A 117,657-nucleotide genomic window follows, 5' to 3' on the forward strand; every position below is an offset into this window, starting at 1 on the left:
TTGCACAGTCTTCAGAAACAGCCATTGAAAAACATTAGTTATTCATACAAACTAAGATAAAATGAACCAAAATTAAAATCCTTCTTCAACATAACATAAGGATCTTCGTAAATCTTCTAGATAACAGAACTAGGAATAATAAAATAAAATCTAATCCTCTTGAGATTCATTACTATAGCAATAAGAGCAAACCATAACCGCGTGTTCCAAACAAAAATATTTTTCGCAAGTAAGGCAGTTGTAACGCGTTTTACGGTTTTTTTTCGAACTGCAAAAGCTACAACGACCTTGGCCTAAGTTATTAGCGGTACCTGATAATTCTGGACCGTCCAGTTTACAGATTTCAGCACACCTTTGTCGTATCCTTGTCGGTAAAGAAGTAGTTCTCGCCCGTCTCCTCAACTGCGCGTCAATGAGTTCATACGACAGCTTTTCCAGAAAAATTCTTCTTTCAATTTTTTTGTTAGGATTATTTTGTGAAAATATAATATATGTATTAATTCCTGCAACATTTATCAAGCTATGAAAACCACCATAGGCCACCTATTAGTACCTCTAGCGACATTATAGGTTTCACCCATTTTGTCAACGGTATCAACGCCTCCCTTTGTTTTGTTATAATCCATGATAATTTCAGGCTTACCAGTCACTTCGTTGATTTTTTCATCATCATGCATACTGGAAAGAGTAAAACGTTTTTATTCTTTTTTGGGACGTACGAAACCAATGCACAGTTGCCTCTATGCCTCTAGCATAAATACTCTGAAATATCATAATAAAATTAAGGTATGGTAAAAAATAAAAACTATGGTAAAAATGTATACGAGTAAACTTCTTTACAAAAAATATGCAAACTATTTAACAAATCTACGAAAATCATGAATAATAAAAAATATTACTCACCAAAAATAATAACACATGTACCCCGTGCCGGTCTCTGGCACCGATGACGCTCAGTTCACCCAAATGTGGCCCCCACTCAAGGTCACACGTCACGTCAATTTCAAGGTCGTATCAAATTAGGCAAGTACTAGAAAGTTCATTAAACTAGCATTATTCGTTCTTTATTTAAATTCTGCCAACATCAAAAATCATTCTGTCGGTCTCTCAAGACCAACGCGCGGGTATAGGAAGGTTAAAAGTTAACAAGCATTATGAGTGTAACCTTATAAATCAAAACCATCTAAATTGCAATCTATAGTAGTATGGCTTCGGCTAAATTTGCTATATTTTAGTACCAAACGCCTGGAGCGGGGTGAAGATCAGGGATTAGCAAGCGGTGCGTAGGACGTTCACCTACAAAATAGATTGACAACCTTGTTAAAGTCGTCGGAAGAAGCTAGAATCAGACCTCAATCAGACCTCTTGGAAATCTACGAGGCGGAACGTCATAGGCTTAAATGAGGAAAACGAACCAAGTATAGTTAATTTATTGTTTCTTTTTAAATTACAAACCTAAATAGCTGAAGGCTGTTCTGAGGCATATTGCTGATAATTTAATTTCAGGATAAAATTCTAGGGAAGAGTGCAACAGTGTACGTCTTAGCACAAATACTAACTGAGGTTCTGTTTATAAGTTCGGTTAAGGTAAAAATATGTTCGATCAATTTTCTAAATGCAATGCATTTTAATATTCCAATTTTATAATATCGATACCACAATGCACCTCCTATTGATACAAAGCATCTCTCAAAGAAAACGCTTACTATATTTTTTCATTAATTCGCATTGTTGCACCAAAGAAATTGTCGGTTCATCCGTAAAGAGCTTTATGAAATTGATTTCATAAAACCTTTAAAAATCATATGCACTCTCAATATTCAAGTTCCATTATCGAGATTGTTTAATCCTTCCATTTCGAATACAAACGTTTCATCCATTCAGACTACTTAATCTACAGAGAGAGGCCCTTTAAAATATTAAATCACAAAAGTGTTTCAATTAATTAACAAGCAATACAAGTGTCTATATGGTTGTCTTATCTTTATAGCACTACGTTGTAGATGTATGTAATATTATGTTTATTTATATTACTATAACTAACAAATGGTTTCTGGTGTACGTCGTAAGTGCAATGCCTATAATTAATAATTGCTGCATCATCAGTTAGTGTTTAAGTAAAATACTCTTTCTTACATATATTAATTATTTGTATTATGTTAATTGATAAAAAAAAATAATATAATATAAATAATTAACGTATATTTATATAATTTATGATAATTTATTTTTCTTTGCTCCCAAAAATCCATTAGTCGTGTATTACTCTTGATCTCGGAGTTGAAAACTTACTCTTCTTCAAAGATAAAACCTAAGTATTCAGTAAGACTCAGACAAACAACAGCGGAAGCTGCGTTAGCAAAGTTTTGTCAGTATTTTTAAGTAAATCAAAATTATTTGTTATTTGCTTAGTAGCGTTTCACTTTATCGGTTTTTGTGAGGAGGTACGTAATTTTAGGTAGTTTGTCCACTTCAGTATTCAAATACGACTTGTTAGCCATCAAAACAATTGCTAAAAACATTAACGACTAAGCTAGTGTACTTTCTCGAGGGAAAGAAAAAAAATGTTTTCTTTTTAAAGAAGGTTTGGTATATGAAATATTAATAGCAAAATACATACAAACATTAAAAATTAAACTGCAAAAATTAAATTCCTGAATTACTAAGTCACAGATCCTATTAGACGCATTCATAGTTCTGTAGAAAATTAATGTTTAAGTATCATGTTAGAGGTTCATAAGTACAGACAAATTATCTATTTACATTTCTGATGATAACAAAAATCAAATTACATCTACGGGCCGTGGACAGGGCCATGCTCGGGATTTGTCTACGTGATCGATTTAGGAATGTGTACGTAGATAAAACCGTGACCGACATATCGTAGCGCATTAGGAATTCCAAGTGTCAGTGGGCATGCTTCATATTAAAGGCAGCATGGAACAGATGGCCACTGACGCCTAAAGCTTCCTAAGGACAAATTATAATGGAAAAGGATGCAAGAGAGTCCGTCCTCAAATTCTTCAGGAAAGTTGCACAATATGTAATTAATAGAAATAAAACATAGTTAAACATAAAATATTGTCAGTCCTATTATATATTTAATCTTATTAAGATAGATTTATTGAAATTAAAATAAAAAATGTATAATTGATGTACATGAGAAAAATAAACAAACTAAATATAACTGTGATACTGCAATAGAAAATACAACTGAAGTGTTTGAGGATGGATGAAAGGAATGGAATGATTGAGAAAGGAAGATGAAATTATGGAATGATAGAAGGAAGAAAAAAAGATATTGTGAACTATGGAAGACGAGGACGAAAATAAAAAATTCATGTGAAAAAATTTAATAAAAAACCCTGTTCCCAACAAAATAGGGGTGGAAGGAGAAGTCCCAATAGCGGAGGCCTAAAAAAAAACCATCACATATTGTACAGCTAACAAAACTGTCGATGCACGAATCATTGTCTTTGAAATACGTTCGATTGCGAACACACGTGGTTCTCCCATCCAATGCGACATCATGACCACAAAATTTACACCAGTAACAGCTAACGCTGCCTCTTTTCCGTTCTCTTGCCTAAAACGGTTAAGAAAAAATTTAAATTTTAAGCCCAAATCTGTCACCTGACACCCTGATTATAAAAAAGTATTACATAAACTTTTTATGTTGATATGTCAATTTTCTGTACATTACTTAACTATATATTAATCTGTAATAGAACGATTAAAATTATGATTATATAATTATATATTTTTGCACCGTGATTTTTTTGTTCATTTTTGTTTGGTAAAATTTTATATCACGAGAGTTAAAAAAGCCTACGGTAGTTTGCTTTGAAGACAAACGTAAAATTGTACCGGCGGAATATTTACCCTCTGTGTTATTTGCCCTGCGATATTTGATGCTAACGTGTGCACTCGTATTACGCGTAAAATGAAAAAGTTTCGCTTTGCGACAGAAAATTTATAAACTCACTAGAAATAGGTGTTTGATCTGTGTGAACATCATAGAAAAAATTTGAGACGAAAAAGTCATGTTAAGCCTGCATATATTAGCGACAATACTTTGTAGTAACCAACGCTTTTATTACTTGGCTAGTTTTAAATGGAATTTTTGGAAATGAAGGAACTATTTAAAAAAATCGTATTAAACGACGCATAAAGTGCTGCTGTCCCTCCAAAGGTGCCAGATCGACTTTCAGAACATCCATAATTGAAGTGCTTTCGGATTAGTGCTTGTATGAAAACGTCACAAACAGAATCAAAGGACACAAAAGAAATTAAATGACACTGGGATTCCATGCTAGGGGCAGTACATTAAAAATACGTAATATTTTTGGATGATGGATTAAAATATTGTGAATTAAAATGTTGCTTTCTTTCTTTACTTCACATAACATAATAACTTGCTAAAATAATTTTATTTTGAACTCATCCACTCTTCTATTTCTTACTCGTCGATTTACTGAAAGTGACTTTAGCAATGACGAAAGGAGGGGATAAATAAATCGAAATAAATTATGACGATAGTTATTAACTCGAATCACGTTAAGATATGACAAATCCGAAACATTTGTTTCTACTAGTCACCATTATAGACAAAGTAGTTAATGTCAGGTCCCATTGTAAACAAATGTTTTCACGTAAAAGTTATTAAATAAATTTAATTCTAGCATTCTGCATCTGCTGCGAGCTTTTTATTTTGACTACCAAAGTATTTCCATCGACCAACCTTTTGTCTATCGCTATTAGCAACGAAGTTATACCTATAATGAAAAAGTTAGTTAGGTTATGCTCGAATTTTGTCTACAAATTTGTATCAGGAATCGGAAGATTCGTAAGCAGCATAGGATGGCCACCCATAAAGTGGACAGAGAGGCTCTGCTTCCATTCAGTCCTACTGTAAAAATCTGGGGAAGACCTAAGTCCAGCTGCCCATGTCATATGGCTGAAATGATGTGAAAGTCAAATTCAGTAATGTCACCAGACGCAGTGCCACGAAGTATTTATTTTAGTCGATACAGTTCTCGCAAGAATTTCGTCTGAATGAAGACTTTTTTAAGCGGATATTGATGGAATTTTATTTAACGATTAGCACTGATCTAAACACTTCGGTGGTAGTACCTCCAACTAAATATTTTACTCCAGCATATCGTCAATGGCACATCGAGCACGGGTTAATATTGTCATAAAGCAATAATCAGCTTACTGAAATTTTAACAAACAATTTTTAAACAGAGCACCGTGGTGAATTCTTCTTCTAAATACCTTCAAAACACGACATATGTACTAATAAAAAAGTACTTGTTCTTAAAAATACACTTTCAGTAAATTTTCTTACTAAAAATATACGAAAATGCATCCAGACTGAAAGTTAATAGCTGAGAGCGTGCAAATATTTGTCGGGAGTGGAGCTATATTGGTCTTAGTCAGACGTAACCTTTTCGGTGTGTATGCAATGTTATGACAACACGTATAATAAACCCTTTAAAAAAAAGGCGACTCATTATATTACTTTGTTTAATAGTGATATCAGTATAAGAATCATTTACAAAGTTCTGAGTACAATGTAGCCTCATTCTCAAAATTTTGTGATTTAATCAGCGTCTTACGTTGACCCATCAGTCGGATAGACGAACTTGTCAAAGTCATCGGGAGACGTTAAATGTGATGTTTCCGATCCTCTTGGTAATTTATAGGGAGACTCTCCGAATATCCAGCAGATGACGTGCTACGGCTGAGGATATGATAATGAATAAGCAAGGAATAGTTACTGTAAATTTTATCATGATATTTTGATTAAATCAATGACAAATAATGTTAAAATTCAGAGCTGGTATGGTACCTGCTTACTAAGTAAAAGTGAAATATATAAATATGTTTACTGATTTATGAATTAACTTCTTTGTTATTATTACTTAATTAGCAGGAATAAAGAAATCACATGTACTAGATACAGTCATTTTTTATTCTTCAATTCAATTTCTTAAATTACAACTAGTGTATGGCTTATTATGACCACAAAAATTCGAATCTGAAAAAAAATTCAACTTTCTCTTTTAAACACCGCGGTACTTTTATAACCGATCATATTCACGTAATTAAAAACTTCTCCTGTTGTATTTTTATCTGGCATTAAAAAATTATACCTTCTGTTTTTTTTACTAATCGAAAGAAAAATTAACCACAAGATCAAGAGAGACAAAATGTATTGGACAACGTTCCAGATCGATGTATTATGTGTAAGATCGGCATAAAACAGAACATCAATTGTTTTCGTTGTTCTAAAATTAATAACCTTCTAAACTAATGACACTCTTTACTCGATATATTAATTTTACTTATTTAATATTAATTTAGGTAAAGAAGGCGAGATAAAAATTTACCACACTAGAAGGTATTATTAAATATCATCAGGTTAGATCGGATATCTTTTTAAATAGTAAAATCATGACGCCGAAACTCATTTTTTCTCTCTTTAAAAATTATCAACAACAGAATTTATAAAAATATAACTTTCAGTAATTACGATTTCTACCAATATTGTGAGTACTGGAAGACATTAAAAAAGCTTAGCTCATGGTTTAATAAACTTTAATATTAAATTGCAGTACTTAATATTATTACAGACGTACAAAATAAATCAGGCCTGTTGGGAATACCAGATCGGTGAAAAAATGTTTTTAATCTAAATCAAAACTACCATTAGGATTCAGTTTCAACATATTACATTTTTCAAAGGCGACTTCGTAGTCTTGTCTTGAAGACAAAAAGGGGACAGAAAAAGAATATTTATAACTACATAAATGCAAGGCTGCATAAATGTGGATAAAAGACCCTCAATTACATCATTTATGAGCCCATTACAATTCACAGTTTTTACAACGAATAATTACATGGGAGATATATAATAAATTGCTATATTGTTTATTAACCAAATATTTGTGTACGAGGCTGTTGATAGGTACAATGAAATCTCCTGTGTTTGTGACAGAAAAAGGTCTGACCGTCCACGAGGTGGCCATAGTGGCAGGCGAAAAAGGCCATCAGAGCAGTAAGAGTAAGAATTCGAAGAAATTCTGTCCGATAACAAAAGATTCTATCTCGGGAGATGAAGGTATGTATCATCATGAACCATATATTTTAAAAGATGAATAAGGACTTGCAGCCTTTAAGAGGCGCACTGGTGTTTCATTATTTTTTTATTTCTTAACTGATAATTTATAAAAGAAAAAAATAACTTCTTAAGGAGTGCGCAAAACGAAGCCAGAAAAAAAATTTGTTTACGGATGACAATTTTTTTTAAATTGAGCAATATTTTAACTAACAAAATGACCGTATTTATGCTGAAAGCTCTAAAGAAACTTCTTTTCTAAAGAAAAAATCTTACTTCTATCACACATATTTCATAATATTACCTGTAAAATGCCACGGCAGTGACACAGTCAAAACAAGAAAAGATAAAGTATTATAAAAGATTTCTTAAAAATCTGACGGCGAGAGTAACATACTTGCAATTTCTTGCCTGAAGCTGGATGCTTGGAATCGTCAAATTATTTTTTACTACCTTACTTTTTCACCAATCTGTCTTCATTCATTCTTTTTTATTGTCCAAAACATTGTGAATAAATTCCCCCTTCGGGATTATTAACAAACCATTAAAATATCTGATAAAAAATGTCCGGTCTATTGTCGGTGAAACGGATCTCGAACCGTCAACTCGTTTTAATTAAAGTGAAGTTGCTTTCTATACTTATCTTGTCCTTCTATTTAAGTGACTAGTCTAGCCATAAGTTCTGTAACAAAGCCCAATCAATATCCGATAAATTCTGACAAAAAATAAAAACAATTTTATTTTAAAGTTTATATGTGATTAGGAAGAGTGAAAAATAAATGTTAACGTACTAAAACAGTTATTCAAAGTGTCCACCCTTAGATTTAACGGTCTGGCCATTCGTCGAGGAATTTACGAACGGTTTCCATTGGAAACTTGGTCACTGCTGCCTCTAAAGGTTCCTTGAGCGACTCAATTTTTGAGTGACGCTTAGAGCAGGCCATATCCTCTAGCACAGACCAAAATTTATAGTCCCAAGGATTTAAGTCTGGACTAGCCGAAGGCCAATAAGCCTATATGAAGTCTGGAACATTATAACATGTAACTATGTAAATGTGGAGGTAACATCTGTTTTGATCTTTCGACTCTCTTTTGTTTTACAACTCTATTTTGTGGTGTCTGGTTTAAGTTAAGTCCTGTGTATCTTCAGTAAGCCCCTAGACCTAAGTTTTGTTCGATGATCCGAGAAAGTACCCCTGGTGGGAGTTCCGTTTCTCTGAACAGGATTTTCTGCTTCCTAATGAGATTTCGATGAACTCTGGCCCTGACTGCTGGAAAGGCCTCGTTCGTTCGAATAGACCGCGGTCGGGTGGATCTCTCACGGTCATCAACACATACGGTTTCAGTGAATATTTGGATGGTACGATACACAAATATTCGACTAATCCCTAAATTTTCAATGTATCAAAAATGTCAGCTGACTCCTTACCTACTTTGCACTGTGCAATTACTGCAATCCAATTCTTTTTAGGGCCCCGCCCCATTTTCAAAACAAAAAACATATAATAAAGTCGGGAAAAAGGTCTATTTTTATCGTAAAAGCAAATGTTCCAAATTCAAGTTAATGTTTTTTTTTAAATGTTTGTAAACAGCCAGTATCAGAATTTATAGCTAGACTAGGTATATGTGTCTGTCCGCTTTCTGTCCTGTTTTCTAATCTGCACTTTTTATCTTAGCATCACTTAAAGTTGGCTCGTAGAGAATGTCTCTAACATAAGGCATTAAAACCGTCATTGCACATAATATCCAAAGGAAGTAAATAATCAACATTTGCGTTATATTTTTAATATTTTAAATTTTTTTTGGTAATAAAACAATATTCGAGCTTCGTTTGATGGAAGTAAAAAATTTAGAATTAGACAGTTATTTAATTAGCCTTTTATACCTAAACTAAGTTCTATAAAGGATGATATTATACAGACAATATGACATAGTGCATTAAATTGTACGTTCAATTATTGAATCTGAAAATTGTCTACTACCTGAAACCTTTATAAGGTTTTGTGTCCTCTCTATAAGCGGAAATTTCCAGTTAGGCTCTTGTAAACGTTGACCGGTCGGTCTGCGACGCTAAAGTTACTATGAAGGGAATTGTTACGATATAGGTTTAAATTGTCAACTAACAAGTTGCTCTTTTACAATGCCTTTGTTTTAGAAACATTCTCCTAGGACTTTACTAAAAGTATCCAGACTAAGTCGTAAATCTGGTTTTGAAATCAATATTTGCATAATTTGAAACAAGAGAGTTTAGTGAGGAATTGTGATGTATATGATACTGATTCTACTACAGAGAAATAAAAAAATGTTTCGCTTTTATATTACTTAAATACTAAAGTAACATAAAATATTTTTAAGCAACTAGGTTTAAGTTTTATAGTATGTATTTTTAAATCTATGTTACAAGCACTAATTATTTTAAAATTTATTTTTAATAAATTTCCTTTTATGACTACGATTACTTGATGACCCTTCGTTTTAAATTCTTGACTAATGAAATATTGACTAACCAGTAATACGCTCAGAAAGACAATATTAAAAACTAATCTACTTTTTAATATAGGTACATTCTTGGAGAATCTGCACAGCGTGAGAGACCTTCCGATGATCTGCGTTGTCGCGATCGAAGGCAATAGTTTTACTGTCACAAACTCAGAATCCGTCACTCAATCATCAATGTGGAAAGGGTAGGATACAAAAGAAAATAATACCACCTGGCGCCATTCAAACCTGACTCAGTATTAGACAGTTTCATCATTATCGCAGACCTCTAAATAAATATATTACTACATGGCCTATTCAAACTTAAATGACTACTCAATGTCATAATTTTTATTACGTATATCGAATTTGCATCATCAAAATCATTGGGTGCTTCATCAACCAACAATTAAAATTTGGTTCAGAAATATAAGAAATGAGTACACCTTCAGGGTTTCGAATCAATATTGTTAAAGTAAATAAGAGAAATATATTATGCTGTTTGTCCAAATTCACTTTTGGAAGTATGGAAGTAGCGTTAATGCTGCGAATAATTAAATTCGTCAAACGGTAATTTATTCAAAACACTTTTACGTTCTATTTTAACAATTACCGTCGATGGAAAAACGGGAAATTGTTTTTACCGACTTCTTTGAATTTCGGTGACGCAGATTACGTTATTTTTTTCAAAAAAAGTTTGTTCGTTTTAAAAAAAGTTATTTTTAAGGGTAGAAAGTACTAAGAATCATTGCATGTATATTTACAAAGTTGACATCGTTTCGTCGCTTACAACGCATTTTCGTATATAGCACTATATTAATTTGATCTATTAACAACAAATGGTATTGATAACACATTTAATGAAATTCTGTATTAACATATGCCCTATTAAAGTGAATAGATCGGAATGAAATTTAATTATAATGTGTTAATAATTATGCCTGCGTACGAACTCTGCTTTGGTTTAACAGAAATTTAATTATTTGTTGAAGCGTATATTATTATACTAATAATAATATACGCTTTAACATTCCAATATGATTATTAACAAAAACTATTACAGGATTGCTTTAGTATAGTTATTCGTGTAGTTAAGGTTTACTTTTTGTTGTGTATTAATTTTGAAATGAAACGGCGTCCGATCACTTCAAAGGTATACTGGACACTGGTCCGCTACAAACATACAAGATAATAGTTATGACGCTGCTGCCGGAATGACGTGTGGTCGAAGTTATGTATAGGTTTATCATGCCGCTCACCAACAGAACCGTGATACCCTTTTCAAAAACTATTTTACTACTAGTAGCACGCTGTCGGGCACATGTAAGATATCCAATATTCAATCATTAGGTAACCAATCATTAGACTTATTCTACTTTGTACTATCTTTAGGAGCGCATCAGCAAGTAAGAGGCGCACAAGGCCGTTTCTTTTGCGTAATATTACAGGATGTTTGAATTTGTCATCGATGTCACCATTTCGTAACTCTCTGCCCGCCCTAAGGATATGTTGATCTTCAATAAAAAAATTCTATTCAATTCTCCCTGTACTTGTTTTGTACAAATATTAAAAGTAGTTTGTATTTCTTCTGCTGAGATTACTAATTCTAACTTCTTTCTATCTCTTGTAATGCACCAAAACTTTTTACAAAAAACTATTATCCTCATCCATTCATGGAGTGCTTCATATTTTTCAAATTTAATATATTTCTCTTCACGTTCTGTTATATGAACGCGTAAAAGTAGTTTTTTTCTCTCTGATCGGTATAATGTGAGAGGTCTGACTAATCGGATAGGATTATTCATAAGCTAAGTAGATTCATTCCACCGTAATGTTTTGCGTTGTAATTCTGATACAGATGAGCCCCTTGACGCTACGTCAGCTGGAATAAATGACGACTGAAATGAAACCATTGAGTATTGTTTATACACTCCAGTATCTCTACGACTCTGCCACGAACGGTTTTCTCCGATTTGGTTCTCCTTAGAACCACGCTAAAACGATTGTTGAATCTGTCCATGCAAATACATTTTCAGGTGGTATTCCCATAGCTTGATTAGCTGTATACAGTAGTTTTGACAGCAGAAGAGCACCACATAATTCTAAACCTTGTAGAGAAATTATTTTTTCAGGAGCTACTTTTGTTTTCGCAGCGACTAGGTGGAATTTTATCATCTTATTCTTCGTTTTTACACGACAGTATACGACAGCTCCGTATACCTTCTCAGAAGCTTAATACAATTCATGTAATGTCACGCATTTTTCTCCCATCTTATAGTGTTTAGCCAACGTTTGAATTTAATCTCTTTTGCATTTCCTTAATCTTCTTTTATGAGATTCCGTTCATTTTCTATTATTTTTTAGAAATATCTTGACCCCAACTAACGTCCTTCTAGCCACAGTTTTTATATCAAAATCTTTGCAGTGACTATGGCTAGTGCGATACACCCAAATGGGTCAAAAGTTTTTTGTGAGTCTGAAAGAAATGTTCTTTTTTTAATTGAAGATAATATAGGTTCATTTATCTTTGTTGTGATTTTACTAGCATCTAGATATTTTACAAAGTCTAGATCGTTAGTGGTTCATTTCTGAAGTTCAAAACCACCTCGTTACCACCTCTGTGGCCTCTTACGGCACCCACGGGGGAAATCAAACACCCCTAACAATATAACGTTAAATGGTGATATTCTAAGCTACGTACACTCTACTGTTTTTCCGAGTTAGTTTGAGTTGGGTTAGTTGGATTCGATTCCTAACTTAGTTGGAGGCCTCACGTTGGGTCTTTTTTGATCAGGCTTAGTGTTGCAGCTCATGCCGTAAAGAAGATAAAACCCTATTCTGATATTGACACTGCTAAGGTGGTGTATTTTAGTTAGTCGCGATTTGTTAACTACCGTCGTGTCGCTTTTTACTTTTGAATAAATGACCGAACAAATAAATTCGTCAAAAATGTACAAGGAGACTTCTGCGGCGGATCCTTCTAAGTGAGGATCCATAGACGAACGAAAATAATCAACATATCGTAGCAGATTGGCAATGTAGCGTACAGCGGGGCCTTAAGTTATACAAAGGAGTCCACGGGTCGGCAAGCGCGCTATACGCGCGTACGTCAAACCAAAAGATGGACAGACGACCTTGTCAATAATTAAAGAAGTAATATAAGAATTAAGGGTACAAAAGGTCGTCCCTGTTGGAGATCTTCAGACAGACCTATATCCAACAGAGGACGACCCATGAGATGCTAACGATTAAATATGTTGATTATTTTAAAGTGTTTAAATCGTACCGCATGTAATAAATAAGTCTATTTATGACAATATGACAGTTATTGTGTTGTATTGTGAGACAGTGTGTGTGTTTTTTTATTGGTGACGATTGGTGATGGCAATTGATGACTGTGTCAAAACCCAGGTTAGCTCGCTATTAGGTGATGCTGCGTGTGAGGGAAAATAGGGCATTGTTGGATTGGCTTTTTGTTTTACTGTAAGCTTTAAACGCCGGGCAAAACCATTGATTCGGATCTCCTCAGTCAATAAACAATAAAGTTAGGGTAAGAAGTTGGGAAAGGACTTCTTTACTATTACCACAAAAATGATTTATAAACAATTAGAAAACTAGTTAAAATTATTTATAATGAAAATTAAACACAGTTCCGGTCTTATTTCAATTTCACACCACGAAACTTAAATCGTTACTTTCTATATATATAACATTAGGAAAACTTTAAAGTAAGCTAAAATCAAATATCATTTCCCTATGATAAGACAATGTCAAAATATGAATAACTTTATATTTCCCGAACGCGTGGAAAGACCTTTGGAAGTTATGTTGTTGACGTAATGACTGGTTGGATAATTAATAAAGTCTGAGACGATTGTGTCTTATGATTATCGGAATTTATTTAATAAATATCTGAAATGAATTAAGTTGTTCAATATAAATACATGTACCAGGATAAATTATTATAAAAAAGTTACTTGATTTTTATTAATGTTAATTTCTGATAGCGGAACATAACTTCCTAATAATTGTAAAAAACTGGCAACAACTCCAGCAACAGCTTTATGCTTTATACCTTTACCGGCAACGAGTCAATTCTTCATCTTTCGACTTAAAAGGTACATGTTACCGGATGCCTTTGACGGTTTCGAGTGACAATTCGAGTTAGCGTCTGTGGCACATGCCATAATTTTTTTTTATAAAATCGACAACTTTAGTCGATTTTATTAAAAATTGAAGTTATGAAATATTCAAACAGTGATCGTGATAGCAATTGAAAAGTTATTGAAAATTATTGAGTCTATTGCAAGACATCGATAAGTATACAAGAAAGTCGTGTGCGGCATGAAACGAGACCTCATCTCGCCTGCCGTCACTAGCAACCAGGTCCTTGTAGATATTCAATTAGGACGTTTGCATGATGTAATTATGCCGTGCCAAGTAAAGATTACAGACATTTGGTGTGATTTGTTCAAACGAGTTATTTTCAGTGAATGTGACACTTGAAACCATTCTACAAATTAAAGTATATAAATTGTTTTTACAAAAAATGTAGAATGGCAATATACAAATAGTGCAAATACCGATGTTCATGTCTTTGAGAATAAAATATCATGTGTTATTTCGAGTGAATAATGATGACCTGTACAAAAGGACTGTGAATGTCAGAGACCGGTGTATACAATTAGATTTTGCACATGGTCTATATTTGAGATAGATTTCGGCACGAGACCAACATGTATTAACATTAATCCGTTCATCAATACGTTGGAAGAGTCAAGGCTATCATAGAGGGTCATTAAAATATAAGCATCGTGTGCTCGGAGTGTTTTTAAACATCTTATTCAAAACACAGCCTTTAACCAGATTAAGTTCGAAGAATATTTCAGACGATCAGTAGTTAACTTTAAGCTGAAGGTGGAATGTATATCCACAAATAAATACTGTTCCATTCCTAAAAGACATGTAAACAGTTCACATACATTTCATCTTTAGTCGATAAATTTCTAGACAGCATTTATCAAGTGTTTCTTGTTATCAGTTCAAAACATAATATTATTCATGGCACTAAAGTGAAAAAATACGTTCATTTTTTAATAGAAGAAAGCAAAACATTCAGTTGCAACTTGTATATTTAATGAACGTTTCCTTTGAGCAATGATCAAAAAATTCAAACTGATACCCAACTGTAAAATATTTATGGTGATTTGAAAAGCTATAAGCTTGTTAAATTCGCAGTGATGACCTAGTTATGATTTAGAACGTATCAAAAAGGCATTCCCTTGTTAAATTATGTTGTATATTCACGTGTGAGAGCAGGCCATATAGCGCTCAGAAAGGATGGCCGGTGGGGCCTTAAAGTTTTGGAATAAACACCACAGACCGGCAAGCGGACTCACAAATTAGACACAATGGACGACCTTCTTAAGGTCGATGGATAGATAGCGAGACGCTGGATACGGGCTGCTCTCGATCGTCCCAATTGGAAATCTGTTTATTGACTTATGCACTGTTATTCACATCCTACGGCCAAAACGATTATTATAATTATAATAAATGGATTGATTGATTAGTACTAAATTCTATTAACACTTCCAGATTTTCACTCTGTTTGCAAATAAATGATTATAAACTTTTCGCTTTGAATCAGCTTTCTACAGAATATTTGCGCTAGTTTAACTGCGATTATGGCATATAACACATAGTCATCTCCAGCCCAAATAAATGTAAAATTATTTAATTACTGGGACATACAGCGATTTCGATTACAACGTGGGTATCTATTTTATTATTATTAAAAGGCAAGAGAACATTTGATCATACAATTGTAGGTAAGATTGACAAAATACAATCACAAGCCGTCAATACGGCTTGTGATTGTATTTTCCTTACAACGGAGGCTTCATTACGAAGTTTTTAATTTGTTATACCACATTGGTCCACTCATTTGTGTAACAATTGTAGATTATTACTTCAAGAGATTACATTTAATTATATTTATATTATTTTAAATATCATAAATTTTATTTAAGAAATCAATATGTAATGAATGTGAAATGATGTTAACCCATCATGTTATCAGGTCAGTTGTTTTAAGAAACGATAGTTTTCATTTTGTTACTAATAATTAACATTTAAATTTCATGACAATTTCGTTGCTTACAGTTCCCATAGATCGTATACAGATAATGTAATTATTTATCAGATTCGTTAAGAATAATAATGTTTTTCAACTTATTTCATCAAAATACGAGCAAAACTTTTCAATTAAACTCATTTGTCCAAAACGTTGCATATTTTAAGATTGTATAAATATCTAATTAATAATATAAAACCTTTTCAATGAAATTAATTCTTTTAATAAGATAGAGTTTGAATAATATAAATTAATAAGAATATAACTCTCTGTAAAAAGGTGATTGAAATCTAAAATTTCTTGGCGTCTCGAATTTATTTATTTGTTATTCTGTTGTGAGTTTTTCATAATGAATATTTCATTTTACTGTTTTTTAACGTTACTGTATTTTACGTTTTGAATATTACTACGATAAAATCATTATTATTGGCTGTAGTTGGGCCTGAAAGGTTCTTGAGTGGCAACTGCGAGCCGGTAGAAGCGGCGTGGACAGGTACGACGACACAGTTAAGGTCGCTGGAAGTCGCTAGATGCGGTCTGCTCAGGACTGGTCATCGCGGCGACCTTTGGGGGAGGCCTATGCCCTGCATTGGGCGTTCATCGGCTGAAAGGAAGTTATATTTTATCATATATAATTCTCAATATATTTTACGGAAACTTTTTTTGATCATATAAATGGCATTTATCTTACCTCTCTGAAAACTTTTACTTTATTCTCTAAGATTGGATTCGGATTTAAGGAGAAACTAAGAGCTGATAAAACAGCTTAGTAACAATATCAAAACGTAAAAGCAAACGTGTACATCTAAGACCTAGAATGTAAAGAAATTTATTTTGCCCTTTTTAATAATAAGATAGAAACTCTGAGTAGACCCACTAAATTTACTTTAATTATTAATAATTACATTTGCTCTACAAACTGTATTCACAGATTAAGAGGAGCGTGGTTTTTATTTCTAAATCTAATTTTGACCTCTAATTAACTAACCGTTAACTGAAAATTGATTTATTTTAGTTCCTAATCGTCTTTAATAAATCACCTAACAATAGCTTAAAAACTTCCTAAGCCTTCCGCATTTTCCTTCCCATTTGTTCTATTTTCCTATATTTACAGAGTAAATTTGTGGAAATAAATATACGTTTAATAAATATCGACTTCTAATTATTTAGCACTGTTACATCAATATTTATAAAAATACTTATGATTATATACTTATATGCCACATTAGTTAGCCTTTGATATAATAGCGCACGTTTACGGCCTGGAAGACAATGCGATAAATGAGGCCTTCCCGCCAGGACAAGACGGCGGCGCCGATATTGGCCCTGGATCTTTACTTCCATCCGTAAGTCTCAACCTCCTCAGTCCACCTGACCACCCATCGCTGGGTCCTCGAGGCCGCCAAGCCACCACAGGAGATAAATTTATGAAAGATATATTATAAAGCAGCCGACACATCTTTGGCCTAATTAAATATCTGTTAATAACAAGTAATAATATGAAAAGTAAAACAAAGCGCTTATGAATGATTACCATAATTAACATTAAAATCTCAAAAACATTTTACGTTTAAGAACAGTAATAGTTTCTTTAATTATTAAGACTTATGTAAAATGAGAGCGAAAGTCAAAACGACAAAAACTTAAGTAATTTCAGATTTGTGCCTTCAAAGTCCTTCAAATATAAATTTCTAAACGGACTTCATAGTTTTAAAATAATAAAAATTTTAACACGTATTTACATATTAAAAATGTTCGTTACATTACGAGTTCATAACTCGTAATGTAACAACAAATTTTCACTTTGTTTCATGCGGAACAACTAACTACCCATCTTTGCCCAGTCCACCTAATTCTTACAGCTCAGCTTTTCTATCTTGACATAATATAACATTTTTTATAAACTTCAGAAACTTCGCTAAATTATCCAGAATAGCATTGATAACAATTTTATGTAATAAACTTGCTCGCATTTCGTATATTTTTGTCATTAAATATCATCTTTGTCGAGTTTTATTAAATAAATTTATTGAATGTAACATTTTGGGTAAAACTGGAGACATTATTTATCTAACTTATATTTGATGTAAACGGAATGGATATTTACTTAATTAATGTGTTTCGAATATTATTTTCATATAGGGTAAAAAAGAAGTAATTTTAAAAATTGAAATTGCCCTCACCGTTCATAACAAGAAAAGCAAATACCAACTTAAAAAAAAATAATTACATTAGGTCACTAGCAAGCAGCCGAAGTAATACACTCCGCAGAAGACCGGCACAGAGTGCGTAACATAGTGAGCAACAAACTTTCCAAAAAAGGTCACCAACTTTAGAAGCGAAGGATAAGATGCAAGGAGGGAGACTTATAAAATTGCCGTCTAATATACAAAATGGTACCGCAAAGGTTTTGTGATGAAGTCGAGCATTGACCAGCAGAGGCAACAGGAACGAGCGATTTCCCAAAGCTGGTTGAAGATTTGCGGAATTTTCAATAATATCGTCCAGTTCCTTGCGGTACACATCTGCAGTGCTCATGCTGTTACGGCATACTACGGCATTAGGCTTCTTAACAATGACCATAATATGTTTAAAGGTAAGTTTTTGGTTACGGAATTGCCTAGGTGTTTAGAGGTGTTTGTTAGTCCCTGGTGATGTACACCAGGGTCTAACTAACATGACGACCTCTTACAGTTGACAAAATAAATGCATCAATCGCCGCCACAATACAGGAAAATTGATAACATGACATGACAATGATGATGATAATAATAATAATAACAATGATGACGATCATAATTATTGAATATGATAAAAATAACGGTAACGATAAAAATGGTTATGTTGATAATAGTGATGACAACGTCCTCTCTACTACGATGACAAAGACGAAGGCGATAACGATTACGAAAACGGAGTCCACGACAGCGACGTGGATGATATCGACCACAACAGTATCAATGACGGCAAATATGTGGACGTCCCACAACAAAGACTTCTTGCTGTTATTTACCGAATTAATTCAACAATACACAAGGTACTAATCCATTGAGTGTTTATTATAAAAAAAACATTATTGCTCGTTGGACAGTTTTTAAAGAAGGTTACAGAGGCACGCAATGATTATGTTTTATAAAAAAACTTTAGCAGACATTTTTAATAACCAGTTTCTCCAATAAAAAGACCCTCACCCTATTGTATAATGAGTGACATAGTATAAAAAAGTGTGAACTACTATTTGCCAGAAACGATGGAACTTTTTATACCTGTGAAGCCGAACCTTACAATTGTTCAGAGAGTAACAATTTTTATAAATTTCTGTATGTGTTTATTAAAACAAAGGATAAACATTTTTCATAAATATTTTCTTAGATTTACTTTATTCTTTCTTGTATAAATATGGCCTAAAGTTATTTTGACCCCATAAATCGATTAAAAACTGGGGCTACTTGTATGTGTAACTTCAATCGTTATCGCAATATAACAAATTAAAGAGTTACGTTTAAACTTTATTACTCCACAATTCACAAGTTTGTATTCAATTTGATATAGTCGTATAGATATAGGTTGATATAATCTTCAACGCAAGTCAATTTGTCAATCTATAAAATTATCAACTTGTTTAATTGATGTGAATTGTTATCAGAAACATCGCGGGATCGCGGTAGTCTAGATGAAGTGACCTCTGAGGTTACTCTGGGCACCCCTGTGCCGGACAGCGGTGTCCGGCGGGAGGTAAATCCGAGTTACTGAGCGTCACAATGCGTCAGCAAATCTAAGTAAGCTCGGCGAAGACTGAACCCTAAACGGTCGTACGGACGCGGAGTCACCCGGCGTCCGTAAAATGCGCCCTAGCCTTACCTACCTAATTCCCAAGGCAACCCACGCAGGGGTGTCGTTGGCGGGGAGGACAGTGCCTAGTAACACGCGGACCGCGGCCCTGCACACGAATCCGTGCGCAGAGGCACCGGATTTGACGGACAGCAACAGCAGAGAGGGCGGCCGTAAAGTCCGAAGACAATTCCGCACTTCCAAACGCTGTGCGCAGGAATTCCTTGAACGATGGTGCAAGGTAGCGAACCTAATTGCAAATCAGCAATACGGGAAGCGGGAAAGTCGGGAGACACGTCCGAACGCTCTAAACGCTGAGCTCGCAATGTACTAGTAGAAGTAGTAGAAGTAGCTAGATAAAATATAATAAAAATTATAATTAAATGGCTATCAGTGTTCGAAACGCACGATTTTAATTAATATTTCTATTTTTCTTGCAGTTACCTGAATATATAATAACTTAACTTTGGTACCTTCAAATTAATTTGTAGACGTGAACCAACAAGATTATTTTATTTATACATGGAACTGAATTTGAATTGCACGCATTTTTGAAATATATATATATATATATATATATATATATATATATTTGAAATTTATTTCATCATATATATATATATATTTGAATTTATTTTGGAATATTCAAATAAACTTTTTTAGGTACCCCTTAATCAATTCTTCTAAAGCCTTTTATTCTTAGCCGTAATCGCTTAAATGACAAATTAATATCATATATTATTTTAATTAAAAGTGTTTATTATATTTCGTTCGATATGCAAATATTGTTTATCAGCCTTGTAATTTATCCTCAGTAGAACAAAAGCCTGCTCCCGTTCAGACAAAGAAAGTGCGTTATCCAATCTACCACCTTATGCTTTAATATGGTTTGGTTGGAATCAAATTTGTTAGATTTACATTACCAGAAGTTTTAGTCTCGCCGTTTGTGAACTGTGATAAAAAATAAATCAGGTATATTATTTCTCTGAATTGTATTGACAAAAGACGAAAAATGTTATATTTTCCTTTAAATACTTTTCTTTCAGACATATGAGTACGAAATAAATAATAAAAAAGAGGACAGAATTTTTAAACAAAAGAGTGTTTACGGCGCACCGCAGCGCAAATAAAAATTAAAGCAATCTCATTTCGCCTTCTGTCTCATTTACCTTTTCTAAAGAAATAAAATTCATTTTCTGCAAAGCTCCCAAATGAAACTTGGCATTTTCTAGGAAAGAAACTATTTGTGGATAAAACGTACTTTTACTGGTGTATGCGGCGTTCTTACAACGTAAAGCTTTAAAACGAATAAAACGCTTAAGCGGCATATAATATACTCATACTACCAACTAACTTGCGCGGAATTAGTGTCAAACAAAAATACGAGAACATCATCGGCGCTCCTTGACGTATTCCGCTAAAGGAAGCACGCTTCATTTTTGCCAAAAAATTGCATTATTTAATTTTAAAAATATAATACAATTTTACACTTTATGGAAAGAGTTGTATGGAAGGTAAGGTAAATGCATGATCCATCAGAGAGCTTACCTGATTGAAATCTAACTCGTTTTCTAATTGTACCGTCTATCAACAAACTTACTAATAGTTGCCACTACTGTTGAGATATACAGTTTAAATACCTAATGATTAACGTCGAAAAATATAAACAAATGAATAACGAAAGGTTTAACTCTGATACTTTTTTTTTAATTCAGTCGCATGTAACACGTTTTTAAAGATGAAAAAATGTTAATTAACTTTATACGGGGTATTATTTGGTGATAAGCATTATTATATCACCTATTTTTGTAATATACACAAACTAGCACACTCACCCCTGCCCACTTAGCGTGGTTCGGACCGCTTTTTATCCGTGTAATTTCATAATTCAAATCTATTCTAAGTAATTTTTAATATTCCCTTGTAAATATTCTGGCCAAGTTTTATAGAGATATGTGCCTATAAAAATTAAGAGGGCTATAATTTGCAATGAATATTTAAAAAAAAGCATTTTTATGAAGTCTCTCTTGCGAATGTAATTTCGTAAAATCTAGCTAGATGAATGTTTCTAACAAATTATAAGTCTTTAAGCATTATGGGTCTAGAAATATAGTTAGTGTAAGTGAAAGTCAGTAGTTTGTAATAGTAATACGTCAGATAATTAATAGTAGTGAGTACACGGAGTCCATTAACATATACACAAATGTAAATGCATACCTAAATAAATACTTGATAAATACGTATCTGAATATAAAAATATTTATAAAAATATGTACACGGTTGTAATTCTCTGACCTCGCCCAATACAGCAGATAAAGATTCAATTATTCAATTTTCGGTCTAGACATAATAACTATTTATACAATAATATGATCAGACAGTAAAAACAAGATTATTTACTATTGAGTCATAAATTAACAAGCAATTTTCCGTTACCACTTGCTGTGATAACTTGATACATATTCCAAAAAGAGTCGTCACTGATTTATAAGTAAGATAATTAAGAATGAAAGAGATTCCTCTCTAAATAACCTTCGTTTATTGCTTTATTAAAATCTAATGAAATAAGGTAAAAAAATATCTGCGTATACCATAAATGAATTCCAATAAATAATATTATATTACCCGAAATAAATACCCTTTTATAATACAAGAAAAAAACTTGTACTTGCCATATGCTTTGCAAAAGAAAAGAGGAGTCATGTAATAGAGCCTGATGGAGCCCTTTGTCTAGAATACTAAATGTCAGTTTGTATGGGAATTGAAACTGATAGAAACAAAACATTTTATGAATTGCTAATACACGTACCGCCCTGTCAGTCGTACAAAAATTCTAGACTCGTTAATTTAATTAACTGCCACATTCATAATACAGTTAAATGAGTTTGGCCTATCACATGATTAACTCTTTCTGTGACAATATTACCAAGGTAAAAAGTATTTTGTTTATATAGTTTTGTTATATTTTTATTACATAGGTAACACTAAAGCTTTAAAACTGCTTTTATAAAAGATAATAAACATATAAATATTTAACTATTCGATAATAAAACTCTTTAGTAATCTTTTCCCGTACTTTATAATGATACTATAATGACACAATGATGTCATTTATTTGGCGGCAACATAAAAACTACGAATCAACGTTATTATAGATTTAAGTGAATATTTTCGTTTTGTGAATTTTTATGAGTTTAATAACGATTTAAGTTAGCAATATTCATGATAGCCTTCGCCGTAGCTTTTAGTAATAAAGTGCCATCTTGTGCCACTGTTTACAAATATTTTAAGTAAAAACTTTGTCGCATTAATCTCCGAGATCTTCGACATGAAAGACGTCCATCAACAGTGACAACTGTAACTAATATCGAAATTGGGCGACACATAACAGTTTTACAAGTGAGTGAGTTTCGTCATAATATTCTTCAACTATCATTTACATATTGGAAAAGTATATGCTTTATTTATCGTTTCCATTGGTAAACAAACTACAATTGTTATGCTCTTTAAAACAAATCACAATCTTCAATCACAGAGAATATTCTTTAAAGGAAGTTCGATAACGACGTCCACGCAGCCGTCTTTTTTTATCAGGTCAAAGTGTAAAGCGCTCTCGTCAAAATTCGACTTTTAATTTCCGCAAAAAAAAATCCTTTAAAAACGCTGTGGAAGAAACTTCCAAATAAGAGTGTATAATGTGTCAAGGGGACTTTAATATTTTTGGGGGTTTTAATAAACAATAAGTCATTGATAACTTGGTGGTACTATATTTGGTATTTAAATGATTCAGTATCTCAATTTATTCCATTTTCGGTTAAACAATTAAAACGTCATGAAAATACATTGTCAAAGAGAATCTTTAGATGTTGTTCAACTTGCGAACTCTTATTATTGCAATGTCAAACTTATACATGAGGAACAAACAATTTTAATATCGTTTGATAATAACATTACTTAACGATATTCTTACAATAATTACAAATAAATACAAAGCGTCCCAGTAATAAGCTCTCGATAGACAATTACTACCAGATAATTTCTTTAGTTGCATTAAGCGTACAGATACTTTTTTCATATCCTTTATTAGTGTCATTGTCCAAAATAAGTTAGTAAAAAAAGTTTTATAATGTAATCATTACACTTACGTTTAGTATATGAGAAAAAAATCTAGTAATTATGATGCTTACCGCCAACATCGGTGGTGGCAACAACAATACGCTGGTGGATCGCAGCACTAAAACTCTATGCGTTGTAAAAAAAACTAGTGCATTTGAATATAAAGGAAAGTACACTCGTACCTCGGAAACTGGAGGGATATTTTAAAGTATACTTAATCATCGATCTGTGAAGTCGCAAATTTTTATGACATGTGCCACAGACGCTTACTCGAATCGTCACTCGAAACCGTCAAAGGCATTCGGTAACATGTACCTTATAGGCCGAATGATGAAGAAAAAGCATAAAGCTGCTGCAGGAGTTGTTGCCAGTATTTTACAATTATTAGGCAGTTATGTTCCCCCACCAGAAATTAACATTAATAAAAATCAATTAACTTTTTTATAATAATTTATCTTGGTACATGTATTTATATTGAACAACTTAATTCATTGCAGATATTTATTAAATAAATTCCGATAATCATAAGATACAATCGTCTCAGACTTTATTAATTATCCAACCAGCCATGACGTCGACAACATAACTTTCAAAGGGGTTTCCACGCGTTCGGGAAATATTAAGTTATTCATATTTTGACATTGTCTTATCATAGGGAATCATATTTGATTTTAGCTAACCTTAAAGTTTTCCTAATGTTATATAGAAAGTAACGATTTAAGTTTCGTGGTGTGAAATTGAAATAAGACCGGAACTGTTTTTAATTTTCATTATAAATAATTTTAACTAGTTTTCTAATTGTTTTTAAATCATTTTTGTGGTAATCATCTACTCTTATTCTCTCAGGATACTGCCTAAAGAATTCTTTTCCCAACTTCTTACCCTAACTTTATTGTTTATTGGCCGAGGAGATCCGAATCAATCCAACAATGCCCTACTTTTCCCTCACACGCAGCATCACCTAATAACGAGCTAACCTGGGTTTTGACACAGTCATTAATTGCCATCAACAATCATCACCAATAAAAAACACACACACAACAACTGTCATATTGTCATAAATAAACTTATTTATTACATGCGATACTATTTAAACACTTTAAAATAATCAACATATTTAATCGTTAGCATCTCATGGGTCGTCCTCTGTTGGATATAGGTCTGTCTGAATATCTCCAACAGGGACGACCTTTTGTACCCTTAATTCTTATATTACTTCTTTAATTATTGACAAGGTCGTCTGTCCATCTTTTCGTTTGACGTACTATGGCGCGCTTACCGACCCGTGGACTCCTTTGTATAACTTCAAGGCTCCGCTGCACGCTACATTGCCAATCTGCTACGATATATTGATTATTTTCGTTCGTCTATGGATCCTCATTGTACCATATTTGTTAATAGATAAAATAACCAGTGTAAACTTCTTTTAATATGTCATGACAGAACATGATCGAACTCTAAGGTAACTTTTAACGTGCGAACAATGAGAACAAGTTGAAAGTTGAACAACACCTGACGCACGCCTGCTAGCGGTGGAAACTTGTTCCTCGTTAACGGGATTCCTTGTTGCGGATGCACATAGCTACTGGCATTCTTTGTGGGCGAAAACATAATTTAAGTTTTAAATAATACATCGCAATTTTTTTTAACTTTAATACAATAAATTGTGTAAATACACTTCGTGATAAGTTTGCCGACACCTTTAAGAACAGGCAAGCAACGCTCCACTAACCGATCTCCGGTCTTCACTCAATAACCTTAAGGCTCAAACTATCCACTGCGCACTTTGTGGTCCCGCCCACTGCCACTTCAACTTTTTAATCCACTGTGTGCTGTGTCGATCACTTTCGTTCGTTCTCGTATCCCGTTACTTCTTATTCTGTGTCTTCCTTCTCTCCTTCTTCTGAACTGTGTCCCAGATATAAACGCCCAACGCCGTAGCTTAAAGTAGTCTATAGCATTAAGATATTAGACAAAAATATGAAAAAAGCCAATGAAACGTGTGTTTGTTCAATAAGCCATTAATTTTATGAATAGTTCAGTATCTTCATGGACCTATCGCATCTCATTTTCATAATTATTTTTATTTACATTATTCTCTATTTGTTCTTCCTCGTCATAGTATTGTTCAGTTACGCTACCATATGTGTCTAAGGAATTTATATTATTTGTTCTGAAGGGTCTCACAGGAGGGGCTGTACGCGTGGTTACGTCAATTTAAAAATTTGTGCAGGCACATTAAAAATAGGTTTAAATCCTACTTGATTAGGTTTAAAGTTATATTGTGGGTTTTGCCGAATCTGGAACTTAAAATTTATCGGTTGTGATGGTATATAATTTTTAAGTGTAAACGAGGAGCTCGTAAAAGACGGTACTTGCCTTTTTTTGTTCTTAGCATTGTATTGATGCATGAAATTTATTTCTTTGTAACTATGGAGAAAGCATTCTCTAGATTTGTTCAAAATGGCAATATAATATAATATGGTTTAACAATTCTTAATAAATTTTTCAGGTAAAATATAAAGAAATATGTTTAATAACAGGTTATTATAAATTATCATTTTAGCGGCTTTAACGCCTTCGTCTGTAAACATACGAGCCTCGATGCAAAATAGTTCGTCTAGTACGAAAAACGTAGAGAAAGATTTTTCTAACTTAATTATTTTTGTCTAGTTCGTAAACAGAAAGACTATTCTTCCGTCTCATGTTCGGTTACTTATGCACTCTTTAACGTTGAATCAATAAACTATTTCAGCCTTTTAAGTTAAGAGATATCCTGCTCTTAAGACGAGCAAATGGTAAACAAAATAGTTCGTCTAGTAGTTAATCGATGCAAAAGAGTTCATCTATTATTGAGTTAAATACGTTTCTCCCTTTCTTAAATAAATTTTATAAAATTTTAGTTAAATTAAAAAATAATTCAGAGTCATTTTTACAAGTGGGATAGTATAAATTCTGGAAAGATCTGATAATTTCTTCAGTTTTTAAGAAAAAATGGGCCGTGGCAAATCAGTCTGTGTAGAACTTCGAAACCGAATACTTTGTGGGATTGAAGTGGGCAAATCAAGTAACAAAATTTCAAAACACTTAACACTGCTCAGATGCTCAGTATAATGTATCATTCAGCACTATATAAAGAATAGAAATACTTCTTGATAAAAGAAAATTGGCCGAACCCGTATCACCAGTGAAGCAGAAAAAGGAATCCTTAAGAAAATTATCAAAAAAAATTGTCGAGCTCGAGGTGAAAAACTCACATTGCAATGAAGAGTCAGTTGATACTTGCAACAGTGTTGAAAAGAATGGGCTACAGATTTTACACAGCTAAAGAAAAACACTGTTGACTGCCTTACAAAAGAAAAAGATATTGAATTGTGCTCGTAATCACTTAAACTGGACTTCTGATCAGTGGTGTAGTATCATATGAAGTGACAAGTACAAATTTGAAGTTACAGTCGGCGACGAAAGAAAAAAAAGTGTTTCAAAATAAACATGAAGTATTTCATACTGATTGCATTAATCGAAAAGTCAAGTTTTCAGCGTCTCTTATGATATGGGGCTGCATGTCTGCACAAGGTGTTGGTAGGATGCAGTTTGGGGATGGTTCCATCAATGCAACGAGATATCAAACTATTTTGAAAGAAAGTTGACTGCCTTCCATTCCGTCACTCAGACATCGAGATTCTTTCATTTTTCAACAAGACGGTGTTTCCTGCCGTACTGCAAGGACAACAAAGACATGGCTGCTGTCAAAGAGCATCCCAATCATCGAATGGATATCTAGCAGCTCGGACTTATCGCCGATTGAGACCCTATGGTGGAAAATGAAGAAAGTACTCCTCAAAAATCCATTAAGATCTTGTTAGCTTGTAATTTGAAAGCTATGGCTCTTGGCTATGTGGGAGTCAATTATGACCGACGAGTGTGCAGCGTTGGCTGCGACCATGCCTCTTCGCATTACAGCTGTAATTGAAAGCAAAGGCGACACTACTAAGTGGTAGACGAACTATTTTGCGTGTGAGTCAATGGTAGACGAACACTTTTGCGACATGAGTTTCAATATAATTTTTATTTATTGATGTTATGTAAGGTCTTGAACGATTTTGAGGTACATTAAAATAAACTTTAGAATGTTACTCAAATTGTGATTAACATTCTTCTTAACTTTCTTGATTACTTTACGTAAATACAGTTTACATTATTTCATGTTATCTTATTTTTCATACTAAACGAACTATTTTGCATCAAAGCTCGTATTTTTTTTTGCGAAAAAAAAGCTACGCGTCTGTTGTACGCGGTGGAAGAAATCCGGTGAATGTGGAATTGAAGTTCAAGAGCGATACATTCTTCGGACTTTGGATCACCAAAATAAAATGCAAAGACGTCTATTAAATTTTCAAATGTGAAAATGTCTTCGCGTTCGCTTAAAAGTGAAGCGACTCTAACATGAAGTCCGTTTGTTATTACGTATAGGACGTGTCTTCTGAGCGAGATATGCAGAGGGTGGTGAAAATGAGATATAGACATATCTCGCTGTCCGAATAAAAAATTTAAAAGACCTTGTTCACCCCCAATTTAAGATTAAAGTAATGAATTATTGAGGGACTGTTCTAATCTGTTTCATTGTTAAGTTTTACACAAAAAACTAAAAAAAATAGAATCTTATAATTACGATATGTTAAAACAATTCATACAAACGTTAAACGTTGACTTAACTATAGAGTTTGCAGATGTACATGATTTCTCTTTAAATTTTACTCTGACACTGCCTAAAGAATTCTTCCTCCACCTTTTGACTTTAACCTTATTATTTATTGGCAGCGGAGATCCGAATCAATGGTTTTGCCCTGTGTTTAAAGTGAGAAAAGAAAGTAAAGAAAAGGGAAGGACTCACGCGACGATTCCAAGAGTTATAAAATCATGATAGTTCACCACGAAGAGAAGTTCAGTTCAATATCAAATTGGCCAATAAATCAAGCGTGAAAATAAATTGGCTACAGATTTTTTGGGGCCCCTGATCATATACCCAAGCAAATCATAGATTAAACCCCGCAAGGGATATTTAAAGATTTACTGTCACAAATCAAACTGACGCTTAACTATTCTAGCAGAGGTAAAACGCAGCGGCAAGATCTTTTTTTTTTCTTATATTTATTCACTAATTAAACTCACTTTATTAAGTAAACGGGTCTTAATATAAAACCAAAGTAATTAAATGATAACAGATGGAAAAAATAATAGAGGTATGTTACTAATCATTTAAGAATCTAGTTAATAAAAAAAATCAAGCCCCTTAACAAACATAAGACATATCTACTTTGCCGTTTTAGCGCATTTTATTATCAAAGCAATTAAGTTTTCCTGGAAAATACTTAGACTTCCTACTTCCTACGGTGCGCGATGCAAAAACAAGAACAGAATCTCTATTTAAATCGTTTTCATCTGAGTAAAACGTAAAAGTATACATAACAGCAATTATTATCGAATTGTTAAAAAAGCCACAAAAATGCGTATACATGGGAAGTATAACACAAAAACAATAACAAAAAAATATAACAAAGGACAAGGACAATTTTATTAAGTATATTCAAACAACTATCTACTATTGTCTTTACAAAATTATATACGGATGAAGCATTTTCAATGCACATTTTTCATTTTGCACATATGTAATTACTACAACAGCGTCAAGAAGCGAACAAGAAGTCTCGCAGTACCAAATCAAAGAGCGCAAGACGGTGGACGGAAAGTTTTACCGATGTGATGTCTGGAAAGTCCCTCGTCATGTTCGCGAAGTACGCGGTCGCCTTTAAGTTGTTAAATACCAAGTGGCAGATTTATGTTTTGAAACTTAAATATAAAATAAAGCACTGAAAGATTACCAATAATGCATTGATGAGTATGTCATCCAAATATCTTGCGTTGAGTACCGTCATAGCAATTCATTGAAGCTCTGGCCGTGTGTCCAGTAACAACGTCCTGTTGGAACCGCGTATGTGATTAATATGATAGATGAGCTCACAAGTTCGGTAAAAAGAAATCCGTAATCATGTGTTGATAATTCTTACTATGGGCATTCGTCGCCTGCCCTCTAGTTACAAAAAAAATGGTCCAATTGTTACATGGGTTATTCATATTTCAGTCGATGGTTGTGTGCGATTGGAGACCAGTAATACAAATTTCGTTGTTTGACGTGGCCATTTAAGTGAACATGAGTCTCGTAGTTCCACAAAATGGGATTTATGTTGCGAAAATTCTCCAACATCGTTTGACGCAAAATTTTTGCGCAAATTTTAATACGTTTTATTCCGTAACAGAAGTCAAAGGACGACGGCGACTTCTTTCGTTATTCTTCATGTTTCAGCGATTGTACTCAAACTAGTATCAATAATACTTGTTTAAAGGTATCATCAAAACGGACTTGAAGTCCTAAAAAAATTTTGTACGAAAATTTTCCAGCTTGATAATTTCATAATGCTAATAAAATAACGAGGTAGTACAGATTTTACAGAATTGAAATTTGGAAGAAACATGTTGTAACTTTAAAATAATCTAGTTCTCGTAATAAATTATTACTCACCTGCCTTTAATACAGGAAAAGTTTTTGAATGGCCTAACACAAGCAATATCTCCAGTATTAATCAGTTTCACTTGACTTTCCTAGAGATAAACACGATACTAACTACGCACGCTTTTACTTCCACAATATATAATACACATGCTTTTGGCATAACGATAACTATTGTTAGCATCCTTAACGTCACAACGCGAACACAGTAACCTGTGATTAACGCAATGTAATTCGAACAACGTAGTGGCTGGAAGAGACGAGTAGAGATCAAATTACGACAATTATTTTAACTTTCAACAATATCTACTACTTCCGGATCGGTGAAGTTTATAAAGTGGCAAAGTAAATTGGACGCAATTAAACTTTACCGATATAAAATAGTAGCTAGTACCGGAGCTTTTTGTTTGCTGCAATTATACCCTTACACCACAATAAATGAATCAGAAATAAATTATTCTGTTATCAACTGAGGGCAATATGCGTTATACATAAAATTTTAATTTTTAACCTAAATTTTTAACATCTCATCCGTCTGAACAGTCTCAATGCTGTCTCCTCATTAACAATAATGCAATTCTCAAGTATCATTAACGCAATTACAGCGTACAGGCGTCATCAATACAATTACGGTAGTCGACATAATTATAAGCCTCATTAATATACACATTGAGAGTACCCTGTAGGGTCCATTTTGATTAATTTACTTTTCTAAAACAATCATAATACATGAAATATTTTGAATAACGAAATTACATTTGCATCCAATAGTAAAAAAAAAAAACTTTCGATCACTAAATATTTTCATACTATATTAATTAACTAAAATTACATTGCAGTGATCGAGACATTAACAGACTTAATTAAACAGTGTACAGTGAGACTAATTTAAGCAATAACTAGATTTGATAGTCTAACATAATAGGAACCTGCAACACTCATTCACAATGTAATGTAACAGTGTGCGAACATAATCCTTGTTAAAATTTGCAAGCGTATAGAGTCTAGGCCAGTTATTCGGAATTCGATGCCTGCACATGAACAACGATGGTAGCTCAGAAACTATTAATTTTATATATATATATATATATATATATATATATTACTGATAAGTTAAAGTAGCAGCGGACAGGCTACAAAGCTCGCAGAACAGATAACCACTGGAGTCTCAATGGAGGGGAAACCACGTACAGACGAAGCCGGCCACTTTTACTCCATCCTATTGAAAATCTGTAGAAGAGACCGATATATGTCCACCAATGGAAGGTCCGCGACAATTTTTTAACTAAAAATATAGATTAGGTATACCGTAAAGCGCTATGTGTAGAAACGCATATAAATTAACTGCACTAAAACTTGCAAAATGTATGCAAAATTTCCCATTTATACACAGTCATCTGATGTAGAGTCCGCCTTTGACGAGGTTTAGAATGCACCCTCTTACCGCTTGATTTGCACGAAATTTACTTTAAGCGATTACGTATAAAGGAAATGAGCGATCTATTATTTACATATATGTAGATGCGTGAATAAAAATACAAATAAAGACGAGATCTTATTCTTAATAAAATTTCGAAAAATAATTTTTAAACTAACTACACTTTATTGTTCAACCAAATGTATTATATATTTACTTTCAGTGTTAGTACCAAACGCTATTTTCGCTCTATCTTTTCAATAAAACTGATTGTCTATAATTCTTCGAGGACTGTCTCTTCAGATATAACCGAAAATTGATTTCAAATACTTGTCGCTGCATATAATTTAGATATTCATGGTTGTAAGAAAAGTAGACTGTAAAAAGCCACTTGGGCTATCACTGATCCGTTGGTCTTATCAAATCAAATCAATACCGGCCTCTCTGTTATTACTTGCCTTGAGAAAGCCGCGGATTGAATATCATGAAAAGAGCATATCGCCGATTCCGTAAAGGCGTCAAGATGGACACGATCGTAGTCAGTTATAAATAAATATCCGAGGTAATTAAAAACTGCAAAAGACATGCACAAACGCGACGTTCTCATTTAACAATAATACGTGTTCTTATGATTTTCGTGTTAAATTTTTAAACCGGTATGTGCCCCCCACTATGACCGACCTTAAACCCTTATACTTTGTACGATAATATTGTTTCCCGGTCAACACTTCCGGCCTAAATTATAATATTGAATTATTCACTAATTAAACCAAGCACTTTAGTAAAACTGAGGACTACTTAAGCGTTTAGCACATTATAAATATTTAAAAGAACTCTTCTCCGCACATTATATGTTCATAAAGTATTTATAAAAAAAACATGTGTTCAGATGCGCTTGTGTGTAGGTACGTATATATTATGTCATAAAAGCGTTTGATACATAAAATAAAACATTTTTAGGGGCATCGAAAAGGGGAATTCCACAGAAGTGAAATTGTTTATTTACGTCGATATAAATACAAGCGAAACTAGAAGAAGATTATTTTCACAAGCAATGAGCGCCACTTAATATCAAATGTTTGATTCAAACATATTCACACAGCATCATTGGCCCGCCATGCATATCCAACGACTATAGATAATGCGTCACGATGATTGACTGCTACACTAAATGACCTGAAGCTATACCACTTCGAGACAATTTGAGTCCACACTATTCGCGTTGCTTACGAAATAGATTGAAATAAAACGTTTACGTACCACAGCGTTTCATCCACAAGCGAACGGACAGGTGGAGAGATGGCACCGAAGTAGGAAGACGTCACTCGTGGCCTGCGGAAATACAACTTCCCGACTTCTTTATACCAACGCCGACAAACGTCAACGATACAGAATATGTACGCCAACTCACAGACGCTATGGCTACGTTAACATCAACGCTTGCAAATAGCACAATGCAACCAGGAACGTTGGTGCACAAGAACTTTACCATATGCACACACGTTTTCGTTCGTAACGATATAGTTCGAGCACCTCTGACGCCACCATACGACGGACCGTACGAGGTACGAAAAGTTATTCAAGGTCCAGCAGATCTACGGTATTACTCGATCGACTGAAGCCCCCCAACATCTATAACGAAGATGAAGAACCTCAACGTACAGCGAAGCAACTTTACGTCACGAGAACTGGAAGAACACGTGTAGGTACATGTGGGTACTTTTATATCAGTTTTCTATAAATTGTAAACAACATTCATAAATTTAAAAAAAACACCTATGTGTATAAATATTATAAAATATTTATGATACAAACTATTTATTATAGTATTTAATGAAAAACAAAATCATACATGTATGCGGATGCGAACGTGTGCAGATATGTGTGCGCTTTTATATAAACTTTGGGTAAACAATATATAACAATTGAATAGTAATCATAAAAAAACACACACACAGTTTGTGCGACAGTTGCGATTCGCTGTTTTCCACCAACAACGCCTAGAAATGAAAAATTTGAGTAAGAGTTTGTACTACTAATCGCTTAAATGTATGATTAATTAAAATGTAAATAACTAAATAATAGGTAAAGGGTTGATAACGCGTATATTTGCACAATTGTGCGATGGAAATGATGAAGACTCCAAACGTTAGCCTTACATGCTGTCGTATGCTGGAAGTCGAAATGTTTTTAACCAGATTTCACTCACTTTTTTACCGGTTTAAGAGTTTCAGGAAAGTATTGATCCAGACTTAAAAGAAAACCTAATTAATTTGAAAGTAAATATCGATTAATTGACAGATCTGTTCAAAAAATGTAATGACTAACTTACAAACGGACAGCCACAGATTAATAACACACAAAAGCTGTTTCAGCTTTTCTAGTAAAGTTTAAATTGAATAACCACCATGGGCAAATCCATTACATAAAACGAAAGTAGGTAATGTGTTATTACTAAAGGTGTGTGATTACTACTCCTCGAGTCTAATCTAACAGCTGTCGACTGCTGAGCCGATCTGAGCACCCGGTGCCGAACAACGGTATTCGGTAATGTTTGGCAAATCGAACTAAGATAGAAACAAAAGGAAGAAACAATTCGGACGTTCCCTTTGTCCTAACTGCTGCTATTGCTTTGCGTGCACACGATGTCCCAGGCGGGGGGCGCCCAATGGTGCACCCGGCGCTAGGTGTAGCGGATGAACCGGAGCGTGCGCATTCTTACGCGGACGGTGTTCGGCGAGCCGGTGCATTTTCTTCGGCTGGCCGTGCCTCTTTTATGCATTTATGCGAGGAAAGTATTAGCGCCAGCTATCACCGCCCGCTGATTTTTTTTTATTTCAATGAATACTACACATAAATATGCCATTTTAATTTTTATTCTTAGCACCCTAAATCGGGAGTTTTATAAGATAAATAAGTGAGAATTGATTAGTTCCTTGGTGGTGTGAACCCATATCAAAAAGTATAGTTGGATGAATTTACTTTTTTAATTGACGTTTTTGACATCTACTCACAACAAAATCAATTAATTAATTCCCATTTCTTTCACGGATACTTTTAACTCATGATTGGAACTCTGCCGCAACGCAAATTTCAATAGACATGTGGCCAATAGCCACATACTCAAGTAAATTTTGTTTAATATTTATAGCGGCTACATTTAGTTAAGTCAGGAACGGGGTGGGACAACCGAAAGAAATCTGAAATGACAGAAGGTCATGCAACAATGTGGAACATATAAAAACTGTAAAACATGGACAAGTAATAAATACAAATTGTACACAGTAAGAAGTTTATATAATTTCTCCAGGAGAAAGGCGCACAGACACATATAATAATCTTCATAATTCTCTTCTGTTTTGGAAATATAGTAAAAAAGTGGTGCCCCTGCACCAAATACCCTGACCACCGGAACCAAATTTTTTTTTTTAAAACGTGTATGCGAAATAATGTCTGGGAATGTTTGATCTAAGCGAATAAACTATAAACCAATTTGCTTATTTAATTTAATTTTTAAAAGACACTTGAAAATTACCAATATGAATTTATGAGACTGCGTAGAATCGTGAAAATTATTGCTCGTTCAATAGAACCTCATCTCGCCTGCCGTCACTTGCAAACCGTTTCTCGGTTAGGTCCAATTACGACGTTTACATAATATCTCATTTAGTTATGCGGCCATAAGTTACAGTGACAGGTGTTGGGATGTGATTTTGTTAACCTTGCCATGTAGTCGACGTACTAACTATATTTGCTCTATGCAAGTGCTACACAGCACATTACCGTACTGCTGCACAGCAAAAAGCTCAAGTTGGGCAGCTTCTGCACCGTATACCGGGCAGAGCGGCTAACATTAGCGGAAGTCATGCTTCAAGCGACAGTCGCAAAATCTGACACCCTCCATCCCTTAACGTTAAGAGTGAAAGAGAATATTATGAAAGTGAGAGAAACAGGGAAGGATGTAAGATTATACTGGGTGAAAGCGCAAGTGGGGACGAAGGGGATTGAGGGAGCGGATCAACTGGCCAAGGACGCGGCCCTGAAGTGAAAAAGAAGACCGGACTATGATGAATGCCCCATCTCATTCGTCACGCGACAACTTAGACTGGGAACGCTTGACGAATGGAATAGGAGGTATATGGAAGGTACGACGGCATCGATAACGCGGAAATTTTTTCCGGACGCCGTCTCAGCCTACCGCGTGCTCCGCAGTATCGAGGTGATCGTGGTTTTGGTCCAGCTCTTCACAGGGCACGGGGGGTTCTCCGTGCACCTTCACCGGTTTAAGCTCAAGAAGGATCCCTCGTTCTTCTGTGAACCGGGCGTGGACCATACCGTGGTCCACCAGGTAGCCCACTGTCCCGCATTCGGAGGACTCCGGATCGACTCCGAATGCCGGTTAGACAGTAAGGTTAGCGAAGATTCTATGGCCTCACTAATCAAAGACAAGAAAGCAAGACCATCGTTCCTAAAAATATGCAGAACGATTACGGAAAACGTGATAAAAAGAAAGAAGAGTTGAGCTAAAATAAAAAAAATAAAAAATATTGTAAAAATAGGCAAGTAAATAAATAAGTAAACAAAATAATACATATAAAAATGTATACCTAGAATAGCTCAAAAATGTAATATAGAATAAACACAAAGAAATTGTAATAGTTAAGGTATGAGGGGAAAGAATGGTATCGAATAAAAGGAAAAATGGATATGAAAGGGAAAGAGAAGAATTGCAGAAAGAAAGAAAATAAAGGAATGAAAGATCAGGAGAGGAACAATAGAAGAGCGCGAAAATATATTAAGTAAAAACGAAGTCCCTGTCCCACAATAGACAGTGGGGTACGAGAGGTCCATACAGTAGGGGCCTATAGAAATATAATGGATATTAATCAAAAATGATAAGTATCTTCCAATAAAAATCATAAACTCTACACACTTTAGGACCCAGTCAAACAAAATAATAACAACTAATTATTTAATTACAAAGAAAACGTTTGGTTTTAACGCATTTATTTCAAATCGACTTTTTACACAAGTTTGATAATCAATTAAGCTAATACGCAGTACAATGATTGATACTAAGCCCGTTTTGACACAATTCTATTATAAAATCAACTTTAATCAATTAATCCTTACAACCTAAGCTTTTGTCAATAATAATTAAAATTATGCTAAGTTATGTTATTAAATATTAACTGTTATTAGATGCATTTTTAATAATGGAATAAATGAGGCTCCACTGCATAAATCACTACAAAATAGTTTTTTGAAAATGACTTGTAATTATGACTTCGCTCCGTCACCGTATACAGAATAATTATGATGTAAGGTAAGATCTCTACCTAAGCGATATTTCATAAAATACAAATAATCAAATGACATACAAAACAGTGCGAGAAATCTCCTTGTCTAACATTTTTCACCCACAATATTTTATCGTCGGCCAGAAACGACAACACTTCGTTTCCCGGGGTAGCACAAAGGCGGTCGTAAACGGGCCAGGTGCTGTGTGTAAATAGATTTGGATAACATAATAAATAGATTTATGATGTAGTTGTAAGTATGTATAACCGGTGGTAACATTACATAAGAGAAAGGTAAAACAGTATGCTAAAATGTCACCTATTGTTGATAATAGGTTGACATGCGAAAAATATTGTAAGCGGGTGGTAAATAAAGAACAAAAGTGATGAACAATACAAAACTAATACAAACTATAGAGTGATAAAACAATTAAGATAATTGTTAATGCAATAGAGCGAAAAAGAATTAAAAACTAATTATAATCAAACTACAAACCAGCTGTGTCAGTTAAACATCTTATTTGGACACTTATCATATGAAGCAACCCAGCAAATACCATTAACACTATTACATCTATGACTGTATATAAGTGAATAAATAGCATCACATCTAAGCAAGCAATCTTAAGTTAATGTGATGTAAATATAATTTAAGTAATACATTATTTAATTAAACAAAGTTTTTAAAGTGTGTGAAGGTAAAAGAAGAGGAATTCAAAAAGAAATGTTTCATATTATTTTTAATCCCATCTGGGTTATTTGTTGTAGAACTACGTTTAAAATAGAGTCAAACCAATGAATTATAGCTTTAAATCTCAAATTCTGTGACGTGATTAATAACAAAATGTCCCTCCGGTTATACAAATTGTGAGATAGATTTTTAATTAATAATTGAAATCTGCATATCGCGATGGACCATTGTTTGATTAGATCTATAAGTTTCCAAAACCTTTTTATTGCAGCTTAAAATTAACTGATTTTTTTTTTCAATTTGGTTTTGATTTAGTTTTAAAATACAAAGTTCTTAAACCTTTTTTTTTAACAATTTTTAATCGCAATCTATCATAGATAGACAAATTATTAATTTAATTTATTATTAATTAAATAAATATGGATAAAATGCTTACAAAATCAACATCTTCCTCTAGGCACTGGGATAAGTTGTTTTATAAATGCTGCGAGTGGTCCGCATCTGTTACATTGACTACTAGATATGTGAAATGCCGTGTAAATAATGTGTAACCGACACATTTTGTAGCCGTTTTAATATTGGCGCCCAATAAAAATAGTATGCCAGTAAAACCATAACCAATCGGTGTAGATAATTAGATAGTTTCATAAAAAATAAAAACTGCGAACCTCATAATCCCGAGAAATCTTTTGATATAGCAACTTACGTTGTAGACAAAATGAAATACAAAATGTACTAGTTTCTAAATATCGTGTAAAATAATAATAATAATAATACAGGGTAAAACCTTATAAAGAATTGCACGAAAATACATTCTTAAATGTTCTGGAATAGCTATTTGCTTTAATGGTGTTTGTAAAAAGGACTATTGAAAGTCGAAAAAAAATCGCTAATTTCCGTTGGTTGTCCTTTAATTTAAAAATAGTTTGTAAACTAGAGGATTAAGATAAATTGTCAGAAAGTTAAAATATAACGCACTTTTACTCCCTTCCACTATGCTTAAAAATAAAAAGGTTTTCCAACAACTTATAGAAAATTTAAATATCCGAAGTATAATCCTTTGTATCCTTTTATAAGCGAAGAAGTTCTACTAATATGAACTCTTGAATGATCTGAAAAAGTACATTTAAACTACGATGAAACTATTCAAAAGAGACTCCTGTACACATTCTTTTAACTACAACACCGCACGTATATCGAAGAGTGTTCCTGAACGATTATTACAGCCAGAATACAAAGGGATAGCGCTAAAGTTCACCTTTACTCACTGTGAAATAATATAATGAAGCCCTTTTAATTCATATCTCTAAACTTATTTTTACATTTTAAATATTTTTGATCATGTTCAAATCTTTACCCCATTTCTACTATTAGTACGGTCAGTCAATTATGTTCTGCGCTATGAATCTCGGTTGGAGAAAAGACATTTTTCAACTGCTTCCACGTTTCTTAATCTATGCTTAAATCTATCATATCTTTCGTTGTGCTGTATATTACGTCATCAGCCCATTGTTATTGTAATCTTGCAACATAGCTCTATCCATACACTGGTCCTTTCCATCGTATTATTCTTTTTGTCTACCTGTTGTCTTGATAGCGTGAGTTGTATTTGTTTTTGTTTCTCTCTATTTGTGTAAGTCTCATATTTGACATCGGTACAAAAGCAGGGCAAGAATCAAATACCTATAACAGTTTTCTTTATAGTTATGTTCCAATTCAGAATTTCTCACTGTTATGACACAGTTATTAGCACAAAGATCCTATTAAAAATTAAGTATAAAAGATATGGAATGACTTCCACGTGTATACAGTTGATCAAATTCATAAGGTAAATATTTTGCAGTTGCTCGTAGATAAACTGCAACTCGCTAACTCCTGAAGTTATTTTTACAGGTTTCATGCAAATTGCGCAAATCAACTACACATATGTTGAAACTTTAAATCGTACACCTTGAGTCGGTGTTTTATATTATAAACTTTCTTATAAAAAATCATAAAGAAAATGTTAGTGTTAGCAGTTATCAATCATCATCATCATCATTTCAGCCGTAGGCTATTACGGCTAGACATAGGCCTTCGCATAGATTTCCAGTAGCACCAGTTGGAAGTATCCTGTTTTAACAACCTCAACAAAGTCATCTGTTCACTTTGTGGTTGGACATACAACGCTGCTCTTACGGGTCCATGGTCCAAGATTCTGAAGTGGGCTTCTGAATCATGAGACTCAGCGGCTTACTACTAACCTACCCACCACCACTTTAAGTGGCCAAATCAGTTTTTTTCGGGCGTCTAAGTATCTCACTCTTGACTCGATCTTGTAGATAAATTCCGAGGATAACCCTCTTCATGGCTTTTTAAGCGACTGCGAACTGGCAAACGAGGCAGGCAATGACAAACAGCATTTCACTGACTGGCTTTTAGACAGAACTACACTGCTGCTCTAGCATCCACGTTTTTAAGTTTCCTTAGTAGATAAAGTAATAGCTTGAGCAGCGCATATAACTTGACGTTGTTCCCTGTTAATTACAACGCTGCCACGTCGCAACTTCCTTAATGGCACTTGTAGGTACAAAGGAAAATCGCTTACTTAAATTGCTGTTGATTGACTAAAGCACAAATTATTTAATACAATTAATCAGACAAATGTCTTCAGATAAAGATTAAATAAACTACTTATAACTTTTATTAAAATATAAAGTAGTGGTTTGATGAAAATATTGGTAATCTGACATGTAATATTTTGAACCGAAACTTCAAATGATATGTCAAACTCAGAAATACGTACGGCTCACCTTTTTCTTAAAGCGGCTTGTTTCACAATCGTAATATTACAAACTAAACAAAATTGGGAAATTTGCAAATGCGTCTACTGATTGCCGGCAATTACAAATCCTTACAAATGTATTAAAAGAAAATTTCCGTTTGTTGGACTTCCGTACGCCGATTCGGTCTACAATTTCGACAAATTGTTTTATTTTTAGACCAATTTCATATTTTACTTGGAGCTGAAATTGTGTAAAGATGATAAAAATAACCGATTGGTAACAATATTTAAAAACCGTCGCTCATTTAATACAAAGTGACATTGGGAAAATAGAAACCAAAGACAGAATTCACCAGTTCACTGGTAATAGGAAATCTTAAATTACTCATAATTAAAAGTTTCACATTCTATATATAAACTTCATGCTTCAAGTTGTACACTTTACCCTTTATTCATAATCACATTTAGTTTATTGTTTTAAGCTTATTGATTTCAAATCTTCATTTTCAAAGTTATTATAAGATGTAAACTAATGGATTTATCTATGCACGAAGTCTACTAAACTACAAAAAATTGGACTTTCCGTGAAATATTTCTTATTAAAAAATACGATTCTCCCTACTTTTACAGGAAACACTATCGATCCGTCTGTCGTTAGATAGGAAACCATTTCAACTCAGTTAACAGTGATAAAGAAAAGTCGAGCAAGAACTTTTTTCTGCAAGCTTCGACCTAATTTTTATTATAAACCGGTATGTTCAAATATTAAAAGTATAAGCATTACGTTCCGTTCTTTTCCGTACGAAACATTTATATAAATACGTGAAGAATTTTCTGAATCAAACTGTAAGCTTAATTTTCATCTACATACATTACCGATAAATCGTACAACGGTACCTATTTTTTAAAGAGATGTAGCATTTGTGGGAATATCTGGAACAGCTACAAAGGAATTTTGGCGCCCTTCTTACGTTATGGTATTACATTTTTGCTAAACCAATGCTTCCACACCGAACAGTTCACTCAAAGCTCCAACTTTTTAATGAAGCCCTGCTTAGATAACAAATTTAATTAAATTATAAAATAATGTTTTGCTAAACCAATACTATAATTTTTGCTTAACAAAATTTTTTTTCATCGTAGCTCTCATATTATGGACATAAAAATTAATATGATTGTTATTACAACAACACAATGTATTTAATGAAGTTTTGTTGTAATTAAATATATTGGACATTAATTTTTGGTTATTAATCCGCCATTCATAAAATAGCTATTATGAAAAACCTTTAAATACTTCGCAATATAAATCAGCATTGTCCTAAAATACAGCTGTAAAAAATATATTACTAGTAATTTAAATAATTTTTAAGTAACTTTTTTCAATTAGGTACCTAGGATTGTTACCAACAACTAACCTTTAACCGATCAAAAGATATGTTAATTCATTTATTTCTGTTAAATTTATTGTTAGCAAAATTTTAAATGATTTAAAGTTTTTTAAAGATCATGTGCTCAATTTTAATAAAGCAAGTTGTATTCACTAGATTGCAGGAATAACAAGTTTATTTCTTGTGCAATTTAGGCATTACGTAAAACTGGTGTAAAGTCAGAGTTGTAAAGCAAATAAAATAAAGAAAATTCCAATTAAAATAATTAAAATTTTAAGTGCAGTACTCCAAAACTATTTTGTGTTTAAGTCAGAAACTTTTATATCGATGTAAAATAAATCACCCTCTTTATTCTACATAATTTAATTGCAAATATCTAAACAATAAGCTATATCGGCCTCCTGTTCCTCAAAGTTTTTTTTTAAATTAAAGTATTACTCAAAACATTGAAATGAAAAACGCTTTTTCTCTTAAAACTAAATAAACACCCAAAGGTTTTGCTTTGAAAAAGACTGACTAACTTTACTTAATAACTTTTACTAAAATATTTCGATAAAATAATACTTAATGCTAGGACCATTTGATATGCTCCGTGACTTTCCACCATCTATTACATATATTTATATCATCTATTATTTCATTTGCTTTGTTTGCCGGCCATTAAAAGGATAGTAGCTTGTGAATTTAAACAAAATTGAAAAAATAGCGAACTTCATACGATGACTAAGCATAAAAAAACCAAGATTCCATAAATACTATGGGAACACTGTGCATTATCAATATCTATGGTTATGAAGTTTTTAACCGAGTTCGTTTTAACATGTAACGCTGTAGATTCAAGACGCCCAATGGAGGTTATGACGTCAGAAGAAGTGTTAAACTTAATGTATTGATCTTAATAGGCGGTTATTTGAAAAATATAAGCGTTATTGGTCGAGGATTCATTTTAAATAATCACGAAGTTAATAACACAGTCCACGTACCAAAATCCATTTATATACAAGAAATAAAGAATGATTGCGGAAAACCAAAATATTTAATTGCGTGTAATAGTAATCAAGATCAACGAATAAAAATAAAAAAAATGATTTTTTGTCACTGTACTTACAAATAAAAGCTTGAATTAATCAAAAATAACTGATGATTTAAATGAGAGTTCATATCAATTTATGCTTACCAACATCAATATATAACTCGACTCGTTTTACCAACAACACAATTATCTTTTCAAAATAAAACTTTATAATGTTTATAAATTAGTGCAATTATAATATAAAACAATATTTTTTTTTAATTTTTACATATATAAATAATGATGCTGTATTTAAAATAGGACAAGAGTTATATTTGGGTAATCGAAAGATTTAGAAGCTTTTGATGTCCGGCGATCAATTACTGTCACTAAATGAATAAAACGTGAAAAGTTTTTTGATCGAATTAAATGAGAAAATTATCATATCACTATAAAATTAATTAAATAATAATAAAAACTTACTGTTCTGATTCATTTGAAGTTTCCGTTGTCCAAGTTCCTGAATAATAAAATTGATAATATCAGGATGTATCATCGAAAAATGATTATGATTTACAATTAATTAGCAGGATTTTCCACGTAACATAAAATATCTTAGTATTTATTTATATATTAATAAGCTCTGCCCGGTAGTAACTACTAATTTAAGTACTACTAAGCTTTGAGTATTTTCGAATCGTACAAAATATCTAACGCAAAGTTACCCTGCGGCTTCCTGAGTGAGAAAAATCAGCTGAGCAACGATCACAATGGTAACCAGATCTACTATTTCGACCAGTGTTCTAATCTCGAAAATCGCAGCGAGTTATCGGAGTTTGGTATATGTATGTTTCTTAGAAAAACATACATATTTCTATTCAATAAGAAAACACGTTACTTTCAATGACATAAAAATAGTCATAATTACATAACCATTTGAAAAAAACAAGTTCTGTTTTTGAATTCAGTTTATTTTATTCGATAAAATTTTTACTATTTGTTTGTGATACACGTTACGCAATTTCTATTTCATATGCTTATCAAAATAAAATCTAAAATATTTCGTAAATTAGTTCGGAAAAAATGAATATCTCATTCAAATAAATTGATTAGGTTTACTTATGTTAACTATATAACAAAAACTATATGACAATGAAAATTTTAGACGATATGAGTGAAACAAATATTGTAATTATAGTACTACCCGACCCTACTGTAATAGTATTACTCTATCAAATGGACCGTTTACATAAATATAAAGCTGTAGTAAACAAAGCATCTACTTACTTACCTGTAGTATCGCGGTTGGGTCAAGTCGTTGATGCTTGTTAGTACATGATCAATCACTGCTTACAAAAACTATATCATTGTGTAACCGGCACACACTAGCAACAAAAATCAGTAAACACTACACCACACAACTAACTTTTTTCATTAATTATTTTTACTATTACTTTCCTGCAATGAAAGCGCTTACTGTTCATACAACATCACTAGAAAAACTTTTAACTAATTAAAAATGCATTTCACGTACGTACAATTTTCGTTATTACATTTGTACCCTCATTGTACTCTACTTGGGAGCCGCCATTTTGTCAAAGTTTTATTAAGTTAAATCAACTATTTGTAATTACTATATAATAATTTATCGTACGTCATGATAATGTTATAAGCATGAAACTTGTAGATGCCCCACAAGAACCTATATACCAAACGCAGAACTGTTAAACTGCCGCACAAACGCGCAACTCTTGGAGAAACGCCACAACTCCAAGCAGCGTGTTATTTGGTACGCCACGCTTCTTTCGGAACCGTGTGATATTATTCTCATAGCTATATAAACAGCTAAATAATTGTCAAAACTAACACGTAGCATAAAACAGTCACAGCGACTTACTTCTCACAAAAAATTTCCGTTGAGATAAAGAATCTTTGATCTTCTACTACTACTACTTAATTTTTAAACAGTACGCCTAAGCAAAATCAAGTTATAGTAAAGGTATTTAGGGTAGGAAACAATATTATAGCATATATTCATCAGATCACTTTGTAAATCATCACTTATTACTTAACAATTCACCCGCTTAATACAAATAAATTATTGCAGCATTTTTCTTTTCGTTTAAATTTGCTTATACTATTTTACAACATATTACACTTGCACTTGTGGAACTGATTTGAATTTAAGGTTTAAACCTAAAATCTTGACTACGGATGCAGGATTCCATGTCACTGAATAATGAGCTTTTGGCAATTCAAGTCAACATTTGTTCATAATCATAGTCTCACCGAAAACTTTGTACCGCACGTTATGTACAGCTAATGCAAGTTATGCCTTCAATTTTAATTCCTTTCATTACTTATTTATATATTAGGAAAAGACGGTGATTATTGGAAATAATTTGCTTTGATTAAAGTCTAAAAGAGAAAAAAAGAATTAAAATTATTACTATATTTATTCGCCGGATTCCGGTCGACTGACATTTTGAATTTTTTTTTAAATTTGAAATTTTTTTTATAGGTTACGGACAATTACTTACAATATTACTTTAGTTGGCAAATATTACGTTACTCTTTCGTGAATTTTTAAAAGAAAAATCATAACAAAATAATTTTGTCATTACAAAATACGTAACGCCCTGGTATTTTATAATGACAAAATTATTTTTTAGTTAAAAATAATTCTTACGTAACACTTCCCATCTACACTTCTTGTTATAGGAGGCAGGCTGTCAGCGCCATCTATTGTTGCATAGTATGAAATAAATATTCTACTTTTATTACAAGACGTCACTTAAAGCAAATATTTGTATTAATTTTATTAAAATATTGTTCCAAATTACGTACGTAAAAATTGCTTATGGTATATTATTGGTAATAATTTATTATTAAAAATGTAGATTTTAATGAAACCGCGTAATTTTCTCACTATTATCCTCCGCATCAAAATATGACTGAATATTCAAACAAGAGAAGTGTAAATTTTGATTAATTGGTGTTAAGGAGTAGAGAAAAAGTTAAGAAAGCTAGATTAAAAAAAATCAAATAACGTTTGTGTGGTTAATAATTAAATAAAACTGTAAATGACTCCTTAGAAGAAAGCCAGATGGAGATGACGTGCTGGGCGTCAGGCTATTTCAATGTTTATTAAATTATGCCATTTTCTATTATTAAAAGTAAATACGTAATCCCGGTAAATTTATGTCATGCGTGTTTCACAGAAATGATGTATTTGATTCGAACAGGAGATCAACAAAAAATCCAATTCAGCTTAAGTTAATTAGAAAATATTGAAGTTGAATTTGAGTTGAAGCTCGTCCGTGTAGATTTAGTGTATCAAATATCGAAAGGATAGTGCCCGGTCTCTACTTTAGGAGCAGAAATGGTTCTCTATTCTACCCGAAATAAATCTGGTGTGGTTTAGTAGAGAGTATAGGTGTCCATACAGAACGCTTGTTAAAATTACATTTAATATAATTATCCGTCAAACGCACCGCCTATAGTATGACTTGCCGTTTGTTGCGGCGACCTTTTCGAAGCTGAGCCCCGTTGCGGCGTTCCTCGAAGTGCGTAGTTTACTGAAGCTATTTTTTTTTCTTTTAGATGGCCTCCGTTTTGGGAACCTCTCGTTCCACCCTATTTGTGTGGGAACAGGGATTTTGTTTTCTATATTAAATTTTCACTTTCTTTTATTATTTGTATTTTCTCCTTACATTCCTCACAATATCTTCTGTCCTTCCTCGTTCTGTCTCTTTTATTCTATAATCCGTTACATTTTTTTCTTTCGCTATTTAAACCTTTAATCAATCCTCAATCACTGCAGTTAGGTCTAATTATTATTTATAATATTACAGATTTTATTTTTATATTCCTCTCATACATATGTCACAGTTCTTATTGTACATTTAACAGTTTTTTTTTTAATTTATCACGATTACAGTATTGTTATTTCTTACATTTTCACTTTGGACGTTTCTACTATAATAAATTCTAGTTCTCATTTTTCTTGCCAGTTTTACTTATTTAATTTTATTTATCACAGTTTTTGTCACCAACCTGCAGAGTTTGAGAAAGGAGAGAAGGAGGAAGGAGGAAGGACCTTCTTCTATCATGATGGAGGCGACGGTCGCCTCCTCGATCTTTTTCCCCAACCGGCACTCGGTGTCTATTTGAAGCCCTCCAAATGCAGGGCATTCGGCTACCAGGTGGATCACGGTCTAGTCCACGCCCGGTTCACAGAAGCAAGAGGGATCCTCTTTAAGCTTAAACCTATGAAGGTACTCAGAGAATCCCCCGTGCCCCGTAAAGAGCTGGACCAAGACCGCGTCCACCTCCTTGCTGCGGAGCGCGCGATAGGCCGCGACGGCGTTCGGGAAGAATTTCCGCGTTGTCGATGCTGTTGTTACTTCCATATACCTCCTATTCCATTCTTCAAGCGTACCCGTGTTGGTTGGTGTTAGGCGTAAGAAGAAGCGGCACCCCGCTTGACGAATGAGATGGGGTATTCCTCATAATCCGGTCTTCTTTTACACTTCAGTGCCACGTCCTTGGCCAGTTGATCCGGCTGCGGCTGTGTTAGTTACGTTAGTCGTAGGTAGTAGGTTACGCTAGTCATAATCTGATAATGGCAATTGATCGGATAGTGTTTCGGCTCTTTTGCACAACTCTGTGTTGGGCATAATTTGCGGAGACGATCTGCGAATGGGGTAATTCCGTTTCGGACAACGGAATCACTGAGGTCACCTTCTTCTCAGTAAACTCTTGTCATAGTGGTCGTGGTAATGCCCCGGTCAATTCTGCTACCTCCGCTCCTCACGCTCTGCGTCGCCATGTAGCTCGATGTTTGGCGAAGAGCGAGCATTCATTGTGTCAAGTGTTTTTTGTTTCAGATTTGATGTTTGTCCATCTCGTCGGAGAGCGTCCACGAGATCGCTTGCCTTGCACCACCAAACGCTCCATTGAGTCCTCATTATTGTCACCCACACGTCCCAAGACCTTGAGGATTCGTAATTGCACAGTCGACGATAATCTCTATTTTCTGTTTAGTTTTTTGAGGATCGAAACGTTAGTTAGGTGCGTCGTTCGCGGGATTCTAAGCATCCGTTTCTAGCACCGCTCAGCATAGCCTGAGCATTAATTATCCGACGATCCAGAACCCATAACATCCAGGTCTAAGTTCCGTAGAGAAAGTTTCATAAAACCAAGCGGTTCGCGAGTTAAACCTTTGTGATTCTGGTTATTCTGCGGTCTTTTCAGATCTTTGTAAGTTTAGAGTTGGTGATGGTGAAGCCCAGGTATGTGTAGCTTTAAACTACTTCGCATCCTGCTTTAGTTTGGACGTCCGATTGGTTGTTGGCGCGGTCCATTACTATCATTTTGGTCTTGTCGTGATTCATTGCAAATTCAAACTCCGTGGCCGGGGTCTCGGACTGGCTAGATTTTTGGAGAAGAAAGCCCTCTACAGAAACCATGGAGGACCTGCGTACAATGCTCGATAATCTTAATAGATCTTCCGGACAAGTAGTCTTCAAAAAGAATAAGTTGATATCTAATGTCCAAATGGCGCCTACTCAAATAATGGTCGGAGGTGCTAGTTCGTAGAGTCCTCCAAGTTGTAGACCGCTTTATGTAACTGGGAGAAATCGTCCATCTGGATAAGTCTTATATCGAGAAAGAGATTATACACCGAAGCTCAGAAACATCTCGTCCAAAATACTGCATTGCTTGAAGACGAAGGTCTTTGACCAACGCGTGTAGCCAGTGTGAGCCAATGACTTACGGATCTGTGAATTAATCGCTTATGTTGGACCTCATAAGAAGGCCTAAAGTCACCCAGAAAGTAAAGGCGAGGCCTATGTACACCGAGTTTTGCTGCGGGATCGAATCAGAAGTATGTAGATCCGTCGAAGACCCAGTCACCGACGTAAAATGGTTTAAAGGCGAAATGGCAGCGGTCGGGTCGGCACGTTATTCTTGCAGGCGACGACCGTCGGGAGCGAAAGGTTCTCAAGTGGCGAATAAGAGTCTCCATTATAAAGGTCACGGGAAGTCCTTGAACGCTGGCAGCGCAAGACCAATTGTCGTGGCAATCTTTAGGGGTAGGCCCGTGCCTTGCAGCAGTCGTCTGTCAATTGTTGAGACGAAGATAATGATAAAAGTAGACCGAGAAGCTGCAAAGTCCCCGTTCTCGCCTCGCGCGTGACTAAGGCAAGGTAAAACGGTTGTGGCTGCACTATCATATTTATTAAAAAAATTATTACAAATATGATATTTTACATATCGTTGCGTTATATCATATGTATTTTTGAGGAAAGCAACGACAATTGTTAAAAGGATGACCGAAGAAACAACATATATTATAAGTGGTATAATTATAAAGATTTTATTTGTTATGAAATATTGGTGATTTGGTTATGATGTTAAAGTTGGTGTTGGCTTATTACAGAAAACCTTTTTAGATTGAACAAATGGCAGGCTAGTGGGTACGTAAGACGGATAGGCGAATTAGTTAATGCGAGTGTAACATTTACCCGCGTGTGTACAGATAGTGACTTTTTTAATTTACCTAATATTAACTTTGATGAAGCTGACTTTGCTGCGTGTACTACATATTAATTTTATTATATTTTCTAACATTTGATTTTTAAATAAAATTGCTATTCTGACAGTTAATTTTAAATTCATATTTAATAACATTTTAACTTTTCGCAAAAATCTAAACAAAATGAAGACAGGTTACAAATACAAAAAGTAAAAATAAACCATAGACGTCTAAATTTCGTTTTCTTAAACTTAAATCAAGATAAAAATCCTTCATGGGACTCTCCCTTCCTCTTATTAGTTCTTAATCTGAAATTAAAATTATATTAGAAAATGAATGTTATTATAACATTTAAGAATTGATCGAAATGTGTGGAACTTGGTTTATTGACTCATTTACTTGGTTGATATCATAAATACATTATATTACTTGAGTCATTGTTAAATTTAATTTAAAAGGAACAGTTGAATTTCTGACCGGCTCTTCCCAGCAGATTAACATTCCGGTCCGGTGGTAGCTAACCACTTATAATGTTAAATTAATTGACGGTGCACAAATGCATTTTAATGCATGTTTGAATGAAGATATTTTTGAATTTCAATAACAATGCTACTACGATAATAACTATACTAAGAATGTTTGTATCTAAATCATCCGAAGAAAAATAACCTAAATTCATCTTTATTTCAAGCTTAAAGACCATGGACAAAAATAAAACGACTAACGTGGAACCAAATATTTATTGTCTCTTAATCATTCGAATGTGCGTTGTATCTTTTATAAAATAAGAATCTGTCCTTTTATTTCTTCAATACATGCCTAATACAAGAGTTTTTGGCAAAGTAAACCTATTAAAATAATGAATATTATTTAAAAGCTAAACGTTTTCATAAATAAGTAACACGTTTATTACTACGAACATAACACTTGCAACATTTTTGAACATAAAACTGAGAATTTTAAATTGTTAGCAAATTATAAATGTAGTTTAATTGAACAAAACAATACTAGATTTAGTATCATTGTGTTCATGTCAAAATTCAAAAATTCCAATATTGATTTGTTCAAATTGTATTGTGGAAAAATCTTATTATATGTATTTGTGTGTTGCTCATATACTGCACCTACTTTAGATCTTGTACATTATTAAATAGTAAAAAAAAAACTAATCAAAAAACACGCTTCCACATAGTTAACTAAATAAATCTGTATGGTACGTTTGTACAAAAATAGACTCCCAGAACTCTTAAACCAACACGAACAATGCTGTTACATATCACCTATGTCAGTTCATATTAAAAGGTTTCAAAAAGTTTACGTGCTACTAACTTCTTACATAATAAATAGTAAATATGTGTAGTATACACTTTGTTAGTTAACATACAGCAAGATAAAAAATATTTAAAATATCCGTTTCCTACTAGCTTATAAAGTGGAAGAGTTTACCATTACCCACAGCGTAAACAACAGACTTCAATAATTTACGGATTAAAAATGCAACCAAGTTGAGGGGTAGAAAATTTTTGGTTGGCTATTAACTAGTAACTTTTTAATAAAAACAAAAATCTTAATTCATATAACATCCCGTCTTTTAACGGTTTTGTTTCTTAACAGCAAATTATAAGAGCTGATCAGAAATATTGTATATCAAACAGTAGTACAGTAGTTTTAAATTTACTACCATACAAGTAAAGAGATGGATTATCAAAATATAAAACACAGTTATTACCAGTAGTAGTTATCTCTTATTCATAGTTCAGACACTCTAAGGTAACACAAGTTTTAAACAAAAAAAGGTTTTACCTTGCAACTCTAGACATTTTAAACTTATACAATATTACTTATCCTTATTATTCTATTTCCACATATCTGCGCAATCACAGAATTACATTGGTTTTACTTTTCCTGATTGTCAGTGTCCGCCTGTGGATCTGAAAGCAAAGACGGTAGTTCTTGTGACGCTGGTTCCGTTTCCTTTTCTTTGGAAGATGTGCTCCCATCCTTGTCCTCGATAGGGCCATACTCCTTACGGAGACTTGCGCCTTCGCACTCGCCGGTAGGGCGAAGCACGAGGTACATTAGCAAGTCCGATAACGAGATGATGCCGATCACTTTGTCCTCTGTGTCAACCACTACCAAACGATGCACCTGCAGTTGAAGGAGAGACGATTACAAGTATTTTTTTTATAAATATCGATGATTATGAAACTATCTATTTATTACGATAACTACTTAGTCTTGCCATAAATATTATTACAAAGAAAAATATTTATTTTATTGTACATATAACATTTATTACTATTACAAGCTGTTAGTTTAATACTTTAATATAAAATCTTTAAAAATATATAGAACTTATTTGAAGCGGTCTCTATTGATCAGCATGCACTGTTTATATGGAAAATTTTTGACTGCCAATAGTATGGATTGTTTTAGGAACTCCAAATTGTCATGGCGTCTAGAGCAAGTGTTACTCTCTAAAACTGACCATAAATTATAATCCGTCGAATTAAGATCAGCACTAGATATAGAGGTACACTAGACTAGATATAGAGGTCAATCTTCAGTTCTGATGAGATCCAGAACATTCATTTATAACAAGGTTTGGGTAGATCGAGCTTTATCTACCTTCATTGTATTGTTAAAGGACTTAACTTAACCTTCTTAAGAACGGTACCTTAATACACTTGTGCCAATATTTTGACACCTTTTTAAAAAAATATATGGGTCACTTACTACTACATTCATAGCTAACACCTCACCAGACCATCACTGAAGTCAGATAATGCCTACGTTGTACTCTGTTGACTAATTGGGAAGCTTCATTAAAGCTTTTAGTATAAACATGGTCAATGTATTAAAGTATAGTTTTGATTTTACCAGCCTATCCTATTTTAAATCATTAGTTAAAAAATGAACATGCGTCTTTTATAGGCTGTATAGTCCTAGGTCGTGTCTTAAAATACGCAACACGGTAATAGGTGCTATCTTCATCTCTAGAGACAAAATATTTTGCAATTTTAGAATTTTTCCCTTACTGCTTTGATCGCCTTTTTGATGGACGGCCAGATCAAGTGTTTTCATTGCACCTAACAATAATAATGGAAGGTTTTAAAAATTGTATTTCTATCTACCATATCTACTTCGTGTAAAGCAATCACACTAAATCGGTGCTCTTTATCGCCACACTCCATTACAATACCATAAAATATTTTAAGATATCTTGGCACCAAAATAAGAAATCACTTTACTACAATTACATAAAAATGACAGATTCCTAATCCAAAAGGAATATTTTAATTATAACAGTATTAATGTTTAGACTGAGTACATACAGTGCAAATGATAAAAGTCAGAAAAAAAGAAAAATTTTACGGATATCTCCAGTACTAGATATCCTAACGACTGAAAGAAACGACGCTGATGAAACCGGTTTATTGTAAGAGAAAAGATATTTTTATTATTATAAGAAAAAAATAGCAGAGGTAGTATTTTCATAAATAAAATTTTGCGTCAGCAAAGCAGACACCACCAGTGTGATTTAACAGATTATAACACACTTTCAATACTATATACATAACGACTACTAATACTACACACACAATTTTCTTACATTCGACTGACAAACAACTCACAACTAAAAATTTATTTAGGACCATCTATGCATCGTTATTTATACCCACTAACAATTTATTTTAATATGTCTACCCTCAATAATTATTTTTCAACAATCAGTGATAATAAGTGTTTAAACTAGCATAGTTTAAAAAAAAAAAAAAAGAAACCGAATAGTTACTGCAGCTATTTTTGCTAAATTAATATCTTACGTACACTATTAGGAACATGTCGCAGACGCTAAATGGTTGATACCAAAACATACACACCTTATGTCATAGCTTGATGATAACAAGGTAAAGATGTGTTTACATGTGTTAAAATGCCATGCGATCGGAGTTCAAGCCGAATACATACACAGTTGTGCAGTAATACTCTAGCGCCGCATATCCTAGCTGCGATGCGATCGGTGAGTCTGCGCAGGGCAAGTATGTATATACTCGTATAAACTGCCGGCCAAAACTTTAAGATTCGAATTCTAAATTAAAGAAATTTTTAAAGTCTTTTATGGACCAGTTTCGATGTGTTTACTGGTGATCTCCAGAAATCGGGCATAATTAGCTTGCGGACGGCCTCAATACACCAGAGCTCGAGAACAAAAAATCAAAAATGAAACGAAAATTTTAGCCATAATCTGGCTATGACTATAGAGTATTTTTTTTATATAAAAGGCCCCTTCTATGGGGTTCCCTCGCACCCCACTATCTATTGTGGGAGAGACTTTGTTTTAATTTAATATTTTTCGCGCTCTTCTATTGTTCCTCATATGATCTTTCATTCCTTTATTTTCTTTCTTTATATATAGAGAGAGTATTGGGCAGCTACAAAGTCGCTGATTTTTTTTATCGGCCCCCGCTATTTGGGACTTCTCGTTCCATCCCTATTTACGTGGGAACAGGGTTTTATATTCTTAACAAATTTTTTCACATTACTTTTTTATTTACATTCTTCTCTTCCATGCTTCACGTTGCCTTTTTCTCCTTTCTTTCATTATACAATTCTTTATGTCTTTCTCAACCATTGTTCCTTTCATCCATCCTCAAACATTACAGTTATATCTATTCTATTTATAATTAATCACAAATTTATTTTGGTTTACTTTATTTTACTAGTTACATCACAGTCTTATCACAACCATACAGTTATACATATATAGTTATATAATAATACATTTTTATTTTATTTTTGGTAAGATTATTGTTCAAATTTAGTATTCTATATTCTGACAAGGTTTAGTTTCTATTTATTACATGTTTCGAAAGTCGCAGATTTCGGTGGCTAGCGTCAAGTTTTGATCCGAGAAAGATCTTCCCTAAGGATACTAAGGGGGGGTCCATACCAGATAGTGCCAGGTAAACTTCGTCAGATGCCTCCGATGATTAAAACCTCGGCATCGGTATTTCTGTAGAAGTAGGAGGTAGTGAATTCTCATAATAGCTCCAGCGAGAGTTTCCTGATACCTCCGGAAACGTTAATGCAAAGATATACCCTTCGGCAAAAGGAGAACTGCATGTGAATACAGGTCTTTCGAGACTTAATTCTTAGAACAACAAGGGAAAACTTATAAAAGCTTAAAAAATTAGATTAAAGCTGGATCTTTTGAAATACCATTGCTGTAGAATGTATATTTGGACATCTCTAGACGGTATACCCTAAAACCATATCGTTTATTCCCTGGTGAAAGGGTACTATTACCCTAGTAATATTTGTATGGAACACATAATGAAGATAGCACTGGAAGAGGGTTATGGGGGAAGTTCGACGATGACCTCGCCAGCGACCACCAGCAGGACGTAGACGTAGCAGCGGACGCTCACGTCAGTGGGGAGTCAGAAACATGTAACTGTATCGTTAGAAGTTATCTCTGAGACAGAGAATAGAATTAGTTTCAATTTAATTGTTTACTAATTTATGTATCCACGTTCTGTTGAAGGTCAATTCTTTATGATGATTACTTGTAGTCTTTCCTGATTGTATTCTGTGAAGATGTTGTTTACTCTTTTGTCACGTGTCATATTTGCATGTTCAGACTGATCATTATGAAATTTTCTTTTTTACATGGCGTTTCTGTTTCAGAAAAATACAAAATTTGTTTTTAAGCATGGAATAAAGTTTTCACCGTCTGTAGTTGTTGGCGTTTTGGAAAGCGACTTAAAGCTTTTTTCAACTCTTAGTAGTATTGTTTAGAACTAACGTTGCTCTTAGTTGTCTATGTTCGGAAGGAAACATCACTTTGTTAAATACTTTGTAGTTTGTTATAAGTTTATAGTTGTTAGTCAGTATGAATGAAATCATGAAATCAATTTCATTTATTGTCTTGGTACAGTGACTGTTAAAGCAGAGTTGATAAGCTTTTTACCTCTTTCGTTGCGTTGGACGTCATAGTTACCCATGAAGAGATTGCCTCCTTTTTAAAGGGATGTCTTATATTAACATTAATGACACTCATGACTTTGACGTTTTTGTCAGATAAAGATTGGGCTCCATGATAACATTGGAAAATTTTCAAAGTTCTTCCTTGCGTTATTTTTCTGTCAGTTTATACACCTGGATTAATGAAACGATCTAAACCTACTATTTTCATGTTTAACAGTACTACTCTCTATGATATTCCTATAAAGTTTTAATACGACTTACAAGCTTCTTTTTTATTAAGAAACCTACACCATGCAGTAATTTAGTTTGACCTATGGCACAAATTATGTAATTTTTGTATTCCTGGATGATACAACCCATCTTTCTGATTCCAAATATATCGTGGTTTGAAAGACCAAATACATCGTGGTTTATATTCTTTACAGCACTCATTAAATCTGAGTATCTTGCCATTGTTCTCAAAGATCTTACTTTGAAAGTGTAGATCCTTAGTGTATTTTCTTATCTAGATTGTGTATGTTGCAGTATTTAGTTGCAACTTTTTGTTGAAAACACACAATATTAAGGTTTTGTTTGATACGGGTTAATCATGGGAGTATAGCGATCATACATCCCCACGGTAACCGCAGACGCACAATTTATTGTATCTCTGGTGATCGCTCGTTTATTGCTATTATTTGTTTTTGCTTTTCAGCTCTGGATACGTGCAAACATCTAGAGAAAAACCTTAGAACTTGGCCTGAAATAACACTTATAATAGCCAACCTTCGGCAGGTGAATGCGCCATAAGAAGTACATAATACGCCAAAAACAATCATTATTGACTTACTACACAACTTTTCATATCACCCTTGATGAATCAGAAGTATACAGCTAAACACAAATCACTTTCAAATGGCCTCAAAATTTTAATTGTATAGCAAAGCGCTAATTTGCTTTTTCTATTGCAATGGTTTTTCTCTAATAAAAATTTGCCCTTTTTCTTGCCAACAACTACTAGTTTTTAGAGATATACTCTGCGTTCGAATTATAACAAAAACACACAAACAAGTAATATTTCATAACCCTAAATATAAAATAACTTACTTCCGCTCTTACTATCCTTTCCATGACATCGTAGAGCGTTTCATCGAGATTGCATTTCTGGACGCCTTCGAACCACTCGTTCCTATGTTCGTTGGCTTTTTTCAGGGTTACATCCAGATTGTTGTAGCTCTTCTCTGCTGCCAAGTTCTGAAAACACGTTACAAATATATTTCAGTGTTATAGTACTAAATATATGTTGGATGTGATATGAAAACAAAATTCGTAGCAAACCTCATTTAAATATTTATTAAATATCAATTCTTAGACACAGACACAGGTTATACCGTCCTACGACTCTTCTTCACTATGTTGTCATCTTCAACCAAGTTACCATAATCAAAAATGTGCTTAACAAAAATATAATCTAAACCACAATTTCGTTCCCAACATCATCTATCACCCAAAAAATTTTTTAGCCTAAAACTGTTATGTGATATTCTCAATCCAACTGCCTCATTACATGGCACACAGGATAAGTCAAGTAAACTAAGACGACATAATATAATAATAAAATGTATAAAACTTACGATAACATCAAACTTTGCGTAAATGTCCTTGAGGCGCCCATCGCGGTCGATGACCGGGAGAGCTGAAACTCTTCTGTTCACGAACTTCGAAAGTGCTTCTATTATTGACGTTTCTTCTGTCGCCGTTTCAATATCGCTCAGCGTACCGATGCGAAGGTCGCGAAGTTTACGTTGCAGATACGACGGCTTTGGCAGATCATTAATCTGAAAACCCAAACCCACTGGAATTGTTAATTGTAATAATAAATCCTATGAAATTATCAACTGTAATACCCAATGTAATAAAAGAAATTATCATTTCATCATTCAACTACCATACATGGGCCTCCTCCATAGAATTCCTAGAGGCGACCTTTAAAAGGTCGTCTGTCCATCTTGTGGGTGCTGCTCTATGCTCTCCACTGCAAAACCTCAACGATTCAACATCCACGTGTTCAGCGCGTTGTGTGGCCTACAGCCACTAAATATGCTAATGTACTGGGCTTTGTCGGTTATTTGTGTTCGTCTCTCAGATCTCTTTCCTGATTCAATCACATAGAATAATCCCTCTTCGTAACTCTATTAGTCCGAGCTGAATTCGCTAGATGGCGGTTAAATTAAACTTTTAGTAATAGGTTAACCTTCATCAGCAAAAGAAATCTTTTCTAAAGTGACCCAAAGGTATGTTTATATTTATCCATCGCCATGTCAGCCGGTAGACTTACCTATTGGGCATATGCCACACCCATATTTCTTTATTAAATGAAAGATTTTATATATTTTCAACCAAAATTTCGTGTTTAAACTGCATAACATTCTATCAGAAAGAAAGATAACGTCACACAAGCCCGTGTGCTTCGTTTGTAAATTTGTCTAAAATAACTAAGAAAGGTGATATAATTTCATCACCATGATTCTAAAAATAAAGTAAAAAAATAATATTAAAGTCAACTGTTGCAAATGATTCATTAAAATTGAATTCTCTAATCGTTTGAAAGAAAATAACACATAACATTTAATCTTCAGAACAGCCAAGTCAAAAATTGAGATTGTCCTAATGGTCGCCGACATGCGCATGAAGATAGCATTTTATGAAAAATAAAATCAAAGAGTTAAAAGGCGTAGTAAGGCACGCACACACAAATAATAATTAGGTATTGGCGCATAAACAATTTATTATAAGAAAGTGTCAGGGCTTGAATGTTCCGGAACAGTAACGGTCTGTGTTCATTTTTACTTGAATTTTCTTTGTACCAAAATCATTACGCCATTATTTTTAATTTTCCTCCTTACTAATTTAATAATTTGAACACACAAAGACCAACTAATGGCCGACTACTGCGTAATGCATGCTACATCTCCTTTTATTTGTTAGATAATGTTTTGTACCATACTTTTAAGGTTAACCAGTACTTATTTCTTGAATCATATGTAGCCTGAAAATTGTAGTTTTTTTTTTGGATAATTATAGTAGGTAATAATTTCATCTATATAAAATAAAATAAAAGGATTTTGACTCATATACATTTCTTAAAAGTAAATTATGTTTTGTATTGTTAAACACATAAATAGTGGTGTTATAACAGTAAACTAAGTGCAAAGTATTATTAACTTATATTTTATCGAGTGCCGCTTCCATTTTTAGCAGATCTTTTGATGAGATAATAATCATGTAACTTTTAAGATACTTATAGTTTGGACTAGGGTTTACTTGTTTATTTTATTTAACTGATCATAGTTTACTTACATAAAGGAAAAGAAAGCGCAGGATTCTCTTGTGCGTTAGGATGTAGAGCACGTTGCCCGTCTCGTGGTCAATTACCGGCAATCGATGTATCCGGTTGGTGATAAGAATGCGTATGGCGTCGTATAGCGAAGCACCCGGTTCCGTGGACACGAGTGGTACTATTGTATCTTTCAGGACATCTGGAATTTAGTACGAAGCCGGACGTTTATTTACGAACAATAATAGCAATGCGCCGCAAAGATTTTTAATTCTAATTGAGATTTAGAACTAAAAATCTTCGTTTTATCACTTTATCGCACGCAATACTTATTCTCACTTTTACATGTACACACACACAAGACACACTCCAGTGTGTGAGTGGAATAAATAAATGAAAAATAAATATTGCAACCAAAGAAATACTTAAAATGCTTAATAGCGTAATTATATCGTTCGTAATATACCAATACCCGTTGATGGTTATAAGTGATTGATCATCATCGTTTCAGCCGCAAGACGTCCACAGTTGGCCTTAGACCAGACGTAGAAACGACCTACACCCAGAGTTTTCGGAATACACTAACAGGGTCTTCGTACTCTTGGGTGGACATCTACGCTGCGTTTGCCGGTCCATGGTCCCCCACTCCTTAACTCTCACATCTTAAGACCCCAGTGGATGTTTGTTCTGCGCGCTACGTAGCCTGCTCACTGCATCTTTAAATCTCCAATCCGGTGGGCTATGTTGGTTACCGACGTTCGTCCATAGATTCGATATCTTAGAGAAATCCTGAGAATAGTCCTACCACAACTATCAACGAGGCCACCGGCAACTCAAACTGTATGTACACGAGTAAAGTAAAAAATGCTTACTTAGCCACGTATCAAGGCGATGCTCCTCCAACTCCTCCATGGCGACGTTAGGACTGGTGTAATACATCTGCAGGATTCTGATGAAATCGGTGATTGTAAGCATGCCCACAAATTCCTGTTTCAGCGAGTCCCATAGGGGAGCAGCCCGCACGCCTGCAGACAACATATGCTAGGTGACGTAATGCTCAGTGCCCTAAAATTTGTTCTTTAACACTACATAAAATGAAATATAATTAAGTCTGTTTAAGTCAAATCGTAGTTCAATCAGTTTTAATTCGTATAGGCTATTACGAGCATTTTCAAATCGTTAACAAATTATTTTTAAAACTATTTTAAAATAAAATAAGGACAAATAAATATGTACATAATCATTATCATGAAACATCGTGAACTTTAGTAAATTAAAACATTGTTATATTGTACATATCATTGTGACAAGTGTTGGAATAAGTGCGCACGAAATGAAATCACTATAAAGATCACATCAAGTATCCAATACTATGACGTCAAAAAGGCAAAAATCAACCAATTACTTTGAATTAACATATATAATGTATTATTATTCATATCGTTGAAAGTAGGCACTTTTGGGGCAGTCTAAGAAATATTTAAAAATCATGCTGAAACAGAACCACGTATTAAGCCACAAAAAAAGAGTATAAACTTTATATTTTCTTTCTAAAATATACTGCTATATAAATCAATAAAAATAAATAATTTTTCAAAGGCCATTTCAAAACTGTCAATACATTTCTAGGAACAAATTGTTAACCAGTGTTTGTTTGAAACGTCAAAAATTACACAACATTTCTGACAGTAAAAGTATTATCAAAAATTAACACGGACATCGGGACATTTTAATATAAAAATATTGTAAATTATTTCTTCGCAATTTCAATACACATTTATAATCTTATTGAACATTCGCTAGTCATGTCATATATCATAAGCAAATAAATCGCAATAAGCAACGGTTTTCCATTAAAAGTTAAATGAAGTGCAATGAAGAAAGAAATATAATATTGACGAAATGTATTTGGTGCATGCAGATTCATTAAATACGCAACAGCAAGGACAATACAATTAAGGGAATAGCAACAAAGTTTATGATGGATATATAGTTGTATTAACTAACCATTGTAGACGAGGGCGAAGAACGCTTTTTTGACGAGGAGCTGCGTGTCGAATACCACCAGCTTGGCGGAGGTCGGGACCAAATCGTAACATTTGTGAAATTTGAAGAACTTAACAAAGATGTGGGCCTCGTCCTCTTCTGAAATTGTCAAATTTATATTTTAATGTTTCTACCTGTATTTAATTGATACCTAAAACAAAAAAGGAACGAAAGTTCACTTGATCTAACTTAAAATGTAACATTCTCTAAATACAATGACAAATTAATTACAATTAAAAGTACACAATATGAAACCATTAGTTGACCCGCGTTTGCTTCGCGTGCCCCGCAGCGCTTTTTGTTTGTATAAGTTCTTACATCCCTAAGTTTTTTGCCTATAGTTTAAAAACATGCATTTTTAATTAAACCCACTTTACGGGTGAAATCGTCCTCTACTCGATCGAAAGGAATATTTCTACAAAGCCTTATTGCTCTAGAGATATCGTGATGAAACCGTACATAGGTATAATTTTCTTATACAAACATAGATATAGATAAATATATGCAGTGACGCCTAAAGGAAAGTTAAAAATATAGCAACAATATATCTACATAAAAGTAAAAATAATTAAATTAATAAATACGATATAAAAATAAAACTATAAGATATAAGACGTGTTTAATAATTATACGAATCTAATGATCCGTAACCTTCAATGTCTCTTTATTAATCCTACAATTTTGTTTCTCTGGCACGTAATTCCGATAATCAATAATAGTACATTAACAAGAAAAATTTAAAATTATATTTAATATCTATTTTACTTATTTTCTATTATCAGACTTTTTTCTAGGTAATGTTAACGATACAATAATTAATAAATCTGGTTAATGACAAAAGGAAAAGCTTGAGGACTTTTCACCAGAAAAAAAACAACAAATAAAGATATAATTATGTAATTATATAATATTAATTATAAGTAGAATAATAAAGTAATAAAATATTGAATGAACTATCAGTCACCGATATACTTTCGAAAGATGCAGTCATGCTATGTATGTTATGAAAATTATAAATATTTTAATATTTGTTCAGTGGTATCAAAAACGAATTTGCATTTGAACAGTGTGGATTTTGTAATAGCGACATGAACTGAAAAACAAGTATAATACATTTAAGTTTTTATACAACACCTACGGCAATTACATCATAACCTACGAACTCGATTGCAACATAACTTAAACGACCTTTAAAGCTTTTAATAAGAACGCAACATTTTAATTTGACCTCAAAAACAACTATTACCTAATCTTAAGTAACATAAAAAATTCTTCACTAACGGAAGTGACACCAATAATACTTTAGAACATAGTAATATCCCTGAAATAAAATTCTTGTGCAAATCAATATCTTTTCTAATTAATATTTAAAATCTTAAAATATTTGGCAAGTTTTTTTTAAAACAATCGTTATAGAAATGCTTGTAATGCCCTCGAGGGGTAAATACGTAACACGTATACATAATTAAAAACAAAGGCATTAAAATACAAAAAAGATTCATAAAGATTTATTTTATTAACAAATAGGAAAATGAATTGTTAAGAACATTATCTCAAGTATATATATAAAATATCCTATACTTGGTGCAACATCGAACTATCGATCCAAATGTTTAATGGGAATTAAAATTATAATTCCGCCTATTATTCTCCTTATTTTGTACTTTTGCATTGTTGTTATTTTTCAAAATTGTACAAAAAGGAGTATAGTATATAAATTAAAAGTAGTACAGTTTGTTTATATCTACATATTAATATACAACCATCAAAGCAAACATCAAAATAGACTAAGTAAACAATACTATAAATAAACATGCCACACATGCTGTATTACCGCCATAAATACGGTAATTGTGAATATGTTCAAATTATTTAGTCTAATACACGGCGAACAAGAGTTTAAAATATCAGTTTTTTCATAGATTGTTCAAAAATAAATGACCTTCAATGATAATCGTTTGTTAATTATTATATTTTGACTATAAAGGTATTTTAAACTATTATTTCCTGAATACTTTAAGGTGATTACTTATTCTTAATGCTCTATAATACGTTTATAATGTTACTCGTATCATTTGAAGAAACACTAACTTTGTACCACTTTAATACGATGTTGATTTTCCAAAACGATCAAAATGAAATATTCATTAACGCATTAAATTTGATTCTTTAGGGCAATTCATATACGACAGTTCAATGTTTCAATGTGACAGAATAAACCATACCATGTCGGACACATTAACATAAATCTAAAGGTCAGAAAACAAGCGTCTGAAGATAATGAAGTCATTTGACTTCATTATTTTAAGCAAATACTAAAATGAATACCGTTTTACAAGGATAACGTGCATTTAAAACAATTAAAAATACATAAGTTTTAATAACCTTTCGCGTTCCGTATCACCTAAATCGCTCTTTTGAATGATCAGATCATATATTTGAACAGTCAAATACACTGCTTCGAAGATAAGAATAAAAACTGATCAATATCGTTTTTGAAAGAAAGTCACGACTGTTACACATCTGTGCCAATATATATACGGATACGGAAAACTTAGATATAATATTTTATACCAAACCCGATGAGATGAGCCAGTCGAACTCATGATGGTATTCGATGTAACGATTTCTGAAAAACAAAGTCCTAGACACCACTTCTTACCACTATTGGCTTATTGGCATCTACTGATTCCGTATGAATAATAATCATGATATTCATAATTTAAAGGCATATTGCTTACACCTATAGGTTACGAATTAGAACGATTATGAAGAAATTAACAAATGATTTTGTCAACATTTGTTACAATATCAAGAGTCTACCGTGGGAAACAATTTCAAACACTTCAGCGAAGAGCTCCCCCGCGTACATTTGTTTGAAGTTTACACGTACGACAGAGCGGATTTATCAAATAGGAAAACACGTTCGGATATTTGTTTGTTTACGTTTCGCTTCTATCGACTCTTTACGCAACCACCTAAAGGCCGTTTGATGACGTCTTGAGAAACCTCGTCGTACATAAGTGATACTCAACCGAGAGGAATTATTACAGTAAAATATCTAATTATCTAGTCACAGCGCTATTTCAGACTTACAATTTGCAATAAATATACATAACAAGGCTGGGAATGTACATATCCTTAGTAGTATATAGAACGTAAGAACATATCTAGTCACATTTAATATCAGTTAAATCTAAAATATTTTCAGATATTTCACGATCAATTCGCTCTGAACCACAGATCTATAACGGTATGTTTCTATAAAAATCGCTAGGATGAAAAAAACGAAGGTTATAAAATCATGCACGAAACATTTTCCCTTTAATCAGGTCAAAACACCAAACAATACAAAATGACGTTTACTTGTTGTCAAAGCACCGCGACAAAAAGTATAAAAACAAACGCGCCGTCAAGCGTGGGTGAGATAAACAAGCCGGCACCTTGGAGGAGCCATTCGGCAAGGAAGGCCTTCCACGCTCGGCCGACCGCCTCGAACTCCTTGATGAGCTCGATAGAGTAGACAGACTCTTCATCCTCGGCGGTGGTGAGGGCGGGGTTGTCCGAGAAGTAGTGTAAGCGCAGCATGCGCGGTCTTCGGGCGTCGCATCGCCCGCTTGCCGCTACGGCTCACTGCTAATAATACGCGAGAGCGCACATGCCGGCGCGAACTTGACACCGCAGCCGCGCGCACATCTCCGCCGCCGCCGGCGCAACTGGCCGACAACGTTTCGCAAAACTAAATATAATCCACGCCGCCCCAAAATAAATACCACCGACCGACAGCTGGAGTAGCCACATCGCGTCCGAAACTCCCGGCCCTCACTACGCGAATTCGATATAGTTATGCACTGTAAGAGGATAGAGTTGAGTCTACGCGCGATCTAGCACAGATCTCGTTCTCTAGTACTATCGAATTTTATTCTTTGTTTCATCATAGAATATGCATTAGGTTAAAGATGAAGACATACTTAAAAACGGCTCTATGGCTTGCGATTTTTTTAGAAAAATCTCGTTCTTTGTGAAAATATTAAATTAGGATAAGTGACGTTATTTAAAAATATTAACTTTATAGTTTTTCAATCACATGGCGCAGGTATTAACTGTCATCGATAGGTCAGAACACCGTTTAGTACATGTCACGTGTTCTATTTATTGCCCTATCCAACAACTTCATTCGCATCTATGAATCTGGGCTAGTGACATTTATAGCCATATAACTACGTTATAATTTAAATAGCCTTAGTTTTCACAACCGCTTACAACATAAGCTAAAACACTACCATTTATTGAGCAGTAAAAAGTTAATTGTTCACTAGACATTCACGGCTGTAACGAAATTGAAGACACTAGTTGTACACATCTCCATAGTGCCGAGACATCTTTGAACACAAGCATACCGTGTAATTAAAAAGCCACTGTGCAGCACGAAACAACAAACACACGAATAATAAAAACCGTCGTTGGTGCTATCATAATAGCTATTAAATTTTACATAACAGCACAGGTAATGTACGTACACCTTATGATAAAACTCTTATCGGCCGTAATAAAACTACTTAAGTTTGTTGATAGTAATTACATTATCCAACATTATTTTTCCCGTTTTCACTAATACAGATTTTTAAAATTACTTATATTATGACATTAACAACGGCGTTTCAGTTTCATCCCGCTGATTGGAATAAACTAACAAATTTAATAAAAACTAGTACCAAATGAACTCATATTATCGATAGAGACACAGAGAAAGGTATATGACAGGCTTTATTATTATAATAGTATATATTACTGTAATATTATATTATTAATTAGAAATAAAGCTACGGCGAACCCATGCTTTGTTCGTAATTGGAGATAGCTGACGCTAATCGCTTTTTTAATGTAAACTATTAATGATAAACAAAATTGAATTGCACATTTGTAATCAATGTAACAATGATAAATGCACTGATAAGATAACCGCGGCAGAGCCGTATTAAATCTGAAAACTGGTTTAACCTTTATAGAGTAATATACAGCATCGCCGCGTTTTTACTAAATAATTATTTATTTATATACATAAAAGATATCCTTTGTACTGACTCCTTATATTTGTGGAATAATAAGTAGGAGAGCTATAATAATTCGCCATACAGTTATAATTTTTGTTTGATTGACATTAATAGGTAATTTGTAATACCAAAAATACTTCGTTTTATAAGGATTTTATGGCACACTTACCTAAATCTGAAAGGTTGACTTTCTCCAGGAAGGGATCTGCAACGGGCAACTGTAAAAATGACATAATGTAAATTAATAAACTATTATATTAACTTTTGGTCGTGACGAAAATTTATTTTGGCTTAATGGCGTTTGCAATTTCTGTGTGAGAATTGACACAGCGCAGAGGGTACTTAGAACTTAATTTGCTAAATAGGTGCGAACACTCAAAAAACTGCTTGGGCCGTTACAAGCCCAATCAACATACTATATCAGAGGGAGCTCCAGGGAAGAACCAGGCGTAAACGCCTCCGAGAGGATGCCTCGGTTGGAGTATTACTCGATATACGTATAGCATTTCGGTTCATGAGTGAGGGTAAGGGCCGCATCCTAAAGTTGAGCTAAAAATATTATCAACGGGCTTTCCTTCGCTTACGATAGCAAGAACTAAGTAACATTGTTACACATTACTAACAATATGTGTTTATTTAAATATTCATTATAAAAATGGAACCGAATTTAATAAGAGGACATTTTTTAATATTCCATATTTTTCTAATACTATTTTGCTATTGCATTTAGATATCTTTTCTGAGCGAAAAATAATTAAATTTATTAGACAACGCACACCTGTGCTATTAAATATATATTTTGAAAGTTGGAGATCATCTTTTACCAAAGTTTTTTTATCAAGTTCAACGACAAGTTCCAACGTCTATTTTTGGGGCGTGGAACTGTAAGGCACGATATCAAAATAATTTAAAGCTGTCGCGGCTTGTATAGTAAGTGGGTTACGTAGAAAAGCAATATTTCCTAAAGCGGCTAGTGAGCGCAGATTGTGCAGTTTATCATCGTAGATAGTCTCTATTTTAATTAAATTTTTACCACTATTTTAATCGAATTTACTTAACAAATCCAGAATGTTATCAAATACTACAAGGTTTTATCTAACATTAACGTCTGTATTTACATACATAAATTCCAATAACACCGACATCTGAACGACCTATTTGATGCGTTAAAATGCGCATTAAGCGTTAGCGACTATGTTACCTACCGCATTGCAATAAAATGTTCTGTCTACGACTTATTTACAGCTCCGGTTTATCATTTAAAAAATATTATTTTTGTAACGTCAGATTTTTGCATAGAAATTAAAATACAAAGACATTTTTGTATTTATTTTATTTACATTCGTCGAAAGACGCTGTATTTAAGCCGCTGATATAATGATTTATACCGCTTTACTTTCTCGACGACAAATAAAGGCTCAGTGAACCACCGCGTTTCACGGTCTTAAAAAATTCCCATTTTGTATTACAATCGGAATAACTAATGTTTTAGGTAAACGCGTTATTACCAGAAAACTTTAAGTTTTTTTTAAATTATCCGAAAATTTACACAATATTTTTTTTGATCACTTTAAAAGAAAATAAAATTATTGGGATAAATTTTTGTTGCCACAAAAAACATTGTACAGTACATACCTGAATTATTCGGGCTATAACAATCGTTGACGTGGATGTGTGGATGTACTAGTCGATGTGTGTGAGTGAGAGTGCTGATACAAATGTATTGGAAGTTTTGTTGGATAGCATAACATGGCTTATTTGTCATCGGCCTAGTTACTTTATTGTTATATCGTATAACATTCTGAAATGAAATACGAACTGGCTTCATAATGAATGAACTGAACAAAATCCTTTTACTCGTTCCTACATAACGATACCCGCCGTGCCTTAAGTTTCTGGAACTAAAGATGACGGACCGGCAAGCGCAAAGTAGAACGTCCACCGACAACTTGGAGGGACGACGATTTTTTATAAGGTGGAAAAAAGGCTGGTAGCTGACCACTTCAAAACGGTCGTTTTAGAAGTCTATGGTGGGAGGCCTTTATCAGGCAGTGAATATCCTATAACTGAAATCATGATGATGACGATGACATAAGTAAAATATCGAAGGAATATTAGCTTACCCCTCTTGAATCGCGGAACAGGATGGCTGCGTGATGCGGATCCAGCGATGCATCCGAAGCGCGATGACGTGCTGTGGGCACATTGCCAAGCGAAGCACGACGCTTCTCTGCCTCTTGAGACGCTACTCGACGAGAATGGCCTGGGATCAAAAATGGAACTTATAAATGCTGTTAGAGCAATGGTAAAGGACCTTTTATGACGCGAGAGCTGTAACACTAATTAGCCATTGCAAAGTTCCGGGAGATATCTTAGACTTTTTAGTTTAATATAAAATTAAAAGTATGTATTATTAAATAAATCTTATTATAGCATTCAAGAGTTTTTAGTTGTGTCGAAGTGTGTGGAACTTGGTTTTTGACGATTTATATTATAATATCCACAGGAAAATTTGTTAAATTTCATTTCAAAGAGCAGCTGTTGAGTTTCTGACCGGCTCTTCTCAACCGATCAGTGTTACGAGCCGGTGGTAGCTTACTGCTTACTCGTATAATGTTTAAATAATCGACGATTCAATAGCGCATGTAAATGCCTACTTAAATAAGGATATTTTGAATTAAATTGAATATTATAATTAAATAGATAAGTAATAAATAAGCGTTAATCATAATAAAATACTTTTCGCCGACATTATTACATTCAATTTACCTTCCTTAACAATGGTGTCGAAAATATGATATGTGGCCCCGCAATCATCTAGTATATTACTGGCGCGAACTGTATTCAAGTGTTCGGTATCAAAGGATTTGGAACGAGATCGAAAATCATCGTGTCCGGCTCGTTCTTTGCTCTCCGACGGCGCTGCGCATGAGCTCCGCCGCTCGTTCGAATCGTTCCTCCAATGTCCTAATTTCTTGCTAAATGTCCTAAGCAACTCCTGTATCGAGTGGTGTTTGTGCTTGTGGTGACTGGTACCTGCGGATCCCGAACCACGCCTCTCTTGCGAATTGGAACATTGTTTGGAAGGATTTACACTTTCCACAAGTTTTTGGGCGAAACTTTTATTATCAAATTGATTTTTATAAGAAAGATGGTCTAAATCTATGTTGCTTATTTCGCCATACTGATCGCATTTGCTGTAGACGTTTTCCTGTATTTCATCCATCAGGTCTTCATACAACGGCGAGACGAAGTGACGGTAGTCATACCTTGGCGGCGAACTCATGCTACTGGTTTGCAAGCGTTCGCTATCGCTCTCAATCGATCTGTGAGAACTTATCCGATCGTGTCGATGACGATGGGCAGCCTCGCGCCCTTCCATTACCTCTCGGAAGTATTTAACAAAGTTTTGATATCGATCACGAGGGCTAGACGCGAATTCGTGAGGCGAGTGTGCGGTACGGTGAGCACTATTTTTACTTTGAGTAATTGGTATTCCCTTGCTGCAAGTGTCATTCTGCACCGAACTGCTGGCGTCGCTGGAACTTGGAGTTGAATACCAACGCTCAGAGCTTTTCTCTTTCTCCAATGGTGGAGAGGCCTCACGTGAAGAACTATGTTTATGAAGACGATGAGTTAGTCCATGCATTATCTTGAAGTTCTCACTGATTTTTTAAAAAGTGTTTAAAATATCACAGCCATTTTATGGAGTTTATTTAATACACTGTTTACCAAATCACAATTATTTAATAGAGTAAATTATTTAAAATATCAAATAAAAACGTAACTCAATTTAATTGACAGTAATGGGCAAGCGGTCGCTGTATGTATATTTCAAGTAGGAAACACAGTATCACATATTTCCCAATTGACAAGGCAAGTTATTTGTTGTTATTAGCTTTATAAAGACAAAGATCTAAGGCGAATGTTAATCTAAAAACATGTTAAATCAGTTATAATGTAACTTTATTATATAAGTTACAGCAACAACTTAAACGCAGAGTGTAAACTGCAAGGGGATCTATTTTTATCCCAAGCAGTGAATCGAAGCTCCATAACGTTTTCGAATACTCAAGGTGAACAAGTCCCATTTAAGGAATACGCTCACGTGGCGTATCGGGAAGTTGAAGACGGCCTTGGAGAGAAATGTGGGTCCAAAGTGCTTTGGACTCACATATTTAAGATGAATACGTGCGTAAACCAGACCACCTACAAATTACAAATCAAGGCGACTGGAGTCAAATAACTCGAGAAACTCAATACCACACACGTTACATAATGCTTAATGCGCAGAAACCTAACGCTGGTTTAACAAAACTAAAGCGAAATTCGTCGTGACATTAAATTGTATTTAGCGTCAACAACCTCACAACTAAATTATGTTTTAACAAACCAATTATTCCAAGAAACTACGCGTATATTAAATATAATAATTAAGTAGCCAATGACACATATTACGTTAAACTAAAAGTCATCAATCACTTCCTAAAATATCCACATTCACTAGCTCTACCCATGAATTATTTACTACAGTCGGGTTTTTAAGAAAAGCAATATTTGCCGAGAACGGCTTCAGCTATTAATAACAAAGTTATATAAGTAATAAACATATTTTAATAGTAGTAACACGTAGACACTGTAACGTCTTCTAACATTCTTTTTGACTTTATAATTGTCATAAATGTATGAATCAAAGCTCTTGCAAATTACTACTTTCATTTACGTTATACGTACCTATAACAAAAGAAAATTAATATTTGCCCTGATAAACACCAGAAAATTAAAAAAAACCTTGACGGAATAATTTGAAACGAAATCGTTATATATTCATTAATATGTAATTATCTTTTAAGTTGATAAAGCAGTACCTAAGGAAATTATGAGCATTGTTAGATTTTTGAGAATATTTTTTCTATTCACAGATTTTAGATCAGACAAATATTAAGAAGTATTTTTATACGAGTATATATTACATTGATATTGAAATGTATGTTTCTCCACCTTAATGAACCTATTTAAATAAACAAATGTTGCGAAACTAAAAGAATTTCCGTTTTATGATGATATTAATGTGTGAAGACAATATTTTTTTTTTTGGATTGCGAGCATAATTTTACAAAAAGAAATAAAATTTTGCTTTTAATTTTTTCACTTTTACTATTTATACATAGAGCCTAAGTAATATGAAAATAATTCATATTTTAAATGAGAACCATATATTGTCGTGGGCGTAAAAAAGAAATAAACGCAATCGATATTATTCTCAAAACTAAATTTTTGTAAAATTGTCCCATTTTTATTTTTTTTACTTAATTATTTATATATAAACCGAACCCTTTAATAACCAAAGAAAATATTATTTATATGCCATTAATCAAAAAAAAAGCGCAAACAGTGTCTTCCATTACCAATATAACTGTAAATTGACCTGAACTTATGAGGCCGAAGGTCACATACAACGAGACACAACAAGCTCAAATTATAGTATATATTTCGTAGATTTAACAATAACGCAGTAGGATTGCCAGAAGAATTACACTTCCAACAATGTTTACAGACTTTAATATAAATTTGATGCAGTTTTTTTATTGTTTTGTCAATAAAACAAAAATCATTTCAATTTCCGTAACACCTGCGTTAAAATTTACGTACCGCAGAGCTAGTGTTATGAAATGAATAATATTCTGGATACCCATATAAATTTAAATTAAAAAAACGAGTGGTGATGATCATATCGAACACAATTTTCTCTTTCGACACACTTCATGCCACACCGATACCGAGATTAAATAGATATACATTTGAATAAAACATACCAACCGTCGAGATAAAACGATTTAGTAATAAAAAATACTTAGACAATAGATCCTAACAGAATGTTCCAGTTTTTCATGATAATATTTTACATTCATTTAAGTTAAAAGTTTGTTTACGAATATCGCAATACGCCAGGTTCATCTCCGCCCGGTCGGTGCACATGTGCAGCGACGTAAACAGTGAAATAAACTTGACCGAGATTCGAACAACAAGCAATTCTAAGAACAATTCGGCCAACTAACGCCCTTCGAGCAACTCAATGCAGAGTGACACTTCAATGCGTTGCTAGAAGTTTATTAACAGCTCATTGTATTATTATTTATCGTGTGTGCGGAACACGTCACACTCTCGCGACGCTCGTAGGAACACTAACTTAGTGAAATAAATAAGTAATCTAGAGAGGGAACGAGAGGGCACTAGAGTCGCATCACGGCTGCCGGCGGCCGCGTGGCGAGCACGCGACAAATGTCGGTGTTACGACTGCAACGCCTTGTGCTCACCGTCACTCAGGCCCTCGAGCGTTGAAACCATTCCTGTCTTTACTCGCGTGTTCGCACAACGGCACAGCGCGTTTACAATAAATATTTTATAAAGACGTTAAATGTCCGCTGACTGCATTACAATTTAATCGACATTGACTATTACGATATGTGTCGACATGTTACTAAATAACAAAAACTGAGAATTTATTTAATACTCTCTCTATGGAAAAGTTATATCCAAAGTACAAACGTTTTGCCATACAAAAATTAATTAATTTTTAAATCCAAACATACAAATAAGGCTTTCATTAAAACAATACTGGCCAGTTCAATCGCCACACTGCTACAAAGTCCATAACCCTTTTTCTATCAACGGATAGAATTCTAAAACGCAGTAGTCTAACCCTTCGGCAGACTTTTACGTCGTACAACATATACGAATGCATTTCAGTACTAGATGCAAAAGTATCGGAGTGTATTGTAATACTGATAATTTGATGCCAGTGGCAGTTTTTTAAAATTAGACAAACATTTAAGAACTAAAATTTGCAGAGGTTTTACTATAGCGCAATGTTTTTTTGCGGAGACATAACTAACCTTATGATACTATTAGTAGCAACTCTTGTGTGCAACTGTGTAAGGCAGTGTTTCGCAACATGGAGCCCACGCCCCATGGGGGGCCAATTTTATTGTTAAGTTAGTTAAGGTGGCAATTCTAACGTGAACTCGACACAAGTTCCTTCCAAGTTTATTTGGCAGGTATAATGAGGTCGTCTAGGTAAGCCAATACCGTGCCATCTGCTATCGTGTCTTGAAAAATATTAATAATTAATCTTTAGAATACTAATCGTGCTGTACAGAGACCGAAAGGCTCCTTCATACATTCCTATTGTTCTTAAAGTGTGACAAACGAAGTGTATTTTCTACTATCTTGGTGTGTATTTTTATTTGCAAGAACACGTGTTCTTTAAGTCAATTTTCAGTTTCTTTAATTCAAGGAAAATTGCTTTATTTCATTCGACATCTCGAATTACATCAAGAACATATTCTATAAAAGCGTCATCTACAATCCTACCGTGTAGTGCTAGCTCTTAATATGGTTTCTTTGTCATCTTCCTTGCACTCATTTATTGGTGTACTGCAGCACTATTTAATTTATCACCGAACTCTTCGATTAACTCATTTTTCAATTTTGTGCATGTATTCAAACCGCTCAAGATACATAAAAATAGTTTTGCAGGTACTTTAATTTGACCTATGTTAAATTTACCTATATTAATTAAACCTTCTCACTGGTAATTTAAAATAACGGATTTCAGTTTTCAAGCCTGATAGTTGCACCAGTTGCACATTAAATAAAAATTGATTAAAGAGAATTCAATTAGTAAGAAACAAAAAAGGAATAAAATTGAATTATAACTTACCTCCGCTCAAATGCTGTTGTTGAGCAATCGCCCTCTGAAATGACACAAAGAAGCTAATAAATTAACTTAAAAAAATACAAAGCACTTTAAAAAAAATTACAAAAATATATGTGTATAAATATATAATATAAATATATGTGTGTGTATGATCTATATAGAAAAAGTACTGAGTTTGCTAATTAGCAAAGTACATTTCATGTTTTACGATTACTTACAGAAATCGAATAGCAACATTATACATTACAACATATATATTAAATTATATATTAAATTAAACTTGTGGGGTTTAAAATTAAATAACAGTTGAAACGTCAATCGATACGATAAATTTGATTTTCTATTTGGTTATATATAATAAATATAAATAACAATGTCGTTATTTACTTTCAATAAGTGATATAGTATGTTACATACGTATTGTATAGGAAATTTGTTTAAATGCATCAACGTGTTATGCAACCTGATCCTAACATTCAAGATATGGCAACGCAAGGCGCTAACTGATGGTGCAACACTACGTGACCAGAAGTATTGTCATAAGAAAAAGATATTATGGAAAGAAACTCCATTTTCACACTTCGAAGTAGACAGTAACTTCTTGATTACAATTGGTTCATGAAAGTAAATTAATGACAAAGATAAAACTAAAATTTAAATCGGAAATATACCGTATTGCAAACAAATAAAACGTATTGTAAGTCTCTCTTACAATACGTTTTATTTGTTATTTAAAAAAAATTATCCGGATAACCAAATTTTTAAAAGTGTTATTCTGTTTGTAACAATGTTTATAAAAATTTACTAACATCAGTATCACACAAACCATCAATAATACCTATACATTTATTGATGGTTTGTTTTTTAAGATACACAGAAAACACGAGTGTTTGCACACTTTACGCATGGCCGCTCCCAGGGTTGCATGTAGTCACCACTACCACAAATCAGTTTTAATATTACTACCACTACAAATATATAAAATATTATAATAAAAAGCAACCGAATCGTCTGAAAGAAATAAGGTACCAACAGATTATCTCGTGACTATTATTTCAAAAATAATTAAAACCTAAATTAAGAATTTTGTAGAAGAAAGACACGTAAAAAGTAAAAAATAGTAATACGGTATAGCTATCGCCTCCTACGCCATTATAATGCATAATCATATGCATTATATTTTAAAAAGTCTGTTAAATTTTAATACGTTCAGAGTTTTGTTAAAATAGAGATAAAAGACATATTATATACGTTAGAAAAGCCCTGCCATAAAATGTCATACAATAAATATCCTTTCCCAGATACCATACACGCAAGATTTCCTAAAATATTTATAAATTATCCAATTCTAACAATCTAATAAATAGTCTCTCTTTTTGCATATATTTGAAATTACAAAGTCATCCTAAAAATCAAAACCATGCTTTTGTATAGTTTGGTTAAGCCACTGAAGCCTTTAAATTATGCCACTACAACGGCCGCGGCATATTTTCCCTTCGGTTGAAGAACGTTGATAATCGCCCCCGATGTTAAATCTAATGAAATAGCGATTATTATAATAGGTCAAAGAACACTCGAATTATTTAACCTAATAAAATAAATTTAGTTTGAAGAAAAGCCACCATTAGCAGAAGATCAAATTTAAGGTTGCCCTCTTATTTTTCAGTATTCAGAAGCAAGCCAATGTTGAAAACATTTAAAAGTTAAGGTCAGATCATTTAAATAAAGTAAACTACATTACTGCAGAATCATTTACGCATTCGAGAGCTTTGTACTATTTGTTACGAGCTCAAAAAAAGTCTAAACACATTTTTTGTATGTTTTGACCGAAAAGCTCGAGTTGGAGCTTTGGTCAAAACATGTTTCTAATAAAAATGGGCCATCTGTTAACCTCAATGATTTTACAGGATGCAAAAGAATTGTCAAAGTGACTTTTAAAAACAATAAATCATTTATAAATTAATTATAAACACAGCAGATGGCTTACTAGAAATCAATGCTCAAAGTAAGCAAGAGATAATCGCTAAGATATTCTCCGGGTCCATTTCTTAGACTTTGGTTTGGGGATTAAGGGGAATCGCTCTCCGTTAGAAGTAGAGTCAAAAATCTGCATCTGCAAAATCTTAATTAAAGTTTACTACGTATATTGTCAAATAATTAAAAAAACAGTCCAACCAAATAATAAAACTCGTCTGGCGCAGCCGTCCAGTATCATTATTCGGAGACTTCTTTTTTTAATATGTATCTTAGACTATTAATAACATTTTTTATATTAGCTATTCGCTGTGTTTATAACTAGTTAATACTTAGAAATTTTAGCGTTATCCTATTATATATCCTCTATTAACAACTTATGCTGGTTGTTACTTTAGCTCAATTCATGACATGATTAATTCCTTTTAACAAGGATAAAACTTCACTTCTACGATTAACACAATAGATAATTAATTTCTAATATTTTCATAAAAACCTTAAAAACCTTTTTGTACTACCATTGCCTTTATTTTACTTTAAAATAAAGAACCCTTAAATATTAAATTAATAACTTAATTTTTATGTTTTAAAAAATATTTAAAGATATAAAAATTCTGTTACAAATTTCACTTGAGAAACCGCTGGATCATATCGGTTGTTTTTATCTACGAATCTCCTCATTCTTAATTCGACCAAATGTTATCTTAGATATCTATACCTAGTTACAAAACATAGTTCAAACTGCGTATAGCGTTATAAAGACATTTTCTGACCTGATAGCAGTACTATGAAGCGAAATTATTGACGATGTAAAGGATGGACTTTTTCACGTTCGCGTTAAAAGGCAATATTTTAACATTTTTATTAGAATTAGTAAGCACTTATATCTTCCGCTTTATTATTATTTATCTTAATACTTTGCTTGGCGTAGTTGTTTTTGAGAGTATTTTTCAAGCAGTAATATAGAAAATTTATTACCGTTACAGTTGCACAAATTGACTTGTAGCTTTTCGCGAATGTTTTGCTCATTTAATCTAGACTGGAATAACCTCTCTCGTTCCATCCGGTATTTTATCTTACTTAATTAAAAAGTAATTTATATTTAATCGACGTACATTTCTTAATAATTTAAAATTATATCAAATACTTTATGCGAATTTTAATGTATATTATTTAAGTCTAAAATTATCCTCATGAAATTCATAGACAACGATATGTAAGAGCGCGCTGAATCAACGCGTGCGCAATCGCGTCACTGCAAATCGCTCGTCAATCATGATAAGTACTGTAAGCCGATAAATCTCTTGTATGCTTGTAGTCGATCAAACAATTAATACAATAAGGTATTGTACATTTTAGGTTTTAAAATTATATCGCAAACACAACTGTAGAACATTTCTATGTAATTTATAATTAGTACCTTTTTAAATGTGTGATGTATCAGATTTTTCGAGATCTCATCCATAAAATTAATAGCAATATGTGATACATAGTCGTGAATATGATCCTATTGAGATCAGTTAAATAATTACGTTTTATAATAATGTAAAATATATTACTATTAATTACTAAAGGTGTGAATGCAGCCTTTAATTTCTAATGATGCGTAACAACTCTTTACCTTGCACCCGCAAGTGGTCCTTGTCTTTCGCTGCGCTAACCTGTCCAGTTAACACGTTGTGTTAACTGGACAAAAAAAGTGGATACTAAACCAAAAATAAACTTTTTATATTAAAATTGTTTTTTTTTCTCCCCTGTCTTATGTCAATTTAGTTCCTTTGGGTCAGTTTCCCAACTTGCATTCGTATAAAAGTTGTTCTTATAATCTTTTGATGACATGACGCTACCGTTTGTTTAACCTGTAGCCGGCAGATGGTTTTAGTTTTTTTTAATAAATACGTAGACTTATATTTTTGTTTAACGTGTTAGATACCGTGCGAATATAACTATAGATTTTAAAAAGTAGTAAATGACTATTGTTGGGTACGCTTGATATTATTGAAGAAGAATTTTAGATACTGGTTATCTTTCAAACGGTGTTTAAATTAAAGTTATTTCACGATGCACAGCCTAACTTAACGCGACTAAACTCTGTCGCTACGAATCTGAATTAAGGCAGCGGCCATGAATACGCTCCTGCTCTGCCAAACTTTGAAGCCCACAAGTGTCATAATATACAAGTATACAGTCGTTCTCTTTGCCCTTCGAAGCCCAATCATGAGTCACTTTCGCTTCAAGGATCTGAGAGTGATTTTAAAATATATTTGACCAATAATTCGTTATTTAACTAAAACTTCGTTGTCATAAGTAGGGTAAAAATAATCGGCAATCCTTAATCATATCATGTATTTTAAACCTTTAAGTCTAGAAGACATTCGATTGTTTCTCGATAATCTTTACATAGCCAAAAATAATCCAATATTATTAAATCGTTGGCACGGTGCGGACAGCTATCAGCATATTTGGTACAATAATGCAGACTGGAAATGCAGTAAACAATTGTTTACATAACTATATTCATAATTTAGGTTGCCACAGCAATTGGAAAACAAAGTTCCTGTAGAAAAACCACTATACAAATAACGACTTGCCCTCTTGTTACATTTTGTCGTAAGCGTCATTTGGAAAATCTGTCGCCCAGGTAGGTCAAGAGGCAAAGTATTGAGGTAAGTATCAATGTAATGTATGTATTAGAAGAAAACAAAGGTTGTTTACCGTTTCTGAGAAAATGATGCCCACTAAGTAGTGGTTCAGCCAGCGCATAAGCGCCGCGAATGTGTGCTAATGTATAATAATGCATAATAGATCTCAACGTAAGCGTCAAAAATGGATAATGGTGAGGGTTTTAGTCGGTTCAATTCCGACATAATGCTTCAGTTAAATTCAGAGTCTGATTTTCAAATTTCACGCAAGTAATAATAATGAATGGTTCACGTTGAATTAAAAATGTAAGTTAATCCACTTCTATACGGTTTTTTACAACTGATACGATCAGTCGACATGTGCAGTTCACTAGCATAACAATGTCAAGTGCTTCTCAGGCGCGCTTTGTTATGTATTTCCCGTTATTGAAGCTTAATTGAGATATCCCACATGATTTTTATACATTGTCGTGGGCATTTGAATACTCATTTATTTTTAATATTCGTTGCGTGTTTTATGTTTTCTTTGATGTGTAAACCAAGTAGTTGCTAGATACTTAACCTATTGTTATTGATTTTTGTAATATTTCAACTCATTACGTAGATTTAATTATTTAACTAATTTATCTTGAATTCATTCCGTAATTACCTTGTAATATTTCTTAACTTAAATATCGATCTATATTAAGAATTTCTTTAGCAGGATCACCATAACAATTGTCAAGTCAACAGACACATAACCAAAAAATAGAACTGAAGACGTCCTTCACCTTTATGTCTTTGAGACTGGATTTCGTTATTGAAATCAAATCCCGGAAGCAAGCTAATGTTAATATATCGGCTGTCCCTAACTACACCCCTGAATCTGATTGATGTTATTTTCTAGATAATAGCATACAAATAAATGTTTGTACTGTAATTTGCTGCACTTTTAATATATCGAAGAAATATTAAAGGATAACATTAATCTTAATGTATTGACATATTGAAGCTTATAATTAGAAAAATATTGTAAAACAACTTTAAACGATCATCATGTGAAGTGGTCATTTTCAAATTCGATAGTGTACTGTATGTGTATGTATGTATACGATTTCCGTACATGGCCTCTCGTCTTCGGTTTATTTAGAATTTTAACTATCAATGACTTATGTAGAAATTACTGGCAATTTACTGATATCTGCGTTAAATCTGTTATATTACAGGTTACGTGAGTTGAAAGAAAGTTCGAGAAAACAGCGTTTTTTCCCTGTCCTTAGTTCACGATATGGTTTTATTATAGCCATAATTTAAACACAAGGGCATGAATCATAAAAAAAAATTATCGATAGATTTTATAATTTTTAAATGGTCATTAAACTGAATGAGTAATTCACTAATCTGCACTGATAAGCTATGTCATATGGTAAACGAACTTTGTTGTTTCATCATTATTTTTATTATTGTAACAACGAAAAGGTCTTAAATTATTTAACTTTAACATTTAAATAGGCAGAAAACTAATTGTGTCCAAAACTCGATCGTGTCGTGGTCTTCTAACGATGTGGTTAGGAGGAATGCGTTATTTGTTATTACTTTTGCTTGCATTGTTTTTCGCGTCTCTCAATTTATTTATTTTATTCTAACTATTATTTCTCTTTCTTAATTAATAATATAAATAGTTTATATGCCGTGACAATTTATTGTAAAGGTTTACGGAAATTTTTCATTTTGGTTTGGATATCCAAATTTCATTTATTATTAAACTTAGCACACAGTTTTCTTTTGACACCATATTTTCTAAAATTTTACCCCATTTCATTTTGTTCCGACATCGTTCAAATTGGAACTGGGACAAACTAAAAGAACGTGTCATATTAGAACACGAGTTTAACCATGAAATTAGCGCTGAGGAAAACGCTCAAAGAATTGGTGACGTTTGAATCATACACAGAGTAACGAAAGCGTTTGACATTGCCGTTATAGTTCCAACATTTCGCAAAATTAATATTTGAATATAGGGAACAGACAAGCCTCGACCACTGCATAAGATGCATGACGATAATCATAAACTGGGTAGATGAAATTAAACTTCTTTCATAAAAAAAGCTTGCTGATCATATTCCAGTACTGTAAAAAAGGACACACCGTATATATCTAGTTTCCGTAAATGAACGGAGAAGTGTTTATAATTTTTTGACAGGGATTTATTCTGTTCAAGACCTAACTGTACCTCGACGTATTAAATTTACTCCAGACCTTACTCGTTGCATCGGCATAAGACTGTTATATAGATTATTCCTCAGAATTGAAATGCCAAAGTCACTTTGACGGGCGCTCTATGGACGACCTGGTCTGTCACTACACTTGTCACTTAAACGCGTTTACGATTTCGGTTTGAGGTTGCGAGAGCCAAAACACGGTTCGTCCGGCTGTTATTATTATTAGTTATCAACATTGTGATCGATTACGACCCCATCTCCGTTTTATATAGAGTGATTTTAAAAAAAGTTAATAATACGATTAAAAGTAATAATTACTCATTTCTAAATACTTATTTATTTGGAACTTTCTTATAAAATAGTTGATAAAAAAGTTTTAATTTAATGCCGCCAACACCTTAAGTTTCTGGAGTACGGCCACACACGCGTGGCTTAGAAAATCTGCTCATAAAGTGAACAGAAAATTTTATAAAGGTCGACCAAAGATGCTGAATGTAGAACGCAAACCGTTATTGGAAATCTATAGATGTCCTGCGGCTAAAATGATGATTACGAACGTGGTATCCGTTTTATACAACCCACGCACTCGCTGCGTAACATATATTATATAGTGTTAAATAAAACACGGATTCACAAGAAGATTAGAATTTCATTCGTAGATAAGCCTTCAGCTTTTTTACAGTATGAACCCAATAGCCGAAAGCGGCCAAATTAATGTTGATGTTTTTCCATAAATTAGCAAATAGAATTTTTATTAAACTTATTAATGCAACGATTATAAAACTACTTTACTTTAACCAGATATTCTATGTAAAAGTTTTCTTATTTTCACATATCACCTGACAGTACTAACACAGCCATGTTACATACAGTCAAAGAGGCCATGTTACATACAATGCCCATATCGTTAAGCCACCTGGTCTTCACGTCCCTCGTAAGTCGTTATGCATGTTCCGCAATAAGCGTTGACACACTTGCTCGATAAGATTAATAATATGTCTATTAATATTATTTATTTTATATCCACTTATTAGTAATTTAGTATTGGTTTAACTTAATGTCAAATGCCTATTCTTTTTTAAAATAATAATATTGTTAATGTCTTACACACATGTGTTCAATATACATGAGCACCGGGAAGCGCTTTTTTTATAAATAAGTAAATAAAAAACCAGGTGTGCTTTTTTTGTAAAGGAAAGAAAACATTTGAAATAAATATGACCGCCTGTATGTCAAAATTTAGTGTACCTTCACGCCGTACCCAGCGGCAAACGCCTATGGTACTATAGTCCTCAGTTATTGTACCAGTGTAGAAAGGCACTCCTCCGTCCATCGTATATCAGGTCCCTATAACTAATAGTCTATAAACAGTTTAGATATTTACCAAGACTCTTTGGTCTTCATTCTAACAAATAAATATGGAAGATATTGATGGTGGAATAAAACTTTTTAAATTTCGTTAAGATATATAGGTAAAAAGATTTATTTTGGATTAGATTTTTTTCCTAGAAATACTTTTAATAACTTAGCGCGTGTTGTGGTTGCGTTTCATTAAAAATTTTTATATGTTAAATATTGATGACAATTCATAATAAAATAAAATACAGGAATATTTAATTATATTCGTTTACGGATGTTTCACTGGGTTTTTATTTTATAGAATTCTACACTAACAATCTAATAATTAAATAGTTTGATTTAGGAACTTAAGGTTAATTACTGAACTTTCCACGAGATTATTGTTGTGGAATGTTACAGTGCGCTCATTACCACAGGAGACAGCGCAATAACCGCGGCTCATATTTATTTCGAATTTAAACTTTTTTTTTCATTAAAGAAGGTGAATAACAAAATATAAAATGTTCATTTTAATCCAGTTTAAGAAATTCTGACTGTTATTCGTCAATTAAATTTAATAAAGTGTGACAAGATTTATAGTGAGACTAAGAACATAAAGATTGTATAATAACATGACATATTCAGCAAACTCTTTTAAACATCTAGACGCAGTCTAACCGTTTATGTTTTTTTTATTTTTTTACAATTCGTCTCTGTGCTATCTATTGCATTTTTATTGCTTTTTTTTATTAAAATTATGTTTAGCTTTATGCCATTAAAAGTTTTCTTTACAATTTATATATATATATATACATACACCGTTTATTACTGTCGGAACTCCAATATTATTCATATTTAAATATAACATAAAGCCAATTTATAAATATAAACCAGAGAAATAAATCAGAATCTTTTTCAATGCATTGGTAGAAAAAATATATGATATCGTCATCGAACAAAACAAACGTTGACCTCTGCGAGACTCCATCGCTAAATAAACATTGAGGGAAGTGAAATTAGTCATTGTATCGTTGTTTAAAAACAATTATGAATATAAACGTTTTTTATCTACAACTTTTCCATAATTATACTTTAAGAAATGATAATAAATCATTTCGATCTTCTGACAAACCACTCATCATCCATTTTATGCCCACTGCAACAAAACGCGCACCGTTTTCATTAATCGTTATTGTTAAAAGTTAATTTAAAAATATTACTTTAAATCGGAGTCTACATTTGGAGTATCTACGTAAAAAATAAAATTCGCTGTGATTGCGACCAAAGGTGGATATAACAGGCTTACGAAAATTATAGTATATTTAATTAAAATACCTTCCTCTAATACTGTCTATAGCCAATAAATTTATTCGCCAATTAATAATTAATAATTTACAAAATATATTACTTGAAATAATTACCTGATTGTGTTGGTGTTGATGACTTTGAGCAACCAGTTTAATACCACTCAACTCTAGAGATCGAGGATCCAACGACCGACTTCTCGGTTTATCGATATAAAACATGTCCTCGTCTCTCTTCCCCTTTTTCCATTTAAAATAATTCGACATTGTAGCACGGCACTAAAATAACATGCCGCGAGAGCAAACAATTGTTACGAGTATTAACACGTTTTGCGAAATCTAACAGAAGCAGCAAGGTTATACCACGAAGGCATCTCTTTAAGTACTGAGCGATAACGTTGTTGTCACGAGATATTCGTTAGTTATGCAACGCGGGTAGCTAAACGAACGTTTTCTAAACAAATCCTACCGCGGGAGAATAGTACGATTTAGAAGATTTTCGCTTATTACTTAAAATTCATGAGCACTTCATAAATCATTGACAATGAGAATAATTTCTATGATGTCTTGCATGCTGTTACTTAAATTCCGTATTTAATACTTTTATTACTACAGACAACAAGTACCCACGGTTATCCCCGTTTTCTGTACTTATTTATCCTCGGTTTATATAACGACACGTCATTTGAGGTCGGCACTGTGCATGCACTCCTTCTCACACATATTGTTATTTCCTCCTTCGTGACCTATTACCAACTCGGTGTTTATAGCGCAATTACTAATGTGCATGTATATCTAATTCACTTAATACAGTGCACTTTGAAAAAACAATATTTTTTTCTAGTAACAAAAACAATTGTTTTTTTAATCAATGCTAATGCAGAAATTATCACATTTTATTCGTCACGAACTAAATAGAGGTACTGACATGTATTTTAGATTTATCGCCTTTTAAACGCTTTGTAGATAAAATCGTAAATTTACCAAAAAAAAAAGGGGACCGAAGCACAAATTCTATTTAGTTATACATTTTTGAAGCAAACAATATTTTCAAATGAAGATTTATTTTGTATAAATGATGACTATGTACCGCCGTACAATGAGTCCGGTGTATCGAAGACTTTTTTATTTATAATTGTGATTTCTTATACAAATATAATCACAAAATTATTCAATTTATATAAAGTTATGCTCGTTAGGTATAACAAAGGTATATTTAATTTTATCACATACATATATATATATGTGAGATCAGTGGTAGGTTAGTAGTTAGTTAGTAGAACTGAGACTTGCGATCGCAGATCGCAAGTTCGGTTCCCGGGATACAATCTTGTATAGTTAGTGTAATTCACACTTTGGGCATTAGTTATATAAGATTGCCACTGCTCACTAACAAGTTACCAGAGGATGGGCAGCAGCGTCCTCTGTGTACCATAATACAACGCTGCGATCACCAAACCGCCTGCCAAGCATGGCGATTACGGTATATCCACTACGGTATATCTGTAATATCTTTGAACGACGACGACGATATATTTCTCTTTATACGTATATATTTTTGTCTAAATTTAAGAAGATTTTGAATTAAAATTAATTTTTGTTTTGACTAATTTATAGCGCCGACAAACACGATACTTTTTTGGACAAGTAAGTTAAGTATATACAATACGATGTTTTTTGTCAAATATTAATTAAAACTTAATCAAATTTTGGCTTGCATATAATATGCATTATGAGATAACAAATTGTTACACATTGTGAATTTTAAAAACATAAATTAATATTTACTTCCATAAATATTACTATTTATTTATCCCTACTTATCCCTCACAGAATCCTATCTAAAGTTCCGTCGCAATCTACTAAAAAAAAACAATGTGTTTCATAGTGATTAAACTATGTTTTTTTAAATGTCTAAAAAACAAACTTCGATTGCTTAGAAAGTAAAAACAAGTTTTCTGCTTTTTAGTCTGAAGATTTTAGTGATAATGTTTAGAGTAATTATATTTTCACAGTACTTAGATATCATATTTATATAAGGATTTTTAATTTAATTAAATTCTCTATAAATTTTGATCAACGGCTAGTAACCACCAATGTTTGTCAAATAGATATCTTACTTTATTCTGTTGTTTGTTTGGCAAAAGAATTATGATGTATTATTTATTAATTTCCACAATTTTTTTTTTCATTTTTTAAGGGAGCATTCCTCATGCCTTAACGAAAACAGAAAATAGAAGAATTTATGTGCGCTTGCACAAGTTTGGCGTATGCATTTGGCGATGCATTTTCATTTACATTTCATATCCAACTTCTGACGTTTTTTTAAAAAAACTTAAAAAAATGTTTGTATTTCGTACTCAAGGACAATGTTTGGCCAATAATCAAAGGGGCTCAGTAAAGAATGTCACACATCGTTCGGATCCTGAGTAATGAATGTTATCTAACTAACATTAACTTATGCTAACGCCAGTCATCGAGGCGAAAGGTTCTCGATTGGAAGGTCACGTGAAGTCGCTGGAAGCTGGCAGTGCAAGACCCGCCATTGTGGCGATTTTGGGAAGCCCCATGCTTTGCAATAGTCGTATATCGACAGACATAAGTGAATGAAAAAAGTGTGACTAACATGAATAATAACATTCTGCTGAATAATTTCAATAGTTTTCTTGCATATATTATTCTATCGACCTCCGTTATCTGTACAAAAATTAAACACATGAAAGGCATTTTATAAAACGATTAGTACCGAATATTATATCATATTGACCACAACGACGTGCTGGTTTTCTGTTATATGGAATATATTATATATTATTATAAATGAACCGGCGACTGAGGATAATAAATTAGAAACCTGAACCGCTAGACTACGGCACATTGTAAGGTATATATTTATCACAGTTAAAATCTTTAACAGTAAGTTTGCTTATGTACTCCTATTGATATATAGGTAGCACGCGTCTTAATAATAGAATAAATTATAATAGAGTGCTTTGTTATTCCTACATTATATTTAAGTAATATATTCCAAGGTTTAAATAAGCATATCTATATTTCTCCACAATGACAACATCTTTTTGACAGCACTGTTGAGGCTCTCATCCGAGGCCGCTTAGCCTCTCGTACAATAGGCTTTTTAAACGTGGAATAAAGCAGAATCTATTTCGGCAGAGAAATATCTTTGTCAATATATTCAACGTAATCTTAGAAAATCTCTATCTTAAGCAATAGGTATAGTGCGGCGGGTACCGCTACACCGCGTATTTTCGTTCCGCCGAGTCGTGGCTGGAATGCTTGGCAGCTATGGCATGTTCAGCCACGATGAAGCTAAGTGAAACCTGCATGTGTGGCCTAGGCTATAAAGCTGCAGATTAAGGTTGCTACGACAGCGGAGGTGGAGTCTCTATGATTGAGGGCGGAAACCAAAAGTCCAAAACCCCTGCAGGTGATGCAAAAAACTTGTACTGTTGTGAACAATCGTTCTCTCGGTACCCTCCCTAAGTCTTCGGATGATAAACTCGGGAAAGCCCACTACCCGGATGAAATGGAAAAATGGAGTAAACGGTTCTTGGACGTAGTATGGGAGATTTAATCTCCATCAGGGGCCAAACTGCGCGGGGTGTCGATACGTGCAGAAGTAATCGTGTAACCATACGGGACAGCGACGATGAACGGAACGTCGTGTCAGTTTTTATAGGTCCCAGTGTCAGTCTATTTTGTAACGTTCTCTTACGCATTTAAAGAAGTATCCATATTTCATTAGCAATCAACCATCCATATAAAGAATTTCTCTGTTTTGCACAACTAGATATTGAAAACGTTAATATGAAATGACTAATTTTATTACATACGTGTTAAACATATAGGGTATCTTTTTCTAAAACTCTTTTTTGTTTTGATGGATGTTAAATATTTGTCATTTAGGACTGAGGTTTTAAGTTTTCTCTGTGGTTTGTAATTGTACTATTTTCATTGTGTTTTATTTTTTAATTTTATAAGAACATTCCATGTGGCTTAAACTTTAATATGAAAATAAAAATTACCTCAATTTTTCAAACCCGTTTTGTTCGTGTATTGCGTTTAGCAACACTGAATTTCGCGATTAATTTGCATTTATGCACAACAATATTCATTCTACTCCGGTGTACCTATCTATTCTTCTTTCAAAACTATATACTTCGCTTCTATACTGATTTGTACCTATTATTTTTACATACTGTACGAGGGTGAATCAAAAAATTCTTGGAATCAATATTAAAAAATGCAAAGATTTAAATAATACTATTTTATTTTTCTACATAATCTCCCTCCAATGCAATGCATTTAGAATAACGCGTTTCTAACTTCCTTATTCCTTGTGAAAAAAAATATTTTCTTGACTCTCGAAAAAGTCCTCTACGGCAGCTATAACCGCGTCATTATCGTGAAATTTTTGTCCACGAATTTCCTCTTTTAATTTTGGAAATAAGTGAAAATCACTTGGGGCTAAGTCCGGAGAATATGGTGGGTGGTCAAGGAGATTGAAGCCAGCACAGCGGATTGCGTTGAGCGCAACTTCCGATCGATGAGCAGCAGCGTTATCTTGAAGGAACAACACGCCCAACGACAGTTTTCCACGACGTTTTTCTTTAATCGCTTCACGCACTTTCGGGATTAAATTTGCATAATAGGGTCCAGTAATCGTCTGGCCTTTTGGCATGTAATCAATAAAAAGGATTCCTTCACTATCCCAGAACATAGAGGCCATAACTTTGCCAGCGGTAGGAGCAACTCGAAATTTCTTAATGGATGGAAAGGATGATCGTTTCCAAGACATGCTTTGTCTTTTAGTTTCAGGATCAAAATGATGGACCCACGTTTCATCCATGGTGACAAGACGACGGCAAAAATCCGAAACACGCTGGAACATTTCGAGATTACGCTTGGAAATTTCCAAACGTCGCTTTTTGTTTTCGTCGGTTAACATGGTGGCACCCATCTTGCAGACACTTTTTTGAACCCCAGTGAATCAATTAAAATGGATTGAACGCTACCAAAAGATATCTTTAGGATCTCAGCTATATGTTTTATAGTCATTCTTCTGTCTTCCAAAACCAGATTCTCAACCTTTTTGACATTTTCTTCTGTAACGGAGGTTAAAGGCCGCCCAGAACGCGGGTCATCCTTTCAGCATGATCTACCTCTTTTAAATTCAGCCACCCAGTACGCAACCGTAGAATAGGGTACAGCATCACCCCCTAATGTCTGCTGAATGTCCAAAAAAATTTCCTTCGTAGACATTTTTTTCAAACTGAGATATTTTATCACCGCACGTAACTCACTTTTATCCATAATTTTGACTTTTTAGCAACTCGTTGCACAAAAAAATTTATTACATGCGAACGAACTGACAAAAACAAGTGACAGTCTGCATAAATATAGTGTGATAGACACTCTTTAATTTGAATATCGAACTTGATCCAAAAAGGTTTTATAACAGATTGTCAAATATCTCCCTTCCACTTTTTTGCTCTTTATTCAATGCTTTATAAAAAGTGTTACAGTGATCGGATTTAGTTCAAATATGCGCCGTTTTGTTCGATAATCTGTTTTCATCTAGACGGCAAATTCATAATACCTCCCTCGTAGAAGCTCCTTATTTGCGAAGAACTCGGACAGCCACTTTTCACAAACCTCTTTTGAGTTCAACTTTACACCACCAAGGGCGTTAGCCATGGACAGGAACAGGTGGTAATCACTTGGCGCTATGTCCGGGCTATATGGTGGATGTGATAAAACCTCCCATTCGAGCTCCCGTAGCTTCTGACGAGTCATCAACGAAGTGTGTGGTCTGGCGTTGTCCTGGTGGAACACTACACCCTTCCTGTTGGCCAATTCTGGACGCTTCTGGTCGATCGCCTGCTTCAAGCGGTCCAGTTGTTCGCAGTAGATGGTAGAATTAAGCGTCTGGCCATATGGGAGCAGCTCATAGTGGATGATTCCCTTCCAATCCCACCAAACACACAGCAAAACCTTCCTGGCCGTCAATCCCGGCTTGGCCACTGTTTAGGACGATTCAACGGCCTTCGACCACGACCGTTTTCGCTTGATATTGTCGTATGTGATCCATTTTTCGTCGCCAGTAACCATCCGCTTCAAGAATGGGTCGAGTTCGTTCCGTTTCAGCAACATATCGCAGGCGTTGATTCGGTCCAGAAGGTTTTTTTGCGTCAAATCATGCGGCACCCAAACATCAAGCTTTTTTTTGTATCCAGCCTTCTGCAGATGGTTTAAAATGGTTTGGTGACTAACTCCCATCTCCTGGGCGATGTCACGAGATGCCACATGCCGGTCTAACTGGATGTAGTCCATGATTTGATCGGTATTTGTCGTCACAAGTCTTCCGCCGGCTGGCTTATCCATGGTGTCGTTTTCGCCGGCTCTGAATCCTCGAAACCATTCCTCCGCGGTTCGAAGTGATAGAGTATCATCCCCTAAAACACCATTAATCTCACGGAACGTTTCTCTAGCGGATTTGCCTTTAACGAAGGAAAACTTTAAAATAGCGCGAATTTCGGCGTTAGTGAACTCCATGTTTACACGTCTATAACTGTTGAACGCAATATCCAAACTAATCATGCATAGCGTCGTTTTGTAGGTTATGTCAAGACCTTTCAAATTATGTATAGTATTGCCAGATACGAGCTCTGTAGCGTTTTGTACATAGCCGCGAAATTCAAAAGACAAAAAGGCGGAAGGGAGATATTTGACAACCTTATATATATGCACTTTTAAGAACTTTTTGATTCACCCTCGTAAGTGTTTTATTATGCACGCAAATAACACCATATACACCTCGCATATAATATATATTGTAATAGTTATCACTTACCGCTCTTCGTTTGTCAGCAGTTTCTAAAGGCAACGTCTGTCCCGGTATGGATGCGCGACCTCTGAACATTTCCATTACTTTCGCCATTGCACTCGGTCGCCTAGTCTCCGGCGCAGTGGTCAGCGTGTGATAATACTGCAGGCAAATAATTTTATGTAAATATACCCGTTTATGTAAATATAACGTTTAGTAGTATATAAGCAGCAAGTCTTTAGCAACTTTTAAGGAATTAAAATATTGACCGTTGCTTCTCAGTGCGTGTATGAAACGATGTACACAAAAACGTTGCCGATATTCCCGCAATGTGCGGTATACACATTGCGGGAATGTATATATCGCAGATTGCGGGATGTGAATAACGAAGACTCGATTTCTTCGTATAAATCTTTCTATAGGCAATGTATACGCTTTTACAACAGGGTCCAAAATAATGTTAAGAAACTTTCTATTGCTAGATAAAAATATATTTTTTAAAGAATGTTTGGAAGCTTTGGAGCACATTGTGTAAAGGGCTTCAAAGAAGACGCCTTGAGAATGAAACGTTCGCGTCCAGGTAATGGAGGGTATTTTTTAAAGATATGTTTATGTAAATAGACTCGCTAAGGCGCTTTCGCCTATTCTTCTCCTATTCAAATTTAATCCAATAAGAGATGTATGTTGAGATCTATTGTATATAGATTAAATAATTTTGTAATTTGAATTAAATCATAAATTAGACGGATGTCTCATTTCTCTTGTTAAATAAAGGCCGTCTAAAGTTGTGCAACAATGTTAGCCTCATATATACTTTAAAAATGTAGTACAGTGTAAGTTTTAACCTCTGTTGCAGTTTGAGTTCGTTGTCAGCAGTAATGAAATTATTTATTTGCATTGATTGAGAAAGTTATTAATAACGACTTCGTTCATACAAAATTTTAATTCAATTTAAAATTCGACGTTAGCGATAAGAAAGACCTGATCGCATAGTTTACCTTAGAATCGCTGCCGGGATGTGGATGGGCTGAACCGTCCCTAATTTTTACAGTTGACGTGACTGTTGAGCTGGATCCAGATTCCGATTTGTTCCTTTCCGAGGTAGAAACTTCGTTCTTTTCTTTGCTTCCAGAATTGGATTTTGTCATATTCTAAAAAAAGAAGTTAAATTAATTCAATCAATTTATCATCATCAAGATAAAAAAGGTCGTTACAAAACCATAGACGAAATATCCAAGTGATATTATATGCGCTATACCTGTACTGCAGCTTTTACTTGTTTCATAATCGATGGCTGTTTCTTGGCATCTCCCCGTGGACGCGATTTAAAAAGATCAAACAAGGCTGGCCGCCTGCTCACACCGCTAGTACCTGATACAAAACGTTAAAATATATGTAAATTATAATGAATAGCCAGTGGTACTAACGTTAAAACTCGAGAACGTTTTGGTCAAAGCTACTTTCTTTGCCATATATTTGTTAAGGCACAGAGACAGTTTCTTTACCAAGTTTAGAAAATATCTGAGAGAAATAATAACGCAACGCTTTTCATTTTAAAAAAGCAGTGAAAATATTTGTGTACTTATAAAAACATTTCGTATCGTTGTTAACTATTAAAACTGTAAATCAATCTCTACTCAAAATCCTAATTATTTTGTACGAGTGTACTTAGTCTGTCGGAACAACTAGTTATAAAGAAAACATAATAACAACCAGAATTCTCTGTGGATTTCATGCAGCTTTGTTTGAGGTTTTGCGACTTATAAAAATAATTTCTACAATGTATAATTTATAGAAATGTTTACTTACTCATCGAGTTGAAAACGTAAACACGAATTCGTAAAGAAAATCATACATTGGTTAATTATTAAAATAGTTGAAGATGAACGTATTCACGCGTGATTGTTTTCGCGACAAGTGCTTTAGTTTAATAATTATTATTAATATACTGATTATTATCGTCGTGGATAACGTTTATTTTAGGTATTTGAAAATATATTTATTTTCTTTCTACGTAAGATACTTTGTGTTTCGTTGAATTATACATACAAATTCTCTTTAAATTAAATATATTACTCACTTCTGCCGAAAGAATAATTATTCGACAGTAGCGAATTTGATTACAAGCAATAGAGCAAAAAGACAAAAACCCTTCAAAATGTACTCAGGTGTGGTAGATTCTAGAGTTTTCATAATAATAGAGAATTACGCTGATGGCGACGTGACGATCTTTGGAGAAGGCCTTGCAGTGGGCGTCTAGTTCTCTATTCCTCATTTTCATTCATGAAAAACTCGCAGTCATGAAATACATCTGAAGGAAATACAGTATTACGTCTATGAGATTCTTTTTATAAAACTCTTGCTTATTAAAAATTTCTTTCGAATCAAAATTCAAATATCCATGTATACGCTTTTACAATAGCATTCCAGACACCTTTCAGAAAGCTCCTACAGCTAGATTTCAATCCAAATATTGTTATAATTAAAAACAACACACACACACACACAATATTACATTTCAATTCGGAATTCCTCGTTCATACATGAACATTTATTTTGTTTTCTCATTGTTTTGATCCTATCGATTTTATTTTGTGATATAAGAATGAGTGGTGTGATAAAGAGCACTCAATGTCTGTAATAGCATTACATTAAGTACATACAGAAGCAAAAGATTATAACGGTATGCTCTAAAAACTGCATAATAATTTAAGTTTCGGGAAAAAGTTTCGTGTGTGAAAGTGAAAGAGATAAACATATGATGATCATTATTTCCTTTTTAGCTAGTGCTCGGCACATCGTAATCTTGTCCATATTAATGCTCTTATGTATTGTCACGATATGTCACACATGTAAATTATACAATATTAAGCTAGATGTCTGTTTCGATGATATCGAGTGGATCGTACCGTCTGCATTTTTGGACGATGTACATCAACAACTTCAGTGCTGTTCCAGTTACGATTCAATTAAGCTCAATAATAATAAGTAGATACATACATCATGTTAATTGTCATAGTCATGGTAAATCTAATGTTATATAATTTCAAAATTCAAATCCCGGGGATTTATTTATCGTGTAACGTTGTGACGTATAAGCTATGAAAACATCTCATTAAAAAGAAAGTTGTTTTCCACAAAAAAAACGGTACGTTGTATTCGTCATTATAAAACAGTCGACAGTCGCCGAACCCGTACACATAGCACAATTGCCATCGTAGCTACAATTGCGATTTAGCAGTGGCATGTGTATTCCGCCGACATTACGAGTGTTACTGCTTATCGTCAAGTTTCTGTAAGTCCAAATGTAACTCGTATCGAGAGGTAATGCTCTAATTTGTTAACAAACTGTCCTTTCATAAAATCAAGTCAAGAATTAACTATATATTAGGACCTTGAATAAGTTCTCGCTGTTTTTTGAAAGATGGCGTTGCGCACAGAGTGCCGCAACGCCATCTTTCAAAAAACAATTTCGTAAGGTAACAAATCACCAAAGTAGTGCTATATGTAACCACAAATTATGGTAGAATAGAGTTTACCACAGTGTCAACTACATATTTATTTGCCTTTTGTGAAAATTTTGCGGGGAATTTTATTGCACTGCTTTATTCAGAAAAAATCTGCAGCAGAAGCACACAGAATTCTCGTTGAGACATACGGTGACAATGCTTTGTCGAATACAACGTGCAGAGACTGGTTTAGGGGCTTCAAAAGTAATGATTTTGACCTTGAAGACAAAGAGCGTTCTGGAGCACCGACAAAATTTGAAGACAAAGAATTGGAGGCATTGCTTGAAGAAGATCCACGTCAACAAGGTCATCAGCCCACCGAGGACACTGGATTTTGCCCACTCTCAACCGGTCCTGTTGGAAATCTATGTGAAACGCTTATGTCCAGCTCTGGAAGTCCTACGGCTGAAATGATGACGTTGATGGCTAAAACATCTCATCACAAACCACAAGCCTCGAATTCAATTTCAGACCTCCGCAGGCTGAATATAATATAGTAATCGTGAATAATACTTGAATTATGTCGTTATAAATTATCGCAATGAAAAGAAGGTTAAAAATTTGAAGATGAAAAAGTTTCCTAGGCAAGTGAAATATTTTTAAAAAATAAAACAGAATATGTTATTGATAAAAAATATTGATTATTATTGTAATTGGTAATTACGGATGATATGGCTAATGCAATATTATTCCCAGATAATAACATTTGAAAAGATCTAATACTACATCCTCAGTATTAAATTTTTCGACCCCGAGCATAGTATGGGCTGAAAAACAGACTGCGCACTATTAAAATGAGATATCGTATGTGTTTATACATATATATATATATATAATCGAATCAAATGGGCTAAACTGAACGAACCGCTTATTAGATTGCATTACAGACCATTTAAAATCTGACTTGGACAAGGAGTACCAAAATGTAAATGAAATGTGGTTCAAATTCGAAGATCTAACGGTCTCGGCAGCAAAAACTATACTAGGAGAGTCAAAAGGCATAATTCCAAATAAAGACCCTAGTTGGTGAAACGACACGGTGAAGGCAGCAGTGCGGACCAAAAAGGAGCATCCGAATCTTATCAAGGCTTGATAAGATTCGGAAAGCGACGAGAACATAAAAACATATAAAATAACCAAAGCCCGCACCAAAATTATCGTAGCCCAAGAAAGACAGAAAGCTAGAGATAATTTCTATAGACAGTTAAAGGAAAACACAGACAATAATGATATATACAAAATTGCTAAGCAGCGCCAGCGCAATACATTGGACATAAACATAAATAAATATATCAGTTAATGGTAAACTCTTGACCTCAAATAATGACATCAACAAAAGATAAAAAGATTTACGTCGAATTATCCAACGAAGAATTTTCAAGCGAAAAACTCCCCTTCATACGTGTGACCTCAGGGCCTATCGAAGCCATAACAGAATCCGAAGTTAAAGTAGCGATACTAAAGATGAAGACAAGAAGGCTACAGGGTCAGATCAAATACCTGCGGAGAATGGTAGCTAGAAAGTGACTTACGAAACTCCTAAATCTTGTCCTCGCGTCCGGTACAATGTCAGACTCCTGACGGAAGAGCTACTTAATACCATTTTACAAACATAAAATAGACATTTCACTTTGTGGAAATTACAGGGGGATAAAATTAACATCACACACTTTTAAACTCTTCGAAAGAATTATTAATAATAGACTGCGGCTGCTAACAACGGTCACGGAAAACCAATTCGGCTTCACTGCTGGTAAATCAACGTCGGACGCAATTCAAGCCATGAGAATTATTATGGAGAAACATAGATGCATAAAGACGATTTACATATTGTCTTCATTGATCTGGAAAAAGCCTTCGATAGAGTGCCAAGACAACTTGTATGGCAAGCTCTGAGGTCTCAAGGCCTCCCCGAAAAGTATGTCTCCGTAGTAAAAGACATGTACTACAACTGCACGACCCAGGTGAGGAGCCCAGCAGGACTCAGTGACCCGTTCGAAGTAACAGTTGGCGTTCATCAGGGATCCGCCTTAGCCCATTATTATTTAACTGCGTCATGCATTACCTGACAAAGGATATACAGAATGCCTGACCATGGTCTTCTACATGGCTTTCTATATGCAGACGATATTGTTCTTGCAAACAAATCAGCAAATTTTTTGCAGAGAGACCTAAACCTATGGATTAGAGAGCTAGAATCCAACGGCCTCCGCATAAGTAAATCCAAAACAGAACACATGCACTGTACATTTGCACCAACACCAACACAATGCCATAGCAATCTGAACATCAGTGGCATTTCAATATCATCCGTCACTGAGTTCGGGTACTTAGAGTCGACCTTAAGTACCGATGCAGACTAAACCGCTGATGTCAAGAACAGGGTACAAACTGCATGGATGAAGTGGAGGGAAGTGTCAGGCGTTGTATGTGATAACTGTATGCCCATTAAGACCAAGGGTAAAATCTACAAAGCCGTTGTCAGACCAGCTATGCTCTACGGCTCGGAATGCTGGACTGTAAGTCAGAGACACGAGCAAACACTTCATGTCAATGAGATGAAGATGCTTAGATGGTCGGGTGGCGTTACTAGAATGGACAGAATACGGAACAAATATATCAGAGGATCGTTTAAGGTAGCCCCGATCCCCAGCAAATTACAAAAAAATAGATCGCGATGGTATGGCCACATTCAACAGATGACCACGTGGGAAAAACTGCCTTAAGCCTCCCAGAATTCCCAAGAGGGAGAGGGCGACCAAAATATGATATATATATCGTGTATATACTATAGAATTACCCTCGCAGAGTTTTACAAACATTAATTTAACCGTTCTTTAAAAGGCACTAATTTGTCTGTAGTGTGTGCTAATCCGATTACAGGTTACATTACAAAAGTAGTAGTACCATGTATGGTTTGCTGGTACATCTGGTGGGGTTGACCATCGTCAGCTGAGCCGCGTCGCTTGCGCTCGCCAACTGACTGCAAGCTCCTGGTGATGGCTGCATCAAGCCTTTGTTCTGAAAGATAATAATATACTTCGTTAAACACTCCCTCATACCTCCTAAAATCCAGACGTAAAAACAAAAAAAACGGTGTATGTAGTCTCACATTGGGTTCTCATCCATCCTAACTTTCCTTTGTATTTATGTTCAACTATTTGTAAACACAAGTGCATTTTCGGAATAAGAGAAGTGAAAAATAAAGAAATTTGCTCTGTAATAACAACCAAGGCGACATTCAAACGAAAAATTAGATTTACCTTCACACTTAACGGGGTAAATAATGATCTGAACGGCTTCCAAAATTATCATCGACGTAATAATGAATAAATTATATATACTATACACAGGTTAGCCATGAATACAATTACAATTCAAAAACACTATATCAAATTTAAATTTGGAATAAACATATTCCGCACCGATCGGTGTTTGATATTTTTGTATTATAAAAAGAGAGTTGAGTAATAAACAATTAAGTTAATTAATAAAGCAATTTTTAAAACTCTCCATCCGCTTGATAACAGTCGTATGTTATGTACCGAGCTTTGAGCAGGTGCAATGAAATTTCCTCAGTATCCTTAAGAAAATCTGGCCGTAGAGGTAGTGTTTGTACGATAGAAGCAATCGGAGCAAAATAGTCAAAGAAATCCGGTCCAAAAGAGAAATATTTTATCTAGAAAAAAAAAATTTGCGCCTAGAGCTATATCGCGTATTTTAAAAAATATTTGGAACCTGCAGTCCATAAAATACGCAATGGTCATTATTTAACAGGTCACGCGATAGCGAGCTCACCGCTTGGAGCGTTCGGACGTGTCTCCCGACTTTGCCGCCTCCAGTATTGCTAAGTCGCAATTTGGTTTGCTGCCTTGCACCCCGGTGCGAGGGATTCATGCGCATAGTATTAGGAAGTGCGGAAGTCCTCGGACTTTCCCGCCACCCTCTCTGCCTGTTAAGCTGCCTGTTAAGTCCTGTGCCCCTGCGCACGGATTCGCTACGCTCGGCGTTTGGAGTGTCGGAAGTGTCCTTAGTAATTGACGCAGATTATTGTTTCTAACTGTTAGAGAACGTCTAAGGTCGTCCCTGAGAAACCGGCAGTGAACGTACGTTCAGTCTGTGAACGGTCGCAGCCTGCGCTGCTCCTGTCGCTTCGGTCCGAACGGCTCCTTCGTCGTGCCAAGTCAAGAAGCAATCCGCACCCGAGCCACATGGTCATGGTCAACATCTGTCGGCCTGCCCGCTCTCCGCGCCTCCGCGTTCCGACACCCGTCGCGCGTCGTCGCCGTTATCTCCGCCGGGGGGGGTCTGCGTGTGACTAAGCACTGTCTTAGGGAATTATATAAGTAAGGCTATGGCCGTTAGGCGCGTTTTACGGACTCCGGGTTACTCCGCGTCCGTACGATCATTTAGGATTCAGTCTTTACCGAGCTTAGTTACATTGTGACGCTCAGTAACGCCAGTTTACCTTCCGCCGGACACCGCTGTTCGACACGGGGGTGCCCAGAGTGACCTCAGAGGTCACTTCAACTAGACTACCGCGATTCCGCGCTCTCCATCGTTCCGTGCTCGCAGTGTCCTTCCCTCGCTCTTACCGTTGGGCAGTGCTGAGTAGTTCGACCCCAACCTCACGACTACACTCAACGCAATCTTGGCGTCACTACACGGGCCCTCCTTTCGGCGAGGACCCGGTCATCACCTTCGGCAGTAAGATGGCCATGAAATACCCGGACGAGTACAAGGCATATGCCAAGGAACGTCCCACCCGCTTTCTGAGTGACTCCCCGCAGTCACCTGACACCCCTGTCCGCTATGAAGAGCGAAATTCCCTCCCCGTCGATGACCCGCACCCGAGCGACAGTTCGTCGGACTACACCTCCGGGTCCGAGTATTTAGGCGCGGACTCGGAGATGGAGATCGACGGACCGAAGCCTGTTCCCCAAACCGACGACTTCACCCTCGTCACCGGCAAGAGGAAGAGGTCACTTCGTGCTGCTCCCTCCCCCACTCACCGCGGCAGTACCAATGCTTCACGTGATCCCCGATGCGTCAAGTGCCTGGGGAATCCCGGGACTGCAGACTGTCCCCGTCTCGCGGTCACAGAGACACCCGCGTGTGTCCTCTGTAAGACCGAAGGCCACCCCGCCAATTACAGTGGCTGTCTTAAGGCACCTGAAAAACGCTGCGCAACCACCTCCGCGACTAACCTCCTCAGCTCCCGCGGAGAAAGTTTCGAAGTCCACTTTGAAACCTCTTCTCTTTCCTCCGTTCCCAGCCACTTCAGCCTGGGCGAATCCACTCTACCCGAGAGGCAAGCCCGCCACCGTTCCTACCGCCCCATCGGTTGCTCCCGAACAACCGAAACCCATGCCTGCCAAGGAACTTAAAGCCCTCGCACAATACCTAGCCAACGAAGACCTCGACGAGGTCTGCATCCTTGCCGCAAAACTCGGAGCGCTTTCTCTGTATTGCGGAACACTCGGCCCTTCTCGCCGCCCTTAAAGCGAAATTTAAATAATATCCGCTCCCCCGAATCAACGCCATGACACACGCCTCACATCGAGCCCCGGCGGTCTCGATGCTCATGTCATGCACTACTCACCTACACATGACACGGCGGCCGCGTCCGTCTAACCCGCGTTCAAGCGAGGGCGGTCCAGAGAGGCCCGTGTCTCTCCCGACCGCCGAGTAATCCTCGCTTCGTGCTATACGTACTCTACACCCCACTCACTACACTATACACATACATGGTTATAGTTCTCCGCGTGTGGACGTCATCGTCGTAACTGAGGTATGATCCCCAGCGTAAAATTTTTAGTCCATGGACCTATGTTTCCACAGGCTCAATTTCGATGAAGCTGTACAAAGCCTAGACCGGCTAGCAGCACAACTTCTAATACATCAAATAGCAAATATATTTAAAAGATAATATAAAAAATCAAAAGAATGAAAATCAAAACAACTTAAACGGTATTCCATTAAAATTATAGACTGACGATATTTTTTAAGCAATATTCTAATAAGATTATGCTCTAACCTCCATAGAAGCTTCCTAATCAGTCGGCTAAATAAAACGTGGCAATTATCCGATCTCAGTGATTTTTTAGCCGGGTGTTAGTTATCCAAGAATAACTGAGCCGTATTTTTGTGTAAAATAGGATTCTTGAGGAGGTTAAACTTCGCAACAACACACTGTAGCATAACCAGGAATTTTTTTTTAACAGGACTGAGCACCAGATCATAAAACTCAATTCACACGAGCATGTTTGGAAACGAACGTTTCGGATTTTATAAATGCCGAAGACTTAGCAGTCATCTATGCCCGATCTTAATCCGCTGAATTATAATTAAAGTTTAATTTGAAAGTGTGGCTCTAAACGCAACGATAACTTGAATTCCGTGCAACAGGTCACAACATTGGCAGCAAAGAATTTTCCCATGGAAAAAGCACTTGACCCTAAGTTTAAAGGACTATGTTGTACCCCATTAAGATAACTGTGAATAAGCTTCATATAATATTTGAATGATTGCATTAACGTATACGCTGACACATTATACTAATAAATATTTTATATAATCCAGACCAGTTTAAATACATCCAAAGAAACTATTTTACAAGAAATTCCGTTATTTGCACATAGAAGCACTTTACAATAATATTCGTTACGCTCAACACCCTTCAGATACCAAACGCATTCGTCACAACAACACAACCTACTGATAAGTTTAATCAGCAGTGTGTACTTTAAATATGCAATCATTGTAAATAAATACGAAAAAATTAAATAAAGAAAATTGTTATTTAAAGCTAAATATACCAACAAATATTTAATAATCACAATCTAAAACCTGTAGTGTATTTATCTATTTATAACCGATAAATTACACTCCTCTTAGGAATTTTAGTTATTTACTCTGCATTCCAGGAGTTGAGTTAAATATGCGATTACTAAAATAAAATATAGCCATAACAAACACAATTTATTTACTAACTAGGCAAATAATGAATTCTAATAATAATAATAAAGCAAAACTTCTTCTCTTTTGTCGATTTGCTGCAACCATCTAAAGGTAGACACTACGGTAAGCAGTGTATTGGAGTGTTTATTATTTCATATTTTTTACTATGATTTAACCTAAGCGACGATGTTTGGCCAATCGCCAGTTAACTACATCTCAAATAGTACAATTAGCTTACTCTAGCCAAACGTTACGAAATTGCACATCTACGCTCTTTGCTTTAAGTCTAATTTTATTTTTGTTTTGAGCTACCGGCTGATCTAGCATCGCACATAACACGTCGTCATGTTTACAAGTGCACCTACACAAAACAAGTCGAATCGTACATGTATGTATTCACTAGGTGACATAGATTTACGCAAATTCAAAAACCATCTATCTAAATACCTCCATTCAAGTAACAAATGTAAAATGTGTGCAATAAACAATTACCTCGCTTTTGTCGCCTATCGTCGCTACCTCTTCTCTCTTTTTCTGTTTTTTTCATTTCTTTGCGCGGCGCCTGTGAACCCCAAGTGCCGGATCTTGATCGGTTAGATTCTTGATTCCTTGCTTCATTATATTCCGCGGATTGCCTGCGTGGGTCTTGTACCTTAACTTTATTAAGGTCTTTTGGTGTTTGCTGAAAATTATAATTTTTTTTTTAAAATAAGGCATAAACTAAATTAAGTGAAATTCCTCCCAAGAATTGAACATTTTGACTTCTCAGGTTTCATGTGTATGTTAAACAGATTTCATGAATTTGCGATATTCACACTTGGCAAACGAATAGGGCTACAAAGACATAGTTATTACTGTACATGTTTAGAGTAGTATCCGAAACATCAACAGCACTGGTTCTTAAAGAATATTACAGTATATTTATTTCAAATACAACAGCTTATATAACAATAACAATATTGAATACTATGCAGTGCATGACATCACCACAATAAACATTCACACATGAGCATTAATTATGCAGTAACAATAATTGCTGTTAAACAACATAAATAAATAGCCATTATCCAAAAACCATCTGGGTTGAGTTTTTTTCTAGTAACACTACTAATTTTAATACTATTTTACTTTTATATTCAAAATCAACCATATTTTATTGTTTAATATTGCTATTGTGTTAAGATTGGGAAGATCCGTGAACGTATCCGTAATCGACATAGCCTAGCGGACTGGCAACTTGAACTGGCAATGGCCAAATCTCAGCGTGCAAGACCACCAGAAACTTAAAGTGTGGACACCACGGACCGGCAAGCGCCGCTTAGGATGTCCCACAAGGAGGATAGACGACGTTTTTACTTTAACACCGAGTCTCATTGGAAATCTATAGGTACCTAACCTATGTTTAGTTTTGTATGTTCTACAGCTGAAATGAGGATAGTATATTGTTAATATTACCTTAGGTTCTTCCATTCGCTTAACCCATATATCTTCGTAGCTGGCCGGCGGTTCATCTACCGTAGATCTTATTTCTATTAAACTACTATCAAAATAATTTTTATCGCGGTGGAGATTCTGTCCTGTGAATATGGATCGCATACTAGGTCTTTGCTCTTCGGCACCTTTAGTACCAAAATGGACCGTATGAGCGTTATGAACTTGAGAGCGCAAAACTTTTTCCCATGGTGCTGGAGGTGCCTCTGCAGGCATCACAAGAAATTTGTGCTTTGCTCCAATCACGGTATGCTTTGGAATTTTTCGCTCTTCTTTTGCAAGGTCATTGTTTGCAGGTTGCTGAACATTATCTTGAGCAAAGTGTTCTTCGCTGTCGACGCTCATTTGACGTTCCATACTTTCCATAAGGTTGATATCCGCGCCCGTATTCAACAGAACGGCCAAAGGATGCACACTGCCGTCCTTCTTCTCATCATCTTCGTCTTCTTCGCGACATTGCGACAGACGACGCCGTTCCGCAAACGGGAACGGCGAGTTAGAAGTATGACTTGAAAGATTATTACAGTGGTTCATAAAGTAATGCTGAAAGAAACTATCAGTTTCAGGGGTGCCAGCACTATCCCCTTGGATAATATCCTTCAAGGCTGCTAGGGATGTGATGGTATTATAGTTAATAGCATTAACCAAGTCTTCACTGTCGGTCGAACTTCCTGATCCACTGCCGCCATCGTCGACTGTTAATTTGCTTACTCTACGACATTCTTCCGGCAAATTATTATCTAAAGTTTCAGGGTCCATTTTTTCCGTCTTCTCATTTTTATGTAGGCTATTATTAACCGCGGTATTCGAATTTTTATCTTGTTGGGAATCCATTGAACAACAATCGTCACTAATTCTTTGAACAGTAAATCACTAAATTACCATTACCAATAATCACACATAGTCACATGATATAGTTTTTATTCAATCGCTGGTTACGTAATGTCAAACCAATTTCTCTGATTTCCGTCTCCCGGTTGTCGCCATTCCGCAATAATTTGGATACAATCACATTCCAGCATATATTTTTCTGATCTGAAACAATTTCGTATTTAAGAATTCACGTTCCTCTTTCTCTATACCATCACCTTCAAACTAATCAAATTCCAAGATCAAATAAGTGCCAATTAAGTGCAAATTAGTAGTAATGATGAGTTTCTGTTTTATCTAGCTTTAAACAGATACGTAAGTACTTTATGAAAACATATGGCAACCATTCTAGATATTTATCGAGATTGCGACGAATGAAAAGCGATATTTAAGGCAATTTGGAGACCTGGGATGGCATTGCTCTTCTGATGCGCTTCGGAAAAGGTTGTTAAGCTAATATTTGGGCTAAGTATCAAGAGCAAAAATTAAAGTCAAAGCTATCTGATTGTGATACAACAAAGAACCGTAAACGTGTGAAACAATTGTAACACGTTGAATCGTAATTAATAAGAGTAGCATTAACGGTAGTGCGCCAATTGTACATCGCCCGTTAACTCACGCACTGTTTGTGCGCTTAGGAATGCACAGAGCCAAGAACAGTACATAGGGCCGAAGAGCCTACTGTTTGTTTGTTTATAAAAGCGTTTAACATTTATAGCCTAGTCAAATTTCAAACTTGGTAGATACCTCTATTAAATACACTTTATTCAATTTTACCAATAACTGACTGCACTTAACTAAATTGAGTTCGTTACCCCGTGAGCAAATTTACGTACTCTTCTGCTTTAGAGGGCGATTCCACGTGATTTCGGGACTTTGAGATTTTATATGGAGTCATAGAACACTCGGAACTAAAGGTAAAGATAAAAAGTGGCACTACCGCCTCCATAATGGATTTTAAAGAACGCTTCATTACCAAAGTACATGTAGTTTTTCAGCTACGTAAGGCAGATATTTACATATACAAGCGCTATTTATGTATTCATATTCTCAGATTCTAATTATTTTTGAAAACGGCCTGTTCAATTAAACAATACTACTTTATTACAGAACAAATAGGTATATTCGGGGTCGTGTCAGATAAAGGATAAATTTATTTCAAGACAATAAACTTATATTACCACTGTCATATCATTGAATATCATTATTATAGATGTTTAATATTATTCGGCCCTTTGGCAGTCAATAGCTTATTATGTATATGTACTAGGTATAAAGACAAATATAGTTAGGAAAAATATACCTGTACATGCACATAAGAGGATTAAAATAAATCTCCATGTTTATGAGCGCAGAACGCACTGTATCACAAAGAATGCGACAGTGATCACATGTAGATACTATCTTGAGATGGAAACGTAAAAAGGTTATTATTGACGAGATAACGATAAACAGACTTAGGCTAATGGCTTTATGAGTTTTATTTGGTTCACTAATCTATTATAAGTACAGCTCAGTTTTTTTTTTTTCATTTAAAAGAACATGGCGAGGTTAATTTTTATTATTATAATATTTATTAAATATTCGTTAATATTTAGTTTCTTCATTGCAATTAAGGATCGAGTCATAAATAAATCTTGTAGATGGTCTTAAATTTAAGTTTAAATACAGATGCCTAAATGTAATTAATATTTGATTCATTTTAGTTAACTGTCACAAGTCGTAAATCCGCTACAAACCTTACGGACTGGGAACTATCTGATCTATGCTATATAAAATATAATAGTGTTTGTTTATTATTTAATAACAATATATAATAAAACCAAAAAAAGTCTCTACTAAGCTTGGGTTAAAAGAAATTGTACAAATTTTGTGAAACATATGCATAAATGTGAAGAACTTGTTCAATAACTGCAAAAATTAACTATTTTTAAAAACAATTAAAGTGTTCAAATTTGAAGAAGAAAATATGTTAGTTTCTTAAACATTAAGAATATTTTGCCGGAAAATTTCCATTTTTTCTTCTACTACTGCAAATATTACGATTTTAAAGATGTTGAATATTTTTATGAAAATGGTTGCAGATCCAGAGGAAAATTATTTTAAAAGGTAAAAAAAAGTGGCAACATATTATGATACTGAATGTATCCACAAAACACTATACATTACCCGTTTTGTACCAAAATAGTGGGCTGTAAAATTAAAATCGCTTATAAGAACTTTTCTATAAAATGACCATTGTGGCAGTGAACAATTAATGCTAATACTCCATAAAACAACGCGCTCAAAGCAATCTAAATTGCCATAACGCAGTTATAGTGTCACGTGTCGCCACGCAAGACATTTACTAGCAAACCACTAGGCTTCTGGGATTTGTGCAGTTAAGCTGTTTTTTAAATGTTTCCAGTGTTATTCTAAATTCATTAGCATATTTCAAATAATATTTGTTATTTATTTTTATAATACTTACATTTTAATTCTAAAACTGAGTGGAAAGTTTACACATCTGACCTTGACTTTCATTTATTATTGATAGTAATATGTCAGGATCGTCATAAAAACATTATATGAGTGTTTTATCCAAATAATATCAAAATGGTGTTGTCATTTTTATGAATCAATATGTTCAATCAATATTTTATGAATCAATATCAAAAAAGACAACACCATTTTGATAATAATAAGTAATTTTGTTACTGTTAAAATCTAATAATTCTTAATGCGATTTGTTCACAACAACTGAAACAAATTTATTTATCGTAACTTCTCATCAATCACAGGGCAGTTATTAAGTAGTTCAAGTCGTAGGTCGGCAAATATTGAGCAAGGCCAAAGTTATCAAGTCAAAGAGTTTCTATATATATTTGTGATAAGCTCGTTAGCTTATCAGGCGGTCCTGTCTTTAATCAACCAACAGTACGATAAAAATAAACTCAAGCCGGAAACGAATGATTGTACGCTTAATGACAACTAATATTTCAGTTAAACAGTTATGTTGGGAGCTACTACTACGCATCTCTTGAATACCTAAATCGAATATCCTGAGGAATGATTGATGAACCTCGAATACTATAGCTATATAAAAAACATTTTTACAAACTGTTCGTAAGTTGGTAAGCAAACTAATTTATAAGAAATAACCACCGAGCAAGATGATAGTTTGTAATAGTTTCCGCGGATATATTAAATGTTGGAGCGCAGCTAATTTGTGACAGCGCGTGTTATGACATTTACACTTTTTTTTTACTTTACTAGGCCACACTTCTGCCCAACTGACATTTCCAGTGTCCGCAGGTTAAAAGAGGCGGGGCGCCGACACTGTTTAGCCTTTTTATAGGCAGCAGAGCCTAACCTCGCGCCTATACATTTTCTCCATCTGAAAAAACTTAAAACTCGAGAAAAAAAGGAGCCGAAAGTATAACATAGAATAGAAAAATTTAGGTGTCAATATTAATCAAAGCCTTTAATTTTCAATTTTTTATTTAATATTTTATTTTGGTTCTCCCTAGATATTCTCAATCTCTTATTATCTCATTAACCACATCTACTTAATACTACATAAAAATAACATCGATACTTATCTATATATAATCCTAACAGATTCAGAGTGAAAACTTTCTCACCTTCAACATTGTATTAGATTTTTCATTTTGATTTTTTTATTTACTAAAATTTTAATGTTAACAATGGTCGGGAAACATCTTTTCACAAATACCGTACATAAACTTGTAATAAGATATCTAAGGCCTGTTTTTATGTCGGGTTTTGATAGAATTGAAAAAGTCATTTTTAAAAAAAGCAAGTTTGTAAAATTTTGTGTCGAGCTTTTATTTAATTCTTCCTGATGAAAAAGTTCGACAAATTTTAAAATTTTATTTATTTCAAAATAAAATTATGAAGAGTGGATCACATACGACAAGAACATGCGAAATAAATTGTAGTTGAAGATCGGTCTGACTTCACAAACCGGTAAAACAGAGTTAGCTCGAATAAGGTGATGTCGTGTGTATGGTGAGATGAGAATTTATATTATAAAAATAGTATATTATAAGCTTTAACTGTTAAAAAAAACGAAACGAAACGATTCAGATCGCCCATAAAACAATGGTGAAATTGAAGCAAGATTTTGGGAGAAAACAGCCGGAATGAATCCATAGAAGGGTTGGTGATGATAACGCTGAACCATATACATTTTTAGCTACAGCAAGGATTAAAAACTGCATTGGTAGGTGATAACGCATCCGCCACATAGATGTTTAGGTTTCCATCACATTCGATCTCTTTAGAATTCTATAGGCAGCTTAACTTAAACTACCTATCGCGAATTTTTGATCATAAGTATTAAAATGTATACAACAACAAAAGCATACAACAGCGAAATGATATTACTACCAGCAAGATCGAATAGAGACATCGAACAAATGACACATTATAGTTCAATTTAAATAATATTTAAAGAAATATGTACCAAATATTCTTTTAAAATGCGTATTTTTTACAGATCGAACTCTATAAAAAATCTATTCGCGATACATAACATAACAAGGACAGTCAATATGGTGATACCTCAGTGGTAATCGTGTACCAGGAAGTATTAAATCTTATTTATTTATTACTTTAAAAGCGTACACATTGCTGAACAGACAATAAAATCGACTTAATGACAACTGGTTTAATTAGTTTGCGCTCAATCCAGAATATCATGCGCTATCTTGCTTTTTGAGGGCCACAATATTAATTGTATCAGTATCATTACTGCTTGCAGACAATATAAACGCAACTTTTGTTAATGATATTGTCCGCTGTTTAAAGCTTAACTGGTTATCATTATTCAATGGTAACATACAAAATGAGGTAACTTCTCTATTATAAATTGATTAAGAGAAGAAGTATGACTCTTTGATTATGAGTTTAAGGTTATTGAAGTAGCGTATGTGTTAATACCATGTTTTTTGGTTTTCTCTACCTCCTTCAAGGTATCCATTTTTGTACAGAGGTGCGCAATTACGGTCAACGTGTTGTACTTTACTCTTTATAAACAAAAATATGTTTGTACGACCAAAATTTCGTTGCAAAAAATATTCGCTGATTATTTTATTCATTATCACCAAGCTTTCGAAATAACTATCAAAATAGCAATCACATAACTCTTGCCAGCGTGCATCGAGTTTCTGCAAGGATCATTGAAGAAAAATTATGTAATGATTTTTTAACCAATCAATGAATGATTATGTTCAGGAATATTACCCTGTCTCTGGCTATTGCACACCTAATTAAAAAAAAGAAAAGCGATTTTCTCATGTCAATGCCGTCGAAAAAATACAGGGCTTTTTAAAAAAGAGTATAAAACTTTATTTTTTGGCAAATGGCGCGAATGAGATTCTCAGAGCGTAAAAATGATTTTTTTATCTCCTACAGACAAGTATTAGGAAAATGTTGTAGCAATTATTTTAAATAAAATTACATATCCAATACCTTTAAATTATTAAAATGGGGTTAAATCTAGTTTTATTTTTAAAAAAAATTAGACTTTTTTAATAAAACAAATATCAAAAATTATGATGATGATTAATATTTTGATGGTTAAATTCATAATATAATAAAATGATAAAAATTTTGACAGCTCTATCAAGAAGAATATTGTTTGGAGAACCTCGATTTTCTGTTGATCATCCAATAACCGGTGGTTATTTAACAACCGCAAATCAAAATCAACGTTGTTTTAATATATTTACGCAACGCCAGCGATGTGAAATAATAATTAACATGATATTAATCGTAAATTAAAATTTATGACTTTTGAAACTGGAAGTAACAATCTTTGAACAAATAAACAAAATTTTTAAGATATGTAAACAACCATTTGTGACGTAACAGACCATGTCGTCATTTTACTCTGTTCGAACTAGACATGTAGAGGCAATTATTTCGCACATTAGCTCTAATGACTCAAACTGTTAGTGCTATGAGCAAGAATAATTTGAAATTTATGTACTTTTATACTTCTTCACTATTGAATCGACTCTTCCAACCACACGGATGCGTCTGAGCATAGATTCAGTCACATACTTATTATCACTTGTTTTTATCAGCACAAAGGAAACAATGTAACAACATACTGGTCAAAAGAGTTATGTTTATTTAGGACACATTGTTATGATTTAAGCAGATTTGTTTTTCATTTAATTGTTTTGTATTTTCATCATTATTTTTAATTAGAGATCAATATTTACATAACATATGTCACATAAAAATCAATTACAAATATTAAAAATACACAAATTCTATTTTGAAATATTCAAAATGCACATGTCCATTTAAAGTGACCAAAATTAGATAAGGAATTATTATGAAAAAGTACATTTAAATAAAATTCATGAGTTTAGGATTTGTATAAAATATTTTTAATCATTACATGGCATCAATTACCCTTACAAACATGTAATATTCAAAAAATATCAATTTAAATGAATTTCTTAGAATAAACAGATGAGCAAGAGACATGCATATTCTGTTTTAAGATGTAATTATTACACAAATACTATGAAACATTTTAAGTTTTTTTATAGTTGCTTGCTGCTTTAAGCTTCCGGGGATTAAGTCTTTCATCCATCTTGAATTTGTCTTTGATTTAAAATTGACCATTATATACTAAGCTTCTAATTTCTTTATTTTTTGATACCACTACAGCTAAGCTTTAATATAAATAAAGAGAGAACAATGAAAAAAGGAAAATTCCCTCACCTTATATATTTGAATTATAACTTTTTTATTTTAAACATATACTTTGTTCCTGAGTATTTCTCCTGTGTTTAGATATCGTAACATAAATGTATTCTCATGAAAACATCTAAGCAACTAATTCTGTAAATGCTTTGATGTACCGTTTTCTCCTCCCAAAGACTAATGTAAATCTATACACAAGTTCTGCTCTTTATACAAGTTTGCTCACATAATGACTAATATTTTATTATTATACTCAGAGTCGTAATAATAAAAAATTACTATTATCAAAAATTTAAGTGAATATTGATTTCTATAAGATATATATTATATTTGTAAAATTACAACATATCTACTACCAGGCATTGGTTGTGATTGTTAGATAATTGAATACTAAATATTTTCTTTAATGCCTTTCATATTTCACTCATTTCAACTTATGGATTTATTTAAACAGTGGAAATTTTATATATTAAAAGTTTCATAAATATCCAGATCAATAATTTGACCTCAAAATAAATTGCACTATTTCTTAAGATGCTAATTATATGTATTCATAAATAAAGTCAAAGTAAATAAATTTATATTCATCCCAAAATTAAAATAGTGTGAGGGTATTTTTTATTTATCACAACTGAATAACAGCATTAAGGTTTTTCTTTTTTTTTTGTTAACATTGGAGTGGAAATATTGTAATAACTTAAAAATTGCCATCATATTAAACCTAAAATTAGTATGATTGAACTTATAATAAACCTGTACCTAAAGTAATAATCAAATATTCGCAATAATCAGTTGCTATTGAGTAACCATTTATACAAGTTTGCTTGTACACAGTAAGCACACAGGTAGTGCACACAAGAAAAAGGAGAAGGTTCTTCTGCGCTGATTAAAGAGTATGCTTTAATATAAAGCAAATAGGTTTTAAAGAGAAGAATGATATAGAATAATGAGAATACAAAAGTATTACGATTGAAACAGAGTCAATAGAAGGTTGTACGTGCGTTTTAATGAATACTAACTAAAATCGAATCGAACTTTGTAAATTTGTAAACAACACAATTTGTAAATGTGTATTATTATTTTCTTTAATAATACGAAATGGGATGTATAATAATACGCGAGACTCCAATTGGAACTGGTAAAACAAAAGAGACGTGACCAAATTATTAGTAGAACAAACCGTAAACACACCAACATCACCAATGCCAACGTGATTGAACTTAAATTTTAGTCACTCACATTTTGCACGCACACTAATAATTCATAAAATCTGTCACGAATGAAATTACTTTTAGATTTTGTTTAAAATAAACACTAGCTGAAATCGCTACCACAAAATGAAACAATTTACCGACAACTCAAACCAGAGACTACATCAAGAAATATTTATATAAAATCCACAACTTTTTATTAATCTTTTAACTAACAGGTGTCGCTATTGTGGCGCGCATTTTACGAATTATTATGTTTTAACAATAATTTAGTAAATTTAAAGAGACAATCAAAAAATATATTTACAAATTAAGACGAAAGATTTAAATGTATAGTAAATACCAGTAAAAGTATATATATGTAAAAAATTTAATAGTTAAACGTAATTGATTTAATTGTCGAATTGACTTGAATCTGCAGATCTAAGATTTGAGAATTTTTGAGAAAGTATTATAATAGATATAACAAATACAGTACTATATATAAAATACAAATGTTCGACGAAAATAAGTACCTTAATTTAGAAATGTGTCGCAGTATTAACCTCCGCAGTTTAAGAGCGACGGTTTTTATTACTTAAGGTAAAAAAAAAACTTGAATACAAATGAAAATACGCTGCGTGCGTTTACTAACCTAACCAATAGCACTCTAACTCTTTGCATTTATAATTTTTTATGGATATTTTTAATTGAGATAGTCACTTTGAATCGTATACTCTATCTTTTGTGATTGACAGTTTTTCACCTTTACTGAGTCTAGGTAAAAAACATTTTACTCGCATATTACAGCATATATCTGAAGCCCTGCGTGAGACAATGGTACAAAAGACGCAAAGGTTGACAAAAATTAATCAATGTTATGTATGTTAAAATCAACATTAACTACCAAGTTAACGCAAAACGCCGCTAATTTTAATGTTAAAATTTAAAGCTTAAGATTATCCCACACATTACTGTTTCTAGGTAATGTGTATACTTAAAGAAATATAAAAGTCTGGTAAATATCAATTATTACACAACTGGATTTAGTTCTTCTACATTAAAATATATTCAAAGCTATAATGTTTATTTTTAATGTATTCTATATAATAACAGCATCAATGACTGAAATTGTTCGTCTCTTCATACAAACACAAATATTCAGTAATGTAAATACCTGCAGATTACAGTCTGAACTTAATTAATAAATTGATTTTTTTTAAATTTTTTAACTTTTTAAAATTAGAAATATCATTTTTATGAAGATATTTTTATACACTTTATTACATTTTATTGAGTCATTGATGCTATATAGCATAGCAAATTCAGCTATTCGATTTAACTCGTACAAGTATTACCAAAATATATGGTATGGTATATAGTTTCATATATCTATTCAGAGAAAATAATTAAAAGGGTATATTATATTACATACGGCTTATTGTAATAAATGTTTTTAAAATTAATAAAACGTATCATTTTCATGACCCGTCATACAGCTCTCCGTAAAAGGTTGTCCATTTGTCATTAATTATTAATTGTTATCCATCGATATTGGTAAGATTGTCAAAGCATTATTTCAATTTGTTTTTATTAGAATAACCTAGCTACACAAAAGGTTGTAATTCTTATAAATAGAAAATAATGCCATCTTGTGGTGAAATGAACAACGATTGTAACTAAAAATTAATGTCAAAAATTATCGGTGATACTAGTATCAAGCTTTTATTTTTAATAAATTAGTGATTGTAACTTCTGATTGTTGCTAACTTTTTCAAAAACTGAACTAAGTATGCTTAATACTTTTATTTCAAACAAATGAACCAAAAAAGGCGGTTAAACTATAGTCCCCGAGAAAGAAAAATAAAAGGATTTTTAAAAACCTATTTAGAAAAGAGTTCTTGATAGTTGATATTTTTAAAATAAATTGTCATGAATTCGTAAAGTACGAAAATAACGTCATTCGCCATTTTATTTTAAGAATGTTGCCAGCTTTTCGTAATTAGTCGTTAATGAACTCTACTATTTATTTATAAATTGAATCGATAATGTAAACGACAATTTATGTGTAATTCAATTGTAGTGTATACAAATGTTTCATTAGTTTGTAAGTTTAATATGATTAATTTTAAAATATAAAAATACTTATTGGATTGACAGAAAAATGCATTTGGTTCAGTATAACTTAATCTGATGATGTTTTCGCTAAAATGATGAAACCATTATGGTTTCAATTTTACATATTGCTCAACTTTCAATAGTTTCATATTACTCACTATTAAAATTTGTAATAGCTTCCCTTTCTTTGACCATATTCTTCTGGCCGCTCTTTGAGTTATAACAAAGGCACATTTCACTGCTGCCGTCTTGATTAACCGTAGTTTTGTACATCGTTAGCCATATAATGGCGCAACTTAGTTAAAGACAGATCACCAACATTATTAAAATTGTATATAAGTGTATTCCCAAATACCCTACAGGATCGAAGTAATCGTACGAAATGGGATAAAAGTACCGAAAAAAATTGCTATATATGTGAAGAGGCTATTGGCACAGTTATACGTTTGTTGGTAGGGTGTAAGTTTATAAATGTGAAAACATGCATGAAGCAGCTAACATGTCAGTAGCAAGAGCACAGAAAAGTTACAATGAACACAGGACCCATGAGTTTAATGAAAGAAGTCTTAAAAAAATAAAATTAAATAAAAGCCTGGTACTATTCTGGATGCACCTCCTGATTGGACACCTATGATAGACTTGTTTAAGAAACTATTTAGGATCCTCAGGGATCTAGAAGCTGTCACTATCATATCACTGAGGATTATCACTATATAATAAATAAAATAAAAGGTCTACATGACTGAACTAATTTTCAATAATTTTCTAGCCTAAAGAACTAATAGGAGTGACTGTTTCCTAGGAAACAAATATGCTTAAAAATAACACAACTAAGGTGAACAAGTACTACAACTTAGTCAACAAAATAAATAGGAATAGATACATATTAAATTTATATGTTGTAAAGGCAGGAGCAGAAACTATAACAGTTTCTAGTATATGTCTCTCTATAACATGCAGAAGGTTCTAGGCCTGGTAAGAACAAACAGCTCATTTCTAAGGAACGGGCTTCCAAAGCAGCGTTGGTTCATTTAAAATTTGGTTGAGTAGGGAGAGGAGTCTTGTCGGTAAAGGGTTAATACAATCCATCACAAGGCTTCCTTAAACCAGCTACACAAGCAATCAGCTCAGGGCCCGGCCCCTATTTTACCCGGCCACTATTTTTATCACAATGTAAATAAATAAAATTAGAAAAATAGAAAAGTGTCTTTTTTATTACAGAAAATTGTCAAATGTACAGCAAATAAAATAACCTTAACCAAATTTGATAAATATATTTGATATTTAAATATATCAATATTGTACATAGTCTAGTCAGAAATTCTGTTACAGGCTATATTATGTAAACAGACACATTAAAAAAACATTAAATCGAATTTCGAACATTAGCTTCTATGATAAAAAAATAGACTTTTTTCCCGCCATTATCATATGTTTTTTTTTTAGAAATTATTTGTTTTGAAAATGGCATGGGGTACTAAAGAGAATTGGATTGCAGTAATTGCACTGTGCAAAGTAGGTAACTTCTCAGTTAATCTTCTTTCTTAAATGTAACCCTGTAATTTGTTTTTATTCAGTAAAGGACAAATACCAGTTTTAATGGCCACAGTATTAAGAAGGTTCAAATTAATAACAAATTACTGTCCGTACACATACATCAAATACTTAAAAATATTTATATTAAATAGAGGTTAATGTACAGCACGAATAGTACAAAGGATATAAAAAATATTTGTTTAAGCCATTTTTCTCTATATTTCTAATATTTTTATAGCACACATTTAACTTTAACTAATTGAGCCTCTGGAATATCCTCCATAGTGTCACTATCAACCAATAACCTGTAAAATTCAGATTTAATTTAATAACACAGAAAATAGGTTAAATGAAATATAAATGTCTTCATATTAATAATTTGAACTAGTTTAAGAGTAACTTTAACAGAAATTATTACTTACCTATGTCGCTTAAACATTTTGAAAAAATTAAGTCTATTCACAAAATATATGAAGAAAATGAAGGGTAGGCACACCAAAAGGGAGATTCCAGTGATAGAAGAGAACTGAAACAAAAGTTTTTAAAAAGGTTGCTCAGGACAGAAGTATAAATTGTTAATCAAATAAAGAATATATATGTAATGGTTGGATGAAGAAAACCCTATCTTTTAAGTAATCGAAATTAAAAAAAAAACCGCCTATCTATGTTTAGCCTTCAAATTTGAATGTGCCAGTACAAACCTTCTTTTCACATTCATATTCCCAATCCACAGATAATAAATTGTCATATAATTTCATAAACCTTTCAATTGGGCAACTTTCACCACAGTAGGGTATAAAAAGTGTGTTAGGCTCTACTATTTCTGTTGTATTCCTATACAGAACTCTTATGTAATAAGAAGAAGCAACATTATCTGTAAAATACAAAATATGATAACATTAATCTAAGATTTATGCCAATTTTTCTTAACTAATAATAAATAATTACGATTAATAAAAAATAGTATATTACCATAGAGAAGTTCCATAATTATAGTTGCTGTAAATGGCGGACAATTTCCATCAAATAAATCCATCGCAGATAGAATGTTGCTAATTGTAAAATCATGGCCACTGTATATAGACATTTTTAATGCTTGGGATGGCGAATTAGAGATTGATAAGAGCATTTTGTTTACAATATCTTTAAGCAGTGGCCCTACCATCAGACGAGCCATTAGTGGTGTTGCAGTTGAAGTTGTAAAACTAGAACATTTTATCAATAGTAGCTTGGAGGTTATTATAAAACATGACACTAAAATTTATTATGATAACTTGTACCAGTGTTATATATCTTAGAAATCATACGGATATATATGTAGTAAAACTAGGCTGTTGAGTGAGGAACATTAAGTATAACTAAATTTTGTATATCCATCTGTAACTACAAATTTTATTTAATTTGAGATCCCATTCAAGATTACTTTGCCTTTGACTGTGAAAACCGAGTTTTAATTAATTTGCTATCAATTTATTGTAATGTGAACATTAAAGCCAATTTAGCCAATGTCCTTCTAGAATAAAGTTTATCCATAGATTATAATTAATTAATTTTTTTGCAAGGAATCATAAAAATTTTAGAAGAAATTGTATTTCACAATTTTGATGTGAATTGATTTTATCGCCTTTTAAATGCACTGTAAAGACTTTTCTTATAAATATTTCTTTTTTGTAAAAATAACTAACCTGTAGCATGAAGGTTCCTTTAGTTTCTGTGGGAAAATTGATTGTGTCCAATTAGGTAATGTAAAATTGTATAAAGTTTCAATATATAAATTGGAATAAACATCTTCCATGTCTTCATAGTCTTTAATTTTAATTCCTGTATAAACTGTTAAGTAACTAGAACAAGTTTTTAACATTAATATTAATAATCAAGTTACAATATTTAATTTGGCTGTACAGTGGGTGAAAAACATTTTAAATTTTGTCTATATTTCTGTATATTAAGATTGATTTTTGCAAGTCATACTTTCATAGATAAAAAATAAGTAAAAGGCTATTCTTTTAATATAATACCTTTAGACATGTATGCACAAAGGTAGCATTTTACAGTTTTTTATTTGTGGTAGTTTCATATTTAAGAACTTTGATTGAAGGCATTTGATCACAGAGTATGAGTGCAGTTTCTACATTTGAAAAAGCCACACTGTGTTAATTACATATTGTCAACTTAAATTATACCCACTCCATAAGATTTTGATATTTACTGAGTCGCTCTTTATATTTCTTTGATTGTTTGTATTGTTGTTTTTCTTTGTTGTATGCAATGCAACTCTTCTTCATAGCAAGAACTTCATCATCCTTTTCAGGTTTTGTATGTATAGGTATTGGTTGCCATAACAAATTGTTGTTCCACACAGCTTCACCCTTAGGGGGATACATTCCTGTTGCAATAGTTACAATTTTAGTGAAAAATTATGTGGAATCTTAGAATAATCACCAATTATATGGTTTTACCTGCTAAATTAGCTTGTGCTGACATGAGAGTTCGGTCCACATCCGTGGATCGCACATATATCTCTTTTGGATCAAACTCATTGGATATCAAATTCTATAATAGGAAAATAGTACCATTATTAACAAAAAAATTTAAATATTACAAACGTTTTAATGAAACTTACGGAATACCGGGCTCGTAGCCACTTCCCTAACTTATAATGTTGTTGTTTACCAATATTTGTTAGTTCCCCAAATCGAACTGGCCATAATGATTCGTTTCGATAAGGATCTGTTGGATACGGGTCAATAGGCGTCCTTTCTCCGTGTCTATATATAACCGCTGCATATTTTATAGTAAGCTCACCAAAACTTTCAGTCAAAAAAGTAAAAAGAAATAAAAATAAAAACATCACAAAAATCCTAAAATCCAAATACAATTAATGCTATTGTCCACGTGAATGGTCTAAGTAAAAGGTTAGTAAAGTGATAAAACAATTGACGATTAGCAAACTCTATTCTCCTCGAAACATATGAGAGGTGACATTTGTGATTTGACAGTTTCTAAACATAAAGGTTCAGAAACTTAACGATAGTAATACTATTTATTTTTAATTACTTATATATTAATAATGAATCATGTTAAAAATGAAGAAATAAGGTTGCCAATTTAATTATTAAATGGCCAGGTAGGTTTGTTTTTTGTCTTTATACTTCAAGTATACAGCTTTTTTATGAACACCGTTTAAGTAACTGTTTTTTAACATAAACAACCTGCATGAGACTTAACTCACAAATACTGATGAATATTGTATTAAATCTATAAAAAGATAGCGTAATAAATTGATTTTAAAATTATGTTAAATTAGTTTTTGAATAAAAATAAGAGTTTGATTTCTGTGATCACGTATTACAAGCCCAGTTGATTATTATATTTTTATTTGTTTTAAAACGTTATAAACGATTATATATACCTGAAACAAGCCGTCCATCTAGTGTAAGTCAAAATTCTAGTGCTACA

General features: G+C 33.7%; 2 protein-coding genes across 5 annotated transcripts; both read right to left on the bottom strand.

The window, feature by feature from the left end:
- Positions 1–50,119: 50,119 nt before the first annotated feature.
- Positions 50,120–110,706, bottom strand: LOC137927239 (uncharacterized). Of its 3 annotated transcripts, none has more exons than XM_068771416.1 (16): positions 110,594–110,706; positions 101,723–102,793; positions 100,760–100,949; positions 96,215–96,328; positions 91,057–91,169; positions 90,797–90,949; positions 89,826–89,960; positions 73,499–73,532; positions 67,899–68,038; positions 65,945–65,993; positions 60,683–60,820; positions 59,548–59,700; positions 58,699–58,877; positions 56,973–57,176; positions 56,446–56,592; positions 50,120–51,516 (listed from the first exon to the last, which is right to left on the bottom strand). In XM_068771416.1, exons 2-16 carry the CDS (start codon positions 102,590–102,592, stop codon positions 51,265–51,267), a joined length of 2,871 nt encoding a protein of 956 aa, XP_068627517.1. In that variant the 5' UTR covers positions 102,593–102,793; positions 110,594–110,706; the 3' UTR covers positions 50,120–51,264. The 3 variants fall into 3 exon arrangements, with proteins under 3 accessions (XP_068627517.1, XP_068627428.1, XP_068628225.1); XM_068771327.1 differs by having other exon boundaries at positions 110,535–110,706; XM_068772124.1 differs by lacking the exon at positions 110,594–110,706 and adding an exon at positions 104,798–104,841.
- Positions 110,707–113,907: 3,201 nt separating this feature from the next.
- On the bottom strand, positions 113,908–117,156 carry Acph-1 (Acid phosphatase 1). 2 transcript variants are annotated; one of them, XM_068776751.1, is made up of 8 exons: positions 116,822–117,156; positions 116,658–116,751; positions 116,386–116,584; positions 115,884–116,039; positions 115,171–115,403; positions 114,900–115,072; positions 114,621–114,724; positions 113,908–114,503 (listed from the first exon to the last, which is right to left on the bottom strand). In XM_068776751.1, the coding sequence occupies exons 1-8, from the start codon at positions 117,047–117,049 to the stop codon at positions 114,431–114,433; spliced, it is 1,260 nt and encodes a 419-aa protein (XP_068632852.1). In that variant the 5' UTR covers positions 117,050–117,156; the 3' UTR covers positions 113,908–114,430. The 2 variants fall into 2 exon arrangements, with proteins under 2 accessions (XP_068632852.1, XP_068632862.1); XM_068776761.1 differs by lacking the exon at positions 114,621–114,724.
- Positions 117,157–117,657: the final 501 nt, after the last annotated feature.

This window comes from Battus philenor, unplaced genomic scaffold, assembly GCF_028537555.1.
Source record: "Battus philenor isolate CCGP_79_NKW_IND1 unplaced genomic scaffold, ilBatPhil1.0.hap1 SCAF_1, whole genome shotgun sequence".
NCBI lineage: Eukaryota > Metazoa > Arthropoda > Insecta > Lepidoptera > Papilionidae > Battus > Battus philenor.

What these genes read in the sequence shown, in the direction of transcription:
- LOC137927239 (XM_068771416.1), bottom strand. Translation starts at nt 102,592, where the DNA reads ATGGATTCCCAACAAGATAAAAATTCGAATACCGCGGTTAATAATAGC. An exon ending in AAGTAAAAGCTGCAGTACAG is followed by an intron (nt 90,950 to 91,056) that starts GTATAGCGCATA and finishes TTCTTTTTTTAG; the next exon opens with AATATGACAAAATCCAATTC. An exon ending in TCGCCTTGATACGTGGCTAA is followed by an intron (nt 58,878 to 59,547) that starts GTAAGCATTTTT and finishes ACTAAATTCCAG; the next exon opens with ATGTCCTGAAAGATACAATA.
- Acph-1 (XM_068776751.1), bottom strand. Translation starts at nt 117,049, where the DNA reads ATGTTTTTATTTTTATTTCTTTTTACTTTTTTGACTGAAAGTTTTGGT. An exon ending in GGCTACGAGCCCGGTATTCC is followed by an intron (nt 116,752 to 116,821) that starts GTAAGTTTCATT and finishes TTCCTATTATAG; the next exon opens with AATTTGATATCCAATGAGTT. An exon ending in AGCACAAGCTAATTTAGCAG is followed by an intron (nt 116,585 to 116,657) that starts GTAAAACCATAT and finishes CTATTGCAACAG; the next exon opens with GAATGTATCCCCCTAAGGGT.